This window comes from Leucoraja erinacea, unplaced genomic scaffold (genome assembly GCF_028641065.1).
Source record: "Leucoraja erinacea ecotype New England unplaced genomic scaffold, Leri_hhj_1 Leri_499S, whole genome shotgun sequence".
Lineage (NCBI taxonomy): Eukaryota > Metazoa > Chordata > Chondrichthyes > Rajiformes > Rajidae > Leucoraja > Leucoraja erinaceus.
Genome location: NW_026576400.1, coordinates 1 through 106,425, shown reverse-complemented (window position 1 = coordinate 106,425; position 106,425 = coordinate 1). Strand labels below are relative to the sequence as shown.

Genomic DNA, 106,425 nt, shown 5'->3' with positions numbered 1-106,425 from the left:
TAATAATGGTCAACGAGTTGCTCCCCCCGACCACCGATTGGCTTCCTTGGAGGTATGTGGACTGTAGTTAAAATATCAAAATATTTAATGAATTGGTGTAACACCATGTCTAGTTTTGCTCTTAATTGTCCCACTGGTTTCAATGTTCCACAATGACGGCTAAAAACTATACACACAAAATAAACAGATTATATTGTGCGAAAGCAGGGGTGGAAGGGGGAAAAAGGCCTTTTAGTGGTGGTGTACGACCTTGGTGGAAAAGGGGGAGGGGGGGAGAGTTGGGGTGGCGAAAAAGATGAGGTGAAAAGCTGCCGATCGGAGAAACCTGGGGTGAGCTCCAGACGGAGACAAGGCCGTATCTGTCAGGGGGATGGTGTGGTCGTTGGATGATAACTGGCTGCCGACTTTTGGGAGGATAGATTCCCCTCGTTGAGGGAGGGTCAGAGGCCGTGATGGGACACGTGCATGTTTACTACTTTTTGTATCTTGGTCCTCTCCAGATTTATATAACACACACCTATATTATCACACCCACAACACTCCACATATATAGATATCTACACACACATGTGGATATATACACCCACCCACACACACACATAGATATATATATACACACACATGCACACATACAAACATACATATACACGCATATATATATATATACAAACGTACATATATAGGTATACACACATATACACACGCACACATATATATATATACACACACACACATATATACACACACACACATATACATATATATACACACACACATATACACACACACACACATATATATATCACACACAGATAGACATATCTATACAAACCACACATTACACATATATATATATTATATATCTTAATTTCCTATATACATATATACACCACCACACCCACACAACACCCATATAACGACAGCCTATTACCCACACATAATATAGATAACACACACAACCACACCATATTATATACCAGGATCCCCCTGTACATATGATAGATATGGTACACACTGTGGATAGATACACATGGGTGGCCCTATATGGATGGATGGATGTACAATGTATGATAGATGGATGATACTAACATGGATCCCCCCTGGATGGATTGATTCCAAAGGGATTCATATACAGCACACCACACCCCCCCCCATATTACAAGCATGGATGCACTTAAACTTTTGATGTTGAACATGGATGGATGGACACATATATACATCCCACACATAATATATACACACACATGGATGGATGACATGTATGGATCCACATATATATATATTATGGATGGACATTCATGGATGTACACCACACATAATGGGTAGATATTTATGATATTTGGACATGGACTTTCACTGCATATATATCCCCTACACCAATATTATCAGTCTTTTAGAGAGATAGACAACCCATGGCTGGATATATGGAGCCACACACACACACCCTATGGATGGATATATGACCTCCGTCTCATCATCCCCCTGCACTTTCCCTCCCCTCTCCTTCCCTCTTTCTCACACTCCTCTCCTCTCCCCCTTTCCCATCTATCCTTCTCTCTCCTCTTCTCTCTCGTGTCTCCTTTCTCTCCCCTCTCCCCTTCTCTCCTCCTTCCCTCTCCTCTCCCCATTCCTCTCTTCTCCTCTCTTTCTCCCTCTTCCCTTCCCCCCTCCCTCTGTTCCCCCTCCCCTCTCTCCTTCCCTCCCTCCTCTGTACTTCCCCCCTCTTCCTCTCCTCTCCTCTCATTCTCCTCCTCTCTCTCCTTCCTCTCCTCTCCCCTCCTATCTCCCCCATCAATCCCTCCCCTCGTCCTATCTCCTCCCTCCCCTACCTCTCTCTCTTTCTCCTCTATCCTCTCTCATCTATCTCCTCCCCTCCTCTCCCCTCCTCTCTCTCTTCTCTCCTCCATCCCTCTTCCTTCTCTCCTCTCCTCCTCTCTCCGTTTCCATCTCCCCTCCTCTCATCCTCTTCTCTCCTCTCTCCCTCCTCTCCTCTCCTCTCCTCCTCCCTCTCCTCTCCTCTCCTCTCTGTCCTCCTCTCTTCCTCTCCTCTCTCTACTTCTTCTTCTCTCTATCCTCCTATCCTCTCTGTCCTCCCTTTCCCTCATCTCCCTCTCCTCCTTCTCTCCTCTCCTCCTCGTCCTCTCTCTCCTCTTCTCTCTCTTCTCCTCTCCCTCCTCTCTGCCCCCCCCCCCCCCTCTCCTCTTTCTTCCCTCTCTCTCTCGCTCCTCTCTCCCTCCTCTCCTCTCCTCTCCTCCCTCTCCTCCCTCTCTCCTTCTCTCTCCCTTCCTCCCCCTCTTTCTCTCCTCCCTCTCTCTCCCTCTCTATTCCTCCCTCTCCCAACTCCTCCTCTACTCCATCTCTCCCTCCCTCTCTCCTCTCTCCCTCCGCTCTCCGCTCCTCTCTCCTCCCCCTCTCTCTCTCTTCCTTCCCCTCTCCTCTCTCCCCTTCCTTCTCTCTCTCTCTCCTCTCCTCTCTCTCTCTCCTCTCCTCTCTCTCCCTCCCCTCTCTCCCCTCTCCTCCCCTCTCCCTCCCCTCTCTCCCCTCTCTCTCTCCCTCTCCTCTCCTCTTCTCCCCTCTTTCTCCTCTCCTCTCCCCTCTCCTCCCCTCTCCCCCTCCCTCTCTTCCTTCCTTCTCCTCCTTCTCTCCTCTCCCCTCTCTCTTCCTCCCCCTCCTCCTCCTCTCTCCTCTCCCCTCCTCTCTCCTCCTCCTCTCCTCTCTCTCCTCTCCCTCTCCTCTTCTCTCCTTGTCCCCTCTCCTCATCTCCTCTCCTCCCTCTCTCCCTCTCCCCTCCTCCCCTCTCCTCTCCTCCTCCTCTCCTCCTCCTCTTCTCCCTCTCCCCTCTCTTCTCCTCTCGCTCTCCTCTCCTCTCCTCTCCTCTCCTCTCCTCTCCCCCTCTCCTCCTCCTCCCTCTCCTCCCTTCTCTCTCTCCCTCCCTCCTCCTCCTCCTCTCTCCTCTCCTCCTCTCCTCTCCCTCCTCCCCTCTCTCTCTCTCCTCTTCCTCTCCCCTCTCCCCCTCTCTCTCCTCCCCCCCTCTCTCCTCTCCTCTCTCTCCTCTCCTCCTCCCTCCCCTCCCCTCCCTCCTTTTCCTCTCCTCTCTCTTCTCCTCTCCTCTCCTCCCTCTCTCTCTCTCCCCTCTCCCCTCCCCCCCCTTTCCTCCCCCTCTTCTCCTCCTCCTCCTCTCTTCTCCCCTCCTTCTCTCTCCCCCCCTCCTCTCCTCTCCCCTCTCCCTCCCTCCCTCTCCCTCCTCTCTCCTTCCCCTCCTACTCTCCTCTCCTCTCCTCTCTCCCCCCTTCTCCTCCTCTCTCCCCCCCTTCCTCTCCCCTCTCTCTCCCTCTACCTCCCCCCCTCCCCCTCCTCTCTCCCTCCCCTCTCTCCTTCTTCTCTCCCTCCCCCTCTCTTTACCATTTTCCTCCCTCCTACTCTCCCCTCTCTCCCTCCTCTCCCTCCCCTCCTCTCTCCCCTCTCTCTCTCTCCCCTCCCTTCTCCCTCTCCCCTTCCCCCTCTCCCCCCTCTCCCCTCTCCTCTTCCTCTCTCCTCTCCCTCTCCTCTCCTTCTCCCTTTTCCTCATCTCTCCCCCCCCCTCTCTCCCCGTCTCTCTCTCTCCTCCCCTCTCTCCCTCCCCTCCCCCCCCTCCTTCCCTCCCGTCCCTCCTCCCTTCCCCTCCCTTTCTCTCTCCTCTCTCCTCCCCCCCTCTCTCTCCTTTCTCTCCTCTCCTCTCCCCTCTCCTTCCCCCCCCCTTTCCTCTCCTCCCTCTCCCTCTCCTCCCTCTTCTCCCCTCCCTCCTCTCCCTCTCTCTCCCTTCCTCTCTCCCCTCTCCTCTTCCCCTCCCCTCTCTCCCCTTCTTCCCCCCCCCCCCCTTCCTTCCCCCCTCCCCTCCCCTCCTCTCTCTCCCTCCTTCTCTCTCTTCCCCTCCCCCCCTCCCCCTCTCCCCTTTCTCTCTCCCCTCCCTCCCTCCTCCCCCCTCCTCTCCTTCTCCCCCTCTCCTCCTCTCTCCCCCCCCTCCTCTCCTCCTTCCCCTCCCCCCCTTCCCTCTCCTCCTCTTCTCTCCCTTCTCCTCTCCCTCCTCCCCCTCCCCTCCTCCCCCTCTCTCCCCTTCCCCCTCCTCTCCTCCTTCTCTCTCTCCTCTCTCTCCCTCCCCTTCTCCTCTCCCCTCTCTCTCCTCTCTCCTTCTCTTCTCCTCTTCTTTCTCCCTCCCTTCCTCCCTCTCCTCTTCCCTTCTCCCCTCCTTCTCCTCCCTCCTCTCTTGCCCTCTCTCCTCCCCCTCCCCCCCTCCTCTCCCTCTCCTCCTCCTCTCCTCTCCTCCTCTCTCTTCTCCTCCCTCTGCCCCCTCCCCCTCTCCCTCCTCCCTCTCTATCTCTGTCTCTAGCAGAGACACTTACTTCCAAGATGAGTCTCTGACAGTTGGCTAAGCGGGGAGAGAATTGTTCGAGGAAGTCTCCCCCCCTCTCTCTCTCTCCCCTCTCTTCTCTCCCCTCTTTCTCTTCCCCTCTCCCCCTCTCCCCTCTCCTCTCCCCCTCCCCCTCTCCCCACCTCTCCTCTCCTCTCCTCTCTCCCCCCTCCTCCCCTCTCTCCCTTTTCTCCTCTCCTCTCCTCTCCTCCCTCCCCTCTCTTCCCTTCCCCTCCCCCCCCTCCTCTCCCCTCCTCCCCCCTCTCTCTCTCCTCCCCCCTCTCCCCCTCCCCTCCCTTTTTCCCTCCCCCTCCCCTCCTCTCTCCTCTCTCCTTTCCCCTCTCCTCTCCCTCTCCCCTTCTCTCTTCTCCCTCTCTTTCTCTCTCCCCCTCCTCTCTCCTCTCCTCTCCCCTCTCCCTCCCCCTCTCCTTCCTCTCCTCTCCCTCCCTCCTCTCTCTCCCTCCTCCCTCCCTCCCTTCTCCCCTCCCCTTTCCCTTCTCTCTCCCCTCCCTCTCCCTCCTCCTCTCCCCCCTTCTCTCCCCCCTTCTTCCCTCCCCCCCTCCTCTCCCCCTCCTCCTTCTCCTCCCCTCTCTTCTCTCTCCTCTCCTCTCCTTCCCCCCCTCTTCCTCTCTCTCCCCTTCCTCTTCATCTCCCCCCCCTCTCCCTCTCTCTCTCTCCCTCTCTCCCCCCCCTCCCCGCTCCCTCTCTCCCCCCCTCTCTCGCCCCACCCTCTCCCTCTCCTTCCCTCCCTCTTTCTGCTTCTCTCTCTCCCTGCTCCTTCTCCCTCCCCCTCTCCCTCTCCTTCCCTCTCTCCCCTCCCTCCCCCCCTCTCTCCCCCCCCCCCCCCCCCCCTTTCTCCTCCCCTCCTCTCCTCTCTCTCCTCCTCTCTCCTCTCCCCCCCTCTCTCTCTTCCCTCCCCTCCCTCCCCTTCTCCCCCCTCCCTCCTCCCCTCCTCCCCTCCCTCTCCTCCCTCTCTCCTTCTCCTCCTCCCTCCTCCTCCCTCTCCTCCCCTTCTCTCCTCTCCTCCCTCCCTCTTCCTCTCTCTCTCCCCTCCTCCCCCTTCCCCTCCCTCTCCTCCTCCCCTCCTCTCCTCTCCTCTCCTCCCCCTCTCTCTCTCTCTCCTCCCCCCTCCCTCTCATGTCTCCCCTCCCCCCCCCTTCTCCTCTCCTCTCTCCTCCTCCTCTCCTCTCCTCTCCCCTCCCCTCCCCTCTTCTTCTCTCCCTTCCCGTTCCCTCTCTCTTCCCTTCCCTCCTCTCCTCCCCCCTCTCCTCCTCTCCTCTCCTTCTCCCTCTCCTCCTCTCCTCCCCTTCTCCCCCCCTTGTCCCCTCCTCTCTCCCCTCCTCTCTCTCTCTCTCTCTCTCTCTCTCTCTCTCCCTCTCTCCCTCTCCCTTTCCCTCTTCTCCCCCCTCTCCCTCCCCTTCTCTCTCTCCCCCTCTCTCTCTATCTCTCTCTCTCCCTCCCCCCCTCTCCCCTCTCCTCCCCCCTCTCTCTCCTCTTTTCTCCCCTCCTCTCTCTCTCCTCCCCTCTCTCCCTCCCCTCCTCTCCTCTCCTCCTCTCTCTCCCTCCTCCCTTCCCTCTCCCCTCCTCCCTTCTTCTCTTCTCTCCTCTCTCCTCTCCTCTCTCTCTCCCTCCTCCTCCCCTCTCCCCTCCCTCCTCCTCCCCTCCCCCCCTCTTCTCCTCCTCCCTCTCCTCCCCTCTCTCCCCCTCCCCTCCCCCCTCCCTTCTCTCTCTCCCTCTCTCTCTCTCTCTCTCTTTCTCTCTCTCTCTCACTCTCTCCCTCCCTCTCCTCCCTCCCTCCTCCTGTTCCTCCCCCTCTCATTCCTCCTCGACTCTCCTCCCCCCTCCCCTCCCTCTTCTCTCTCTCTCCTCTCCTCCCTTCCCCCTCTCCCCCTCCCCCTCCTCTCCTCCCTCTCCTCTCTCTCCTCTCCCTCCTCTCCTCTCTCTCCCTCCCCTCTCCCCTCCCCTCCCTCTCCTCCTCTTCCCTCTCTCCCTCTCTCTCCTCTCCCTCCTCTCTCTCTCCCCTCTCCTTCCTCTCCTCTCTCCTCTCCTCTCCCTCCTCCTCCTCCCCCTCCCCCCTCTTCCTCCTCTCTCTTTCTCTCCCTCCTTCCCTCTCTCTCCTCTCTTCCCCTCTCTCCTCCCCCTCCTCTCTCTCTCCTCCCTCTCCCTCTCCTCCCCTCTCTTCTCTCTCTCCTCCTCTCTCTCCTCTTCCCCCTCTCTCCCCTCTCCCCTTCCCTTCTCTCTCTCTCCTCCCCTCTCCTCCTCCTCTCCTCCTCTCCCTCCTCTTCTCCCTCCTCCTTCTCCTCCTCCTCTCTTTCCTCCTTTCTCTCTCTCTTCCTCCCTTCCCTCCCCTCTCCCTCTCCCTCTCCCTCCTCCTCCCTCTCCTCTCCCTCCTCTTCTCCCCTCTCTCTCTTCCCCCTTTTCCTCTCCTCCTCTCCCCCCTCCTCTCCTCTCCTCTCCCCTCCCTTCCTCTCTTTCCCCCCCTCTTCTCCTCCTCCTCTCCCCCCCCTCCCCTCCTCTCCTCTCTCTCTCTCTCCTCTCCTCTCCTCTCTCTCTCTCCCTCCTCCTCTCTCTCCTCCCTCCTCTCCCTCCCCCTCCTCTCCTCTCCCCCTTCCCTCCCCCTCCCTCTCCTCTCCTCTCCTCTCTCTCCTCTCCTCCTCCTCTTCTCTCCCCCTCTCCTCCTCTCTCCCCTCTCTCCCTCTCTTCCTCCTCCCCCTCTCTCTCTCCCTTCCCCTCTCTCTCTCTCCCGTCCCCCTCTCTCTCTCTCCCTCCCCCTCTCTCTCCCCTCCTCCTTCTCTCCCCTCCTCTCTCTCTCTCCCCCCCCTCCTCCTCTCTCCCTCCTCTCCCTCTCCCCCTCCTCTCCCCTTCTCCTCTCTCCCCTCCTCTCCCCCCTTCTCTCCTCTCCCCTCCTCTCCTCCTCCTCCTCTCCTCTCCTCCCCCTCCTCTCTCTCTCTCCTCTCCTCCTCTCCCTCCCCTCTCCCCCCTCCCCTCTTCCCCTCCCCCTCTCTCTCTCCCTCCTCCTCTCTCCTCTCCTCTTCCCTCCTCTCCTCCTCTCCCTCCTCCCCTCCCTCCCCTCCCCCTCCCTCTCCTCCTTCCCCTCCCCTTCTCCTCCCTTCCCTCCCCCCTCCTCTCTCCTCCTCCTCTCCTCTCTCCCCCCTCCCCCCCTCTGCTCCCCCCTCCTCCTCTCCCCCCTCTTCTCTCCCTCCCCCCCTCCCTCTCCCCTCCTCCTCCTCCTCTCCTCTCTCCCCCCTCTCTCTCTCTCTCCTCCTCTCCCCTCTTCCCTCTCTCTCCCCCTCCTCCTCCCTCCTCCTCTCCCTCTCCTCCCTCTCTCCTCCCTCTCTCTCTCCTCCTCCTCTCTCCTCTCCCTCTCTCCTCCCCCTCCTCTCCCCCCCCTCTTCTCTCTCCTCTCTGTCCTCTCCTCCTCCTCCTCCTCTCCTCTCCCCCTCCCTTCCCCTCCTCTCCCTCTCCTTCTCCTCCCTCTCCTCTCCCCTCCTCTCCTCTCCCTTCCCCTCCCTCTCCTCCCTCCCCTCTCCCTCCTCTCTCCTCCCCTCTCCTCTTCCCTCCTCTCTCCTCTCCCCTCCCTCTCTCTCGCCTCTCCTCTCCTCTCCCTCCCCCTTCCCCTCCTCTCTCCCTCCTCTCCCCCTCTCCTCCCTTCTCCTCTCCTCTCCTCTCCTCCTCTCTTTCTCCTCTCTCTCCCCTCTCCTCCCCCCTCTCCTCCCTCTCTCCTCCCTCTCTATCCTCTCTCTCTCTCCTCCCTCTCTCCTCCCTCTCTCCTCCCTCTCTCCGCCCTCTCTCCTCCCTCTCTCCTCCCTCTCTCCTCCCTCTCTCCTCCCCTCTCCTCCTCCCCTCCTCTTCCCTCTCCTCTCCTCTCTCTCTCTTCCCCCCTCTCTCCTTCCTCTCCCCCTCCCCTCTCCTCTCCCCCGTCCTCTCCCTCTCCTCCCCCTCTCTCCTCCCCTCCTCTCCTCTCCCTCTCTCCCCCTCCCTTCTCCTCCCCTCTCCTCTCCTCTCTCCCCTCCCTCTCCTCCCTCCTCTCCTCTCCCTTCCTCTCCTCTCTCTCCCCTCGTCTCTCCCGTCTCTTCTCCCTCCTCCGTTCAAAATGCTCCGGTTCAAAATGGCCGTTCAAAAATGGCCGTTCAAAATTGCCGTTCAAAATGGCCGTTCAAATTGGCCGACCCCTTATTCTTAAACTGTGTGCGTGTGTGTGTGGGTGTGGCCCCTGGTTCTGGACTCCCCTACACCCCACCATCGGGGAACATGTTTGAGAAGCGAGGAGATTTCACGTTTTATCGTCGTTCCTGACAACGCCGTGTCCGACAGCGATCGCAACTTCTCCTGGAGTGTGGACTGCCGTTGGCTCGCTAGGAGCTCATCCGCCCTTCGACAGGTCTTGTTTTTGGTCCTGCTGGGGGTCCGCAGCCCCCTCCTCACCTGGCAAACCAGGTGGGGGGGAGATGGTTTAGTCGCCGACTATCCGACCATGGAGCAGGTTTATTTGGCCTTCCATCACAGTGATGTGATGGATGTTTATGTAAATTATGTTGTGTCTTGGGTCTATGTGTTTGTAATGTATGGCTGCAGAAACGGCATTTCGTTTGGACCTCAAGGGGTGCAAATGACAATTAAATGTATCTTGTATCTTGGTAGCACTTATCCCACTCTCCCACCACCTCTCCCCTCCTGCCCCTCATCCCCCACCTCCTTATCCTCTTCCCTCTCTCTCCTCCCCCCCCCCCCTCCCCCCCCCCCCTGACCTTACCTGACCAGTTGCTTCCTGCTCCCTATCCTGTCCATCTAGACCAGGGGAACCTGCGGCCTTAAACATAGAAACATAGAAACATAGAAATTAGGTGCAGGAGTAGGCCATTCGCCCCTTCGAGCCTGCACCACCATTCAATATGATCATGGCTGATAATCCAACTCAGTATCCCGTACCTGCCTTCGCTCCATACCCCCCTGATCCCCTTAGCCACAAGGGCCACATCTAACTCCCTCTTAAATATAGCCAATGAACTGGCCTCAACTACCCTCTGTGGCAGAGGAATTCCAGAGATTCACCACTCTCTGTGTGAAAAAAGTTCTTCTCATCTCGGTTTTAAAGGATTTCCCCCTTATCCTTAAGCTGTGACCCCTTGTCCTGGAACTTCCCTAACATAGAGAGCAATCTTACGACTGCATCTAGCCTGTCCAACCCCCTTAAGAATTTTGTAAGTTTCCTATAAGCATAGCATATTAAAGGGCCTGTCCCACCTACACGACCTAATTCACGACCTCTGCCGAGTTTGCCCTTGACTCGTACTCGCAGAATGGTGGTCGCGAGGTCGTAGGTAGGCCGTGTTGCTGGTCGTAGCTACTCGTGGCATCAAGTAGGCCGGGGCGTTTTTTCGTGCCTGTTGATAAATCTCCACGAGTTTTTAAAAAAAAAGGCCGAGAATTCGGTCGTGAAAGTGGGGCAGGCTGCATGCGGGCTACTAGGCCGTAAAGTGCGGCCTTTTTGAATGAATCCAAATTTTGTAGAACAAATCCTTTTATTTTTATTCATATGTTTTAGTTCGTCTTTTATTAACCATATAACAATTACAGCACGGAAACAGGCCATCTCGGCCCTACAAGTCCGTGCCGAACAAATTTTTTTTTCCCCTTAGTCCCACCTGCCTGCACTCATACCATAACCCTCCATTCCCTTCTCATCCATATGCCTATCCACTTTATTTTTAAATGATACCAATGAACCTGCCTCCACCACTTCCACTGGAAGCTCATTCCACACCGCTACCACTCTCTGAGTAAAGAAGTTCCCCCTCATATTACCCCTAAACTTCTGTCCCTTAATTCTGAAGTCATGTCCTCTTGTTTGAATCTTCCCTATTCTCAAAGGGAAAAGCTTGTCCACATCAACTCTGTCTATCCCTCTCATCATTTTAAAGACCTCTATCAGGTCCCCCCTTAACGTTCTGCGCTCCAGGGAATAAAGAACTATGCACGGTTATACCCAGATCCCTCTGTTCAACTGTATTCTTCAATTTCCTACCATTTACCATGTACGTCCTATTTTGATTTGTCCTGCCAAGGTGTAGCACCTCACATTTATCAGCATTAAACTCCATCTGCCATCTTTCAGCCCATTTTTCCAAATGGCCTAAATCACTCTGTAGACTTTGGAAATCCTCTTCATTATCCACAACACACTTGGTATCATCTGCATACTTACTAATCCAATTTATTATTTTTATTTAAATCTTAAAACAATACCCAAGAGTTAAAAAAGATTAAACAAAAGAATCCTATATCTAACTGAATTTTCTTGGATGAGGCCTACAGCAAACTAAGTTAAAGCAGCCTTCCACAATGAAGAGGTTCCCCACCCCTGCTCTAGGGTTGAGGCTCTGGAGGTTTGAGGCGACTCTGTCACCCATTCACCGTCTCAATCTCTCGTTAAGTCGGCAAGAACCAGAGATCCTATAGACCACTCCAGCAGGATAGACCACTCCTGCTAAATGCAATGGGCTGACGTGTAGTACGCAACGGAGCCTTTTTTTCATCCATTTTAGTAACCCGACCCGACCCGCAGTGTAATCAACATTGCGGGGGAACAGTTTGTGTTGATAAATTAAAATTCTGAAAATGAGAAGATTTTTCCCAAAGGACTTTTATTTTTACGAGGATGTTTCCGTAACCGGCTTCCGTCTCTGTGCTATTATCCTACGGGATCTTTGGTGCGGAGACGGGGGCGAGTGGTCTATCTTGCTCGCTATAAGATCTTTGGTAAGAACTGTTTGGAGGGATGCGGGCCAAACTGGCGTTCCCACTGAGTTAAGGGCTTGTCCCATTTGGCGATTAAAAAAAAAAAAAAAAAAAAATTGGCGATTGACTGGCGTATCAGGGTCACCGAAAAATACGCGGCGTGACGACGTGTGACTCGGTGAAGCAGCGCGATCACGTATTGACATTTTGTTTGCCGCCACTGGATTTTGAAAAGTTCAAAACCTTTTGGCGACACGGATAAATTGCCGAAAAAATCGCCAAGTGGGACTGGCCCTTTACTCCAGCATTTTGTGTCTACCCTCCGCGCCGTTGGTTGCTCGGTTTCCGCTCTTGTTTTCCCTAACGCTCGACTTTCCCAGTTATGATTAGCCGGACGCTAGGCCCAGAGTTCGGCGGGAGTATCGGGCTGATGTTCTTCCTCGCCAACGTCTGCTCCTGTGCCGTTTACATCCTGGGATTGGTGGAAGCTGTCCTGGATGTGTTCGGAGAGCTCCCAAACGCAGGTGAGTCCGCTCCTGTAGCGTGGAAAGATTCGCGTCTCCCGCTGTTTGAACGTGAGGAAAAAGAACCACATAGACAATAGGTGCAGGAGTAGAGGCCATTCGGCCTTTGAGCCTGCACCGCCATTCAATGTGGTCATGGCTGATCATCCCCAATCAGTACCCCGCTCCTGCCTTCCCCCCATATCCCCTGACTCCGCCATCTTTAAGAGCCCTATCTAGCTCTCTCTTGTCCATACCAGGGGCCACACACAGTTTAAGAATAAGGGGCGAGCCATTTAGAACGGCGACGAGGAAACACTTTAGAACGGAGACGAGGAAACACTTTTTCTCACAGAGTGTTGTGAGTCTGTGGAATTCTCTGCCGCAGAGGGCAGTGGAGGCCGGTTCTCTGGATGCTTTCAAGAGAGAGCTAGATAGGGCTCTTAAAGATAGTGGAGTCAGGGGAGAAGGCAGGAACGGGGTACTGATTGGGGATGATCAGCCGTGATCACATTGAATGGCGTGCTGGCTCGAAGGGCCGAATGGCCTCTACTCCTTTGTCTATTTCCCTTTCCTCCTCCTACAAATAGAAACCAAGACAATAGGTGCAGGAATAGAGGCCCTTCGGCCTTTCGAGCCTGCACCGCCATTCAATATGATCATGGCTGATCATCCAACTCAGTATCCTGTACCTGCCTTCTCTCCATACCCCCTGATCCCTTTAGCCACAAGGCCCACATCTAACCCTCTTAAATATAGCCAATGAACTGTGGCCTCAACTACCTTCTGTGGCAGAGAATTCCACAGATTCACCACTCTCTGTGTGTGAATTTTTTTTTTTCTCATCTCAGTCCTAAAAGATTTCCCCCTTATCCTTAAACTGTGTGTGTGTGTGGCCCCTTTGTTCTGGACTTCCCCAACATCGGCAACAATCTTCCTGCATCTGGCCCTGTCCAACCCCTTAAGAATGTTGTAAGTTTCTATAAGATCCCCCCTCAATCTTCTAAATTCTAGCGAGTACAAGCCGAGTCTATCCAGTCTTTCTTCATATAAGAATTTCTTCACACAAATGAAGTTCGCCATTCAATATGATCATGGCTGATCATCCAATTCAGTATCCCATCCCTGCCTTCTCTCCATACCCCCTGATCCCCTTAGCCACAAGGGCCACATCTAACTCTCTTAAATATAGCCAATGAACTGTGGCCTCGACTACCCTCTGTGGCAGAGAGTTCCAGAGAGTCTTTCTTCACACAATCATACATCTTCATTGTGGCTAAAGGGATCAGGGGGTATGGAGAGAAGGCAGGTACGGGATACTGAGTTGGATGATCAGCCATGATCATATTGAATGGCGGTGCAGGCTCGAAGGGCCGAATGGCCTCTACTCCTGCACCTAATTTCTATGTTTCTATGTTTCTAAATTCTTGCTTTGCTTCAGCACAACAGAATATAGTAGGCATTGACTACAGAACAGATCAGTGTGTCCATATACCATGATATAAATATATACACACATGAATAAATAAACTGATGAAGTGCAAATAATCAGATAATGGGCTATTAATGTTCAGAGTTTTGTCCGAGCTGAGTTTAATAGCCTGATGGCTGTGGGGAAGAAGCTATTCCTGAACCTGTGGGGAAGTAGCTATTCCTGAACCTGTGGGGGAGGAGATATTCCAGAACCTGTGGGGAAGTAGCTATTCCTGAACCTGGACGTTGCAGTCTTCAGGCTCCTGTACCTTCTACCTGAAGGTAGCGGGGAGATGAGTGTGTGGCCAGGATGGTTTCTATGTTTCTATATGAAAGTCCTGCCATCCCAGGAATCAGTCTGGTGAACCTTCTCTGTACTCCCTCTATGGCAAGAATGTCCTTCCTCAGATTAGGATGTGTTGTTCTCTCTGCTTTCCCCCCGTTATACTATTACCTCTCGCAGCAGAAACGGGGCACAGAGGCGTCCACGTTCTCCCGCAGAGCTACCTGTACGATGTCCTGTACGCATCTGCCATCCTGCTGCTCTGCCTGCTGGTTTGCCTGGTCGGGGCCCAGATCTACGCCAAGACCAGCTTCCTCATCTTCCTGATGGTCCACGTGGTCCTCATCACCATCTTCGTCAGCTTCTTTGCCGTCGCCCCCAAGACCATCTGGATCGTCAAGCAGTCGGGTAACACCAGCCAGACCATCCTCACCAACTACACAGGGTTCAACCTGGCCACGCTGAAACGCAACTTCATGGGTGAGTGTACAACCTTCTCCAGATCCTCAGCCCAGCGGTAATGTTGGTCAATTTCGTTCTGTATTGTATCGTATTCAAATTTATTGTCATTGTCTCAATTAGAGACAACGAAATGAATTTCCCTTTACAGGCAGTAGCATAAAAATAAATAAATAATGAATATTAAAACATATTAAAAAAATAAAATAGAAATTTAAAAAAAAAGCACAGAAAGTCCACGACACAACATAACATAAATGGCATCAAGGTGAGGTTGGCACCGTAGTCCAGCCAGCCTCCCCTCCGATCTTCCCAGATGTTCATCCGTGGTCGGGGCCTTCCGAGCACCCGCAGTCGCCGCCCCGGGCTGGCCCGATGTTCAGGCCCTCACGCCGGGCTGGTGGAACCCCGACGGTGAGCATCCTCCTCCTCAGTGGCCCGGACCTCCCGATCAGATTCAGATTCAGATTCAATTTTAATTGTCATTGTCAGTGTACAGTACAGAGACAACGAAATGCATTTAGCATCTCCCTTGAAGAGTGACATAGCAAACGATTTGAATAAATAATAATAAGTGTCCGGGGGGGGGGGGTGGTGATTGGCAGTCACCGAGGTACGTTGTTGAGTAGAGTGACAGCCGCCGGGAAGAAGCTGCTCCTCGACCTGCTGGTTCGGCAACGGAGAGACCTGTAGCGCCTCCCGGATGGTAGGAGATGGTAGGTAAACAGTCCATGGTTGGGGTGAGAGCAGTCCTTGGCGATGCTGAGCGCCCTCCGCAGACAGCGCTTGCTTTGGACAGACTCAATGGAGGGGAGCGTGGAACTGGTGATGCGTTGGGCAATTTTCACCACCCTCTGCAATGCCTTCCGGTCGGAGACAGAGCAGTTGCCATACCATACTGTGATGCAGTTGGTAAGGATGCTCTCGATGGTGCAGCGGTAGACGTTCACCAGGATCTGAGGAGACAGATCAGCCGCCTCCCGCTGCCGGAGTCCGCAGCTCCCGAGTCCACAGGCCGAGCCGGGCAGAGTCGCAGGACCCCGCGCTGTTAGTCAGCGCCGCCCGCGTTGGGAGCTCTGCAAACCGCAGCTCCATGATGTCAGTGCACTCCGGGCTCCAGACGGTGACCCCCGGTAAGGCATCGCCAGCCCCGCGATGTTCCAGCGCTGTCCCGCCCGCCCGCCGCTGCTGGAGCTCCGGTCGATCCCGGCAGGAAAGGCCGCGCCAATCCAGGTAGGTAGGCCGCTGTGGGGGGGGGGGGGGGGCGAGGACGCGACTCAAATAATAGTCGCGTCCTCACCAGGAAGCGGCTGAAGGACGGTATCCCCCGCACCGTGCCCTCTTCCCCCACATAAAAACACCAAAAAAACACACTTTTACATAACTAAACAAACAAAAAAACAAAAAGATACCGGGCTGTAGGTGGAGGCTGCTGACACCAGCACTACCGGAAGTACAACACCTGTACAACCTTCTCCAGATCCTCGGCCCAGCGGTAATGTTGGCCGTGTTCGTTCTAGAATATTGCCTGGGTTACACCAACTAAGCTTTTGGTATGCTAGCCTTTATAAATCAGAGCATTGAGTATAGAAGTTGGGATGTAATGTTAAAATTGTACAAGGCATTGGTGAGACCAAATCTGGAGTATGGTGTACAATTTTGGTCGCCCAATTATAGGAAGGATGTCAACAAAATAGAGAGAGTACAGAGGAGATTTACTAGAATGTTGCCTGGGTTTCAACACCAAAGTTACAGAGAAAGGTTGAACAAGTTAGGTCTTTATTCTTTGGAGCGCAGAAGGTTAAGGGGGGACTTGATCGAGGTCTTTAAAATGATGAGAGGGATTGACAGAGTTGATGTGGACAAGCTTTTCCCTTTGAAGAATAGGGAAGATTCAAACAAGAGGACATGACTTCAGAATTAAGGGACAGAAGTTTAGGGGTAATATGAGGGGGAACTTCTTTACTCAGAGAGTGGTAGCGGTGTGGAATGAGCTTCCAGTGGAAGTGGTGGAGGCAGGTTCATTGGTATCATTTAAAAATAAATTGGATAGGCATATGGATGAGAAGGGAATGGAGGGTTATGGTAGGAGTGCAGGCAGGTGGGACTAAGGGGAAAAAACATTTGTTCGGCACGGACTTGTAGGGCCGAGATGGCCTGTTTCCGTGCTGTAATTGCTATAGAAACATTGAAAATAGGTGCAGTAGGAGGCCATTCGGCCCTTCGAGCCAGCACCGCCATTCACTCTGATCATGGCAGATTGTCCCCAATCAATAACCCATGCCTGCCTTCTCCCCACATCCCTTGATTCCACTACCCCCTAGAACTCTATCTAACTCTCTCTTAAATCCATCCAGTGATTTGACCTCCACTGCCCTCTGTGGCAGGGAATTCCACAAATTCACAACTCTGGGTGAAATTTTTTTTTCTCACCTCAGTCTTAAATGGCCTCCCCTTTATTCTATGTCTGTGTGTGTGTGGCCCCTGGTTCCGGACTCTGCCCTATCCAGCTCTCTCTTGAAAGTATCCAGAGAACCTGCCTCCACCGCCATCTGAGGCAGAGAATTCCACAGACTCACCACTCTCTGTGAGAAAAAGTGTTTCCTCGTCTCCATTCTAAATGGCTTAAACCCCTTATTCTTAAACTGTGTGTGTGGCCCCTGGTTCTGGACTCCCCCAACATCGGGAACATGTTTCCTGCCTCTAGCGTGTCCAAGCCCTTAACAATCTTATATGTTTCAATGCGATTCCCTCTCATCCTTCTAAACTCCAGAGTGTACAAGCCCAGCCGCTCCATTCTCTCAGCATATGACAGTCCCGCCATCCCGGGAATTAACCTGGTGAACCTACGCTGGGCTCCCTCAATAGCAAGAATGGCCTTTCTCAAATTAGGCATAAACTTGTAAATGACAGCCCTTTCAACTAACATAGAAACATAGAAATTAGGTGCAGGAGTAGAGGCCATTCGGCCCTTCGAGCCTGCACAGCCATTCAATATGATCATGGCTGATCATCCAACTCAGTATCCCGTACCTGCCTTCTCTCCATACCCTCTGATCCCCTTAGCCACAAGGACCCCATCTAACTCGCTCTTAAATATAGCCAATGAACTGTGGCCTCGACTACCCTCTGTGGCAGAGAGTTCCAGAGATTCACCACTCTCTGTGTGAAAAAAGTTCTCATCTCGGTTTTAAAGGATTTCCCCTTTATCCTTAAGCTGTGACCCCTTGTCCTGGACTTCCCTAACATCGGGAACAATCTTCCTGCATCTAGCCTGTCCAAACCCTTAAGAATTTTGTAAGTTTCTATAAGATGAAGAGTGGTGAATCTCTGGAACTCTCTGCCACAGAGGGTAGTTGAGGCCACAGTTCATTGGCTATATTTAAGAGGGAGTTAGATGTGGCCCTTGTGGCTAAGGGGATCAGGGGGTATGGAGAGAAGGCAGGTACGGGATACTGAGTTGGATGATCAGCCATGATCATATTGAATGGCGGTGCAGGCTCGAAGGGCCGAATGGCCTACTCCTGCACGTAATTTCTATGTTTCTAAGATCCCCTCTCAATCTCCTAAATTCTAGCGAGTACAAGCCGAGTCTATCCAGTCTTTCTTCATAAGACAGTCCTGACGTCCTAGGAATCAGTCTGGTGAACCTTCTCTGCACTCCCTCTATCACTAACGTTTGTTTTGCCTTTCAGACGATTACTCTGTGGATTACACCACTGGGTCCGTTATGACATTTGCCACGGTGTTTGCTGTGATGTTCAACGGCTGCACTGGCATCATGGCCGGATCCAACATGTCAGGTAACAAACCACCTGCCTATAGTTCGAAGGTAGACAAAAATGCTGGAGAAACTCAGCGTGGAGGAGCGAAGGAAATAGGCGACGTTTCGGGTCGAGACCCTTCTTCAGACTAATGTGGGGGTGGGGGGAAAGAAGAAAGGAAGAGGTGGAGCCAGGGAGAGCTGGGAAGGGGAGGAGAAAGCAGGGACTACCTGAAATTGGAGAATTCAATGTTCATACCGCTGGGGTGTAAACAGCCCAAGCGGAATATGAGGTGCTGCTCCTCCAATTTACGGTGGGACTCACTCTGGCCATGGAGGAGACCCAGGACAGAAAGGTCGGATTGGGAATAGGATTGGGAATAATGGGTCGGCCATTTGAGAACGGAGACGAGGAAACACTTTTTTCACCCAGAGAGTTGTGAATCTGTGGAATTCTCTGCCTTGGTGGAGGCCGGTTCTCTGGATGTTTTTTTCAAGAGAGAGTTAGACGGAGCTCTTAAAGATAGCGGAGTCAGGGGATATGGGGAGAAGGCAGGAACGGGGTACTGATTGTGGATGATCAGCAGTGCATGGCGGTGCTGGCTCGAAGGGCCGAATGGCCTCTACTCCTGTACCTATTGTCCATTGTCTATTGAGTGGATGTGTCTCTGGCCTTTGGGCGACCTCTTGCTGTTCTGTTTCACAGGCGATCTGAAGAATCCCAGCTATGCCATTCCTAAAGGGACCATCATTGCGGTGATATACACCTTGCTGGTGTACCTGCTCCTCTTCCTCATGGTCAGCTTCACCTGCGACAGGTAAGATGCGCCGCCATTTTAGGGAGCGGTTTTTGGGCGTGCGAGGTGCGAGGTGGAGGAAATGCCCAGGAATGGGAAGAGGGGAACCCCAAATACTCTCTGTCCTCCCCTCTCCCTTCGGGCAAGAGGTTTAGAAGTTTGGAAACCCGTGCATCCAGATTATTATTGCATGTACCGAGGTGCAGTGAAAAAGCTTTTTGTTGCGGAATACTTGCCAAGTGGGACAGGCCCTCGTGGCTTGAATGTAGCAGTATGCATATGTTAGATAGAGCTCTAGGGGCTAGTGGAGTCAAGGGATATAGGGAGAAGGCAGGCACGGGTTATTGATAGGGGACGATCAGCCATGATCGCAATAAATCTAAGGGGATCAGGGGGTATGGAGAGAAGGCAGGTACGGGATACTGAGTTGGATGATCAGCCATGATCATATTGAATGGTGGTGCAGGCTCAAAGGGCCGAATGGCCTACTCCTGCACCTAATTTCTATGTTTCTATGTTTCTAAATGGCGGTGCTGGTGCTGGCTCGAAGGGCCGAATGGCCTCCTCCTGCACCTTTTGTCTATGTTTCTAGTAAAAGTATTGCCTTAACTGTGGCCTTAACAGTGGAATAATTGGAAAGAATTTGTAGTATTAGGTCACAGGATGTGAACTTAATGGCAGGGCCAGTATTTGCTGTCCATCCTAGTTTTATCGAACTGTTTAGTTTGCTAGATAGATGCTGGAGTAACTCAGCGGGTGAGGCAGCATCTCTGGAGAAAAGGAATAGGCGACGCTTTGGGTCAAGACCCCTCTTCAGAGTCTGAAAAAATTGAGCGGCAGGGCTTGTATGCACTGGAGTTTAAAAGGATGAGAGGGGATCTAATTGAGTTTTGGTCCCCTAATTTGAGGAAGGACATTCTTGCTATTGAGAGAGTGCAGTGTCGGTTTACAAGGTTAATTCCCGGGATGGCTGGACTGTCATATGCTGCGAGAATGGAGCGGCTGTGGGCTTGTACACTCTGGAGTTTAGAAGGATGAGAGGGAATCTTATTGAAACATATAAGATTATTAAGGGTTTGGATACGCTAGAGGCAGGAAACATGTTCCTGATGTTTGGGAAGTCCAGAACCAGGGGCCACACACACACACACACAGTTTAAGAATAAGGGGTTTAAGCCATTTAGAACGGAGACGAGGAAACACTTTTTCTCACAGAGAGTGGTGAGTCTGTGGAATTCTCTGCCTCGGAGGCCGGTTCTCTGGATACTTTCAAGAGAGAGCTAGATAGGGCTCTGAAAGATAGCGGAGTCAGGGGATATGGGGGAGAAGGCAGGAACGGGGTACTGATTGGGGATGATCAGCCGTGATCACATTGAATGGCGGTGCTGGCTCGAAGGGCTGAATGGCCTCTACTCCTGCACCTGTTGTCTATTGTCTATCCAGTCAGCGAGAAGGCTACACATGATTACTAGTGTACAGATAAAAGGTTTAAATCCTTTTCACCCAGAGAGTTCGAAATGTGTGGAATTCTCTGCCACAGAAGGCAGTGGAGGCCAATTCACCGCAAGAGTCAAGGTCTTGTCGAACGTGGCGATTTTTTCCAGGGACTGCTGGCATCATTGACTGATGTGTCGGGTCACGGCATTTACGGCATGATGACGTATTGGCGTGCAGTATTTTTTGCCGCTGGATTTTGAAATGTGTTAAATCTTTTGACGACAGCAGTCTCCAAAGAAATCGGCAAGTGGGACAGGCCCTTTAGATTTAGCTCTTCGGGTTAAAGCAATCAAGGGGAAAAAGCAGGAGAGTGGTGAGTCTGTGGAATTCTCTGCCTCAGAGGGCGGTTCTCTGGATACTTTCAAGAGAGAGCTAGATAGGGCTCTGAAAGATAGCAGAGTCAGGGGATATGGGGAGAAGGCAGGAACGGGATACTGATTTTGGATGATCAGCCATGGTGCTGGCTCGAAGGGCCGAATGCGTCTATGTTCCTTTGTTCTATGTTTCTCTGCTCGTGCCGCCCGTTTGCACGCTGTCCGCTCTCTGCGACTTTTCACCAGCGCATTCTGACACGTGTTTGAGTAAAGTCCTCCGTCTCTGTCCAGGGTCCTTCTCCAAGAAGATTACGGCTTCTTCCGGCAGATCAACATCTGGCCGCCGTTCGTGGTCATCGGGGTGTACGGCGCTTCGCTCTCCGCCTCCATGAGCACGCTGATCGGAGCGTCGCGGATCCTACACGCCCTGGCTTGGGACGACCTGTTTGGTGAGCCAACTCTCTGTCCATCGAGTCTCGAGACGTGTTCGAAAGTGTCGGGAGAAGAATTAAGGGCCTGTCCTACTTGGCGAGATTTTTTTTCCGCGATCGTTGAACGGCGCATCGGGTCACCGAAAAAATACGCGGAGCGATGACGTATTGACGCGCGCCGTTTTTGTTCAAGTGTCGCAACATTATTTTTGTCGCCGATGGAATTTGAAACGTTCAAAATCTTTTGGCGACATTGATATGATGCCGGAAAAAAAGCGCCAAGCATGACAGGCCCTTTAGGCCATTCAGCCCATCAAGTCTACTCCGCCATTCAATCATGGCTGATCTATCTCTCCCTCCCAACCCCATTCTCCTGCCTTCTCCCCATAACCCCGACACCCGCACTAATCAAGAATCTATCTAAGGTACACAAAATTGCTGGAGAAACTCAGCGGGTGCAGCAGCATCTATGGAGCGAAGGAAATAGGCGACGTTTCTGTCCGAAACCCTTCTCCAGACTGAATCTATCTATCTCTGCCTTAAAAATACCATAGAAACATAAACATAGGTGCAGGAGTAGAGGCCATTCGGCCCTTCGAGCCTGCACCGCCATTCAATATGATCATGGCTGATCATCCAACTCGGTATCCTGTACCTGCCTTCTCTCCATACCCCCTGATCACTTTAGCCACAAGGGCCACATCCAACTCCCTCTTAAATATAGCCAATGAACTGTGTGTCCTCAACTACCTTCTGTGCCAGAGAATTCCACAGATTCACCACTCTCTGTGTGTGAAAAAAAATGTTTTTCTCATTTCCGTCCTAAAAGACTTCCCTCTTATCCTTAAACTGTGTGACCCCTTGTTCTGGACTTCCCCAACATCGGGAACAATCTTCCTGCATCTAGCCTGTCCAACCCCTTAAGAATGTTGTAAGTTTCTATAAGATCCCCCCTCAATCGTCTAAATTCTAGCGAGTACAAGCCAAGTCTATCCAGTCTTTCTTCTTATGAAAGTCCTGACATCCCAGGAATCAGTCTGGTGAACCTTCTCTGCACTCCCTCTATGGCAATAATGTCCGTCCTCAGATTTGGAGACCAAAACTGTACGCAATACTCCAGGTGTGGTCTCACCAAGACCCTGTACAACTGCAGTAGAACCTCCCTGCTCCTATACTCAAATCCTTTTGCAATGAAAGCCAACATACCATTCGCTTTCTTTACTGCCTGCTGCACCTGCATGCATACCTTCAATGACTGGTGTACCATGACACCCAGGTCTCGCTGCACGCTGCATCGCTTGCTTGGGATTTCCTTTCCCAAATCCTGTAAGAATTATTTTTTTCTTTACGAAAAGGATTGTATTAAATTATTTACACTAATACATTTTTTCAAGACTAACTTTCGTCAGAGGGCAGTGAATCTGTGGAATTCATTGCTGCAGAAGGCTGTGGAGGCTGTCGGTAGATATTTAGTTTAGAGATACAGCGCGGAAACAGGCCCTTCGGCCCACCAGGTCCGTGCTGGCCAGCGATCCCCGCACACTAACACTATCCTACACCCACTAGGGACAATTTTTACACATACACCAAGCCAATTAATCTACAAACCCCGCACGTCTTTGGAGTGTGGGAGGAAACCGAAGATCCCGGAGAAAACCCACGGGGAGAACGTGCAAACTCCGTACAGACAGCACCCGCAGTCGGGATCGAACCTGGGTCTCTGGAGCTGCATTTGCTGTCAGGCATCAAATCCACCGCTGAGCCTCCGTGATCGGCCCAAGGCAGAGATAGATAGATTGTTGATTAGTGCGGGTGTCAGGGGTTATGGGGAGAAGGCAGGAGAATGGGGTTGGGAGGGAGAGATAGATCAGCCGTGATTGAATGGTGGAGTGGACTAAACCATATAACCATCACAGCACGGAAACAGGCCACTCGGCCCTTCTAGTCCGTGCCGAACACTTATTCTCCCCTAGTCCCATCTACCTGCACTCAGCCCATAACCCTCCATTCCTTTCCCGTCCATATACCTATCCAATTTATTTTTAAATGATAAAATCGAACCTGCCTCCACCACCTTCACTGGAAGCTCATTCCACACAGCTACCACTCTCTGAGTAAAGAAGTTCCCCCTCATGTTACCCCTCCCTTAATTCTCAAATCATGTCCTCTTGTATGAATCTTCCCGACTCTCAATGGAAAAAGCTTATCCACGTCAATCCCTCTCATCATTTTAAAGACCTCTATCAAGTCCCCCCCCCTTCACCTTCTGTGCTCCAAAGAATAAAGACCTAACTTATAACCATATAACCATATAACAATTACAGCACGGAAACAGGCCATCTCGGCCCTACAAGTCCGTGCCGAACAAATGTTTTTTCCTCTTAGTCCCACCTGCCTGCACTCATACCATAACCCTCCATTCCCTTCTCATCCATATGCCTATCCAATTTATTTTTAAATGATACCAATGAACCTGCCTCCACCACTTCCACTGGAAGCTCATTCCACACCGCTACCACTCTCTGGGTAAAGAAGTTCCCCCTCATATTACCCCTAAACTTCTGTCCCTTAATTCTGAAGTCATGTCCTCTTGTTTGAATCTTCCCTATTCTCAAAGGGAAAAGCTTGTCCACATCAACTCTGTCTATCCCTCTCATCATTTTAAAGACCTCTATCAAGTCCCCCCTTAACCTTCTGCGCTCCAGAGAATAAAGACCTAACTTATTCAACCTTTCTCTGTAACTTAGTTGTTGAAACCCAGGCAACATTCTAGTAAATCTCCTCTGTACTCTCTCTATTTTGTTGACATCCTTCCTATAATTGGGCGACCAAAATTGTACACCATACTCCAGATTTGGTCTCACCAATGCCTTGTACAATTTTAACATTACATCCCAGCTTCTATACTCCATGCTCTGATTTATAAAGGCTAGCATACCAAAAGCTTTCTTTACCACCCTATCTATATGAGATTCCACCTTCAAGGAACTATGCACGGTTATACCCAGATCCAACTGTATTCTTCAATTCCCTACCATTTACCATGTAACCTGTTCAACCTTTCTCTGTTACTTTGGTGCTGAGACCCAGGCAGCATTCTAGTAAATCTCCTCTGGGCCGAATGGCCTAATTGTATCTCAGTTATGACCTTATGAGTGTGAGAGGCCATGAATGTTGGGATAAGCTGAATAACCGCCCTGCTTTCCATGTAGGTGTATTGCTGTCCCCAGCCAAGAGAACGTCCAAGACAGGAAACCCTTGGGTGGCTGTCCTATACACCTGGCTCTTGGTTCAGGTGAGTCTGGAGTGTTAAAACCTCCACCTGGAGATTTTTTTTTTTTTTTTTTTTTTTTTTTTTTTTTTTTCAGTAATAGGAGCTGAATTAGGCCATTCGGCCCATCGAGTCCACTCCGCCATTCAATCATGGCTGATCTATCTCTCCCTTCTAACCCCATTCTCCTGCCTTCTCCCCATCACCTCAGACACCCGCGCTAATCAGGAATCTATCTATCTCTGCCATAGAGGGAGTGCAGAGACGGTTCACCAGACTGATTCCTGGGATGCCAGGACTGTCTTATGAAGAAAGACTGGATAGACTTGGTTTATACTCTCTAGAATTTAGGAGATTGAGAGGGGATCTTATAGAAACTTACAAAATTCTTAAGGGGTTGGACAGGCTAGATGCAGGAAGATTGTTCCCGATGTTGGGGAAGTCCAGGACAAGGGGTCACAGCTTAAGGATAAGGGGGAAATCCTTTAAAACGGAGATGAGAAGAACTTTTTTCACACAGAGAGTGGTGAATCTCTGGAACTCTCTGCCACAGAGGGTAGTTGAGGCCACAGTTCATTGGCTATGTTTAAGAGGGAGTTAGATGTGGCCCTTGTGGCCAAGGGGATCAGAGGGTATGGAGAGAAGGCAGGTACGGGATACTGAGTTGGATGATCAGCCATGATCATATTGAATGGCGGTGCAGGCTCGAAGGGCCGAATGGCCTACTCCTGCACCTATTTTCTATGTTTCTATGCCGTAAAAATATCATAGAGGCATAGAAGTTAGACAAAAATGCTGGAGAAACTCAGCGGGTGCAGCAGCATCTATGGAGCGAAGGAAATAGGCAATGTTTCGGGCCGAAATTATCAGTCTGAAGAAGCCCGAAATGTTGCCTATTTCCTTCGCTCCATAAATGCTGCTGCACCCGCTGAGTTTCTCCAGCATTTTTGTCCACCTTCGATTTTTTATTCCAGCATCTGCAGTTCCTTCTTAAACACAGAAACATAGACTATAGGTGCAGGAGTAGAGACCATTCGGCCCTTCGAGCCAGCACCGCCATTCAATGTGATCATGGCTGATCATCCCTAATCAGTACCCCGTTCCTGCCTTCTCCCCATATCCCTTGATTTCGCTAGCCCTGAGATCTATTGCAATAGGGGACCAGAGAAGACTTATTCTAAGACTGTGTGTGTGGCCCCTGGTTCTGGACTCGCCCAACATTGGGAACATTTTTCCTGCATCTAGCTTGTCCAGTCCTTTTATAATTTTATACGTTTCTATAAGATCCCCCCCCCCCTCATCCTTCTAAACTCCAGTGAATACAAGCCTAGTCTTTTCAATATTTCCTCATATGACAGTCCCGCCATCCCAGGGACCAATCTGGTGAACCTACACTGCACTGCCTCAATCACAAGGATGTCATAGAAACATAGACAATAGGTGCAGTAGTAGAGGCCATTCGGCCCTTCGAGTCCGCACCGCCATTCATTATGATCATGGCTGATCATCCAACTCAGTATCCCATCCCTGCCTTCTCTCCATGCCCCCTGATACCTTTAGCCACAAGGGTCTGTGTGTGTGTGAAAAAAGTTTTCTTCATCTTGGTCCTAAAAGATTTCCCCCTTATCCTTAAACTGTGTGTGTGTGTGTGGCCCCTTGTTCTGGACTTCCCCAACATCGGGAACAATCTTCCTGCATCTAGCCTGTCCAACCCCTTAAGAATTTTGTACGTTTCTATAAGATCCCCCCTCAATTGTCTAAATTCTAGCGAGTACAAGCCGAGTCTATCCAGTCTTTCTTCATATGAAAGTCCTGACATCCCAGGAATCAGTCTGGTGAACCTTCTCTGTACTCCCTCTATGGCAAGAATGTCCTTCCTCAGATTAGGGAGACCAAAACTGTACGCAATACTCCAGGTGTGGTCTCACCAAGACCCTGTACAACTGCAGCAGAACCTCCCTGCTCCTATACTCAAATCCTCTATGGCAAGAATGTTCTTTCCACACGTGACAATAAACTGAACTGAGATTCCCACCTCCGCAAATCCTTGGCTTTTTTTCTCTTCCAGTTCGTGCTGTTTGCAGGGAAGTTGAACACCATCGCTGGGATTGTCACAATCTTCTTCCTCATGGCCTACGCTGCTGTGGACCTCGCTTGCTTATCTCTGGAGTGGGCCTCTGCTCCCAACTTCAGGTACTTACTTATTCATGTATTTGTCAAAGAAATGCTAAACGAATTGCACCCTGCTTGGGTCAGTTCAGAGATACAGCGCGGAAACAGGCCCTTCGGCCCACCAGGTCCGTGCCGACCAGCGATCCCCGCACATTAACACTATCCACTCCACACACACACACACACACGCTCACACACACTCGCACACACACACGCGCACACACACACACACACTCACACACACTCACATACACACGCACGCTCACACACACACACACACACGCTCACACACACACACACACACTCACTCACACTCACACACACTCACACACACACACACACACACACACTCTCACACACACACACACTCACACGCACACACACACACACACGCACACACCCACACACACACACACACACACACACACACACACACACACACACACACACACACACACACTCACGCACACACAGGCACTCACAGGCACTCTCACACACGCACACACGCACACGCACACACACACACACACACACACACACACACACACACACACACACACACACACACACACACACACAACACACACACACACACACACACACGGGACAATTTACAATGACAACAAGCCGATTAGTCTACAAACCTGTTCATTGTTGGCGTGTGGGAGTAAACCGGAGCGCCCTGAGCGAGTGAACCCACGCAGGTCACGGGGAGAACGTGCAAACTCCGTACAGACAGACAGCGCCCGTGGTCGGGATGGAACGCGGGCCCTCTGGCCCTCTGGCGCTCTGGCGCTCCGCCCGTGCTACAGGTAGCCTTGTTCCCAGGTAACCCTCACCTCTGCCACCTCTCTCTGCCCCCTAGACCAACGTTCCAGCTCTTCAGCTGGCATACGTGTTTGCTGGGGATCGTCGGGTGCCTGGTGATGATGTTCTTGATCAATCCCGTCTACGCATCCTGCGGGATTGTCCTGATGCTGATCCTGCTGGTGGTCATACACTACCGATCTCCCACCAGTAGTTGGGGCTACATCAGCCAAGCCCTTATATTTCACCAGGTAAGTCCGTCCGTCTCAGCCGTAGAGTCGGTAGAGTTTTATTCTCATGTGTCCCAGATAGAACAATGAAATTCTTGCACAGTTCACTTTAGTTTAGAGGTACAGCGCAGGCAACAGGCCCTTCGGCAAACCAGGTCCGCACCAACCTGCATGTTAACACCATCAATGATTTGGATGAAGGGATTCAAAGTAACTGCTCTGTCTCCGACCGGAAGGCATTGCAGAGGGTGGTGAAAATTGCCCAACGCATCACCGGTTCCTCGCTCCCCTCCATTGAGTCTGTCCAAAGCAAGCATTGTCTGCGGAGGGCGCTCAGCATCGCCAAGGACTGCTCTCACCCCAACCATGGGACTGTTTACCCCTCCTACCATCCGGGAGGCGCTACAGGTCTCTCCGTTGCCGAACCAGGAAATATTTTAGGACAGAGATGAGCGTTTGTCACTCTACTCAACACGTACCTCGGTGAATCTGCCAATCTCTGCACCCCCCCTCCCCCCGGCCACAGTTATTATTATTTATTCAAATCGTTTGCTATGTCGCTCTTCAAGGGAGATGCTAAATGCATTTCGTTGTCTCTGTACTGTACACTGACAATGACAATTAAAATTGAATCTGAATCTGAATCTGAAAGTAACATTGCAAATTTGCAGATGACACAAAGCTAGGTGGCAGTGTGAACTGTGAGGAGGATGCTATGAGAATGCAGGGTGACTTGGACAGGTTTGGGGAGTGGGCAGATGCATGGCAGATGTAGATTAATGCGGAAGTCCAGAACAAGGGGTCACACAGTTTAAGGATGAGAGGGAAGTATTTTAGGACCGAGATGAGAAAATCATTTTTCTTTTCACACACAGAGAGTGGTGAATCTGTGGAATTCTCTGCCACAGAAGGTACTTGAGGCCACACAGTTCATTGGCTATATTTAAGAGGGAGTTAGATGTGGCCCTTGTGGTTAAAGGGATCAGGGGTTATGGAGAGAAGGCAGGTACAGGATACTGAGTTGGATGATCATATTGAATGGCAGTGCAGGCTCGAAGGTCCGAATGGCCTATTTTCTATGTTTCTATGGATAAATGGGATGTTATCCACTTTGGTATCAAAAACAGGAAGGCAGAATACTATCTAAAGGCCATCAAGTTGGGAAAATGGGAAGTACAAAGGGATCTGGGGGTCCTTGTACATCAGTCTATGAAAGTAAGCATGCAGGTACAGCAGGCAGTGAAGAAAGCGAATGGCATGTTGGCCTTCATAACAAGAAGAGTTGAGTATAGGAGCAAAGAGGTCCTTCTGCAGTTGTACAGGGCCCTAGTGAGACCACACCTGGAGTATTGTGTGCAGTTTTGGGTCCCCTGATTTGAGGAAGGACATTCTTGCTATTGTAGGTTCACCAGGTTAATTCCCGGGATGGCGGGACTGTCATATGCTGAGAGAATGGAGCGGCTGGGCTTGTACACTCTGGAGTTTAGAAGGATGAGAGGATATCTTATTGAAACATGTAAGATTATTAAGGGTTTGGACACGCTAGAGGCAGGAAACATGTTCCCGATGTTGGGGGAATCCAGAACCAAGGGCCACACACACACACAGTTTAAGAATAAGGGGTCGGCCATTTAGAACGGAGACGAGGGAACACTTTTTCACCCAGAGAGTTGTGGAATTCTCTGCCTCAGAGGCCGGTTGTGTGGATACTTTCAAGAGAGAGCTAGATAGGGCTCTTAAAGATAGCGGAGTCAGGGGATATGGGGAGAAGGCAGGATTGGGGATGATCAGCCATGATCACATTGAATGGTGGTGCTGGCTCGAAGGGCTGAATGGCCTCTACTCCTGCACCTATTGTCTATTGTTTAAGGCAGGAACGGGGTCCTGATTGGGGATGATCAGCCATGATCACATTGAATGGTGGTGCTGGCTCGAAGGGCTGAATGGCCTCTACTCCTGCACCTATGGTCTATTGTTTAAGGCAGGAACGGGGTACTGATTGGGGATGATCAGCCATGATCACATTGAATGGCGGTGCTGGCTCGAAGGGCCTATTGTCTATTAGAAACATAGAAACATAGAAATTAGGTGCAGGAGTAGAGGCCATTCGGCCCTTCGAGCCTGCACCGCCATTCAATATGATCATGGCTGATCATCCAACTCAGTATCCCGTACCTGCCTTCTCTCCATACCCCCTGATCCCTTTAGCCACAAGGGCCACATCTAACTCCCTCTTAAATATAGCTACTTAAATATTGAACAGGTGAACCTCTGCCTCACCTGGGTAGGCCTTGTTGGAGGTTGGCGATTGACTCTGGCTCCCTCTCTGTTCCAGGTGAGGAAGTACCTGTTGCTTCTGGACGTCCGCAAGGAACACGTCAAGTTCTGGAGGCCCCAGATACTGCTGATGGTGGCCAATCCACGCACCAGCGCCCAGCTCATCACCTTCATCAACGACCTGAAGAAAGGGGGCCTCTTTGTCCTGGGCCACGTGGAGATCGGAGATCTCGGTGAGTGGGCTGCCTGTTGCGGGGGTGGGTGGGGCCATGGCGGACACGATGGTCCTTCCCCCTACTGAACAGGGAGTCCAGAACCAGGGCCCACACACACACAGTTTAAGAATAAGGGGTCGGCCATTTTGAACGGAGACGAGGAAACACTTTTTCACACAGAGAGAGTTGTGAGTCTGTGGAATTCTCTGCCTCTTAGACAATAGACAACAGGTGCAGGAGTAGAGGCCATTCGGCCCTTCGAGCCAGCACCGCCATTCAATGTGATCATGGCTGATCATCCTGCCTTCTCCCCCCAATCAGTACCCCGTTCCTGCCTTCTCCCCATATCCCCTGACTCCGCTATTTTTAAGAGCCCTATCTAGCTCTCTCTAGATGGGGCTCTTAAAAAGTTTTTAATTGGAATAGGATCAGTTTAATAGGAATCTTTTATACACAGAGAGTTGTGAGTCTGTGGAATTCTCGGCCTCAGAGGGCGGTGGAGGCCGGTTCTCTGGATGCTTTCAAGAGAGAGCTAGATAGGGCTCTTAAAGATAGCGGAGTCAGGGGAGAAGGCAGGAACAGGGTACTGATTGTGGATGATCAGCCACGATCACATTGAATGGCGGTGCTGGCTCGAAGGGCCGAATGGTCTATCCTGCACCTGTTGTCTATTGTCTAAGAAACTGTCCCTGAATCTGGAGTTGTGCCTTTTCGTGGTTTTGCCCGATGGGAGAGGGGGAGAAGTCCGCGGAGGGTGCAACTGGTTCTTGATTATGTTGCTGGCCTTGGAGGCCCAGGCAGCCTGAGGGAGATGTAAAGGCGTGTGCGATGGTCTGGGCTGCGTCGGCAAATCTCTGTGATTTCGGGCTTCGGAGGAACTCCCATCGGAGCTGATGCTGCATCACAAACTTAAAGCACACGGCATTGGGGGTTCAGTACTGATGTGGATAGAGAACTGGCTGGCAAACAGGATGCAAAGAGTAGGAGTAAACGGGTCCTTTTCACAATGGCAGGCAGTGACTAGTGGGGTACCGCAAGGCTCAGTACTGGGACCCCAGCTATTTACAATATATATTAATGATCTGGATGAGGGAATTGAAGGCAATATCTCCCAAGTTTGCGGATGACACTAAGCTGGGGGGCAGTGTTAGCTGTGAGGAGGATGCTAGGAGACTGCAAGGTGACTTGGATAGGCTGGGTGAGGGGGCAAATGTTTGGCAGATGCAGTATAATGTGGATAAATGTGAGGTTATCCATTTTGGTGGCAAAAACGGGAAAGCAGACTATTATCTAAATGGTGGCCGACTGGGAAAGGGGGAGATGCAGCGAGACCTGGGTGTCATGGTACACCAGTCATTGAATGTAGGCATGCAGGTGCAGCAGGCAGTAAAGAAAGCAAATGGTATGTTAGCTTTCATTGCAAAAGGATTTGAGTATAGGAGCAGGGAGGTTCTACTGCAGTTGTACAGGGTCTTGGTGAGACCCACACCTGGAGTATTGCGTACAGTTTTGGTCTCCAAATCTGAGGAAGGACATTATTGCCATAGAGGGAGTACAGAGAAGGTTCACCAGACTGATTCCTGGGATGTCAGGACTGTCTTATGAAGAAAGACTGGATAGACTTGGTTTATACTCTCTAGAATTTAGGAGATTGAGAGGGGATCTTATAGAAACTTACAAAATTCTTAAGGGGTTGGACAGGCTAGATGCAGGAAGATTGCTCCCGATGTTGGGGAAGTCCAGGACAAGGGGTCACAGCTTAAGGATAAGGGGGAAATCCTTTAAAACCGAGATGAGAAGAACTTTTTTTCACACAGAGAGTGGTGAATCTCTGGAACTCTGCCGCAGAGGGTAGTTGAGCCTGCACCTCCCTTCGAGCCTGCACCGCCATTCAATATGATCATGGCTGATCATCCAACTCAGTATCCTGTACCTGCCTTCTCGCCATACCCCCTGATCCCTTTAGCCACAATGAAGATGTACGATTGTGTGAAGAAAGACTCTCTGGAACTCTCTGCCACAGAGGGTAGTCGAGGCCACAGTTCATTGGCTATATTTAAGAGGGAGTTAGATGTGGCCCTTGTGGCTAAAGGGATCAGAGGGTATGGAGAGAAGGCAGGTATGGGATACTGAGTTGGATGATCAGCCATGATCATATTGAATGGCGAATGGTGCAGGCTCGAAGGGCCTAATGGCCTCTACTCCTGCACCTATTGTCTATGTTTCTATGTCTGACTCTCTCTTTCAGATACCCTACCGTCAGATCCCATCCATCCACAGTACAACTTCTGGCTGAGCCTCGTGGACAAGTTGAACGTGAAGGCCTTTGTGGATCTGACCTTGTCTCCCTCGGTACGCCAAGGAGTCCAACATTTGCTCCGCATAACTGGACTGGGTGAGGATGAGCAGTCTAAATCTGTCACCTGGAGAGCAGCTCTGTTTAAAAATCTTTTAATCTATTTATTTATTTATTTATTTGTTGAAATGTTTTAAAAAAACAGTAGAAACAAAATTTCGTGCAAACCTAGGTTTAAATGTTAATACATAGCAGTCTGAAATAACCATATAACAATTACAGCACGGAAACAGGCCATCTCGACCCTTCTAGTCCGTGCCGAACACATAATCTCCCCTAGTCCCATCTACCTGCGCTCAGACCATAACCCTCCATTCCCTTCCCATCCATATAACTATCCAATTTATTTTTAAATGATAAAAACGAACCTGCCTCCACCACCTTCACTGGAAGCTCATTCCACACAGCTACCACTCTCTGAGTAAAGAAGTTCCCCCTCATGTTACCCCTAAACTTCAGTCCCTTAATTCTCATGTCATGTCCCCTTGTTTGAATCTTCCCTACTCTTAGTGGGAAAAGCTTTTCCACGTCAACTCTGTCTATCCCTCTCAACATTTTAAAAACCTCTATCAAGTCCCCCCTTAACCTTCTGCGCTCCAAAGAATAAAGCCCTAACTTGTTCAACCTTTCTCTGTAACTTAGTTGCTGAAACCCAGGCAACATTCTAGTAAATCTCCTCTGTACTCCCTCTATTTTGTTGACATCCTTCCTATAATGAGGCGACCAAAATTGTACACCATACTCCAGAATTGGCCTCACCAATGCCTTGTACAATTTTAACATTACATCCCAGCTTCTGGCCTCCTCTTTATTCTAAGACTGTGTGTGGCCCCTGGTTCTGGACTCGCCCAACATTGGGAACATTTTTCCTGCATCTAGCTTGTCCAGTCCTTTTATAATTTTATATGTTTCGATAAGCCCCCCCCCCCCCCCCCCCCCCCCCACACCACTCATCCTTCTAAACTCCAGTGAATACAAGCCTAGTCTTTTCAATCTTTCCTCATATGACAGTCCCGCCATCCCAGGGATCAATCTGGTGAACCTATGCTGCACTGCCTCAATCACAAGGATGTCATAGAAACAGAGAAAATAGGTGCAGGAGTAGAGGCCATTCGGCCCTTCGAGCCTGCACCGACATTCAATATGATCATGGCTGATCATCCAACTCAGTATCCTGTACCTGCCTTCTCTCCATACCCCCTGATACCTTTAGCCACAAGGGCCACATCTAACTCCCTCTTAAATATAGCCAATGAACTGTGGCCTCAACTGCCTTCTGTGGCAGAGAATTCCACAGATTCACCACTCTCTGTGTAAAAAATGATTTTCTCATCTCGGTCCTAAAAGATTTCCCCCTTGTTCTGGACTTCCCCAACATCGGGAACAATCTTCCTGCATCTAGTCTGTCCAACCCCTTAAGAATTTTGTACGTTTCTATAAGATCCCCCCTCAATCTTCTAAATTCCAGCGAATACAAGCCTAGTCTTTTCAATCTTTCCTCATATGACAGTCCCGCCATCCCAGGGATCAATCTGGTGAACCTACGCTGCACTGCCTCGATCACAAGGATGTCCTTCCTCAAATTAGGAGACCAAAACTGTACACAACACTCCAGATGTGGTCTCACCAGAGCCCTGTACAACTGCAGAAGAACCACTCTACTCTCGAAACATGTAAAATTATTAAGGCTTTTGGACACGCTGGAGGCAGGCAACATGTTCCCGATGTTGGGGGAGTCCAGAACCAGGGGCCACTGTTTAAGATGGACAAAAGTGCTGGAGAAACTCAGCGGGTGCAGCAGCATCTATGGAGCGAAGGAAATGGGCAACCTTTCGACCCGAAACGTTGCCTATTTCCTTCGCTCCATAGATGCTGCTGCACCCGCTGAGTTTCTCCAGCACTTTTGTCTACCATCGATTTTCCAGCATCTGCAGTTCCGTCCTCTATCTCTGCCTTAAAAGATCCACTAACTTGGCCTCCGCAGCAAAGAATTCCACAGATTCCCAAATTTCTCCTCATCTCAATAGACAATAGTGCAGGAGTAGGCCACGCGGCCCTTCAAGCCGCCTCGCCTTCAGCGTTGTCTTAAGTTAACAGTTTAGAATAATAAAGGGTGAGCCATTTAGAACGGAGACGAGGAAACACTTTTTCACACAGAGTTGTGAGTCTGTGGAATTCTCTGCCTCAGAGGGCGGTTCTCTGGATGCTTTCAAGAGAGAGCTAGATAGGGCTCTTAAAGATAGCGAAGGTATCCACCGCCCTCTTGTGGTGTTTAAGAGGGAACTGCAGATGCTGGAGAATCGAAGGTTACACAAAAAAGCTGGAGAAACTCAGCGGGTGCAGCAATATTAATAAAGGCCTGAAGTTCAGGGAGTGTTGATGTGAGGTCTTGTTCAGGGAGTGTCTATTGATGTGATCATCCACAATCAGGTCCTGCCTTTCCCCATCCCCTGACTCCGCTATCTTTAAGAGCCCTATCTAGCTCTCTCTTGAAGGTATCCAGAGAACCTGCCTCCACCGCCCTCTTGTGGTGTTTAAGAGGGAACTGCAGATGCTGGAGAATCGAAGGTTACACAAAAAAGCTGGAGAAACTCAGCGGGTGCAGCAATATTAATAAAGGCCTGAAGTTCAGGGAGTGTTGATGTGAGGTCTTGTTCAGGGAGTGTTGATGTGAGGTCTGTTCAGGGAGTGTTGAAGAAGGGTTTCGGCCCGAAACGTTGCCTATTTCCTTCGCTCCATAGATGCTGCTGCACCCGCTGAGTTTCTCCAGCACTCTTGTGGTGTGTTGGCTTGTTGCTGGTCCACTAACTCTTGCCTTGTCCTCCAGGTGGGATGAAGCCTAACACGCTGGTCCTGGGCTTCTACGACCAGTGCGTGCCCGACGACTACTTCCTGTGCGACCCCGCCTTCCAGGACACCAAGGAGAACGACCATTTTGGCGTTGACGTCGCCTCGCTGCAGGCCCACTTCCCCCCCGTGCGTGGTCGAGAGACCAGCAAAAGTTTGAGCGAGCGCGAGTACGTGGCCATCGTCTCCGACGCGCTCAAGATGCAGAAGAACGTGTGCCTGGCCCGCTACTTCAACGCCATGAACAAGAAGGACCTGTTCGCCAAGACCCGGCCCGAGCAGGTATCCATCGACGTGTGGCCCCTGGACCTCCTGTGGCCCGATAGCAGCCACTATGTGGACGTCTGTAGCCTCTTCCTCCTGCAGATGGCCTGCGTCCTGACCATGGTCTTCTCCTGGAAGGGGGCACGACTGCGCATCTTCCTGTGCATCGAGTCGGGCGACGAGAGTTGGGTGAAGAAGGAGGAGAAGTTGCAGGAGCTGCTGGACAAACTCCGCATCAAGGCCACCATCAAGATCGTCATCTGGGACGAGGTGGTGGCCCTGCATTGGCGCCACCAGCTCTCCCCGCAGGAGCAGGAGGCCGGCCGCGACTCGTCCCTGGTCTCCGACGACTATCTCCGCGCCGCCAACCGGATGGTGCTGGAACAATGCTACCACACAGCCGTGCGGTTCCTCTACCTCCCCCGGCCTCCCGCCGACACCGCCCACTCCCTGCGGTACCTCCAGCAGTTGGACATTCTCACCGAGGGTCTGGGACCCACCCTCCTCATCCACGGACTCACCCCGGTCACCTGCACTGACCTGTAGAGCAAAGTTGGTGTGGGGGAGGGGGACGGGAATGGCCAGCGATTTGACTGGACGCACCATCGCCTGGAACCGCATCACAGAGACCCTTCTTAGACATTTAAAAAGAGCGCTCGCATTAATATTTATATTTAAAGAATTTGAACAACATTGTGTAACTTGCATTTAAATGATTTTTTTTTTTGGAGGGGGGGGGGGGTTCTAACTTATTAAAATGGATATGCAATGTTTGCCCTGTGTTGACGTTACTTTGATGCAGACGGCCATGTGCAAAGATCCTATAGCGGAGCAAGATAGACCACTCCTGCTAAATGCAATGGGCTGACGTGTAGTATGCAACGGAGCAGAACGTCGGCCATTTCAGTAACCCCGACCCGACTCGCAGTGTAATTAACGTTGCGGGGGAACAGTTTGTGTTAATAAATTAAATTTCTGAAAATGAGAAGATTTTTACCCAATAACTTTTATTTTTACGAGGATGTTTCCGTAACCGGCTTACGTCTCCGCGCTAGTATCCTGCGGGATCTTTGGTGCGGAGACGGAAGCCGGTTACGGAAATGGGGCGGAGAATCACCCGTGAATCTGCCCATGACCGTACTACGTCTTGTTCCTCAAGTGGACCATCTTGGTCGCTGTAGGATCTTTGGCCATGTGTTGGTGGCCAACCCCTTCAGCTTGGTGCTGCCCTCTCCTGGGGGAAACTGGTAAGGTAGTCGTGGCACAGCTTGTAGAGGCACTGCTTGCAGCAACAGAGACCTGGGTTCAATCCTGACCTCTGTGTGTGTGTGTGTGTGTGTGTGTGTGTGTGTATATGTGTGTGTGTAGGTGTGTGTGTGTAGGTGTGTGTGTGGGGCTGTGTGCATGTGTGTATGTTTGTGTGTGCATGTCTATGTTTGTGCATGTGTGTGTGCGCATGTCTGTGTGTGTGTGTGTATGTCTGTATGTGTGTGTGTTTGTGTGCATGTCTGTGTGTTTGTGTGTGCATGTTTGTGTGTGCATGTCTGTGTGTATGTGTGTGCATGTCTGTGTGTGGCTGTGTGCATGTCTGTGTGTTGTGTGTGTGTGTATATGTCTGTGTGTGTGTGCATCTGTGTCCGTGCGTGTCTCTGTGTGTGTGTGCGCGTGTGTATGTGTGTGCGTCTGTGTGTCCGTGCATGTGTGGAGTTTCTACATTCTCTCTCATCCCAGAGGTGTGCAAGTTTGTAGATAACTTGGCCTCTGTAAATGATCCCCTACCGTGCAGGATATAACACTGCGCACGCTCACACACACACACACAGGACAGTTTTCACATTTATACCAAAGCAATTAACCTACGAACCTGTACACCTTTGGAGTGTGGGAGGAAGCCAAAGATCTCGGAGAAAACCCACGCAGGTCACGGGGAGAACGTGCAAACTCCGCATTGGCAGCACCCGTAGTGGGGATCAAACCCGCCTCTCTGGTGCTGCGAGGCAGTAACTCTACCGCCGTGCCCCTCTGTCTATCTGCCACCTGTATGATGACTCGACGCCCGTGACTTGGCCAGCATTTGGTGTCGGCCGATTTGTAGATGGCATGAGAGTTGTGCATGGCCACCAATGCATGGGTGTGACGTAGGTGAACCATGCAGCTGTGAGGTAGAGGCGGCGAGGTGGCTCAGCGGTAGAGTTGCTGCCTTGCGGGGTACGGATTTTGTGAAAGCAAATTGGATCTTGGGATCATGTTCGACCCAGATATTGTGTGCGGAAGGCTCTTGTTCTTGTGCACGTGGCCCTGATTCTGCTCCTACACCCGATGAACCACTCCGCCATCTGGAAATGTTTGAGCTTTTCTTTCGTGGCTTGACCCAACTTTTTTTTTCCCCCCCTTCAAACATCAGCCCTGGACAGCAGGCGGAGACAGAGAGTACCACCCTACCGTACACGCCCCTTGCAAGGTACATCGTACGATCCGGCGGCCAAGATGACCCTTCACGGAACCACTCTCCGCCTTACCATCTCTCGTGTCCTTTAATGCCTCTTTTACAAATATTTTACAATATAACAGTGAATTGAGTAAAATACCATCATAAGAGTCGGCGTGCGTAGAAATATGATCCGCGCGGGTGTGGAGTGGGTTCCTGTGGCGAATGTTTGACTTTTCCTTCCCCCACCACCGTCAATAAGTTCCAACCCTTTGTCTTTTAAAAAAAAAATGATTTGCCACCAATGTCTCTGGCACAAGCATTCCCCCCCCCCCCAAAAAAAACCTTCTCACCCACCCCGAACTCTGGCCACGTCAACAGATGGGACAGTTGATGGCTTCTGTAGGATCCACCTGTGCAGTCGCCTGAAGGAGGTGGTGGGAGACAGGGCTGTGCGAGAGAGAGAGAGAGTGTGTGTGTGTGTGTGTGTGTGTGTGTGGCAGTGAGAGTGTGTGTGTGTGTGTGTGTGTGTGTGTGTGTGTGTGTGTGTGTGTGCGTGTGTGTGTGTGTATGTGTGGCAGTGAGTGTGTGTGTGTGTGTGGCAGTGAGTGTGTGTGCGTGCGTGTGTGTGTGTGGCAGTGAGTGTGTGTGTGTGCGTGTGGCAGTGAGTGTGTGTGTGTGTGCGCGTGTGTGTGTGTATGTGTGGCAGTGAGAGAGTGTGTGTGTGTGTGGCAGTGTGTGTGTGTGTGCGTGTGTATGTGTGGCAGTGAGAGAGTGTGTGTGTGTGTGCAGTGAGAGAGAAAGAGTGAGTGAACGAGTGAGGGCGAGTGCGAATGAGAAAGTGAGTGAGAGTGAGAGCAAGTGCGAATGAGAGAATGAGAGAGAGTGAGAGCAAGTGCGAATGAGAAAGTGAGTGAGTGAGTGAGAGCGAGTGCGAAAGTGAGAGTGAGAGCAAGTGCGAATGAGAGTGTGAGAGAGTGAGAGCAAGTGCGAATGAGAGTGAGCGAGAGAGTGAGAGCAAGTGCGAATGAGAGAGTGAGAGTGAGTGCGAATGAGAGAGTGAGCGAGAGAGTGAGAGTGAGTGCGAATGAGAGAGTGAGCGAGAGAGTGAGAGCAAGTGCGAATGAGAGTGTGAGCGTGCCCCTCCACACCTTCCGGCCAGCCGCTGCTTCTCATGGGTCAGACGCAGCGTTGGCGAGCGGCTCCCGGACGGTTCGAGGTCCTGTCTCCCGACCAGCAGAGAACGATCCGACAAGATGAGGAGGAAGATCGGGCGATCCAGTGGGTAGCGTTGGCGCCAGGGTCTTCAGGCAGTGTGTAAAGCGAGTGTGTGTCCGGGCAGTGTGTAAAGAGAGCGTTGGGGGGCAGTGTGGTTGCCCGAGGCCTAATCGGGTCCTGGGACCTTTGTGTAGAGAGAGGGTCCGTTACTCCTCGTTTGCTGGGGCCAGCAGTCCGTGTTGCCGCTGCCGGTTCTTCACAAGGAGGCGTTGGCCCTCTCCGCCCCGGCTCCGCCCTCGTCCTGCTTGTCGTGGAGGTGCTGGGCGGCCTGCAGGAGGCGGTAACGCTCGCGCAGGTTCCTCCGACGCACGTGTTCGTTCGTGATCTCCTGGACCCGGTCGCTGGGGAACCAGCCCTTCTGGCTGCTGGACAGCTTGGATCCCTCGTACCATCCTGCACCCGGGGGAGACAAAGGCAACGGCCACTTACAGTTACGGAGACAGACAATAGGCAGACAAAATTGCCGGGGAAACTCAGCGGGTGCGGCAGCATCTATGGAGCGAAGGAAATAGGCCCATGTTCTCCACAGCCTGACCCACTGCGTTACTCCAGCGCTGGAAACAGGCCATTCAGCCCAAATTCATGCCAGCATTGTGCATCCAGTTACAACAGCCCAACACTACACCCATTATTACTTTCTCCTGGCAGTCGCATCAAACACCGCCTGTATTTTACCCCTAACCTGCCCATCGAGGGCACTTTGCCCAGCAACCCTCACGCCTGGCAGAGCTGCCACGAGCAATCCATGCCGTCATAAACAGAGCAGGTAAATTCCACACAGACACACGTGCATGCACGCACAGACGCGCATGCATGCACTCACACATGCACGCACACTGATGCACATGCGCACATGCACGCACTCACATGCGCACATGCATGCACTCAGACGCAGATGCACACACTCACAGACGCACATGCACGCACACTGATGCACATGCATGCACACTCACAGACGCACATGCATGCACACTCACATGCGCACATGCATGCACACAGGCGCACATGCACACGCACTTACAGACGCACACTCAGACACTGATGCACGCACACTCAGAGACGTGCGCACACAATCACGGACACGCACACACTCAGACGCGCGCACACACGCACACACTCAGACGCGCGCACACACGCACACACTCAGACGCGCGCACACACGCACACACTCAGACGCGCGCACACTTAGACGCACGCACACACTCAGACGCGCGCACACACACACTCACGGACACGCACACACGCAGACGCGCGCACACACACACACTCACAGACAAGCACAGACTCAGATGCGCGCACACACACACTCACGGACACGCACACACTCAGACGCGCGCACACACACACACACAGACACGCACACACTCAGACGCACGCACACACACACTCACAGACACGCACACACTCAGACGCACGCACACACTCACGCGCGCACACACAAACTCACAGACACGCACACACTCAGACGCACGCACACACACACACACTCACGGACACGCACACACTCACACGCAAGCACACATACTCAGAGACACGCACACACTCAGACGCACGCACACACACACACTCACAGACACGCACACACTCAGACGCACGCACACACACACTCACACACGCACACTCAGACACGCGCACACACACTCACAGACACGCACACACTCAGACGCACACACACACACTCACAGACTACACAAGTTGGAATGTGGTCGATTGATGGGATCATCAACAGAGTGACGGACAAGACGCACCTTCTGAAGATTTCTTGGTCACGTTGATGATGTCGGCCTCCTCCAGGCTCAGTTCATCCGCTTGCTGGGCAGTGTACGGAATCAGGCACTGCACCTGTGGGCAGTCTGTGTGGAAGAGGTGTAATGAAAAAGAAACTCAGTTCAGTTTAGTTTATTGTCCCGTGTACCGAGGTACAGTGAACAGCTTTTGTTGCCTGCTAACGCTAACCAGTCAGCGGAAAGACAACACATGATCACAATCGAGCCGTCCACAGTGTACAGATACAGGATGTCCCTGAATCTGGAGGTGTGTGTGTGTGTGTGCGTTCGTTTTCACACTTCTGTACCTCTTGCCCGCTGGGAGAGGGGAGAAGAGGGAGTGGCCGGGGGGTGAGACTGGTCCTTGATGATGCTCCTGAATTATTCGGGGTGATCTCAGAATTCCTCCCTCTGAAGTGGGAGGATCACGGTGGCGCAGCGGGTAGAGCTGCCGCCTCACGGCGCCGGAGACCCGACCATGGGCGCTGTCTGTACGGAGTTTGCACGTTCTCCCCGTGACTTTTCTCCGAGATCTTCGGTTTCCTCCCACACTCCAAAGACGTGCAGGTTCGTAGCTTAATTGGCTCGGTAAATGTAAAAAATGTCCCCAGTGTGTGTAGGATGGTGTTAGTGTGCAGGGATCGCTGGTCGGCACGGACCCGGTGGGCCGAAGGGCCTCTTTCCACGCTGTATCTCCAAACTAAACCACAGACATCGCGGGCCGAACAGCCTCTTACTGCACGTACTGTCTTAAAGATAGCGGAGTCAGGGGATATGGGGAGAAGGCAGGATTGGGGATGATCAGCCATGATCACATTGAATGGCGGTGCTGTCTCGAAGGGCCGAATGGCCTCTACTCCTGCACCTATTGTCTATTGCACGGTATTGTAATGGCGGCGCTCACCCCAACACTCGTAGACCTTCTCATCCTGGGCGTCCTGTTGGTTCACGTATCTGCCCGAAGACAGCGCGTCCATCCAGCGATGGCGGTCAGATCTGGCGACGGAGACCCAGGTTACCACGGCTGCCTCGTCCCCACCCACGCCCTGCCCGCGCCCGTCCCGCGTCCCGTCCCGTCCCGCCACCGGTTACTTACTGGGTGGGAGCCTTCAGCAGACGCGCGCTCTGCTTGCCCAGACGGTTCTCCAGCAGCGTTAACATGAAACAGTTGGCCGCGCTGGTCCCGGGCCAGTTGCTGGGGCACTCCTGCACCTCCACCAGGGAGCGGTGGGCATAGTCCAGTACCTGGTATCTGTCACCACTGGGAGACAGGGAGGGAGGGGAACAGCATCGTTAGTCAGGGGGTAGAGGGAGGGAGAGGGAGAGGAGACAATCTTCCTGCATCTAGCCTGTCCAACCCCTTAAGAATTTTGTAAGTTTCTATAAGATCCCCTCTCAATCTTCTAAATTCTAGAGAGTATAAACCAAGTCTATCCAGTCTTTCTTCATATGAAAGTCCTGACATCACAGGAATCAGTCTGGTGAACCGTCTCTGCACTCCCTCTATGGTAATAATGTCCTTCCTCAGATTTGGAGACCAAAACTGTACGCAATACTCCAGAGGGAGAAAGGGAGAAAGGGAGAAAGAAAGAAAGGGAGAAAGGGAGAAAGGGAGAAAGGGAGAAGAAAGGGAGAAAGGGAGAAAGGGAGAAAGGGAGAAAGGGAGAAAGGGAGAAAGGGAGAAAGGACAGGGAGGGGGAGAAAGGGAGAGGGGGGGAGAAAGGGAGAGGGGGAAAGGGAGGGGGGAGAAAGGGGGAGGGGGGGGGGGGGGAGAAAGAGGGAGAGAGAGAGAAAGAGAGAGGGAGAGAGAGAAAAAGAGAGAGAGAGAGAGAGGGCGAGTGGGGAGAGGGAAATGGAGAGGGAGGAAGGGAGAGAGACCGAGAGAGAAAGAGGAACAGAGAGAGAAAGGGGGAGAGGGGGAAAGGGAGAGGGAGAAAGGGAGAGGGAGAAAGGGAGAGGGGGAAAGGGAGAGGGGGAAAGGGGAGAAAGGGAGAGGGAGAAAGGGAGAGAGAGGGAGAGGGGGAGAGGGAGAAAGGGAGAGAGAGGGAAGGAGGGAGAGGGAGAAAGGGAGAGAGGGAAAGGGAGAAAGGGAGAGGGGGGATAGGAGGGGGGAAGAGGAGGAGGAGGGGGGGAAGAGGAGGGGGAAGGGAGAAAAGGGGGGAAGGGAGAGAAGGGGGGAAGGGAGAGAGAAGGGGGGGAGGAGGAGGAGGGGGGAGAGGAGGGGGAGGAGAGGAGGAGGGGGAGGAGAGGAGGAGGGGGGGAGAGGAGGAGGGGGAGGAGAGGAGGAGGGGGGAGGAGAGGAGGGGGGGAGAGAAGGGGGGGAAGGGAGAGAAGGGGGGAGGAGGGAGGGAGAGAAGGGGGGAGGAAGGGGAGAGAAGGGGGGAGGAAGGGAGAGAAGGGGGAGGAAGAGGAGGGGGGGGAAGAGGAGGGGGGGAGAGAGGAGGGGGGGAAGAGAGGTCAAGGGGTCACAGCTTAAGGATAAAGGGGAAATCCTTTAAAACCGAGATGAGAAGAACTTTTTCACACAGAGAGTGGTGAATCTCTGGAACCCTCTGCCGCAGAGGGTAGTAGAGGCCACAGTTCATTGGCTATAATTAAGAGGGAGTTAGATGTGGCCCTTGTGGCTAAAGGGATCAGGGGGGTATGGAGAGAAGGCAGGGATGGGATACTGAGTTGGATGATCAGCCATGATCATATTGAATGGCGAATGGTGCAGGCTCGAAGGGCCGAATGGCCTACTACTGCACCTAATTTCTATGTTTCTATGGAAGAGGAGGGGGGGAGAGGAGGGGGGAGAGAAAAGGATCTTGGAGAAAGCCCACGCAGGTCACGGGGAGAACGTGCAAACTCCGTACAGACAGCACCCGCAGTCGGGATGGAACCTGAGGCTCCGGCGCTGCTTTCGCTGTGAGGCAGCGCCTCTACCCGCTGCGCCACCATCATCTCCGGCTTCCTCCCACACTCCAAAGACGTGCGGGTTTGTAGGTTAATTGGCAGTGGCATTGTAAATAGTCCCTAGTGTGTGCGGGACAGTGTTAGCGTGCGGGGGTCGCTGGTCGGCGCTGACCCGATGGGCTGAAGGACCACTCTATCTCCAAAACCTTCTGCAGTTGTACAGGGCCCTAGTGAGACCACACCTGGAGTATTGTGTGCAGTTTTGGTCCCCTAATTTGAGGAAGGACATTCTTGCTATTGAGGGAGCCCAGCGTAGGTTCACCAGGTTAATTCCCGGGATGGCGGGACTGTCATATGCTGTGAGAATGGAGCGGCTGGGCTTGTACACTCTGGAGTTTAGAAGGATGAGAGGAGATCTCATTGAAACATTTAAGATTGTTAAGGGTTTGGACACACACTAGAGGCAGGAAACATGTTCCCGATGTTGGGGGAGTCCAGAACCAGGGGCCACACACACACACACAGTTTAGGAATAAGGGGTAAGCCATTTAGAACGGAGACGAGGAAACACTTTTTCTCACAGAGAGTGGTGAGTAGAAACATAGAACATAGAAATTAGGTGCAGGAGTAGAGGCCATTCGGCCCTTCGAGCCTGCACCGCCATTCAATATGATCATGGCTGATCATCCAACTCAGTATCCCGTACCTGCCTTCTCTCCATACCCCCTGATCCCCTTGGCCACAAGGGCCACATCTAACTCCCTCTTAAATATAGCCAATGAACTGTGGCCTCGACTACCCTCTGTGGCAGAGAGTTCCAGAGATTCACCACTCCCTGTGTGAGTCTGTGGAATTCTCTGCCTCAGAGGGCGGTGGAGGCCGGTTCTCTGGATGCTTTCAAGAGAGAGGTAGATAGGGCTCTTAAAGATAGCGGAGTCGGGGGAGAAGGCAGGAACGGGGTTACTGATTGGGGATGATCAGCCGTGATCACATTGAATGGCGGTGCTGGCTCGAAGGGTCAAATGGCCTCTACTCCTGCATCTATTGTCTATTGTTTAAGGCAGGAACGGGGTACTGATTGGGGATGATCAGCCATGATCGCATTGAATGGCGGTGCTGGCTCGAAGGGCCGAATGGCCTCTACTCCTGCACCTATTGTCTATTGTTTAAGGCAGGAACGGGGTACTGATTGGGGATGATCAGCCGTGATCACATTGAATGGCGGTGCTGGCTCGAAGGGCCGAATGGCCTCTACTCCTGCACCTATTGTCTATTGTTTAAGGCAGGAACGGGGTACTGATTGGGGATGATCAGCCATGATCATATCGAATGGCGGTGCAGGCTCGAAGGGCCGAATGGCATCTACTCCTGCACCTATTGTCTAAAACAGGAAAGCATTTTGTTTATCGGGTCGGAGAAAGGGGACTAGTCTTCACCTTTTTTTGACAGTCACCAGTAACAGGTCATTGAACAGGAAGAGGTACAGAAGGGTGACCTTGGGCTTCACTCCGAAGCGATTTCCTCGTTGAACAACCTCGGACAGTTCCCCTCGTTTCTCCAGGTGTCGGAGCTTGGAGATGATGGGAATGGCCTGAAAGGAGAGACAAGGGAAACATAGAAACATAGAAACATAGAAATTAGGTGCAGGAGTAGAGGCCATTCGGCCCTTCGAGCCTGCACCGCCATTCAATATGATCATGGCTGATCATCCAACTCAGTATCCCGTACCTGCCTTCTCTCCATACCCCCTGATCCCCTTAGCCACAAGGGCCACATCTAACTCCCTCTTAAATATAGCCAATGAAGTGGCCTCAACTACCCTCTGTGGCAGAGAGTTCCAGAGATTCACCACTCTCTGTGTGAAAAAAGTTCTTCTCATCTCGGTTTTAAAGGATTTCCCCTTTATCCTTAAGCTGTGACCCCTTGTCCTGGACTTCTCTAACATCGGGAACAATCTTCCTGCATCTAGCCTGTCCAACCCCTTAAGAATTTTGTAAGTTTCTATAAGATCCCCTCTCAATCTTCGAAACAATGATCGGCACAAGACGGCCCTGTCCCACTTCCACCACCACCTCCGCCAAGTTTGCCCTTGACCCGTACTCGCAGAATGGTCGACACGAGGTCGTAGGAGGTCTTCGTAACTCTTCCTCGCGCTCGTGAGTGGTCTCCGCGGACTCAAAGTAGGCCGCGGCGTTTTTTTCCAGCCCGATAAAAAAAAAAAATGTCCACGAGTGGGAAACAAAAGGTCGGCTTGGAAAAAATGGAAACCTTTTTACTCGTAGGTTGGTCGTGGTGATAGTCGTGGGTCGGGCACTGGCCCGAGAACAAAAATGCAAGCATGACATTGGAAAGGGGGAGATGCAGCGAGACCTGGGTGTCATGGTACACCAGTCATTGAAGGTAGGCATGCAGGTGCAGCAGGCAGTAAAGAAAGCAAATGGTATGTTAGCTTCCATTGCAAAAGGATTTGAGTATAGGAGCAGGGAGGTTCTAGTGCAGTTGTACAGGGTCTTGGTGAGACCACACCTGGAGTATTGCGTACAGTTTTGGTCTCCAAATCTGAGGAAGGACATTATTGCCATAGAGGGAGTACAGAGACGGTTTACCAGACTGATTCCTGGGATGTCAGGACTGTCTTATGAAGAAAGACTGGATAGACTTGGTTTATACTCTCTAGAATTTAGAAGATTGAGAGGGGATCTTATAGAAACTTACAAAATTCTTAAATGGTTGGACAGGCTAGACGCAGGAAGATTGTTCCCGATGTTAGGGAAGTCCAGGACAAGGGGTCACAGCTTAAGGATAAGGGGGAAATCCTTTAAAACCGATATGAGAAGAACTTTTTCCACACAGATAGCGGTAGATCTCTGGAACTTTCTGGCACAGAGTGGATTTGATGCCAGTTCATTGGCTATATCTAAGAGGGAGTTAGATGTGGCCCTTGTGGCTAAGGGGATCAGGGGGTATGGAGAGAAGGCAGGTACGGGATACTGAGTTGGATGATCAGCCATGATCATATTGAATGGCGGTGCAGGCTCGAAGGGCCGAATGGCCTCTACTCCTGCACCTAATTTCTATGTTTCTATGACATCATTTTATCGTGCGATCATTTTCCACTCTTAGCTAGTTGTAGTTGGTCTTAGGTGTGGAAGACTGAGGTCGAGGGGGGTCGTAGGAGGTCGTAGACTTGGTCGTAAGGAGGTCGGACATGGTCGTAAGGAGGTCATAGACATGGTCGTAAGGAGGTCGGAGACATGGTCGTAAGGAGGTCGTAAGGAGGTCGTAGACATGGTTGTAAGGAGGTCGGAGACATTGTCGTAAGGAGGTCGTAGACATAATTGTAAGGAGGTCGTAGACATGGTCGTAAGGAGGTCATAGACATGGTCGTAAGGAGGTCGGAGACATAGTCGTAAGGAGGTCGTAGACATGGTTGTAAGGAGGTCGTAGACATGGTCGTAAGGAGGTCGTAGACATGGTCGTAAGGAGGTCGTAGACATGGTCGTAAGGAGGTCGTAGACATGGTCGTAAGGAGGTCGTAGACATAGTCGTAAGGAGGTTGTAGACTTGGTTGTAAGGAGGTCGTAGACATGGTCGTAAGGAGGTCGTAGACATGGTCGTAAGGAGGTCGTAGACATGGTCGTAAGGAGGTCGTAGACTTGGTCGTAAGGAGGTCGTAGACATGGTCGTAAGGAGGTCCTAGACATGGTCGTAAGGAGGTCGTAGACATGGTCGTAAGGAGGTCGTAGACATAGTCGTAAGGTGGTCGTAGACTTGGTCGTAAGGAGGTCGTAGACATGGTCGTAGGAGATCGTAGATATGGTCGTAAGGAGGTCGTAGACATGGTCGTAAGGAGGTCGTAGACATGGTCGTAAGGAGGTCGTAGACATGGTCGTAGGAGAAAACCTTCCGGGTTTCGGCCCGAAACGTTGCCTATTTCCTTCGCTCCATAGATGCTGCTGCACCCGCTGAGTTCCTCCAGCTATTTTTGTGTACCTTCGATTTTCCAGCATCTGCACAGTTCCGTCTTAAACGCATGGGTAGGACATGTTTGGAGGGATATGGGCCGAACGGCGGCAGGTGGGACATGTTGGCCGGCGTGGGCAAGTCGGGCCGAAGGGCCTGTTTCCACGCTGTGCCGCCCGGGTCCGTGGCGCTGTGGGGCAGCAGCTCCACCCGCTGCACCTCCGGGTATGCCCTGTGTGGTGACTCACCTTGAGCTTGTCGAACTCCAGCTTTTTCATAATGTGGATCATTTCCTCCATCTGTTTCATGATCCCGACTTCCCTGTTGCAGTCCTCGATGATCTGCGGGGGGGAGGGGGGGGGAAGCAAAATGGTGGTGACACTCCTCTGGCTGGGACCAACTCATCCATTCATTCATTCATTCATTCATTCATTCATTCATTCATTCATTCATCAGCGTTCAAACCACTAGCGACGCAGTGGTTCCCGTATCGGTGACGGACGCACCGGACGTCTCTGTCCTCCAGTTCCTGCCGCTGGAAGTATCGGATATTGTTGTGTGTGTGTGTGTTTGTGTGTGTGTGTGTGTGTGTGTGTGTCTCTGTGTGTGTCTGTCTCTGTCTGTGTGTGTGTGTGTGTGTGTGTGTGTGTGTGTGTGTGTGTGTGTGTGTGTGTGTGCGTGTGTGTTTGTGTGTGTGTGTCTGTGTGCGTGTGTGTCTGTGTGCGTGTGTGTATATGTGTGTGTGTGTGTGCGCGTGTGTGTGTGTCTGTGTGTGTGTGTGTGTGTGTGTGTGTGTGTGTGTGTGTGTGTGTGTGTGTGTGTGTCTGTCTCTGTGTGCGTGTGTGTGTGTGTGAGTCTCTGTGCGTGTCTCTGTGTGTGTGTGCGTGCGCGCGTGTCTGTGTGTGTGTGTGTGTGTGTGTGTGTGTGTGTGTGTGCGTGTGTGTGTGTGTGTGTGTGTGTCTGTGTGCGTGTGTGTGTGTGTGTGTGTGCGTGCTTTATCATCATTCCTTACAATGCTGTACATGTCCGACAGTAATCGCAACTTCTACTGAAGTGTGGACAGCCGTTGACTCATCCGCCCTTCGACAGGTCTTGTTTTTGGTCCTGCTGGGGGTCCACAGCCCCCTCCTCACCTGGCAAACCAGGTTTAGTCGCCTACTATCCGACCGTGAGGCAGGTAACACGCGGTGGGGGGGGAACACCTCTCCTATCTCTCCCCCCTAACCCCCATTCTCCTGCCTTCTCCCCGTAACTCCTCCCCGTAACTCCCCGTCAAATTGAGACAATGACAATAAATTGAATACAATACAATAACTCCCTGACACCCGCACTAATCAACAATAGACAATAGACAACAGGTGCAGGAGTAGGCCATTCGGCCCTTCGAGCCAGAACCACTGATCATCCACAATCTAACTCCCTCTGCTTTAAAAATATCCACTGACTTGTGGCCTCCACAGCCGTCTGTGTGGCAATGAATTCCACAGATTCACCACCCTCTGGCTAAAGAAATTCCTCCTCATCTCCTTCCTAAAGGAACGGAACATCCTTTAATTCTGAGGCTGTGACCTGGTTGTTGTGTGGGAATCCAGAAGTGATAGGAGCAGAATTAGGCCATTCGGCCCATCGAGTCTACTCTGCCATTCAATCATGGCTGATCTATCTCTCCCCCCCTAACCCCATTCTCCTGCCTTCTCCACATAACCCCTAATTAAGAATTTGTCAATCTCCACCTTAAAAATATCCAAGGCCTTGGCTGGCCTCCACAGCCGTCTGTGTGGCAAAGAATTCCACAGATTCACCACCCTCTGGCTAAAGAAATTTCTCCTCATCTCCTTCCTAAAGGAACGTCCTTTTATTCTGAGGCTGTGCCCTCTGGTCCTAGACTCTAGACTCTCCCACTAGTGGAAACATCCTCTCCACATCCACTCTATCCAGGCCTTTCGCTATTCGTTAGGTTTCAATGAGGTCCCCCCTCATCCTCCTAAACTCCAGCGAGTACAGGCCCAGTGCCGACAAACGCTCATCGAAATTTGACTTTGGTTGAAAATATTCAAAAGTAGGGCACAGCTTGCCACATTGAGTCTTACCTTCGAGACAACACTCAGAGCCTTAGAGGCCGTTTCCTCATTGGGCGAGCCAACCTCTGACCTTTGGAGAATGTTCTAGAAAAAACAAAATAAATTTAGAGGTGAATGATGAAAGAATGGGCCGACTGGGCTTGTGTTCATTGGAGTTTTGAAGGATGAGAGGGCATCTTATAGTAACAACATATCAAATCCTTTAAGGGTTTGGACAGGCTAGAGGCAGGAAAAATGTTGGGGGAGTCCAGAACCAGGGGCCACACACACACACACAGTTTAAGAATAAGGGGTCGGCCATTTTGGACTGAGATGAGGAGAAACTTTTTCCAACCAGAGAGTTGTGAGTCTGTGGAATTCTCTGCCACAGAAGGCAGTGGAGGCCGATTCTCTGGATGTTTTCAAGAGTTAGATTTAACTCTTAGGGCTAACGGAATCAAGGGATATGAGGGAGAAAGCAGGAACGGGGCACGGATTCTGGATGATCCAGGTTAATTCCCGGGATGGCGGGACTGTCATATGCTGAGAGAATGGAGCAGCTGGGCTTGTACACTCTGGAGTTTAGAAGGATGAGAGGGTATCTTATTGAGACATGTAGGATTATTAAGGGCTTGGACACGCTGGAGGCAGGAAACATGTTCCCCATGTTGGGGGAGTCCAGAACCAGGGGCCACACACACACACACACAGTTTAAGAATAAGGGGTAAGCCATTTAGAACGGAGACGAGGAAACACTGTTTCTCACAGAGAGTGGTGAGTCTGTGGAATTCTCTGCCTCAGAGGGCGGTGGAGGCCGGTTCTCTGGAGAGAATTCTTTCAAGAGAGGGGCTCTTAAAGATAGCGAGAGAGAGAGAGTCAGGGGATATGGGGAGAAGGCAGGAAACTGGTTGGGGATGATCAGCCGTGATCACATTGAATGGCGGTGCTGGCTCGAAGGGCCGAATGGCCTCTACTCCTGCACCTATTGTCTGTTGTCTGTTGCTGCTTGGTCTAGTGTGACAATGAAACACTCTTGGCTGTTTGCATTTTGCTGCTGAAGGAATAAATCCCTTGTCGGAGGCACCTACCTCGATCAGCATCTTAATCCGGGTGATCCGTTGGAAGGGGAGGAGCAGGAAGGACATGAGGGGAAGCCGCTGGCACTGGGGAAGTTCCTGGAGACGGACCACGGCCGCTGCGAAGTGTGCGTTCTCCTCCCTGCACGGAGAAGGGGGGAATGATTAGCAGGACAGTGCCAAAGTCCTAGCAAAAGGATTTGAGTATAGGAGCAGGTAGGTTCTACTGCAGTTGTACAGGGTCTTGGTGAGACCACACCTGGAGTATTGCGTACAGTTTTGGTCTCCTAATCTGAGGAAAGACATTCTTGCCATAGAGGATTTGAGTATAGGAGCAGGGAGGTTCTACTGCAGTTGTACAGGGTCTTGGTGAGACCACACCTGGAGTATTGCGTACAGTTTTGGTCTCCTAATCTGAGGAAAGACATTCTTGCCATAGAGGATTTGAGTATAGGAACAGGGAGGTTCTACTGCAGTTGTACAGGGTCTTGGTGAGACCACACCTGGAGTATTGCGTACAGTTTTGGTCTCCTAATCTGAGGAAAGACATTCTTGCCATAGAGGATTTGAGTATAGGAACAGGGAGGTTCTACTGCAGTTGTACAGGGTCTTGGTGAGACCACACCTGGAGTATTGCGTACAGTTTTGGTCTCCTAATCTGAGGAAAGACATTCTTGCCATAGAGGGAGTACAGAGAAGGTTCACCAGACTGATTCCTGGGATGGCAGGACTTTCATATGAAGAAAGACTGGATAGACTCGGCTTGTACTCGCTAGAATTTAGAAGATTGAGGGGGGATCTTATAGAAACTTACAAAATTCTTAAAGGGTTGGACAGGCTAGATGCAGGAAGATTATTCCCGTGTTTAAGAAGGAACTGCAGATGCCGGAGAATCGAAGGTTACACAAAAAAGCTGGAGAAACTCAGCGGGTGCAGCAGCATCTATGGAGCAAAGGAAATAGGCAACGTTTCGGGCCGAAACCCTTCTTCAGACAGATTATTCCCGATGTTGGGGAAGTCCAGGACAAGGGGCCACACACACAGTTTAAGGATAAAGGGGAAATCTTTTAGGACCGAGATGAGAAAAACATTTTTTTTTTCACACACAGAGAGTGGTGAATCTTTGGAATTCTCTGCCACAGAAGGTAGTTGAGGCCACACAGTTCATTGGCTATATTTAACAGGGAGTTAGATGTGGCCCTTGTGGCTAAAAGGATCAGGGGGTATGGAGAGAAGGCAGGGATGGGATACTGAGTTGGATGAACAGCCATGATTATATTGAATGGCGGTGCAGGCTCGAAGGGCCGAATGGCCTCTACTCCTGCACCTAATTACTATGTTTCTATGTTTTTCCTTCCATTATTTATTATGTAAAAGAATATGTGTGTTATGATTGTGTTTATAATTTGTTTGGTTGTTTTGTTGTTTGTCTTTTGCACAAAAGTCTGCGAGCATTGCCACTTTCATTTCACTGCACATCTCGTATGTGTATGTGACAAATAAACTTGACTTGACTTGACGAGTGCTGTCTGTGGGCTGATCGCAGCTCCGAGAAAGGTTTAGTTCAGAGATACATCGCGAAAACAGGCCCTTCGGCCCACCGCGTCCGCGCCGACCAGCGATACCCGCACACTAGCGCTCTCCCGCACACTCTGAGGACAATTTACACTTAGACCGGCGCTGTTAGGCAGCGACTTTACCGCTGCAGCACCGTGCCGCACTAACAATGCCACGAAGGGTGGGCATAGGTTTAGAAACATAGAAAATAGGTGCAGGAGTAGAGACCATTCGGCCCTTCGAGCCTGCACCGCAAGTCAATGTTCATACCGCTGGGGTGTAAACTACCCAATACAATACAATTTATTTGTCACTTGAACAAATTCTGCAGTCATACATACAAGAAAAATAAGACCCAAGACACAACACAATTTACACAGACATCCATCACAGCGCATCTCCTCCTCGCTGTGATGGAAGGCAAAAAAACGTACCTCTCCCCTGCACTTCCCTCTCCCCCCGATGCCAGAGTCAAAGTCAGAGCCCCCGGCGGGCGATAACAATTGTCCCGCGGCCATTAACGCCGCGCCGGGTGATGCAAGCCCCCCCACACACACACACACACACACACACACACACACACACCATCAAAAAAATAAAAACTACATTAAAACAGTTCTTGCGGTTGTGAGTGATTTCTGTTTTTCCCAAACAAACGGAAGAATAATCGGCAAATTCTACCCCTTCCCCCAACACCACGTCTATCGGAGATGGGAGCAGCTACTTACATGAGTTGGCTGTATTTCTGCTCTTGGTAGAACTGGTTGCGTACGTAATCGATATAAACCTGGAAATTGAGCTGGGCGTGATCGTAAATTATATCGCAGACGTCCCTGATCCTAATATTCTCGTCCACACGTTCCTCCAGGTCCTTCAGAAAACTGCGTTTAATCAAATAATCGCTCGTTAGTCAAATGCCAATGTCATCATAACGTCATGAGTGATGACGTTATCTAAATGGTGGCCGATTGGGAAAGGGGGAGATGCAGCGAGACCTGGGTGTCATGGTACACCAGTCATTGAAAGTAGGCATGCAGGTGCAGCAGGCAGTAAAGAAAGCGAATGGTATGTTAGCTTTCATTGCAAAAGGATTTGAGTATAGGAGCAGGGAGGTTCTACTGCAGTTGTACAGGGTCTTGGTGAGACCACACCTGGAGTATTGCGTACAGTTTTGGTCTCCAAATCTGAGGAAGGACATTATTGCCACAGAGGGAGTGCAGAGAAGGTTCACCAGACTGATTCCTGGGATGTCAGGACTGTCTTATGAAGAAAAAGACTGGATAGACTTGGTTTATACTCTCTAGAATTTAGGAGATTGAGAGGGGATCTTATAGAAACTTACAAAATTCTTAAGGGGTTGGACAGGCTAGATGCAGGAAGATTGTTCCCGATGTTAGGGAAGTCCAGGACAAGGGGTCACAGCTTAAGGATAAGGGGGAAATCCTTTAAAACCGAGATGAGAAAAACTTTTTTCACACAGAGAGTGGTGAATCTCTGGAACTCTCTGCCACAGAGGGTAGTTGAGGCCACAGTTCATTGGCTATATTTAAGAGGGAGTTAGATGTGGCCCTTGTGGCTAAGGGGATCAGGGGGTATGGAGAGAAGGCAGGTACGGGATACTGAGTTGGATGATCAGCCATGATCATATTGAATGGCGGTGCAGGCTCGAAGGGCCGAATGGCCTACTCCTGCACCTAATTTCTATGTTTCTATGATAGGAGCAGTATTAGGCCATTCAGCCCATCAAGTCTACTCCGCCATTCTATCTCTCCGCCCGAACCCCATTCTCCTGCCTTCTCCTCATAACACCCGCGCTAATCAAGAATCTATCTATCTCTGCCTTAAAAATATCCGCTGACTTGGGAGTCAGGGAGTGCAGCGTAGGTTTACAAGGTTAATTCCCGGGATGGAATTCTCTGCCACAGAAGGTAGTTGAGGCCACACAGTTCATTGGCTATATTTAAGAGGGAGTTAGATGTGGCCCTTGTGGCTAAAGGGATCAGGGGGGTATGGAGAGAAGGCAGGTACAGGATACTGAGTTGGATGATCAGCCATGATCATATTGAATGGCGGTGCAGACTCAAAGGGCCGAATGGTCTACTCCTGCACCTATTTTCTATGTTTATATGTATGGCAGGACTGTCATATGCTGAGAAAGGAGCGGCTGGGCTTGTACACTCTGGAGTTTAGAAGGATGAGAGGGATTCTTATTGAAACATATAAGATTATTAAGGGTTTGGACACACTAGAGGCGGGAAACATGTTCCCAATGGTGGGGGAGTCCAGAACCAGGGGCCACACACAGTTTAAAAATAAGGAGTAAGCCATTTAGAACGGAGACGAGGAAACACTTTTTCTCACAGAGAGTGGTGAGTCTGTGGAATTCTCTGCCTCAGAGGCCGGTTCTCTGGATACTTTCAAGAGAGAGCTAGATAGGGCTCTTAAAAATAGCGGAGTCAGGGGATATGGGGAGGAGGCAGGAACGGGGTACTGATTGGGGATGATCAGCCATGATCACATTGAATGGCGGTGCTGGCTCTAAGGGCCAAATGGCCTCTACTCCTGCACCTTTTGTCTATATGCCTATCTCTCCCTCTTAACCCCATTCTCCTGCCTTCTCCCCATAACCCCCGACACCCGTACTAATCAAGAATCTATCTATCTCTGCCTTAAAAATATCCACTGACTTGGCCTCCACAGACGTTTTGGGTCTGTTCTTGTAATTGTATGGCTGCATGGTAACTCAAAATTCACTTTACCTTAATTGGTGCATATGGCAATAAATTTGAATTTTGAAATTTGAAATTTGAAATTTGGAATTTGAATTTGAATTCCGAATTAGGAATTTGAATTGGGTATTTGAATTGGGTATTTGAATTGGGAATTTGAATTCCGAATTGGGTATTTGAATTGGGAATTTGAATTGGGGGAATTCCGAATTGGAATTTGAATTGGGTATTTGAATTGGGTATTTGAATTGGGTATTTGAATTGGGTATTTGAATTGGGTATTTGAATTGGGTATTTGAATCAGGAATTTGAATCAGGTATTTGAATTAGGAATTTGAATCAGGAATTTGAATCAGGAATTTGAATCAGGAATTTGAATTATTTGAATTAGGAATTTGAATCAGGAATTTGAATCAGGAATTTGAATTAGGTATTTGAATTAGGAATTTGAATTGGGTATTTGAATTAGGAATTTGAATTAGAAATTTGAATCAGGAATTTGAATTAGGTATTTGAATTGGGTATTTGAATTGGGTATTTGAATTAGGAATTTGAATTAGGAATTTGAATTAGGAATTTGAATTAGGAATTTAAATCTATTCCTCTCGTGCTCAGATTAAACTCTGTTTGCCATTTTTCCCCCCCACATTCTACGTCCTGCTGTAACTTTTGACTCCATGTCCATTTCTCTGAATTCCGGCTGATCTCCGAGACTGGCTGGATTTGGCCGGCACCGTACCTTGTGCTGACCTCCGCCACTCTGACGATGCTGGAGAACAGGGTCTTCTTGTCGCGCAGGATGATGGATTCATTCAGGACCCTGGAGTCCATGAAATGGTCGATGAGGATGTTGAGACTGCGGAGGTAGGAGGCCTCGGATGTGAGCACTTCGAACATACTCTGCAACCAAAGGAAACCAAAAGTGTTCAGAGCCACTCCCAGGGCAGTCACTACCTCCAGAAGCCTCTAGTGTAGTTGAGAGATACAGCGCGGAAACAGGCCCTTCCGCCAACTGAGGCCGCGCCAACCAGCGATCCCCGCACGCGTACAAAATCCTGGCGGTGTTACGGGGACACGACAGAAAATTGGGGTTAGGAGGGCGAGATAGCCAATAGGTGCAGGAATAGGCCATTCGGCCCTTCGAGCCAGCACCGCCATTCAATGTGATCATCGATCAGCCATGATGGAATGGTGGAGTTGGCTTGATGGGCTGAGTGGCCTAATTCTATCTCACTTAAGAGCAATGTTTTGTCGGGACCTTTCTTCACCACCTGCACCACTGAGTCTGAAGACAGCACTAGGCCCGAAACATCACCTATCCATGTCTCCAGAGATGCTGCCTGACCTGCTGAGTTACTCCAGCACTTTGTGAAACGTCACCTATCCATGTTCTCCACAGATGCTGCCTGTCCCGCTGAGTGACTCCGGCACTCTGTGTAACGTCACCTATCCATGTTCTCCACAGATGCTGCCTGACCCGCTGAGTTACTCCAGCACTCTGTGAAACGTCACCTATCCATGTTCTCCACAGATGCTGCCTGACCCGCTGAGTTACTCCAGCACTCTGTGTAACGTCACCTATCCATGTTCTCCACAGATGCTGCCTGACCCGCTGAGTTACTCCAGCACTTTGTGTCCTTTTGTGCAAACCAGCAACTGCAGTTCCTCATTCCTCCAGTATACTAATAGGCTGATTGTTCGAACACAAACGCGGGCAGGGGGTTTGTTTTGTACTCGGCTTGTACTCGCTAGAATTTAGGAGATTGAGGGGGGATCTTATAGAAAATTGCGTACAGTTTTGGTCTCCTAATCTGAGGAAGGACATTCTTGCCATAGAGGGAGTACAGAGAAGGTTCACCAGACTGATTCCTGGGATGTCAGGACTTTCATATGAGGAAAGACTGGATAGACTCGGCTTGTACTCGCTGGAATTTAGAAGATTGAGGGGGGATCTTATAGAAAATTACAAAATTCTTGAGGGGTTGGACAGGCTAGATGCAGGAAGATTGTTCCCGATGTTGGGGAAGTCCAGAACAAGGGGCCACACACACAGTTTAAGGATAAGGGGGAAATCCTTTAGGACCGAGATGAGAAAAACATTTTTCACACAGAGAGTGGTGAATCTGTGGAATTCTCTGCCACAGAAGGTAGTTGAGGCCACACAGTTCATTGGCTATATTTAAGAGGGAGTTAGATGTGGCCCTTGTGGCTAAAGGGATCAGGGGGTATGGAGAGAAGGCAGGGACGGGATACCGAGTTGGATGATCAGCCATGATCATATTGCATGGCGGTGCAGGCTCGAAGGGCCTACTCCTGCACCTATTTTCTATGTTTCTTTGTTTAGTTTGTTCCCGGGCAGTTTTGGGCCAAGGCAGTTATATTAATTTTCAACTAAATTGAGCATCTAATCTTTAACAACAGGGCAGCTGCTTGGCCTGCTGCTGGAAGCAATAAACCAGGATATTATCTCGGTAAAACATACTGCCTGTCAGAAGTGAACTTTAAACTCTGGCCTGCTGCCAGGGTGTCCTTTGCATCCTCAGCCCAAGGGCCCTTGATTGTTATCTCCAAACCTCTAGCAACGGGACTAGACCAATGGACAATAGACAACAGGTGCAGGAGTGGGCCATTCGGCCCTTCGAGCCAGCACCGCCATTCTCCGTGATCATGGCCAATCATCCAATCATTACCCCGTTCCTGCCTTCTCCCCATGTTAATCAGTCTGAAGAAGGGTTTCAGCCCGAAACATTGCCTAACATTGACATCCTTGTGATTGAGGCAGTGCAGCGTAGATTTATCCGTGGTATGCCGGGACTGTCATATCAGGAAAGATTGAAAAGACTAGGCTTGTATTCACTGGAGTTTAGAAGGATGAGGGGGAAGGATCTTATAGAAACATATAAAATTATAAAAGGACTGGACAAGCTAGATGCAGGAAAAATGTTCCCAATGTTGGGCGAGTCCAGAACCAGGGGCCACACACAGTCTTGGAATAAAGGGGAGACCATTTAAGACTGAGGTGAGAAAAAAACTTTTTCACCCAGAGAGTTGTGTGAATTTGTGGAATTCCCTGCCACAGAGGGCAGTGGAGGCCAAGTCACTGGATGGATTTAAGAGAGAGTTAGATAGAGCTCTAGGGGCTAGTGGAATCAAGGGATATGGGGAGAAGGCAGGCACGGGTTATTGATTGGGGACGATCAGCCATGATCGCAATGAATGGCAGTGCTGGCTTGAAGGGCCGAATGGCCTCCTCCTGCACCTATTTTCGATGTTTCTATTTCCTTCGCTCCATAGATGCTGCTGCACCCGCTGAGTTCCTCCAGCATTTTTGTCTACCTTCGATTTTCCAGCATCGGCAGTTCCTTCTTAAACACTTCTCCCCATGTCCCTTGACTTTAAGAGCCCTATCTAACTCTCTCTTGAAAACACACAGGGAACCGGCCTCCACCGCCCTCTGAGGCAGAGAATTCCACAGACTCACAACTCTCTGGGTGAAAAAGTTTTTCCTCGTCTCCGTTCTAAATAGCTTACCCCTTATTCTTAAACTGTGTGTGTGTGTGTGGCCCCTGGTTCTGGACTCCCCCAACATCGGGAACATGTTTCCTGCCTCCAGCGTGTCCAAACCCTTAATAATCTTATATGTTTCAATAAGATCCCCTCCCATCCTTCTAAACTCCACAGAGTGTACAAGCCCACAGCCGCTCCATTCTCTCAGCATATGACAGTCCCGCCATCCCGGGAATTAACCTGGCGAACCTACGCTGCACTCCCTCAATAGCAAGAAGGACAATTTACATTTACACCGAGCCAATTAACCTACAAGCCTGTAGGCCTTTGGAGTGTGGTTTTCTCCGGGAAACGGAAGATCCCGGAGAAAACCCACGCAGGGCACGTGCAAACGCGTGCAGACGGGACCGAACCCGGGTCTCTGGCGCCGTGCCACCCCGAACTGAACGGACGATGCTCGTATTTGGGTGGGGAGAGGGGGTAGGCCGAGGCTTCGGGGACAGGGCCCAGCGTGCAATCGATCCTCACCTCCTGCTGCTTGCGCTCCTCGGGGCTGAGGCCGTCGAGGATTCCGCTCTGCCGCACGGCGTTGAGGTTCTGCCACAGTGAGCTGGAGGCCCTGTCGCTCTCCAGGGTCAGCGGGATGCTCTCGTACGTGTAGTCGTCGCTGGTCTTGCTAGAGTCCCGCATCAGCGTCTGCCGCTTGATCTGCTTGTGGATCACGGTCTCACGATACGTCTGGTACAGAGGCTCTGGGGGGGGCGGGAAAGGAGGGAGAGTCGTCTAAACCAGTGATTCCCAAAGGGGCAATGGCAAATTTCAGGGGGGGGCCACAGAAAAATGTTGGGATTTAGGGGGCCACAGGTTCAAAGAGCCTCTTAACATTCAGGTCTAATAAATTTAAATCTATGCAGTTGAAATATTTTTGATGTTTGTGGAATAGAATAAAAGAGAATATATGTGCAATTAATAGACTGATATTTTTATGGAAGGTATTATAATACAGGTGCACAACCTTTTATCCGGTGTTCCAGAAACCGAAAAGCTCCGAAAACCGGCCATTTTTTCCAGATGTCGTCTGCGCACCAAAGCTCGCGTTTGGCGCCAAACTTGACCCGAAACAACCCACGGTCAACCCAGGTCTGTACTACTGTAGCGGCTGCCTCCTCCCTGGAGACCGGGAGACGCTTAAACATCTGTAAATCATTGCTTAAATGTTAGTCAGTTAGTTTTGGAGGGCTTTTATGTGCAAGGGGTTGAAGGGGTAAACTTTAATTCTTAGTCCCCTACCTGGTCGGAGAGGCGGGGAGCGGTCAATGCCTTACCGGGTCGCCGTGCAGTAAGCTCCGCAGCGCTGTGCCGCTGTTGCTTGGGGATGCGGGCGGCGCGAGTTGTACAGAGCTCCGACCCCGGCAACTCTACCCCTGGCTGCGAGGCGCTCCAAATCCAGCGCGGCCCGCGGCCGGACGCCCCAGCTCCGCAAATGTCGGGAGTCGGCAGCGTCGCAGCGCTGGGATACCAGCCTTACCGGGTCGCCGTGCGGCAAGCTCCGGAGCGCTGTGGCCGCCGACACACAACATCGCGGAGCATCGCTGGATTTGGAGCCGCGCAGCCAGGGGTAGAGTTGCCGGGGTTGGAGCTCCAACCGGCGCCGCCCGCGGCAGGACGGAGCCCCCAGCTCCGCGAGGTTGGGAGTCGCCGACCAGGTAGGGGACTAAGAATTAAAGTTTCCCCCTTCACCCCTACACCACCACCACCACCACCACATAAAATCCCTCCAAACTAACTGACTAACATTTATGCAATGATTCTCCCGGTCACCCGGGGAGGAGGCAGCTGCTCCAGACTTTTCAAGCCGCCCGCGCTACCTACCTAATCTACGCTAAAAATCTTCCATTCTGAAATCCGAAAATGTCCGAAATCCGACAAGTGTCTGGTCCCAAGGCTTTCGGATATAAGGTTGTGCACCTGTATTGAAGTACTTTTAGTGTCAGTAGGCGACTCTCGTCAGCAACGGCCTCTGCAGCCCGTCTGCGTTTTTATTATTTTTTGTCTATGTTTCTATGTAGTTTTTGTTATTTTTTGTTGGGGTGTGTGTGTGTGGGGGGTAACTTTTAAATCTCTCCCCGCACGGGAGACCTGACCTTTTCTTTGTCGGGTCTCCGTTGTCGTTGGGGCTGCAACGAGGAGCGGCCTCCAACAGGAGAAGACCGGGGGCTCTGGTGCCGGCGACTCACCTCACCTCACCGTCGCGGAGCTGGCCGAGTCCGGAGCGGGTGGAGCGGTGGTGGAGCGCTGCTGCTGCTGCGCCCGAGATTCGGAGGCTGCAACTGCGGGTCTGGCGGACGGCGGCACTGGGAGCCCGCGGGTCCCTGGAGGGAGACCGCTTTTCAGGGCTCCCGCAACGGCGACTTCTCCCGCCCGAGTTGCGGGGTTGAAGAGCTCCTGGAGCGGGGCCTTACATCACCGCCCCGCGCGGCTCGGAATGGTTGGGAACCACTGGTTTAGACGGATGAGGGGGAGGGGAATAGATCAGCCATGATCGAATGGCGGGGTAGACCTGATGGGCCAAATGGCCTAATTCTACTCCTATCACTCGAAGGGCCGAATGGCCTACTCCTGCACCTTTTGTCTATGTTTCTACATTTCTTACCGCTTTCAAATCGAGATTCCCAGCCTTTGGAATTGTGATTTTCCGACTGCAAAGAGCTGCCAAAACAAGATGGTGGATTACGCATTACAAGCGGAACGTTACGGGTCTATTCCACTTGGTGATTTTTTTTTTCTGGCGACTGTCGGCAGCATTGACTGCCGTATCAGCTCACCGAAATATCCGTGGCGCAACGGCGTTTCGCTTCGAGCGTCGCAACATTTATTTTGTTGCTGCCAGATTTTGAAATGTTCGAAATCTTTTTGACGACACCGATATGACGTTGGGGAAAAAAATCTCCAAGTGGGACAGGCCCTTTACTCCCCGTATCACGTACACGCACGCTGCGAACGGCTCGACTGCAATCACGTATCGTCTTTCCGTTGACTTGTCCGCAAGGCGCAAAAGCTTTTCACTGTACACGTGATAATAGACTGAAACTGATCCGAAGGTGCTGGGGGGATCTCGGCCAGAAATGGGCCTACTCCCTTCTCTCCGGAGATGCTGCCTGACCCGCTGAGTTACCCCGCCATTTTGTGTCTTATCCTCATCAGTACAAAGCCTGAATTGGCGCACTTCAGTTACAAGGATAGCCACAGGGAAAACAAAACTGGCTGTAGCTCTCCTTACAACTGAAGTGCTCCAATTCAGGCTTCATACTGATGAGGATGAGACACAAAATGGCGGAGAATCTCAGCGGGTCAGGCAGCATCTCTGGAGAGCGGCGGAAGATTGTAACCTTCACGTGGTCCGCCCTGTTTCGACCGATGCAATCAACTTGACGTGCACAAACGGAAGATCAAATAGACCAAGTTGTCCGACAACTTTAGGCTGTGCACGCCTTATCCCTTATTTCAAAACTGTGGCCCCTGGTTCTGGTCTCCCCCAACATCGGGAGCATGTTTCCTGCCTCTAGCGTGTCCAAACCCTTAACAATCTTGCCATAGAGGGAGTGCAGAGACGGTTCACCAGACTGATTCCTGGGATGTCAGGACTGTCTTATGAAGAAAGACTGGATAGACTTGGTTTATACTCTCTAGAATTTAGAAGATTGAGAGGGGATCTTATAGAAACTTACAAAATTCTTAAGGGGTTGGACAGGCTAGATGCAGGAAGATTGTTCCCGATGATGTTGGGGAAGTCCAGGACAAGGGGTCACAGCTTAAGGATAAAGGGGAAATCCTTTAAAACCGAGATGAGAAGAACTTTTTTCACACAGAGAGTGGTGAATCTCTGGAACTCTCTGCCACAGAGGGTAGTTGAGGCCAGTTCATTGGCTATATTTAAGAGGGAGTTAGATGTGGCCCTTTGTGGCTAAGGGGATCAGGGGGTATGGAGAGAAGGCAGGTACGGGGATACTGAGTTGGATGATCAGCCATGATCATATTGAATGGCGGTGCAGGCTCGAAGGGCCGAATGGCCTACTCCTGCACCTAATTTCTATGTTTATGTTTTTTCAATGAGATGCCCTCTCATCCTTCTAAACTCCGGAGAAGAAGTTCTCTGGAGAAAAGGAGTAGGGGCCATTTCTGGGCGAGACCCAGAAAGGGCCAGGGACAATCTGATGGAGGCGTATAAAATTATCAGTGGGGGGCAGGTGGATAGAATATACAGCAAGAATAGAATAGGTGGCTCACAGCCCAGTGGTATGAACATTGATGTCCCTAATTACAATTAACTGTGTGCATTCCCTTCCTCTCTCTTCCCCCCCACACCCCAGCCCCCCCCCATTCCCCCCCCCCCCCCCCCCCCCCCCCCCCCCCCCCCCCCCCCCCCCCCCCCCCCCCCCCCCTCAACCCCCCCCCCCCCCCCCCACCCCCACCCCCCACCCCCCCCCCACCCCATTCAGTAAAATGCAACAAAATTTCGTTCAAGGTGCACTGTGACTAGGTGTATATCTGAATGACAATAAAGTTTTCATTCATTCATTCATTCATTCATTCATTCATTCATTCATTCATTCATTCATTCCCCATTCTACCCCACCCCCCCACCCCCCCACCCCCCCCACCCCCCCCCCCCCCCCCCCCCCACCCCACCCCCACCCCCCCCCCCCCCCACATTCTACCCCACCCCCACCCCCCCCCCATTCTATCCCACCCCCCCCACCACCCCATTCTACCCCACCCCCACCCACACCCATTCTACCCCCCCCCCACCCCCCCCACCCCCCACCCCCACCCCCATTCTACCACCCCCCACCCCATTCTACCCCCCCCCCCCCCCACCCCATTCTTCTACCCCACCCCCCCCCCAGTCAGTAAAATGCAACGAAATTTCGTTCAAGGTGCACTGTGTCTAGGTGTATATCCCAATGACAAAAAGTTTTCATTCATTCATTCATTTCCACCCATTCATTCATTCATTCATTTATTCCCCACCCCCCACCCACCCCATTCTACCCCACCCCCCACCATTCTACCCCACCCCCCCCCACCCCCCCATTCACCCCACCCCACCCCCACCCCCCCCCCACCCCATTCTACCCCACCCCCCCACCCACCCACCCCATTCTACCCCACCCCCACCCACCCCATTCTACCCACCCCCCACCCCCCCCCCACCCCACCCCCCCCCCCCCCCCCCCCCCCCCCCATTCTACACCCCACCCCCCCCCCCCATTCTACCCCCACCCCCACCCACCCCATTAAACCCCCCCCCCCCCCACCCCATTCCCCCACCCCCCCCACCCCACTACACCCACCCACCCAAAAACCCCCCCACCCCCAAACCACCCCATTCTACCCTACCCCCCCCACCCCCCCCTTCCCCCCCCCACCCCCACCCCCCAACCCCCCCACCCCAACCCCCCCCCCCCCCCCCCACCCCCATTCAACCCCCCCCCCCCCCCCACCCCCCACCCCATTCTACCCCCCACCCCCACCCCACCCCATTCTACCCCACCCCCACCCACCCCATTCTACCCCCCCCCCACCCACCCCATTCTACCCCACCCCCCCCCCACCCCCCACCCCACCCACCACAAACAACCCCCACCCCATTCTACCCCCACCCCCAACCACCCCACTCTACCCCACCCCCACCCACCCCATTCTACCCCACCCCCACCCATTCTATTCTACCCCCACCCCCACCACATTCTACCCCACCCCCACCCCACCACATTCTACCCCCCCCCCACCCCCCCATTCTACCCCCCCCCCCCCACCCCATTCTACCCCACCCCCACCCACCCATTCTATACCACACCCCCACCCACCACATTCTACCCCACCCCCACCCACCCCATTCTACCCCACCCCCCCCACCCCATTCTACCCCACCCCCCACCCCATTCTAACCCCACCCCCCCCCCACCCCTTCCCTTCTACCCCACCCCCACCCACCCCCATTCTACCCCACCCCCACCCCACCAGCTTTCCCGTTTGGACACTCTGGTTTAACCGGTTGACATGTTGTTGATGGGATGATTTGACAGCTCGATGGATGAATAAACATTACAACGTCTGCATTCATTAACATCACGTAGTTGAGCTATGCAGGAATCACTGGCAACGCAATCTCAATCCGTGGCCCCAAAACACACTTAGAAAATCTACAACAATAGACAATAGGTGCAGGAGTAGAGGCCATTCAGCCCTTCGAGCCAGCACCTCCATTCAATGTGATCACGGCTGATCATCCCCAATCAGTTCCCCCGTTCCTGCCTTCTCCCCATATCCCCAGACTCCGCTATCTTTAAGAGCCCTATCTAGCTCTCTCTTGAAAGTATCCAGAGAACCGGCCTCTGAGGCAGAGAATTCCACAGACTCACCACTCTCTGTGAGAAAAAGTGTTTCCTCGTCTCCCTTCTAACTGGCTTAAACCCCTTGTTCTGGAGTGCAGCGTAGGTTCGCCAGGTTAATTCCCGGGATGGCGGGACTGTCATATGCTGAGAGAATGGAGCGGCTGGGCTTGTACACTCTGGAGTTTAGAAGGATGAGAGGATATCTCATTGAAACATATAGGATTAGTACGGGTTTGGATACTCTAGAGGCAGGAAACATGTTCCCGATGTTGGGGGAGTCCAGAACCAGGGGTCACACACACAGTTTAAGAATAAGGGGTAAGGACCCGAAACGTTGCCTATTTCCTTCGCTCCATAGATGCTGCTGCACCCGCTGAGTTTCTCCAGCACTTTTGTCTACCTTCGATTTTCCAGCATCTGCAGTTCCGTCCTCAACTCTTTAGCCACAGTTTAAGAATAAGGGGTCAGCCATTTAGAACGGAGACGAGGAAACACTTTTTCTCACACAGAGAGTTGTGAGTCTGTGGAATTCTCTGCCTCAGAGGGCGGTGGAGGCCGGTTCTCTGGATACTTTCAAGAGAAAGGGCTCTTAAAGATAGCGGAGTCAGGGGGTATGGGGAGAAGGCAGGGATGGGATACTGAGTTGGATGATCAGCCATGATCACATTGAATGGCGGTGCTGGCTCGAAGGGCCGAATGGCCTCTACTCCTGCACCTATTGTCTATTATCCTAACCCACCGAGTCCGCACCGACCGATAACCGCACTAGCTCGGTCCCACACAGGCCAATTAACCTCCAAAGCTGCGAGTGTCTGGAGCGTGGGAGGAAACCGGAGCGCCCGGAGAAAACCCACGCGGTCCGGATGGAACCCGGGTCTCTGGCGCTGTGAGGCAGCGACTATACCGTGCCTGCCGTGCCTGTGACAATAAAGTTGTATCGAAGAAGGGATCTGACCTGCTCAGCGGGACAGCCAAATGAAATTCGTACAGAGGGTTCCTCGAGTTCTCCTCTTCTCCTGCCAAACATATTTTATTTATTTATTTATATATTTGATTTATTCCCGAACAAGTAAAGACATTAATAGTAACAACATCGAAATGATCAAACAATTGGACATTACAACCAATATTTACAAGCAATGAAAGGAACAAAAAGCAAATTTCCAATGTCCAACTCTGTGTCAGTACAAGCTCGAAATGGAGTGAGAAGAAGGACAACTTATTAAATCTCACTCCTTTTCCCCCAACACTTCTACCATAGTTAAAAATCAATTAATTAGTAATAATAATACTACCCCAGGCAATTTCCCATAATACCTACAGACATATAGAAACATAGAAAATAGGTGCAGGAGTAGAGGCCATTCGGCCCTTCGAGCCAGCACCGCCATTCAATATGATCATGGCTGATCATCCAACTCAGTATCCCATCCCTGCCTTCTCTCCATACCCTCTGATCCCCTTAGCCACAAGGGCCACATCTAACTTTTTTCACACAGAGAGTGGTGAATCTCTGGAACTTTCTGCCACAGAGGGTAGTTGAGGCCACAGTTCATTGGCTATATTTAAGAGGGAGTTAGATGTGGCCCTTGTGGCTAAGGGGATCAGGGGGTATGGAGAGAAGGCAGGTACGGGATACTGGGTTGGATGATCAGCCATGATCATATTGAATGGCGGTGCAGGCTCGAATGGCCTCTACTCCTGCACCTAATTTCTATGTTTCTATGTTTCTAACTCCCTCTTAAATATAGCCAATGAACTGTGGCCTCAACTACCCTCTGCAGCAGAGAGTTCCAGAGATTCACCACTCTCTGTGTGAAAAAAGTTCTTCTCCTCTCGGTTTTAAAGGATTTCCTCCTTATCCTTAAGCTGTGACCCCTTGTCCTGTACTTCCCCAACATCATAGAAACATAGACAATAGGTGCAGGAATAGGCCATTCGGCCCTTCGAGCCTGCACCGCCATTCAATATGATCATGGCTGATCATCCAACTCAGTATCCCGTACCTGCCTTCTCTCCATACCCTCTGATCCCCTTAGCCACAAGGGCCACATCTAACTTTTTTCACACAGAGAGTGGTGAATCTCTGGAACTCTCTGCCACAGAGGGTAGTTGAGGCCAGTTCATTGGCTATATTTAAGAGGGAGTTAGATGTGGCCCTTCTTGATAAATGATAAAATCGAACCTGCCTCCACCACTTCCACTGGAAGCTCATTCCACACAGCTACCACTCTCTGAGTAAAGAAGTTCCCCCTCATGTTACCCCTCCCTTAATTCCCAAATCATGTCCTCTTGTTTGAATCTTCCCGACTCTCAATGGGAAAAGCTTATCCACGTCTATCCCTCTCATCATTTTAAAGACCTCGATCAAGTCCCCCCTTAACCTTCTGCGCTCCAGAGAATAAAGACCTAACTTGTTCAACCTTTCTCTGTAACTTAGTTGGTGTAACCCAGGTAATATTCTAGAACGAACACGACCAACATTACCGCTGGAGTTTACGGGCCGCGGATTTGGCAAAGGTTCTACACTCACCTATCAGCGTTTTAAGTTGCGTACAAACTGCGTACGGGTTGCGGGTCTTACCTGTGTCTACCTGGTCGTAGGTAGGCTGGACGTGTTTTTCCTTGGGGCTGGGCGGGGCGGAGCGCGTCACGGTGGGGCTTGGGGGCTCCAGGGTGGATGCTCCGCGGCCCGGCAGCGCCAACTGCCGCACGTGAAGGTTCAGCTGATCCACGCACTTGGAGAACTTGTCCAGGTCGGCGGAGGAGTAGCGCTGAGGGCCGGCGGGGGGCGGGGACAGCGGGAGAGCCTCCGATCGCCGCAGCCGGCCCTGTCTCCGTGCGGGGAGCCGCGGGGGCTTGTCCAGGGAGTTCTGCGCCACCGGCTTGTGGCGGCGGGGCGGCTTGGGCAGCGGCGCGGGGGGAGAGACGGCTCTCTCGGCGGCGGGTTCGAGACCCCCGTCGGGATCTGCGGCTTCCGGCATCCCCTCCGTGGCAGACGGGAGGAGACGCAGGTAGGCGCCATCCTCCTCCCCTTCCTCCTCCGCGGCAATCTCGGCCGGGCAGCCGTTCGGCGTCTCGTTGACCGTGAAGACGTAGGCAAACGGCTTGTCGTCGCTGTCCGCGGAGTCCGACAGGGAGCCGTCCGTCAGTTCCTGGTCCCCCTCGGTGGCATCGGATGCGGGTCTCCACACCAGCACCATCCCAGGCCTCCCCTTGTGGCACAGGCAGGGGCAGCTGATGGGGCAATGCCCTCTGCCTGCCGTCTCGCCCGGGGCATCGGTCTGCACCTCCCCCGACTCCCCGCGGTCATCTGCAAAACAAACTTGATCCAATCAACAATCACTGAGAAAAAAATGAAAGAGAACGCTGACACCCTAATATAAACATTAGAAGATTGCTAAACACCCAATAACAGCTCTTGTTCAATAGACAATAGGTGCAGGAGTAGAGGCCATTCGGCCCTTCGAGCCAGCACCGCCATTCATTGTGATCATGGCTGATCATCCCCAATCAGTACCCCGTTCCTGCCTTCTCCCCATATCCCCTGATTCCGCTATCTTTAAGAGCCCTATCTAGCTCTCTCTTGAAAGTATCCAGAGAACCGGCCTCTGAGGCATAGAATTCCACAGACTCACAACTCTCTGTGAGAAAAAGTGTTTCCTCGTCTCCGTTCTAAATGGCTTACCCCTTATTCTTAAACTGTGTGTGGCCCCTGGTTCTGGACTCCCCCAATATCGGGAACATGTTTCCTGCCTCTATAGCGTGTCCAAACCCTTAACAATCTTGTATGTTTCAATGAGATATCCTCTCATCCTTCTAAACTCCAGAGTGTACAAGCCCCAGCCGCTCCATTCTCTCAGCATATGACAGTCCCGCCATCCCGGGAATTAACCTGGTGAACCTACGCTGGGCTCCCTCAATAACACAAAGGACAATTTACACTTATACCGAGCCAATTAACCCCCAAGCCTTGTAAGTCTACGCTGAGCTGAACGCAACTCAATCTGACATGAAGGCCAAACGGTTGCCGGGGAAACCAGCTAGGCCCGGGAGGAGTGACCTATGAACTTACCGCTCGGTGGCTCTTGGATCGCTGGTATCTCGGTGATCGCGGGCACCGTCTGATCTTCGTTGCATTCCGCCGACGTTTCCCGGGCAACCACCTGCTTGCGCCGGGCCTTGGGCACCGGGGGAGAGTCCCTGAGGACATCGCGCGCCGACTTGGACCGCCTGACCGCCAGGGGCCTTTTCTCCTTGGCCGCGCCCACTCTCTCCCTCTCCGGCAACTCCGCCGCCTGGTTGAAGCGTTCCCGGATCTTCTGGAAGTTGCCCCCAGCCCTGGGGGACCTCGCCCGCCGGGAATTCCGAGACGGGGCGCTTGGCGGGGACTGGCGGGCGAGCCGGCCGCCCCTTGCCGCCCATCGGCCAGCCGTCGTCCTGAGCTCTCTTCGGCATCGGAGGTTTCGGCCTCAGGGGCGGCTTGGTCGGGTGTCTCTCTGTCTCCAGGGTCTCCATGGTAACCGAGGAGGTCTCGTCTCAACGGCCGCTGATTGCCTGCAGGTCGACAGGGCAAAAATTAGCGGGCATATACAAAAAAAAAAAAATCGAAAGACATTTTCATTACACCGGCTATGACACAATTTTGTCAATAGTCAATAGGTGCAGGAGTAGAGGCCAATTCGGCCCTTCGAGCCTGCACCACCATTCAATATGATCATGGCTGCTCTGTTCCCCGTTCCTGCCTTCTCCCCATATCCCCTGACTCCGCTATCTTTAAGAGCCCTATCTAGCTCCCTCTTCAAAACATCCACAGAACCGGCCTCCACCACCCTCTGAGGCAGAGAATCCCACAGACTCACCACTCTCTGTGTGAAAAAGTGTTTCCTCGTCTCCGTTCTACATGGCTTACCCCTTATTCTTAAACTGTGGCCCCTGGTTCTGGACTCCCGCAACATTCCTGCCTCTAGCGTGTCCAAACCCTTAATAATCTTATACGTTTCAATAAGAACCTCTCTCATCCTTCTAAACTCCAGAGTGTACAAGCCCAGCCGCTCCATTCTCTCAGCATACGACAGTCCCGCCATCCTGGGGATTAACCTGGTGAACCTACGCTGGGCTCCCTCAATAGCAAGAATGTCCTTCCTCAAATTAAGGGTCCAAAACTGCACACAATACTGCAGGTGTGGTCTCACTAGGGCTCTGTACAACTGCAGAAGGACCTCTTTGCTCCTATATTTGATTCCTCATGTAATAAAGGCCAACATGCCATTCGCTTTCTTCACTGCCTGCTGTACCTGCATGCTTACTTTCGTAAACTGATGTACAAGGACCCCCAGATCCCGTTGTACTTCCCCTTTTCCCAACTTATTCGGGGGGGGGGGGGGGGGAGCGCAGAGAAGATTTACGAAGATTTAAGGTAGATTCACAAAGTCACTAGAATAACATTTAATAGACATTTTTGGTGAAACATCCTTGAGGCTGTTCTGTGGTTTAGTTTAGAGACACAGCACAGAAACAGGCCCTTCGAGCCACCGAGTCCGCACCGATTATTGTTCAACGAGGCATCTTTGTGTCACCACTTATGGTAAAACTTAGGGAATATTAGGAGTTAAGTAACTAAGTTTGTTGGCCAAGTATTCACATACAAGGAATTTGCCTTGGTGCTCCGCCCACAAGTAACAACATGACATACAGTGACAGTTACGAATGACTCAGAAAACACTAAACATTAATAATAATAAAACATGAATGATAAAACACCATTGATCAAGCATGTGAACCAACAAAATACCAGATCAAAGGGAGGCTACAGATTTTTGGCTTTTGAGTAGAGCAACTACTCGTGGATAAAAACTGTTTTATGCCTGTTTTATGTCCGGTGGGCGGCGCGACTCTCGTCAGCAGCGGCCTCTGCAGCCCGTCTGCGTTTTTATTATTTTTTTGTCTATGTTTCTATGTAGTTTTTGTTATTTTTTGTTGGGGTGTGTGTGTGGGGGGGTGGGAGGGAGGGGGTAACTTTTAAATCTCTCCCTGCACGGGAGATCCGACCTTTTCTTTGTCGGGTCTCCGTTGTCGTTGGGGCTGCAACGAGGAGCGGCCTCCAACAGGAGAAGACCGGGGGCTCTGGTGCCGACGACTCACCTCACCGTCGCGGAGCTGGCCGAGTCTGGAGCGGGTGGAGCGGTGGTGGAGCGCTGCTGCTGCTGCTGCTGCGGCCCGACCTCCGGAGATTCGGAGGCTGCAACTGCGGGTCTGGCGGACGGCGGCACCGGGAGCCCGCGGGTCCCTGGAGGGAGACCGCTTCTCAGGGCTCCCGCAATGGCGACTTCTCCCGCCCGAGTTGCGGGGTCGAAGAGCTCCTGGAGCGGGGCCTGACATCACCGCCCCGCGCGGCTTGGAATGGCCGCGGGACTCTGCGAGCGCACGCCGGGGGCTCCAACACCAAGACCCGGTGTGCGACCTCGCACCACCCGGTGTGGCTTTAATTGCCGCGGGACAATCGCCATCGCCAGCCGGGGGCTTTGACTTTGACTCTGACATCGGGGGGGGGGGGGGAGTGCGGTGGGGGGATAAGTAAGTTTATTTGGCCTTCCATCACAGCGATGTGATGGATGTTTATGTAAATTATGTTATGTCTTGGGTCTATTTGTTTGTAATGTATGGCTGCAGAAACGGCATTTCGTTTGGACCTCAAGGGTTCCAAATGACAATTAAATTGAATCTTGAATCTTGAATCTTGGCTGTGGCAGCTTTGACAGCCCGGAGTCGCCTTCCAGAGGGAAGTGATTCAAAGAGTTTGTGGCCAGGGGTGAGAGGGGTCAGAGATGATCTTGCCCGCTCGCTTCCTGGCCCTTGCAGTGTACAGTTCGTCAATGGAGGGAAGGTTGCAGCTGATAACCTTCTCTGCTGATCGGACGACTCGCTGCAGCCTCCGGGTGTCGTGCTTGGTGGCTGAGCCAAACCAGACCATGATGGAGAAGGTGAGGACAGACTCTACGATGGCCGTGTAGAATTGGACCATCATTGCTCGATTGTGGCAGATTGTGCTTCCTCAGCTGCCGTAGGAGTTACGAGGAGAAGGCAGGAGAACGTGGTTGAGAGTGAAAGATAGATCAGCCCATGATTGAATAGCAAAGTGGGCGTGATGGGCCGAATGGCCTAATTTCCAGCATCTGCAGTTCCTTCTTAAACGCGAACACTATCCTACCTACTAGGGACAATTTTACACGTCCAGAAGCCAATTAACTGCCAAGCCTGCACGTCTTTGGAGTGTGGGAGGAAACCGACAGTCTCGGAGAAAACCCCCCCCAACAGGTCACGGGGAGAACGTACAGACAGCACCCGTGGTCGGGATTGAACCTGGGTCTCCGGCGCTGTGAGGCAAAAATCTACCGCTGCGCCGAGGTATGTACCAGCCACTGCAAAAAACAAAACAGAAACGTATAAAGGAAAAACTGCCTTGCTGACATGCTCCGAATTCTTGAATCAACTGATGCATTAACTTGCCATCCGAATGCAATGGGTTGGGCAAGAATGCTTTGTGTGTGTATGTGTGTGTGTGTGTGTCTCTCTGTACCGAGACGCTATTACAACAGCCTGACATTTAAAGATGATTAATTTTCACCACGTCCAACGCTCTTGTTGAAAGCTGTGCCCTTGTGTTCGATGCTGCAATATTAAGGCTGCTGAAAAGGATATCAGTGTCTTAAGAACACTTGATAATTCGAAGAAGGTGAACGCACTGTTCAGAGAAAGAACAACGGCCCTCTTTATTAGACTCGCCACCAACCGGTTAATACACCCCAAACCATCACGCAAACTAACCCCCCTGCTACTGACTGCCTAAAGCTACCTGATCCCCCATATACCAATTACAGCACGGAAATAGGCCATCTCGGCCCTTCTAGTCCGTGCCGAACACTTATTCTCCCCTAGTCCCATCCACCTGCAGTCAGACCATAACCCTCCATTCTTTTCCCGTCCATATACCCATCCAATTAATTTTTAAATGATAAAATCGAACCTGCCTCCACCACCTCCACTGGAAGCTCATTCCACACCGCTACCACTCTCTGAGTAAAGAAGTTCCCCCTAAACTTCTGTCCCTTAATTCTCAAGTCATGTCCTCTTGTTTGAATCTTCCGACTCTCAATATGAAAAGCTTATCCACGTCAATCCCTCTCAGAATTTTAAAGACCTCTATCAAGTCCCCCCTTAACCTTCTGCGCTCCAAAGAATTGGAGACCTAAAATCGCTCCTCTGACATGGAGGTTTAGGTTAAAGTAGACAAAAAATGCTGGAGAAACTCAGCGGGTGAGGCAGCATCTATGGAGAGAAGGAATAGGCGACGTTTCGGGTCGAGACCCTTCTTCAGCCTGATGTTGGGGGGTGGGGGGGGGAGGGAGAAAGCAAGGGCTATCTACAATTAGAGAAATCAATGTTCATAACGCTGGGGTGTAAACTACCCAAGTGAAATATGAGGTGCTGTTCCTACAACTTGCGCTGGGCCTCACACTGACAATGGAGCCTGCACTTGGTCTCGCCAATGTAGAGAAGTTGACACCTAGAACAGCGGATGCAGTAGATGAGGTTGGAGGAGGTGCAGGTGAACATCTGCCTCACCTTGAAAGGCTGTCGGGTTCCTTGGATGGAGTCGAGGGGGGGAGGTAAAGGGACAACTGTAGAATTTCTTGCTGTTGCAGGGGACAGTGCCAGGGGAGAGTAGTTTGGGTGGGAAGGGATGAATTGACCAGGGAGTTACGGAGGGAGCGGTCTCTGCAGAAAACACAAAGGGGAGGAGATGGGAAGATGTGGCCACTAGTAACCCAAAGAATGTCCCAAATTTTGGGTAATTTCCTTCAAAACAGAAACACTGGAACTAAATAGCCTACCACTTATTCTTAAACTGTGGCCCCTGGTTCTGGACTCCCCCAACATCGGGAACATGTTTCCTGCCTCTAGCGTGTCCAACCCCTTAAATAATCTTATATGTTTCAATAAGATATCCTCTCATCCTTCTAAACTCCAGAGTGTACAAGTCCAGCCGCTCCATTCTTTCAGCATATGACAGTCCCACCATCCCGGGAATTAACCTTGTAAACCTACGCTGGGCTCCCACAATAGCAAGAATGTCCTTCCTCAAATTTGGAGACCAAAACTGCACAAAATACTCCAGGTGTGGTCTCACCATGGTCCTGTACAACTGCAGAAGGACCTCTTTGCTCCAAAACTCAACTCCTCTTGTGATGAAGGCCAACATGCCATTAGCTTTCTTCACTGCCTGCTGTAGCTGCATGCTTACTTTCATTGACTGATGAACAAGGACCCCCAGATCCCGTTGTACTTCCCCTTTTCCTAACTTGACACCATTCACATAATAATCTAACTTTCTGTACTTGCCACCAAGGTGGATATTCTCAGATTTATCCACAATACACTGCATCTGCCATGTATCTGCCCACTCACCCAACCTGTCCAAGTCACCCTGCATTCTCCTCACAATGCCGCCCAGCTTTGTGTCATCTGCAAATGTGCTAACGTTACTTTTAATCCCTTCAGCTAAATCATTAATGTGTATTGCAAATAGCTGCAGTCCCAGCACCGAGCCTTGTGGTACCCCACTGGTCACTGGCTGCCACTCTGAAAGGGACCTGTTAATCCCTACTCTATGTTTCCTGTCTACCGACCAATTTTCTATCCATGTCTGTACCCTATCCGCAATACCATGTGTAATTTTGCCCACTGTTCTCCTATGTGGGACTTGATCAAAGGCTTCCTGAAAGACCAGGTACACCAAGCAGTAAAATGACAAACATCCAGTTGCATTTACATGTGTATGTGTGGCTGTACATGATCCATCCCCAACACTCCATGTATATCCGTGAGCCTATCCAAAAGCCACTTAAACGCCACTGTCATATCTGCCTTACCACCACCCCTGGTGCAACCATTCCAGGCAGAGCAGCCATTCACATGTGGAGCCACAGGAGATGGCCAAAGTATAACATTTGGGATATTATGTTCCATGATGTACAAGCCACTGGTGAGGTTGCACGTGCAGCATTGCGTCACCCTGCTGAAGCAGAGAGTGAGTGGTGGAGTCAGAGGGAACAAGAGGGGAAGGGGATAGTACAGGTGGGTTCAGTAAGTGGGTGAAGGGCAGATGGAGGCTGGTGGGGAAAGGTAAGAAACTGGGGAATGGACAACTGTAGGTTTGGATAAAGGAGGTGGTGAGAGAACCTGCGGGGATCATGAGAGAAAGGATCAGGGGGTATAGATTGCGTAGGGAAGAACTACAGATGCTGGTTTCAATCGAAGGTAGACACAAAATGGTGTCTGAAGAAGGGTCTTCACCCGAAACTTCACCCATTCCTTCTCTCCAGAGATGCTGCCGGACACACTGAGTTACTCCAGTATTTTGTGTCTACAGATTACTGAAAACTGGAGAATCTAAAGTTTACTCCATTGGGCTACAGACAACCCAAGCAGAATAGGAGATACAGTGTTTTAATGGTGTTAGGCAGGAACCTGCAACGGTTAATTGGAGCAGGTTGTTTATGAGCAAAGAGAGATGCAGAATGTCGCACCATTTTAAAAGTTTGATAGAGAAGGTTCAAGGCATGTTTCTATTAGATTGAGGGGTTAGACAGGTGGGGGTATGAGATTGTGCATGACAAGATAAATTGAGGCTCTGGAAAGGAAAGCAAGGGCGTGGGGTTCCTAGATGGACAGGCGATTAAAAGGTTGTGTCCAGTCATGGGCGAGTCGAGAACCAGAAAGTACAGATGCAGAATAAAAATACTTGCTTTTAGAATGGAGATGAGGAAGAATTTAATTTGCCAGAGGTCGGTGAATCTGGAATTCATTGCCACGCACGGCTGTGGACGACGACATTGGGTATTTTTAAAGTGGAGATTAATACGTTATTGATTAGGAAGGGTGTCAAAGGTTATGGGGCAAAGGTAGGAGAATGGGATTGAGTGAGGAGGATAGATCAGCCATGATTGGAATGCAGAGTACACGCGTCGGGTGAATGGCCTAATTCTGCGCCCATGTCTTATGGTACAGACAGCTGGAGGAGTTGAGGGAATTGAGGAGCATACTGAAGAACGAATAAGGACGGCAAAAAGGGGGAAAGAGATAGCTCCGATGGATGAGATTTCAGAGATTTTAACAGTGTATTGAGGGGGAAAGGGCTAACTGGGGGAGAATAGGGCAGAGCAGCCATTCACATGTGTAGCTACAGGAGATGGCCAATGTATTACAGTGGGATGTTATGTTACATGATGCATAAGATATTGGTGAGGCTGCATTGGAGCATTGTGTCACCCTGCTACAGGAAAGATGTTATTAAGGGGTAGATTTACGAGGATGTTGCCAGGGTTGAGTGCCTGAACTATTGGAGAGGTTGGGACCTCATTCCTTGGAGAGCAGGAGGCTGTGCGCTGATCTTAGAGGTGTATAAGAGCACGAGGGGAATAGATTGGGTGATCCTCTACTCCCTCTTCACCTATGACTGCACACCTGTACATGGTACTAACACCATCATCAAGTATGCAGATGATACAACGGTGATTGGCCTCATCAGCAACAACGATGAGCTGGCCTACAGGGAGGAGGTCCAGCACTTAGCAGCATGGTGCGCTGACAACAACCTGGCCCTTAACTCCAAGAAGACCAAGGATCTCATTGTAGACTTCAGGAAGTCCAGAGGCGGCACGCACACCCCCATCCACATTAACGGGACGGAGGTGGAACGTGTTTCTAGCTTCAGGTTCCTGGGAGTCAACATCTCCGATGACCTCTCTGGGACCCACAATACCTCTACTCTGATCAAGAAGGCTCATCAGCGTCTCTTCTTCCTGAGGAGACTGAAGAAGGTCCATCTGTCTCCTCAGATCCTGGTGAACTTCTACCGCTGCACCATCGAGAGCATCCTTACCAACTGTATCACAGTATGGTATGGCAACTGCTCTGTTTCCGACCGGAAGGCATTACAGAGGGTGGTGAAAATTGCCCAACGCATCACCGGTTCCTCGCTCCCCTCCATTGAGTCTGTCCAAAGCAAGCGTTGTCTGCGGAGGGCGCTCAGCATCGCCAAGGACTGCTCTCACCCCAACCATGGACTGTTTACCCTCCTACCATCCGGGAGGCGCTACAGTTCTCTCCGTTGCCGAACCAGCAGGTCGAGGAACAGCTTCTTTCCGGCGGCTGTCACTCTACTCAACAACGTACCTCGGTGACTGCCAATCACCACCCCCCCCCCGGACACTTATTATTATTTATTCAAATCGTTTGCTATGTCGCTCTTCCAGGGAGATGCTAAATGCATTTCGTTGTCTCTGTACTGTACAATGACAATGACTATTAAAATTGAATCTGAATCTGAATCTGAATCTGAATTTGAATGCACAGTCTTTAACTCAGGATAGGGGAATCACAAACCTGACGACATTGGTTTAAGGTGAGAGAGGAACCTGAGGGGAAACATTTAACCGTATGGTGACGCTGTGGGTCAGGGGTCATCCCACAGTGAGAGTGTGGGGATAGGGGTCTCAATAGACAAAAGGTATAGGAGGAGGCCATTCGGCCCTTTGAGCCAGCAGCGCCATTCACTGCGATCATGGCTGATCATCCACAATCAGTACTCCGTTGCTGCCTTCTCCCCAAATCCCCTGCCTCCGCTATCTTAAAGACGTCTATCTAACTCTATCTAAATCGGCCTCTCCTGCCTTCTGTGGCATAGAACTACACAGATTCACAACATTCCAGGCAGAGCAGCCATTCACATGTGGAGCCACAGAGATGGCCAAAGTATAACATTTGGGATATTATGTTCCATGATGTACAAGCCACTGGTGAGGTTGCATTTGCAGCATTGCGTCACCCTGCTGAAGCAGAGAGTGAGTGGTGGAGTCAGAGGGAACAAGAGGGGAAGGGGATAGTCCAGGTGGGTTCAGTAAGTGGGTGAAGGGCAGATGGAGGCTGGTGGGGAAAGGTAAGAAACTGGGGAATGGACAACTGTAGGTTTGGATAAAGGAGGTGGTGAGAGAACCTGCGGGGATCACGAGAGAAAGGATCAGGGGGTATAGATTGCGTAGGGAAGAACTACAGATGCTGGTTTAAATCGAAGGTAGACACAAAATGGTGTCTGAAGAAGGGTCTCCACCCGAAACTTCACCCATTCCTTCTCTCCAGAGATGCTGCCGGACACACCGAGTTACTCCAGTATTTTGTGTCTACAGATTACTGAAAACTGGAGAATCTAAAGTTTACTCCATTGGGCTACAGACAACCCAAGCAGAATAGGAGATACAGTGTTTTAATGGTGTTAGGCAGGAACCTGCAACGGTTAATTGGAGCAGGTTGTTTATGAGCAAAGAGAGATGCAGAATGTCGCACCATTTTAAAAGTTTGATAGAGAAGGTTCAAGGCATGTTTCTATTAGATTGAGGGGTTAGACAGGTGGGGGTATGAGATTGTGCATGACAAGATAAATTGAGGCTCTGGAAAGGAAAGCAAGGGCGTGGGGTTCCTAGATGGACAGGCGATTAAAAGGTTGTGTCCAGTAATGGGCGAGTCGAGTCCAGTTCCAGTTCAAGTTCAAGTTCAAGTGAGTTTATTGTCATATGTCCCTGTATAGGACAATGAAATTCTTGCTTTGCTTCAGCACACAGAACACAGTAGGCATTGACTACAAAACAGATCAGTGTGTCCATATACCATGATATAAATATATACACACATGAATAAATAAACTGATGAAGTGCAAATAACAGATAACAGGGGTATGAGATTAGAAAAATAGAAACATAGACAATAGGCGCAAGAGTAGGCCATTCGGCCCTTCGAGCCTGCACCGCCATTCAATATGATCATGGCTGATCATCCAACTCATTAAAGACCTAACTTGTTCAACCTTTCTCTGTTGCTCTATCTCCCGGTTGCTAAACATCAAAGGGGCTGTCCCATTTGGCCGTCATGTGTGCGGGCTCGTCGTTGCGGTGGGACGCACACGGGTAGCGTGTGGGCCGCGCGGGGCGGTCGCATGTAGTTGCGCGCGGTATCGTGCGGCACTTCAGGATTTTGTAGGGCACAAAATCGGAGTGGCGTCTCGTGTATGCACACGGGCGTATTGCGGTCGCACGCGGGCGTCCTAACCTCGTGCGTGTAGCACGTGGCGACGCGTGATTACGCCACCGCGCGCCGCCCATACGCAGTCGGCCACAAGTAACTTGCAACCAAATTAGGTTTTTTTTTTAAATAACAATCAACAATTTTACTAACGCCATTTTTATAAAAATTACGATACTAATTCTTAAGCTGGGTTCAAACCCTCAAACTGCTACAGGTGCACAATCTTTTATCCGAAGATCCAAATAACGAAAACCTCCGAATAGCGGACATTTTTTCAGTCCTTGAAGAAAGGTCCTTGAAAACGTTCACCAAGGGCGGCCCGCAGAGGTGACAGCAGAACCTCCGGTCGGTCCTCGAAGAAAGGGGAACTAAATCCCCATTCATAAAAGAGAAGGTGAGGGTATATTGCGCGGGAGGGTTAATAATTGACAGTCTGCTGCTGCCTGCCCGCTGAGTTAAAAAGTTCCCACGGTAGACTCACGATACACAGTGTATCGTGAGTCTTGCGTGGGAACTTTTTAACTCAGCGGGCAGGCAGCAGCAAATTGTCACTCCCTTCAGTTTCACCCCACCTACACCCCTCTGCTTCCAGGCCATGTGTGTGACCCCTTCCCTCCCCCTCTCCAGCTCCCCTGGTCTTCACGTTGGAGCCAGTGCCAGTCACCGGAGACGTCAGGACCAACGGGACACCGGCCCCCAGGCCCACTGCAAGCACGGAGATCCCAGAGACCCACAGCCAGCAGCAGCCCAGCCACGTTCCAATTCCAGAGGAACACGCTCTCCGCTGTCCCCGTAGGGACAGCAAGCCGATGGCTCGGGCTGTGACGTCTCCGGCCACCCCCCTGTACAGGAGCTGAGACTGGAAACTGTGGGGTTGTTTGCAGTTGCAGAGGGAGGGGGCAAGGGCGGTACAGTTCCCAGTCTCAGCTCCATTCCAGGGGGGTGACCGGAGACGTCAGGACCAACGGGACACCGACTGCAAGCACGGAGATCCCAGAGACTCACAGCCAGCAGCAACTCTAGCCCAGCCCCGCTCCAACTCCAGAGGAACCCGGGTTGCGGATGAGGGGACGCAGCTCGGGCTGTGGGCGAACTGCCACTTGTCGCCGTAGCGGCCCATCGGGGAGCGGATTCCTCTGGAGTTGGAGGGACAGGGAGACACAGCGGCTTTTGAGAATGGTGGGCAATCACTTCCAAAGTTCTGCCCACACAGTCAGTACACCTCTCCTACACTTGTCTCCCGCACTAAGATCATCTCGCAGAGAATGATCCCAGCCTAACCCTCCCTATTCTCTCCTATTCTGCAAGAAAAAACTACATTGAAGACTCAAACTCGCGATCGAGTAACTGCCGGGATCGAGGTGCAAACTCGCGACCTTGCGGATATGAGTCGAGCACTCTACCACTGAGCCAGCCGTTAAAATCTACGCTAAAAATCTTCCATTCCGAAAGCCGAAAAATTCTGAATTACGAAAAGTGTCCGGTCCCAAGGCTTTCGGATAAAAGGTTGTGCACCTGTATTAGGCTGTGGGCCGAGGGCCTTTATTCCAGTGTTTTGTGACCCAAGTCACAGAACTACATGAAATTTTCACATATTGTGTAGAAACATTATATAAATCACCCCTGAAACTCGTCATGAACAAGACTTGCACATTTTCATTAAATTAGAGAAAAACCGGAAACATTTCGGGTATTTTAAGTCCAATCAAAGCACATTTAACATTGAGTTGTCTGCCAGTTGGCCAATCACGCGCTTTGTTTCAGGCAAGCACACATCATAGCTGAGAGGACTAAGCTAATATTATTATACCTATATTACTATCTGGAATATATATAGGTATAATGATATATAGTTTAAATGGACTGCAACACGGAAATAGGCTGCCCATCGTGTAATATGGGCATTGGACACTATATGGCACTTACTTTCCCGATCTCATTTTCTAATTAGTTGAATTAATTAATGTGCAACTTTTGGCACTGACGAGTTATGACGCCCTTCTCAATTATATTTCATCTAAATCTGTGGAAAGTTTCATAGAAACATAGAAATTAGGTGCAGGAGTAGGCAATTTGGCCCTTCGAGCCTGCACCGCCATTCAATATGATCATGGCTGATCATCCAACTCAGTATCCCGTACCTGCCTTCTCTCCATACCCTCTGATCCCTTTAGCCACAAGGGCCACATCTAACTCCCTCTTAAATATAGCCAATGAACTGTGGCCTCGACTACCCTCTGTGGCAGAGAGTTCCAGAGATTCACCACTCTCCGTGTGAAAAAAGTTCTTCTCATCTCGGTTTTAAAGGATTTCCCCCTTATCCTTAAGCTGTGACCCCTTGTCCTGGACTTCCCCAACATCGGGAACAATCTTCCTGCATCTAGCCTGTCCAACCCCTTAAGAATTTTGTAAGTTTCTATAAGATCCCCTCTCAATCTCCTAAATTCTAGAGAGTATAAACCAAGTCTATCCAGTCTTTCTTCATAAGACAGTCCTGACATCCCAGGAATCAGTCTGGTGAACCTTCTCTGCACTCCCTCTATGGCAATAATGTCCTTCCTCAGATTTGGAGACCAAAACTGCACGCAATACTCCAGGTGTGGTCTCACCAAGACCCTGTACAACTGCAGTAGAACCTCCCTGCTCCTATACTCAAATCCTTTTGCTATGAAAGCTAACATACCATTCGCTTTCTTTACTGCCTGCTGCACCTGCATGCGTACCTTCAATGACTGGTGTACCATGACACCCAGGTCTCGCTGCATCTCCCCCTTTCCCAATCAGCCACCATTTAGATAATAGTCTGCTACGGAATGGTAATAGCACAGTCATAAAGGCACAACAGAGGATGTACTTCCTACAGCTGAGGAAGCACAATCTGCCACAATCAGGCAATGATGGTCCAATTCTACACGGCCATCATAGAGTCTGTTCTCACCTTCTCCATCATGGTCTGGTTTGGCTCAGCCACCAAGCACGACATCCGGAGGCTGCAGCGAATCGTCCGATCAGCTGAGAAGGTTATTGGCTGCAACCTTCCCTCCATTGATGAACTGTACACTGCAAGGGCCAGGAAGCGAGCGGGCAAGATCACCTCTGACCCCTCTCACCCTGGCCACAAACTCTTTGAATCACTTCCCTCTAGAAGGCGACTCCGGACGGTCAAAGCTGCCACAGCCAAACATCAAAACATTTATTATCCACTAGTCCTTGCTCTACTCAACAGCCAAAAATCTGTAGCCTCCCTTTGATCTGGTATTTTGTTGGTTCACATGCTTGATCAATGGTGTTTTATCATTCATGTTTTATTATTAATGTTTAGTGTTTTCCGAGTCATTCGTAACTGTCACTGTATGTCATGTTGTTACTTGTGGGCGGAGCACCAAGGCAAATTCCTTGTATGTGAATACTTGGCCAACAAACTTACCGACTTACTTAACGCCATGGACTGTCTGAAAGAAACACATTTCAATGTGCATTTGCCCGAGTGAGAATCGTACAACTGAAGTAAACAAATTGCATTTTGATTGATTGAAGTATCAGGGGAATGCAAATGGCATCTACAAGTGGATGAAGAAATATCTGGATGAGCTAGTTATACCAGCTTTCTGAACCTGCATTGCAAATCAGACAAATTGTGTAGGAATGAACTGCAGGTGCTGGTTTACACCGAAGATAGACAAAATGCTGGAGTAACTCAGCGAGGCAAGTAGCAAGTTTTTAAAAAATATATTTTTTATTAGAAGCAAACATATGATGGTAAAATATAATTACATATTATAGTAGGAACTTTTCATGTATATCAATCATACATTATTAAACATTTCAATTGTGGATTGAGTCTGCTAGTTTTTTAAATATAGATAGTAAATGAGAGAAAGAGAGAGAAAATAGACTTACAAATGTCAAAAAAGAAAAAAGAGTGGAATGTACAGGGTCTTGGTGAGACCACACCTGGAGTATTGCGTGTAGTTTTGGTCTCCTAATCTGAGGAAAGACATTCTTGCCATAGAGGATTTGAGTATAGGAGCAGGGAGGTTCTACTGCAGTTGTACAGGGTCTTGGTGAGACCACACCTGGAGTATTGCGTACAGTTTTGGTCTCCTAATCTGAGGAAAGACATTCTTGCCATAGAGGATTTGAGTATAGGAGCAGGGAGGTTCTACTGCAGTTGTACAGGGTCTTGGCGAGACCACACCTGGAGTATTGCGTACAGTTTTGGTCTCCTAATCTGAGGAAAGACATTCTTGCCATAGAGGGAGTACAGAGAAGGTTCACCAGGCTGATTCCTGGGATGGCAGGACTTTCATATGAAGAAAGACTGGATAGACTCGACTTGTACTCGCTAGAATTTAGAAGATTGAGGGGGGGGGATCTTATAGCAACTTACAGAATTCTTAAGGGGCTGGACAGGCTAGATGCAGGAAGATTATTCCCGATGTTGGGGAAGTCCAGGACAAGGGGTCACAGTTTAAGGATAAGGGGGAAATCTTTTAGGACCGAGATGAGGAAAACATTTCTTTACACAGAGAGTGGTGAATCTCTGGAATTCTCTGCCACAGAAGGTAGTTGAGGCCACAGTTCATTGGATATATTTAAGAGGGAGTTAGATGTGGCCCTTGTGGCTAAAGGGATTGGTGGGTATGGAGAGAAGGCAGGGATGGGATACTGAGTTGGATGATCAGTTGAATGGCGGTGCAGGCTCGAAGGGCCGAATGGCCTACTCCTGCACCTATTTTCTATGGTTCTGTGAATTACTAATAACACGTCATTGGAGATAGGTCAGTAAATTATAAAGTATAAGTTTTCATCTAATCCTGAGTTCAAGCTTTAGTTAGATTTCTGTGCCGAGCCAATCTATCCCTTCAAATAGTTAATGAATGGAGACCATATTTTAACAAAAAATTCTTGTTTGTCCCGTAAGACAATTCTAATTCTTTCCAGGCTCTCCGACATTTCCACAATCCACATTTTAATTGTGGGCGTTATAGGGCCTTTGTGAATTTTAATATTCATTTTTTCCCAGTTATTATACTGTAGTCGAGGAATTTTCTTTGGCTTGTTGTGAATGTTAAAGTTGTTCTGACATTCCAAGTATTATTAGTTTTGAAGGTACACAAAAAAGCTGGAGAAACTCAGCGGGTGCAGCAGCATCTATGGAGCGAAGGAAATAGGCAACGTTTCGGGCCGAAACCCTTCTTCAGACTGCACCCGCTGAGTTTCTCCAGCTTTTTTGTGTACCTTCGATTCTCCAGCATCTGCAGTTCCTTCTTAAACATTATTAGTTTTGAGTCTGGATCCAATTTAGTATTAACAACTTCAGAAATTATTCCAAAAATATCAATCCAGAATTTTTTAATTTTTGTACAATTTGTACAAAGTATGTGTTCAAGTTGGCCTCTAGGTGTAGATATTTATCATGGATAGGAGAAGTATGTGGGAATTCTATTTAGTTTTTTTTTTTGGAGTAGTGTAATCTGTGTAAAACTTTAAATTTAATTAAAGCATGTCTGGCATTTAACAAGCATTGATGCATATATTGTAGTATATACTGACCCCAGAACAAGGGGCCACTCACACAGTTTAAGGATAAGGGGGAAATCTTTTAGGACCGAGATGAGGAAAACATTTTTTACACAGAGAGTGGCAAATCTGTGGAATTCTCTGCCACAGAAGGTAGTTGAGGCCACAGTTCATTGGCTATATTTAAGAGGGAGTTAGATGTTGAGGAAGGACATTATTGCCATAGAGGGAGTGCAGAGAAGGTTCACCAGACTGATTCCTGGGATGTCAGGACTGTCTTATGAACAAAGACTGGATAGACTCGGCTTGTACTCGCTAGAATTTAGAAGATTGAGGGGGGGGATCTTATAGAAACGTACAAAATTCTTAAGGGGTTGGACAGGCTAGATGCAGGAAGATTGTTCCCGATGTTGGGGAAGTCCAGGACAAGGGGTCACAGCTTAAGGATAAGGGGGAAATCCTTTAAAACCGAGATGAGAAGAACTTTTTTCACACAGAGAGTGGTGAATCTGTGGAACTCTCTGCCACAGAGGGTAGTTGAGGCCACACAGTTCATTGGCTATATTTAAGAGGGAGTTAGATGTGGCCCTTGTGGCTAAGGGGATCAGGGGTTATGGAGAGAAGGCAGGTACGGGATACTGAGTTGGATGATCAGCCATGATCATATCGAATGGCGGTGCAGGCTCGAAGGGCCAAATGGCCTCTACTCCTGCACCTATTTTCTATGTTTCTATATATTGGGACGAAAGTCTGCAAGTAGCATCTCTGGCGAAAAGGAATAGGTGATGTTCAACTCGATGGGCTGAAGGGCCAGTTTCTGTGCTGTGTCTCTCGATAAGACCAGATTCTAGTGCCAGGCGTCAGTCTCAGGTGCAGGAGGTATGTGTGGGCAAAATGGTGTCCTGATCCTACCTCAATGTTTGTCCCGTTCCTCATTCAGTCAAGCGGGGAGTTCCCAGGTACATCCTTGGCTTGGGAGTTAAAAACAGGAAACGCTGGAAACACTCAGCGGGTCAGGCAGTATCTGCGGAAGAAGAAGAGAGTTAATGTTAGGGATTTGGGATACTCTTCACCTCATCACATAGAAACATAGACAATAGGTGCAGGAGTAGAGGCCATTCGGCCCTTCGAGCCTGCACCGCCATTCAATATGATCATGGCTGATCCTCCAACTCAGTATCCTGTACCTGCCTTTTCAGAGATGCTGCTGCCTGACAGGTGAGTTACTCCAGCACCTAGTGTCTGAGTTACTCCAGAACCTAGTGTCTGATTTACTCCAGCATCTATTGTCTGAGTGTCTGAGTTACTCCAGAACCTAGTGTCTGATTTACTCCAGCATCTATTGTCTGAGTTACTCCAGAACCTAGTATCTGATTTACTCCAGAACCTAGTGTCTGAGTTACTCCAGCACCTAGTGTCTGAGTTACTCCAGAACCTAGTGTCTGAGTTACTCCAGAACCTAGTGACTGATTTACTCCAGAACCTAGTGTCTGAATTACTCCAGTATCTATTGTCTGAGTTACTCCAGAACCTAGTGTCTGAATTACTCCAGTACCTATTGTCTGAGTTACTCCAGAACCTAGTGTCTGAGTTATTCCAGAACCTAGTGACTGATTTACTCCAGAGCCTAGTGTCTGAATTACTCCAGTATCTATTGTCTGAGTTACTCCAGAACCTAGTGTCTGAGTTACTCCAGTGTCTGAGTTACTCCAGAACCTAGTGTCTGAGTTACTCCAGAACCTAGTGTCTGAGTTACTCCAGAACCTAGTGTCTGATTTACTCCAGAACCTAGTGTCTGAGTTACTCCAGCACCTAGTGTCTGAGTTACTCCAGAACCTAGTGTCTGATTTACTCCAGAACCTAGTGTCTGAATTACTCCAGCATCTATTGTCTGAGTTACTCCAGAACCTAGTGTCTGAATTACTCCAGCACCTAGCGATCTTATTGAAACATATACGATTATTAAGGGTTTACATAGATACATAGACAATAGGTGCAGGAGTAGAGGCCATTCGGCCCTTCGAGCCCGCACCGCCATTCAATATGATCATGGCTGACCATCCAACTCAGTATCCCATCCCTGCCTTCTCTCCATACCCTCTGATCCCTTTAGCCACAAGGGCCACATCTAACTCCCTCTTAAATATAGCCAATGAACTGTGTGGCCTCAACTACCCTCTGTGGCAGAGAATTCCACAGATTCACCACTCTCCGTGTGAAAAATGTTTTTCTCATCTCAGTCCTAAAAGACTTCCCCCTTATCCTTAAGAACACGCTAGAGACAGGAAACATGTCCCCGATGTTGGGGGCGTCCAGAACCAGGGGCCACACACACACACAGTTTAAGAATAAGGGGGGGAAGGCCATTTAGAACGGAGATGAGGAAAAACTTTTCACCTGGAGAGTTGTGAATCTGTGGAATTCTCTGCCTCAGAGGGCGGTGGAGGCCAATTCTCTGGATGCTTTCAAGAGAGAGTTAGATAGGGCTCTTGAAGTTTAGCGGAGTCAGGGGATATGGTGAGAAGGCAGGAACGGGGTACTGATTGGGGATGATCAGCCATGATCACATTGAATAGCGGTGCTGGCTCGAAGGGGCCGAATGGCCTCTACTCCTGTACCTATTGTCTATCTTGGGTATGAACCAGCATCTACAGGTCCTTGTTTCTACAAACTGCTAGGCAGGATGTCCGACCTTCCATTCCATGAACAATGAAAACTGAAGAAGGGTCTCGACCCGAAACGTCACCCATTCCTTCTCTCCATAGATGCTGCCTCATCGGCTGAGTTACTCCAGCATTTTGTGTCTACCTTCGATTTTATCCAACACCTGCAGTTCTTTACACACACACACACACACACGACTTAAAACGATCGCTTTGCCCAACACCTCCGCTCGGTCCGGATCTCCCGGTGGCTCAGCATTTCAACTCCCCCTCCCATTCCCAACCCGACCTTCCTGCCCTGGGCCTCCTCCATGGACAGAGTCAGTCCCACCGCAAATTGGAGGAGCAGCACCTCATATTCCGCTTGGCCAGTCTGCACCCCAGCGGTACGAACATTAACTCCTCTAATTTCAGGTAGTCCCTGCTCTCTCCTCCCCTTCCCAGCTCTCCCTCAGCCCACTGGCTGCACCTCTTCCTTCCTTCTGGAGAATGCTGGAGAAACTCAGCGGGTGCAGCAGCATCTATGGAGTCTGAAGAAGGGCTTCTGGGTTTCGGGCCGAAACGTTGCCTATTTCCTTCGCTCCATAGATGCTGCTCCACCCGCTGAGTTTCTCCAGCATTTTTGTCTACCATCGATTTTCCAGCATCTGCAGTTCCTTCTTAAAAAAGGCTTGTAGGTTAATTAGTTTCTGTAAGTTGTCCCATAGAGTGCAGGAGAGATCTAGTATCGTCTTCCTACTGACTGATTAGCACACGGCAATGGGTTTTAACTGTACCTCAGTGCACGTGACAATAGACTAGTCGAGTGTACCTTTAAGAAGGAACCGTATATGCTGGAACAATCGAAGGTAGACAAAAATGCTGGAGGAACTCAGCGGGTGAGGCAGCATCTATGGAGAGAAGGAATTGGCGACGTTTTGGGTCGAGACCCCTTCTTCAGACTGATGTGGGGGGGAAGAAGAAAGGAAGAGGCGGGAGAGTGTGGCTGGTGGGAGAGCTGGGGAGTGGAGGGGAAGGAGGGAGAAAGCAGGGACTACCTGAAATTGGAGAAGTCAATGTTCATACCACTATAGGAAGTGGAGGGGGGGGGGGGGGGGAATTAGTTGTTCAGAAGTTATAGGAGCAGCATTAGGCCATTCGGCCCATCAAGTCTACTCTACGATTCAACAATGGATGATCGATCTTTCCCTCTCAAGACCCGAAACGTCAGCTATTTCCATCGCTCCATAGATGCTGCCTCGCCCGCTGAGTTACTCCAGCATTTTGTGTCTACCTTCGATTTTATCCAGCATCTGCAGTTCTACATTACTCAAAACAGAGTTGGATTTAATCCTGGGCGGAGTGTTTAGATTGTAAGCAGGTACTCATTCTTGGGTAATCAGTCGCCTCCGAGCGTGTTCGGGCCTGGTCTCCAAGCAGGAGTGGAGACCGTCTCCGAGATTCCCGACACACACCCAGATCCCCACAGGAAGAAGGCTGGTCCACGCCCCGACAGATTACGGGCAAGTCACCGCGTGCAGCGGCACGATGGCGCATCCGTGGAGTTCCAGCCGTACAAGTCAACAACCCTCGGTTCCTCAAACTTCCACCACAGCTCAAGGTGCCCATTTACAATATACATCAATGATTTGGATGAAGGGATTCAAAGTAATATTAGCAAATTTCAACCTCTCCCCCTACAGCTCACACCCTCTAGTCCTGGCAACATCCTCAGACTTTTTCTATAGCAAAAGGATTTGAGTATAGGAGCAGGGAGGTTCTACTGCAGTATTGTACAGGGTCTTGGTGAGACCACACATGCAGTATTGCGTACAGTATTGGTCTCCTAATCTGAGGAAAGACATTCTTGCCGTAGAGGATTTGAGTATAGGAGCAGGGAGGTTCTACTGCAGTTGTACAGGGCCTTGGTGAGACCACACCTGGAGTATTGCGTACAGTTTTGGTCTCCTAATCTGAGGAAAGACATTCCTGCCATCGAGGATTTGAGTATAGGAGCAGGGGGGTTCTACTGCAGTTGTACAGGGTCTTGGTGAGACCACACCTGGAGTATTGCGTACAGGTTTTGGTCTCCTAATCTGAGGAAAGACATTCTTGCCATGGAGGATTTGAGTATAGGAGCAGGGAGGTTCTACTGCAGTTGTACAGGGTCTTGGTGAGACCACACCTGGAGTATTGCGTACAGTTTTGGTCTCCCAATCTGAGGAAAGACATTCTTGCCATAGAGGGAGCACAGAGAAGGTTTACCAGACTGATTCCTGGGATGTCAGGACTGTCTTATGAAGAAAGACTGGATAGACTTGGTTTATACTCTCTAGAATTTAGGAGATTGAGGGGGGATCTTATAGAAACTTACAAAATTCTTAAGGGGTTGGACAGGCTTGATGCAGGAAGATTGCTCCCGATGTTGGGGAAGTCCAGGACAAGGGGTCACACAGTTTAAGGATAAGGGGGAAATCCTTTAAAACCGAGATGAGAAGAACTTTTTTCACACAGAGAGTGGTGAATCTCTGGAACTCTCTGCCGCAGAGGGTAGTCGAGGCCACACAGTTCATTGGCTATATTTAAGAGGGAGTTAGATGTGGCCCTTGTGGCTAAGGGGATCAGAGGGTATGGAGAGAAGGCAGGGATGGGATACTGAGTTGGATGATCAGCCATGATCATATTGAATGGCGGTGCAGGCTCGAAGGGCCGAATGGCCTCTACTCCTGCACCTAATTTCTATGTTTCTATGTGATCTCTGGTCTACGCGGACTCGGTGGGCTGAAGGGGCCTGTTTCCGCGCTGTATCTCTAAACTAAACGGAACTAAAGATGCTGCCTGTCCCGCTGAGTTAAGCTGTACAAGTTAATTCAAGAGCTCTCCCGAGTTACAAAAAAACTCGTGGTAAGCACGTGGAATGAACGTAGCGGGTACGTCGGAGCTCAGGGACGTCTCGTAGCGGCTCGTAACGCTAACGGCAGGTACTCGGGGAAACGCGGTAAGCTCGAGAAGGGTTTTCAACGCGTTGAAAAATGTCAACGGAGAGCGGCCACCACCGTAAATCTCCGAGCTCGAATCAGGGGAAACTCGGGGGAACTCCTGAATTACTTCGTACAGTGGGACAGCCCCTTTATGTGCCTATCTTCGGTAAAAAACTAAGTGTGGTTTGTGTTCAAGTCTGCGTGGCAGTCTTGTTGTGAAATTTCTGTCTTAAATGAAACGCGATACTCTGAGCTTTGATGACTCTATAATGACTCGTGTCAAGTCCAAATCATTGTCGCCTCCACTAATCTTCATCGGTATGCAGTTTGTCTAACACCTCCATTGGAACATTCCCACCCTTATTTCTCATCTCCTTGACTCGGCTAGACTTCAACCATTCATTCATCTCCTCCCGCCCCGATTACTGCAACGCCCTTTACACTGGCAACAGCCAATCTTCCCTGTCCCGCCTGCAACTGGTTCAAAACGCCGCAGCGAGACTCCTGACGGGCACCCGAAAAAGGGACCACACACTCACTCCCCCCCCCCCCCCCCCCCGATCCTGGCCTCTCTCCACTGGCTCCCTGTGCAGTTCCAAATCAATTTCAAGTTCCTTCCTTATGTCTACAAGGCCCTTAATGGGCTTATAGACAATAGACAACAGGAGCAGGAGTAGAGGGCATTCAGCCCTTCGAGCCTGCACCGCCATTCAATGTGATCATGGAAATCATCCCCAATCAGTACCCCGTTCCTGCCTTCTCCCCCATATCCCCTGACTTTGCTATCTTTAAGAGCCCTATCTTATGAGGAAGGACATTATTGCCATAGAGGGAGTGCAGAGAAGGTTCATCAGACTGATTCCTGGGATGTCAGGACTGTCTTATGAAGAAAGACTGGATAGACTTGGTTTATACTCTCTAGAATTTAGGAGATTGAGAGGGGATCTTATAGAAACTTACAAAATTCTTAAGGGGGTGGACAGGCTAGATGCAGGAAGATTGTTCCCGATGTTAGGGAAGTCCAGGACAAGGGGTCACAGCTTAAGGATAAGGGGGAAATCCTTTAAAACCGAGATGAGAAGAACTTTTTTCACACAGAGAGAGGTGAATCTCTGGAACTCTCTGCCCCAGAGGGTAGTTGAGGCCACACAGTTCATTGGCTATATTTAAGAGGGAGTTAGATGTGGCCCTTGTGGCTAAGGGGATCAGAGGGTATGGAGAGAAGGCAGGTACGGGATACTGAGTTGGATGATCAGCCATGATCATATCGAATGGCGGTGCAGGCTCGAAGGGCCGAATGGCCTCTACTCCTGCACCTAATTTCTATGTTTCTATGTATAGTGACAATAAATGGCATATCTATCTTAAGAACCACTGTTGTAGTGTTTGGCAATTGCTGGTCAGTGCAGACTCGGTGGGCCGAAGGGCCTGTTTCCGCACTGTATCTCTATACGTGACCATCCTGTGCCGTTTGACTCAGCCACCTACTTACAGTGACATCCTCAGCTTCCCGGCTATCTGCAGGTCACAGGTCTGGGGATGAGCTCAATTGCCACATGGTGGAAAGCATCTTGTCCGGGAACATTACCATCTGGTTTGGGAATTGCTCTGCCAAGGACAAGAAGGCTCTGCAGAGAGTGGTGCGTTCGGCCGAACGCACTATGGGAACTTCACTTGCCCCCCTGCAGGAACTATACAACAGGAGGTGCAACTCCAGAGCAAATAAAATCATGGGAGACCCCTTCCACCCCTGCAACGGACTGTTCCAGCTGCTACGGTCAGGCAAACGCCTCCGTTGCCATGCGGTGAGAACGGAGAGGTTGAGAAGGAGTTTCTTCCCAGAGGCAATTCGGACTGTAAACGCCTATCTCACCAGGGACTAACTCTACTGAACGTTTTTCCTTCTATTATTTATTATGTAAAAGAATATGTGTGTTATGATTGTGTTTATAATTTGTTTGGTTGTTTTGGTGTTTGTCTTTTGCACAAAAGTCCGCGAGCATTGCCACTTTCATTTCACTGCACATCTCGTATGTGTATGTGACAAATAAACTTGACTTGACTTGACAAGGGCCAGGAAACTTGCAAACGTAAAACAATACTGCACAGGAACCCGCAGTGCCGAACGCCATGAAAAGTCAACCCGATATCCTCTCCCCCTGCACGTAATCCACATCCTTGCTGCACATCCAGGAGCCCGTCTCAAAGTGTCGGAAGGGCAGGAACTGCACACAACGAAAATGCTGGAGTAACTCCGCGGGCCAGGCAGCATCTCTGGGGAAACCGGAATAGATGACGCTTCTTCAACAATGTCACCTCTTCCTTCTCTCCAGAGATGCTGCCTGTCCCACTGAGTTACTCCAGCATTGTGTGTCTGTCTGTCTGTCTTAAACGCCGCTGTTATATCTGCCTCCACCACCTCCTCTGGCAGCTCGTTCCAGGCACCCACCAGCCTCCGTGTGAAAATCCTGCCTCCTCTTCCTCCCATACACGTTGCCTCCCACACCTTCACATCAAAATAGTCTTCCCCCTCCCCTCCCATCTCATCCTCCTCCGCCCCATCTCATCTCCCCCCCCCCCGCCCCATCATCTCATCCCCCCGCCCCATCTCATCTCTCCCCCTCCCCCGCCCATCTCATCTCCCCCTCCCCCATCTCCCCCTCCCCCTCCCATCTCATCTTTCTCCCTTCCATCTCATCTCTCCATGTCCCCCCCATCTCATCTCTCCCCCTCCCCGCCCCATCTCATCTCCCCCCCTCCCCCATCTCTTTCCCCCCCAAAATCTCATCTTCCCCCCCCCCCACTCTCCATTCCCCCCCCCCTCCCATCTCATCTCAGTGACCCCCCCCTCCCCGCCCCATCTCATCTCCCCCTCCCCGCCCCATCTCATCTCCCCCCTGCCCCCCCCCCATCTCATCTGCTCCCTCCCCCGCCCCAATCCTCATCTCATCCCCCTCCCCTCTCACGTCATCACCCCCTTCCTCCTCCATCTCATCACCCCCTCTCAAATCTCATCTCCCCCTCCCCCCCATCTCATCTCCCCCTCCCCGCGGGCCCATCTCAATCTCCCCCCCCCATCTCACCTCTCCCCCCCCTTCTTCCGCCCCATCTCATCTCTTCCCCCTCCCCATCTCATCTCCCCCCCCCTTCCCTATCCCATCTCATCTCCCCCCATCTCATCTCCCCCCTCCCTCTCATCTCTCATCCTCTCCCTCCCCCCCCATCTCATCCCCCCCCTCTCCCCCCCCCATCTCATCTCCCCCCCCCGCCCCATCTCATCTCCCCCTCCCCCCCCCCTCTCTCTCATCTCCCCCCCCCCCCATCTCATCTCCCCCCCCTCCCCCATATCTCATCTCCCCCTCTCCCCCCCCCCCATCTCATCTCCCCCCTCCCCGCCCCATCTCATCTCCCCCCCCCCCATCTCATCTCCCCCCCCTCCCCGCCCCATCTCATCTTTACTCTCAAGCCTTTCTTGACACTCCTCTGAGGGAGGGCTATATGTATCTATTGATGTATGTACTTAATCTATGAACCACTGTTGTATGACATTAGTACCTCCACCAATGTAAAGCACTTTGGCCAACAAGAGTTTTGTAAATGTGCTATAGAAATAAAAGTGACTTATAGTGACATCTCCTCCCTCTCCTTTCCCCATCTCCTCTCCTCATCTCCCTCTCCTCATCTCTCCCCCCACCTCTCCTCTCCATCCCCCATCTCATCTCCCAGCCCCATCTCATCTCCCCCTCCCCCATCTCATCTCATCTCCCCCTCCTCCATCTCATCTCCCAGCCCCATCTCATCTCCCCTCCCCATCTCATCTCCCAGCCCCATCTCATCTCCCCCTCCCCCCCATCTCATCTCCCCCTCCCCCCGCCCCCATCTCATCTCCCCCTCCCCCCCATCTCATCTCTCCCTCCCCGCCCCATCTCATCTCCCCCTCCCCCCCCATCTCATCTCCCCCCCCCCCCATCTCATCTCCCCCTCCCCGCCCCATCTCATCTCCCCCCCCCCCCCCCCCCCCCCCCCCATCTCATCTTTACTCTCAAGCCTTTCTTGACATCCTCTGAGGGAGGGCTATATGTATCTATTGATGTATGTACTTAATCTATTAACCACTGTTGTATGACATTAGTACCTCCACCAATGTAAAGCACTTTGGCCAACGAGAGTTTTGTAAATGTGCTATAGAAATAAATGTGACATAGTGACATCTCCTCCCTCTCCTTCCCCATCTCCTCATCTCCTCATCTCCTCATCTCTCTCATCCTCCCCCCCACCTCCTCCTCTCCATCCCCCATCTCCTCTCCTCTCCTCATCTCCCCCTCTCCTCCTCTCCTCTCCTCCTCCCAGGAGGGGGAGGGGGCTCTCTGCTCTCTCTCCTCTCTCCTCTCCCCCTCATCCTCTCCTCTCCCATCCTCTCCTTCCCCATCTCCTCTCCTCATCTCCTCTCCTTCCCCCCTCTCCTCTCCTCATCTCCTCTCCCCACCCACCCTCTCCTTCCCCCATCTCCTCTCCCCCCACCCTCTCCATCCCTCATCTCCTCCTCCCATCTCCCCTCCTCTCCCCCATCCTCACCCCCTCCCCTCTCATCTCCTCTCATCTCCTCTCCCCCTCATCCTCTCCCCCTCATCCTCTCCTCATCTCCCCCCACCTCTCCTCTCCACCTCCCATCCTCTCCTCCCCCATCTCATCTCCTCTCCACTGTCTCCTCACTCCCCCCCCCCCCCTGCTGTTGACAGTCCAGGCAATGCGAGGAGCCGCTACTCTCCCCCCCTCCCCAGCTGCTGTTTTTTAAATCAGACACACGCTCAGGTTCCTTGGCTTCTCTCCTCCCTCCCTCCCCCTCTCCGTTCCCCCCACGCCTGCCCCCCCCCCCCCCCCACAGCCAGGAACATGGGGCCCATTCGACACAATGAGGAAGAGGGGGTGGAGGAGAGGGGAGGAGGGGGAAGGAGATGGAGATGAAGGGGGGGAGATGGAGGGGGAGATGAGGAGGGGACAGGGGAGAGGTGAGGAGGGGAGGGGGGAGAGAGAGAAGAGGAGGGGAGGGGGGAGATGAGGAGGGGGGGAGATGAGGGGAGGGTGGGGGAGATGAGGATTTTTCACACACACAGAGTGGTGAATCTGTGGAATTCTCTGCCACAGAAGGTAGTTGAGGCCAGTTCATTGGCTATATTTAAGAGGGAGTTAGATGTGGCCCTTGTAGCTAAAGGGATCAGGGGGTATGGAGAGAAGGCAGGTACGGGATACTGAGTTGGATGATCAGCCATGATCATATTGAATGACGGTGCAGGCTCGAAGGGCCGAATGGCCTACTCCTGCACCTAATTTCTATGTTTCTATGTTTTCTATAGGAGGGGGAGATGAGGAGGGGAGACGAGGGGGGGAGGACGAGGGGGAGAGACGAGGGGGAGAGACGAGGAGGGGGAGAGGGAGATGAGGAGGGGAGGGGGGGAGATGAGGAGGGGAGGGGGGGGAGATGAGGAGGGGGAGGGGGGGGGAGATGAGGAGGGGAGGGGGGGAGATGAGGAGGGGAGGGGGGAGATAAGGAGGGGAGGGGGGGGAGAGAAGAGGAGGGGGAGGGGGGAGAGAAGAGGGGAGGGGAGGGGGGGAGAGAAGAGGAGGAGGGGAGGGGGGAGAGAAGAGGAGGGGAGGAGGGGAGGGGGAGAAGAGGAGGGGGGGAGAGGGGGGAGGGAGAGGAGGAGGGAGGGGGGGAGCGGGGGAGGGGGAGGGGGAGGGGGGGAGGGAGAGGGGGAGGGGGGGGGGGGGGGAGAGAGAGGAGGGGAGGGGAGGGGGGAGAGAAGGAGGGGGGGGGGAGAGATGAGGAGGGGAGGGGGGAGAGAGATGAGGAGGGGGAGATGGGAGAGAGAAGAGAGAGGGAGGGGGGGGGAGAGAGAGAGGAGGGGAGAGAGAGGGAGGAGGGGAGAGAGAGAGGGAGGAGGGGAGAGGGAGGGAGGGGGGGAGAGAGGGAGGGGGGGGGGGGGAGATGAGGAGGGGGAGGGGGGGGGAGATGAGGAGGGGAGGGGAGATGAGGAGGGGAGGGGGGAGATGAGGAGGGGAGGGGGGAGATGAGGAGTGGATGGATGAAGGGAGGGGTGGAGGAGAGGGTCGGTTGGACAACGGGGGGGGTGGACAGAGGGAATTTGTGGCCAGCAGGTTCACATTTAACCCAGCAAACGCCAAAAACAAAACGACCTCTGCATCTGCAGAGCAAGTCTCAGTGGGGACAAAAATACCATTCGACTGACTAGGACTCAGACCCACCCTCTAGAGAAGGACTTACACAGTGCAGGACAGAGACTGCAGATGCTGGTTTGGCTGGAGTAAACTCAGTGGGACAGGCAGCATCTCTGGAGAGAAGGAATGGGGGCGAGGGAGAGACCCTTCCTCATCAGAAGTCTTCATCAGTTCCTGTCCCAACTGAGTTACTCCAGCGTTTTGTGTATTTAAGTTATCTTAGGTGGAGACCAGCCAGCACTCTGCACAGTTCCTGCCTGAAGCAGATACGAGTGTGTGGAACTTATTTCACGCCTTTCTGGTGCAATCCCAAAGACAAGGGAGGAGGGGAAAAAACAGCAGACGGATTCAATTAGCAGAATCTATCAATCTGCTTTAGCCAAACACAAAAAGTTTGCAACTGCAACTCCAGGGATCTCACCCAGTCTCTCCCTTCTTGTTCCTGCAGAAAAATTCCAAATGCATTTTAAACAGGAGGTGGGTCGGAGAGACTGGGGGGGGATCGAAAAAACAGAAAAACAAAAGCGAAATCAAAGTGTAATCTTACCTCCAATGCTTGCTTCCAGCGTCCTAAAGTTGTCCCTCTGCAAAGCGAGCGGGTGGTTGAAGGATACTCTGTTAAAAAGGAATATCATTTCCCCTTAAACTGGCCTTTCTTTAGTAAAAAATAAAAGAGGAAGTGAATCTCTGCGGCCAATGTGTGTGTTTTATGGTAACAAAAAGTTTTAAAGTACTTCTAACCAGAGGGAGTGCCTGGAGCCAAGTTAGTTCAGGAGGAAGTCTGCAACGCTAGTGATTTGATTTAGTCATCTACCCCAAAGATCCTATAGCAGAGCGCTCTGCTATAGGAGCTTTGATCTACCCTCCCACTTACACTGGAGAGAGGTGTGTTAAAAATGTACCCACGCCCTTACCATGTGATGTCTGTGTCAGGATATATTGATGGTACACAAACTCTCAAGGGAGATTCATTTGGAGCAGATATCCAAGTCTGGATAGACTTGGTTTATACTCTCTAGAATTTAGGAGATTGAGAGGGGATCTTCCTCGTTCAATTTGATCTGAGGAAGGACATTATTGCCATAGAGGGAGTGCAGAGAAGGTTCACCAGACTGATTCCTGGGATGTCAGGACTGTCTTTATGAAAGAAAGACTGGATAGACTTGGTTTATACTCTCTAGAATTTAGGAGATTGAGAGGGGATCTTATAGAAACTTACAAAATTCTTAAGGGGTTGGACAGGCTAGATGCAGGAAGATTGTTCCCGATGTTAGGGAAGTCCAGGACAAGGGGTCACAGCTTGAGGATAAGGGGGAAATGCTTTAAAACCGAGATGAGAAGAACTTTTTTCACACAGAGAGTGGTGAATCTCTGGAACTCTCTGCCACTGAGGGTAGTTGAGGCCACAGTTCATTGGCTATATTTAAGAGGGAGTTAGATGTGGCCCTTGTGGCTAAGGGGATTAGGGGGTATGGAGAGAAGGCAGGTACGGGATACTGAGTTGGATGATCAGCCATGATCATATTGAATGGCGGTGCAGGCTGGAAGGGCCGAATGGCCTACTCCTGCACCTAATTTCTATGTTTCTATGTTTCTATATCCTAGAGGAGCTAGGATTTTTGATATGGGGACATCACGAGGATGTTGCCAGGATTTTACAGGATCTACAAGGTTAATTCCAGGGAGGGATGGAGGGACTGTGTCATATGCTGAGAGAGTGGAGCGGCTGGGCTTGTACACTCTGGAGTTTAGAAGGATGAGAGGAGATCCCATTGAAACATACAAGATTGTTAAGGGTTTGGACATGCTATAGAGGTAGCAAACATGTTCCCGATGTTGGGGGAGTCCAGAACCAGGGGCCACACACACACACAGTTTAAGAATAAGGGGTAAGCCATTTAGAACGGAGACGAGGAAACACTTTTTCTCACAGAGAGTTGTGAGTCTGGATGAGAGGGTTTCTCATTGAAACATATAAGATTGTTAAGGGCTTGGACACACTAGAGGCAGGAAACTTTCAAGAGAGAGCTAGATAGGGCTCTTAAAAATAGCAGAATTAATAATAATAATAATAATAATTTTATTTATAGAGCACTTTAAAAACAAACATAGCTGCAACAAAGTGCTGTACGAATTAGGGGATATGGGGAGAAGGCAGGAACGGGGTACTGATTGGGGATGATCAGCCATGATCACATTGAATGGCGGTGCTGGCTCGAAGGGCCAAATGGCCTCCTCCTGCACTTATTTTCTATGTTTCTATGTCTATGTTTCTATAAAATTGTTCCCCAATGTGGGGGGAGTCCAGAACAGAGGTCACACACAGTTTAAGAATAAGGGGTCGGCCATTTAGAACGGAGACGAGGAAACACTTTTTCTCACAGAGAGTTGTGAGTCTGTGGAATTCGCTGCCTCAGAGGGCGGTGGAGGCCGGTTCTCTGGATGCTTTCAAGAGAGAGCCAGATAGGGCTCTTAAAGATAGCAGAGTCAGGGGATATGGGGAGAAGGCAGGAACGGGGTACTGATTGGGGATGATCAGCCATGATCACATTGAACGGCGGTGCTGGTTCGAAGGGCCAAATGGCCCTACTCCTGCACTATTGTCTATTGTCTATTATTAATGTTTAGTGTTTTCTGAGTCATTCATAACTGTCACTGTATGTCATGTTGTTACTTGTGGGCAGAGCACCAAGGCAAATTCCTTGTATGTGTATTGTCTGAAGAAGGGTTTTGGCCCGATTTCTTCCTTCGCTCCATAGATGCTGCTGCACCCGCTGAGTTTCTCCAGCACTTTTGTCTACCTCCTTGTATGTGAATAAAGGCCAATAAACTTACATACTTACTATTCATAGGACAGATTTGGAGGGATATGGGCCAAACGCAGCAGGTGGGACTAGTGTAGCTGGGACATGTTGGAAAGTGTTGGTGTGTTGGGCAGAAGGGCCTCTTTCCACTCTGTTTGGCTCTACGACTTAATTTCTGCTAGCTACAGTGCCTGAGAGAAGGCAGATGAGTCAGAGGCACTTTCTTTGCAAGTCCGCTCTTGTCACGAGGAAAAGGTTTGCTCCGTAGAAACAAGGAACAGCAGATACTGGTTTAAACAAAATGGCCGAGTGTCTCTGGAGAATATACAGCCATTTGACTAATAAAAAGAGCACAGAACACGATAGTCTTTAGAACAGACATTCCCACACAGCGGGATCAAAGTTTCCCACTGTGAGGTAAGGAAAATGGCCCTTCGGCCCACCGAGTCCGTGCCGACCAGCGATCACCCCGTACACTAGCACCATCCTACACACTAGGGACAATTTACAATTTACATTCTGTTACCGAAGCACACAAAATGGAGGAACAGCACCTTAACTTCTGCTCCAGACAAACAAGCAGAAGTTATCTACCTCAGAGGTGAATTGAGTCATAGAGTGATTCAGCGCGGAAACAGGCCCTTCAGCCCAACTTGCCCGTACTGGCCAACATATCCCAGCTACACTAGTCCCACCCGCCTGCGTTTGGCCCATATCTATATAAACCATATAACATATAACCATATAACAATTACAGCACGGAAACAGGCCATCTTGACCCTTCTAGTCCGTGCCGAACACATATTCTCCCCTAGTCCCATCTACCTGCGCTCAGACCATAACCTTCCATTCCCTTCCCGTCCACATAACTATCCAATTTATTTTTAAATGATAAAAACGAACCTGCCTCCACCATCTTCACTGGAAGCTCATTCCACACCGCCACCACTCTCTGAGTAAAGAAGTTCCCCCTCATGTTACCCCTAAACTTCAGGCCCTTAATTCTCAAGTCATGTCCCCTTGTTTGAATCTTCCCTACTCTCAGTGGGAAAAGCTTTTCCACGTCAACTCCCTCCAAACCTGTCCTATCCATGTACCTGTTTAACTGTTCCTTAAAAGTTGGAATGGTCCCAGCCTCAACTACCTCCTCCGGCAGCTCGTTCCATACACCCACCACCCTCTGTGTGGAAAAGTTACCCCTCAGATTCCTATTAAATCTTTCACCCCTCATATTAAACCTATGTCCTCTGGTCCTCGATTCCCCTACTCTGGGCAAGATACTCTGTGCGTCTACCCGATCTATTCCTCTCAAGATTCTGTACACCTCTCTAAGATAGCCCCTCGTCCTCCTGTGCTCCAAGGAGCAGAGTCCCGGCCTCTCCCTATAAGGCCTGTCTCGCTTGGCGATTTTTTTCGCCGACTGCCGGTGTCATTGACTGAGGTATCAGGGTCGGCCGAAAGATTTTTTTAACGTTTTAAAATCTAGCGGCGACACTTGAGGAGACACCGCGCGGCAATACGTCATCACGCTGCGTCACGCTGCGACTTTTTCCGTGACCTGATACATCAGTCAATGATGCCGACAGTCGCCGAAAAATTCGCCAAATGGAACAGGCCCTTATAGCTTGGACCCTCTACTCCATTGGTTCCCAACCGTTTTTTGGCCATGCCCCACCTAATCACCTCTAAAATCCTGATGCCCCCCCCCATGTGGTGATATATAATTCTTATCATTTAAAAAGTGAACTCCGTTTCAGCTGAAGAAGCTTAAAACGCCAATACCTTGGTTTAAACAAGCTTCAAAAGAACATGGCATCCATGAAAAAGAAAATGAAATTAACACAAGACAGTTAAAGTTCTGAGCAAGAAATTACTAAAAAAATGTTTAAAAAAAAAGAAAAAAACATTAGATTAGATTAGATTAGATTAGATAGCCTTTTATTATAATTCAGACCGAAGTCTGAACGAAATTGTAGCAGTCATACATATAATACAATAAAAACAACAATAAACACATATTAACATCCACCACAGTGAGTCCACCCAGCATCTCCTCACTGTGATGGAGGCAAAAGTCTTAGGTCTGCAGTCTCTTCCCTCCTCTTCTCCCTCTGCGCTGAGGCTGATACCCCCCTGGGCGATGTTATAACAGTCCCGCGGCTCAAACATCGCGGCCCGGGGTGGTCGAAGCTGCCGCCCGCCAGTCCTGCAGACGCAGCCGCTGGCCCACGGCCGAACCCCGGACTCAGGCCACCACCGCCAGAACACCGTCCCAGCCACCCTCACGTGAGTACTGCGCCGTCTTCAGCCTCGGGCTGGGCCGCCCCGACTTGGGCGCCGAACCTCCCCCGGACCGGGCCACCCCGACTTGGGCGTCGCTTCTCCCTCGGGCTGCGAGCGCCGCACCTCCCCGAGCTCGGCCGCTCCGGCGGGAGCCTCGTTCCACCCTCGGGCTGGCCGCCCTCACGGGAGCGTCACAACCTCTCACAGGAGCACTGTTCCAGCCCTGAGCCGGACCACCCTCACGGGAGTGAGACGGTGGCAGAGAAGGGGAATACAACAAAAAGGTCGTATTCCCCCGCAGGGAGAGACTGCAAACCCCGTTTCAACCCCCCCCCCCCCCCCCCCCCCACCAAAACACAAACTAAAAACCAAAAACTAGACTAACCAAAACAAAATAAACAACACAAAAAACACAAACAAACGGGACTGCCGGTGAGCCGCTGCAGCCAGAGCCGCGCCGCCACTCCGATTAGGTGGCATTAAAATAATAATAATGATAAATATGATAATAAAAGAGTATTCACAGGTAATAAAGAGAGAGAACATTTCTATATTAGAATATTGAAATATTTGTGGATTGTCTCATACGAAAACAGCAAATAAAGTTTCAAAACAACTAATAGAGAACTGGAATGTTATACAACACAAACTAATTTGAATGGAAGCTTTTTCTGTAATACTTCGATCATTTTAATTAGATCTTTTTTACCCCCAAAAAATTATTTACTCAAAATAACATCTGAAACATAAACTACATATGTTTGCCTGATGGAAATTCCCAAAAAAATAAAAATCGAAAATTTGGACCCAGACCTCCTCAATTGCCCCCCTTAAAAATCAAATTGCCCCCCTGTGGGGTGTACGCCCCACGTTGGGAACCACTGCTCTAGTCCTTATTCTCGCTGCTGTGTTTTTGGAAGTTAAGGGTCTGTCCCACTTGGGAGTCATTTGCACCATACGGTGGGCGGCGCGACTCTGGTCAGCAGCGGCCTCTGCAGTCTGTCCGCGTTTTATTATTTTCTGTCTGTGTTTTTAAATGTAGTTTTTGTTATTTTTTGTTGGGGGTGTGTGTGTGGGGGGGGGGGGGGTGGGGTGGGAGGGGGGGGGGGAAACTTTTTTAAATCTCTCCCTGCACGGGAGACCCGACCTTTTCTCGTCGGGTTTCCGTTGTCGTTGGGGCCGCAACGAGGAGCGGCCTCCAACAGGAAGAAGCCGGGGACTCTGGTGCTACGACTCACCTCACCGTCGCGGAGCTGGCCGAGTCCGGAGCGGGTGGAGCGGTGGAGGAGCGCTGCTGCTGCTGCTGCTGCTGCTGCTGCTGCTGCTGCTGCTGCTGCTGCTACCGGAGAGTCGGAGGCTCCAACGGCAGGTCTGTGGACGGGCGGCACCGGGAGCCCGCGGGTCCCTGGAGGGAGACCGCTTTTCAGGGCTCTCGCAACGGCGACTTCTCCCGCCCGAGTTGCGGGGTCGAAGAGCTCCTGGAGCGGGGCCTGACATCACCGCCCCGCGCGGCTTGGAATGGCCGCGGGACTCTGCCAGCGCACGCCGGGGGCTCCAACATCAAGACCCAGTGTGCGACCTTGCATCACCCGGCGTGGCTTTAATGGCCGCGGGACAATCGGCATCGCCAGCCGGGGGGCTTTGACTTTGACTCTGACATGGGGGGGGGGGGAGTGCAGTGGAGAGATAAGTTTTTTTGGCCTTCCATCACAGCGATGTGATGGATGTTTATGTAAATTATGTTGTGTCTTGGGTCTATGTGTTTGTATGTATGGCTGCAGAAACGGCATTTCGTTTGGACCTCAAGGGGTCCAAATGACAAATAAATGTATCTTATCTTATCTTATCTTATGGCGCGCGAGGATTTTGAACATCCCAAAGTCCTGGGGCGCCGTTCAAAATCCTAGTTCAAAATCCTAATGCACGCAATGCGCGCGTCTTGCATCGTGACCCGTAAATGCTGTCCCGTGAATGACGCGTAGATAACGCCCGAGCACGACAGGCGCTTAAGGACTCTGCTCCAGGAAAGAGAGCAGAATTATTTGTACCTCCGAGGTCTGATGGATTGCTTACTTCATGATGTTACCAAATGGAGGAAGTAATTTAGAAATCTTATCGCTGTGGTTTGTAAAGTTTCTCAGAAGAAGCTGGATAATGTGGTGTTGCGTAATGCTCTAAGCGTCAATCAATGTTTCTTGGCTTTCCGCCATACGACACTCAACGTGTTATTGTATTTAATGGTATATTTGTAATTCCTCGTAATGAGACATACATGGCACTTCTTAAGGAATGTTGTCCTGCCTTTACTGATGTAGAACCTTAAATGTAGGACCTGTGAGTGCCCAACACTGCCCAGGCCATCAACGGCTCTGACCTCCCCACCATCGAAGGGATCTATCGTAGTCGGTGCCACACGAAGGCAGCCAGCATCATCAGCATCTCACCCCCTCACCCCTACCATCGGGAAAAACGTACAGGAGCATGAGAAGTGTAACGTCCAGGTTCAGGAACAGCTACTTCCCCACAGCCATCAGGCGATTTAAGAATAAGGGGTATTTTTAAGAATAAGGGGTAAGGACAGGGGGCGGGACAGGGGACAGGGGACAGGGGACGGTTCACCAGACTGATTCCTGGGATGTCAGGACTGTCTTATGAAGAAAGACTGTATAGACTTGGTTTATACTCTCTAGAATTTAGGAGATTGAGAGGGGATCTTATAGAAACTTACAAAATTCTTAAGGGGTTGGACAGGCTAGATGCAGGAAGATTGCTCCCGATTTTGGGGAAGTCCAGGACAAGGGGTCACAGCTTAAGGATAAGGGGGGAAATCCTTTAAAACCGAGATGAGGAGAACTTTTTTCACACAGAGAGTGGTGAATCTCTGGAACTCTCTGCCACAGAGGGTAGTTGAGGCCACAGTTCATTGGCTATATTTAAGAGGGAGTTAGATGTGGTTCTTGTGGCTAAGGGGATCAGAGGGTATGGAGAGAAGGCAGGTACGGGATACTGAGTTGGATGATCAGCCATGATCATATTGAATGGCGGTGCAGACTCGAATGGCCGAATGGCCTACTCCTGCACCTAATTTCTATGTTTCTATGACAGGGGGGGGCGGGACAGGGGACAGGGGACAGGGGACAGGGGGGGGGACAGGGGACAGGGGGGACAGGGGACAGTGGACAGGGGACAGGGGACAGGGGGGGGACAGGGGACAGGGGACAGGGGACAGGGGACAGGGGGACAGGGGGACAGTGGACAGGGGGACAGGGGACAGGGGGGGACAGGGGACAGTGGACAGGGGACAGGTGGACAGGGGACAGGGACAGGGGGACAGGGGGCAGGGGACAGGGGACAGGGGACAGGGGACAGGGGACAGGGGGACAGGGGACAGGGGACAGGGGACAGGGGACAGGGGACAGGGGACAGTGGGATCAGGGGACAGGGGGGGGGACAGGGGACAGGGGACAGGGGACAGGGGACAGGGGACAGGGGGGACAGGGGGCAGGGGACAGGGGACAGGGAGACAGAGGACAGGGGACAGGGGACAGGGGACAGACAGGGGACAGGGGACAGGGGGCGGGACAGGGGACAGGGGACAGGGGACAGTGGACAGTGGACAGGGGACAGGGGACAGGGGACAGGGGACAGGGGGGACAGGGGACAGTGGACAGGGGACAGTGGGACAGGGGACAGGGGACAGGGGACAGGGGACAGGGGACAGGGGACAGGGGACAGGGGACAGGGGTGGACAGGGGACAGGGGACAGGGGACAGGGGGACAGGGGACAGGGACAGGGGAAAGGGGACAGGGGGGGGGACAGTGGACAGGGGGACAGGGGACAGGGGACAGTGGACACGGGGGACAGGGGACAGTGGACAGGGGACAGGGGACAGTGGACAGGGGGACAGGGGACAGGGGGGGACAGGGGACAGGTGGACAGGGGACAGGGGACAGGGGACAGGGGACAGGGGACAGGGGACAGTGGACAGGGGACAGGGGGGACAGGGGACAGGGGGGGACAGGGGGGACAGGGGACGGTGGACAGGGGGGGGACAGTGGACAGGGACAGGGACAGGGGACAGGGGACAGGGGACAGGGGACAGGGGGGGGAGGTGGACAGGGGGACAGGGGGACAGGGGACAGGGGGACAGGGGGACAGGGGGACAGTGGGACAGGGGACAGTGGACAGGGGACAGGGGACAGGGGACAGGGGACAGGGGGGGACAGGGTACAGGGGACAGGGGACAGGGGACAGGGGGGGACGGGACAGGGACAGGGGACAGGGGACAGGGGGGACAGGGGACAGGGGACAGGGGACAGGGGACAGGGGACAGGGGACAGGGGACAGGGGACAGTGGGAACAGGGGACAGGGGACAGGGGACAGGGGACAGGGGACAGGGGACAGTGGACAGGGGACAGGGGACAGGGGGGGACAGGGGACAGGGGAACAGGGGACAGGGGACAGGGGACAGGGGACAGGGGACAGTGGGACAGGGGACAGGGGACAGGGGGGACAGCCAGGGTACAGGGGGACAGGGGACAGTGGGACAGGGGACAGTCGGACAGGGGACAGGGGACAGGGGACAGGGGACAGGGGACAGGGGGACAGGGGACAGGGGACAGGGGACAGTGGACAGGGGACAGTGGACAGGGGCCAGGGGACAGGGGACAGGACAGGACAGGGGGACAGGGGACAGGGGACAGGGGGGGACAGGGGGACAGGTGGACGGGGACAGGGGGACAGGGGACAGGGGACAGTGGACAGGGGGGGGGGACAGGGGACAGTGGACAGGGGGACAGGGGACAGGGGGACAGGGGACAGGGACAGGGGACAGGGGACAGGGGGGGACAGGGGACAGGGGACAGGGGACAGGGGACAGGGGACAGGGGACAGGGGGGACAGGGGACAGTGGACGGGGACAGGGGGACAGGGGACAGTGGGGGCGGGGGGACAGGGGACAGTGGACAGGGGACAGGACAGGGGGACAGGGGGGACAGGGGACAGGGGACAGGGGACAGGGGGGACAGGGGACAGGGAAAGGGGACAGGGGACAGGGGACAGTGGACAGGGGA

The 106,425-nt window shown here is 51.3% G+C and overlaps 2 protein-coding genes across 3 annotated transcripts; one reads left to right on the top strand and one right to left on the bottom strand.

Annotated features, from left to right (window-relative positions):
- Nucleotides 1-11,261: 11,261 nt before the first annotated feature.
- On the top strand, nt 11,262-36,426 carry LOC129693956 (solute carrier family 12 member 9-like). Of its 2 annotated transcripts, none has more exons than XM_055630678.1 (11): nt 11,262-11,649; nt 13,568-13,864; nt 17,539-17,646; nt 18,313-18,424; nt 20,506-20,663; nt 23,858-23,940; nt 25,985-26,109; nt 26,954-27,146; nt 29,461-29,635; nt 31,866-32,012; nt 34,801-36,426. In XM_055630678.1, exons 1-11 carry the CDS (start codon nt 11,508-11,510, stop codon nt 35,628-35,630), a joined length of 2,370 nt encoding a protein of 789 aa, XP_055486653.1. In that variant the 5' UTR covers nt 11,262-11,507; the 3' UTR covers nt 35,631-36,426. The 2 variants fall into 2 exon arrangements, with proteins under 2 accessions (XP_055486653.1, XP_055486652.1); XM_055630677.1 differs by having other exon boundaries at nt 11,263-11,649; nt 13,565-13,864.
- Nucleotides 36,427-38,571: 2,145 nt separating this feature from the next.
- Nucleotides 38,572-96,899, bottom strand: LOC129693957 (ephexin-1-like). Its single transcript, XM_055630679.1, has 16 exons — nt 96,812-96,899; nt 68,818-69,213; nt 67,327-68,055; nt 65,698-65,758; nt 60,998-61,053; nt 58,873-59,096; nt 55,577-55,737; nt 52,837-52,989; nt 50,564-50,693; nt 49,505-49,579; nt 47,663-47,755; nt 44,888-45,042; nt 41,653-41,817; nt 41,461-41,552; nt 40,539-40,643; nt 38,572-39,183 (listed from the first exon to the last, which is right to left on the bottom strand). Exons 1-16 carry the CDS (start codon nt 96,897-96,899, stop codon nt 38,987-38,989), a joined length of 2,880 nt encoding a protein of 959 aa, XP_055486654.1. The 3' UTR covers nt 38,572-38,986.
- Between the last annotated feature and the right edge of the window lie 9,526 nt (nt 96,900-106,425).

Bases quoted from the DNA above. Each gene is read 5' to 3' on its own strand.
- LOC129693957 (XM_055630679.1), bottom strand. From the start codon at position 96,899: ATGATATTCCTTTTTAACAGAGTATCCTTCAACCACCCGCTCGCTTTG. The intron at 69,214-96,811 runs GTAAGATTACAC...GCCGCCCCTGAG, and splicing joins GCTGGAAGCAAGCATTGGAG to GCCGAAACCTCCGATGCCGA. The intron at 65,759-67,326 runs GTAAGACCCGCA...TATGTTTGGCAG, and splicing joins CTACGACCAGGTAGACACAG to GAGAAGAGGAGAACTCGAGG.
- LOC129693956 (XM_055630677.1), top strand. From the start codon at position 11,508: ATGATTAGCCGGACGCTAGGCCCAGAGTTCGGCGGGAGTATCGGGCTG. The intron at 13,865-17,538 runs GTGAGTGTACAA...TTTGCCTTTCAG, and splicing joins GCTGAAACGCAACTTCATGG to ACGATTACTCTGTGGATTAC. The intron at 20,664-23,857 runs GTGAGCCAACTC...CTTTCCATGTAG, and splicing joins GGCTTGGGACGACCTGTTTG to GTGTATTGCTGTCCCCAGCC.